Source organism: Thamnophis sirtalis, unplaced genomic scaffold (genome assembly GCF_051295495.1).
Source record: "Thamnophis sirtalis isolate CommonGarterSnake01/CBP01778 unplaced genomic scaffold, rThaSir2_p1.2 scaffold_14, whole genome shotgun sequence".
NCBI classification, from domain to species: Eukaryota; Metazoa; Chordata; class Lepidosauria; order Squamata; family Natricidae; genus Thamnophis; species Thamnophis sirtalis.
The window spans coordinates 8,191,169-8,302,467 of NW_028261394.1; the positions used below are offsets into that span (position 1 = coordinate 8,191,169).

General features: G+C 46.2%; 3 protein-coding genes across 3 annotated transcripts; 2 read left to right on the forward strand and 1 right to left on the reverse strand.

Moving 5' to 3' along the window:
• Positions 1-735: 735 nt before the first annotated feature.
• Positions 736-21,628, forward strand: GPR139 (G protein-coupled receptor 139). The gene is made up of 2 exons (XM_087728841.1): positions 736-892; positions 20,229-21,628. Exons 1-2 carry the CDS (start codon positions 787-789, stop codon positions 21,161-21,163), a joined length of 1,041 nt encoding a protein of 346 aa, XP_087584967.1. The 5' UTR covers positions 736-786; the 3' UTR covers positions 21,164-21,628.
• A 35,311-nt stretch (positions 21,629-56,939) lies between these two features.
• IQCK (IQ motif containing K) lies at positions 56,940-104,867 on the reverse strand. The gene is made up of 5 exons (XM_087729248.1): positions 104,716-104,867; positions 102,544-102,628; positions 95,051-95,162; positions 89,208-89,353; positions 56,940-57,052 (listed from the first exon to the last, which is right to left on the reverse strand). Exons 1-5 carry the CDS (start codon positions 104,865-104,867, stop codon positions 57,038-57,040), a joined length of 510 nt encoding a protein of 169 aa, XP_087585374.1. The 3' UTR covers positions 56,940-57,037.
• On the forward strand, positions 62,244-81,082 carry GPRC5B (G protein-coupled receptor class C group 5 member B). The gene is made up of 4 exons (XM_087729437.1): positions 62,244-62,379; positions 71,879-72,893; positions 78,420-78,532; positions 80,964-81,082. The coding sequence occupies exons 2-4, from the start codon at positions 71,888-71,890 to the stop codon at positions 81,006-81,008; spliced, it is 1,164 nt and encodes a 387-aa protein (XP_087585563.1). The 5' UTR covers positions 62,244-62,379; positions 71,879-71,887; the 3' UTR covers positions 81,009-81,082.
• Positions 104,868-111,299: the final 6,432 nt, after the last annotated feature.

Here is a 111,299-nt window from a genome sequence, read left to right on the forward strand (position 1 = left end):
ATTGCCTCTATTCTCACAACATGCGGCTGCTCCACCCTCAAACGGAGGACCAACGGATCCGTCTTTTGTCTGAAGCCAGCCATAAAATATAACGGGAAGGAAAAAACACACCCACAGAAAAAACATCCCGATCGAGCCGTAAGGTGATGGGATTTCTCTCCACCCCAGTGTTAACCAGGCCCCTGGTTGAGCTTTTTTGGGGGGGTGGGAGGGAGGGAGGGAGGGAGTCAAGCGACGTGCTGGGACTTCCTGCGAGCTTAATCCTGCAGCCGGCTCCCTTAATATCCATCCAAAGAAATGTAGACGATTGAAAAGGAGAGGGGTGCTAGGACCCAGAAGGAAGACCAGGAAAGAATGTGTGTGTGAGTGAGTGAGTGTGTGGTATACATTGGTGTGTGTGTGTATTTGAAGATGGGCGCAGCGCCTCCAGTTGGCAAGAGGCATTAACCCTTTGCCTGGCCGGTGGCTGTAATTGCCTCCTTCCTCCCTCTCTCTTTCCCTTCTTCTTCTCCTCCTCCTTCTTCCTCTTCTTCTTCTTTTTTTCCTTCTTCTTCTTCCTCTACCTCCGCCTCCTCTTTCTCCCTCCTGCCACCCTCTGCCCGATTGACCGGCTGGAAGATCCATGTGCTGCCTGGGCTCCAGTGCCTCCCTCTTCCAGTGACAAGTGCCCAGCCGTCTCCCGTGGCAGAGCAGAGGATGGGATGTGGAAGAGGCGATCCCGGAGCCCGACTCTGCCTCCCCGCCTCCTAACCCGGCTCGTCTCGGCAACCCAGAAGGAGCAGGTCAATGGAGCAGGATTACATCCACATGTATAATGCTTCCTTGCGCGGCTGCGGCTTAGGATACGCGCCCATCATTTATTACAGTCTCCTGCTCTGCTTGGGGCTCCCCGGTAAGATATTTCTTTCTCCTTCCTTCCTTCCCTCTCTTTCATTTCCTTTTTCTTTCTTTCCTTCCTTCGTCCTTTCCTTTCTTCCCCTTTCTCCTTTCCTTTCTTCCTTCCTCTTTCTCCTTTCCTTCTTTCCTTTTCTTCTTTTCTTTCCTTTCTTCCCTCTCTTTCTCCCATCTTTCATTTTCTCTTTTCTTTCCTTCTTTTCTCCTTTCCCTTTCCCTTTCCTTCCCTTTCTTCCTTCCTTTCTCTCCTCCTTTCTCCTGCTTCCTCTTTCTCCTTTCCTTTCCATTCTTTCTTTCCCTTTTCCTTCCTTCCCTCTTTCTCCCATCTTTCATTTTCTCTTTTCTTTCCTTCCTTCCTCCTTTCCCTTTTCCTTCCCTTCCTTCCTTCCTTCTTTCCTTCCTTCCTTTCTTCCTTCCTTCCTTTCTCTCCTCCTTTCTTCTCCTTCCTCTTTCTCTTTTCCTTCTTTCCCTATCTTCTTTCCTCTCCTTTCCTTTCTCTCCTCCTTCCTCTTTCTCCTTTCCTTCTTTCCCTTCTTTCTTTCCCTTTTCCTTCCTTCCTTCCCTCTCTTTCTCCTATCTTTTGTTTTCATTTCTTTCCTTCCTTCCTCCTTTCCTTTTTCCTTCCCTTCCTTCCCTTCCTTTCTCTCCTCCTCTCTTCCCCTTCCTCTTTCTCCTTTCCTTCTTTCCCTTCTTTCCTTCCTTTTTCCTTCCTTCCTTCCTCTTAAAACTTACAGGCAATCTTTTCCCCACCCATTTAGAGATTCTGCCTACTCCAGTCTTCACAAAGGAGGAGATGGGTCCGTTGTCCCTCAAAAGGGAACAGGGGACCAGCTGTCAGCTCAGGCACTTGACCGAGAACTGAAGACTTTTTCGACTCAAAGTGGGTTAGGCTTAGGAAGTTCTTTTTAGGATCAATGATCACCCTTGGAGTTTCTCCACTCAGCATTGCTTTATTAGTTGTTTGTAAGGACGGTTGAAGATCTACAGCAGGGAATATAGGATGGTCTTCATTCTCAAGGTTGGAATTGGGGGGCAAGGGGTGTGCATGAGGAGCGCACTACTTCAACTTGGGCAAAACTTGGGCAGTTTGGGATTTGACGAACATGTTGCTGTTATTGGATGGAGGGGGGAGGAAGGATGATTAACTCATAATGTCAAGTAAGATGAGTTTCGTTAAGCCGTCTTGAAGTGCGCCTTAGGGACTAGGGGCTTGGCTGGGCATCCCCCCCCCAGGATCAACCTCGCATTTAATTGGGTTCTGGGGTTGAACCCAAATTCATCCCTTTGAAGAGTTTGGAAGTCACGTTCCATCAGTCAAGATTGGGGAAGAGGAAGATAAGGAGGAAAAACACACACACACACACATAGGCTTGGCGACTCCATTACCAAAGCAGTAATTTCCCTGGTAGACTGCCTTGGCTCTTGGAGGGTTTGCTATTGCCTCGCAGTTAAGCCATTGCTTTTAGGACACTGGTCCTTTGTGAATTAGCCAAACCCTTGTCCTTTCATTCTTCCTTTCTTCCAATCCCTCTCCCAAAAAACCCTCTTCCAACGTCTCCAAAACTCTTACCCAGCAGGCGAGGAGAAGGCAAAACAGTTCGATCCTCGGTAGAAGCAGATGTAGGGTTTCCTGCTTGGGGGGGGGGAGGGCAGGGCAGTTGGACTAGATGACCTTCAAAGATCCCTTCCAACTCTGTTACTATTCTGATACTTTGGTATATGTGCCCGAAAAGCACAATTGGCAGTTGTTGTAGAAATGCCACAGTTCCAAAACGAAAAGGGTTAATTTGGCTCGGTGGGGAAAAAAAAACCCTTACCCTTCACCAAGCACCCATCTTCCTTTATCCCAGCGCGCCTGGCTGGGGAGGATGGGAGTTGCGATCCAGACGGCCTGGAAGGCGGGGGGCATCTGAAGCTGGAGAATGGAGGCAAAGGAGGTGATTCCTTGAAGTCCCCAGGGCTGGGAAGACGACTGGGAGGGAGGGAGGGAGGGTGGGAGAGGAGACAGCCAGCCCAGGCAGACAGAGAGGAGCAGAGACAGCCACCCCCCCACCACACAATCTATTAAAATAAATAAATAATTTCCCGGCTGAGCTGTCCGTGGTGCTGACACAGCAGGAGCTGCTTAGAGGACGCTTAGGAGCTCACGTTCAAATGTTCTAAGGGAGAGGGTTTGTTTTTTTTAAACCCCCAAAAGAGACGCCTCTCTTGGCAAGCCCAGCGAGAGAGAAAGGGATGGGCTGGTTTATTTTATTTTATTTTATTTTATTATCTCCTCGGCTTCCCTTGCCCCTCCAATCGCAGCCGGCGAGCTGCAAAACGTGGGCTGTCCTTAGGATGAATGAGATGCAGGGAGAAAACCTAGAAAGGTAGCAATTGGGGAAGTGGAGGGGAAAAACATCCCCGCAATGTGGAAAGGTTTTTATTTATTTTGGGGGGGGGGAGGGGGAAAGGATGGGTACAGGGGACAAGGGGGCGTGCCATCCAGCCAGTTCTTCAAAAGGCAAAATCCTTCAGGAAGCTTGGGGGGGGGGGGGGGGACGGTCTGGTTTGAGGTTTTTTTGAGGTTTTATTTAATTTGTATGCCGCCCTATTCCCGAGAGACTCAGAGGCGTCTGGTCTGTATTATAATACAATATAATACAATACAATAGCAGAGTTGGAAGGGATAATTTAGTTTATTTATTGAGATTCCCACCTTGATTTTATTTTATTTAATAAACAATGCAAGATGGTGAAGGCATCTAATGCTCCTTCCTCCTCCTATTTCCCCCCCCCCAAAGCAACAACCCTGCGAGGTGGATTGGGCTGAAAGAGGGGGACTGGCTGAAAGCCACCCGGGTGGCTTTCATGCCTAAGACAGGACTAGAACTCCCAGGCTCCGAGTGATTGGCCCAAAGTCACCCAGCTGGCTTTCATGCCTAAGGCGGGACTAGAACTCACAGTCTCCTGGTGATTGGCCCAAAGTCACCCAGCTGGCTTTCATGCCTAAGGCGGGACTAGAACCCACAGTCTCCTGGTGATTGGCCCAAAGTCACCCAGCTGGCTTTCATGCCTAAGGCGGGACTAGAACTCACAGTCGCCTGGTGATTGGCCCAAAGTCACCCAGCTGGCTTTCATGCCTAAGGCGGGACTAGAACCCACAGTCTCCTGGTGATTGGCCCAAAGTCACCCAGCTGGCTTTCATGCCTAAGGCGGGACTAGAACCCACAGTCTCCTGGTGATTGGCCCAAAGTCACCCAGCTGGCTTTCATGCCTAAGGCGGGACTAGAACTCACAGTCGCCTGGTGATTGGCCCAAAGTCACCCAGCTGGCTTTCATGCCTAAGGCGGGACTAGAACCCACAGTCTCCTGGTGATTGGCCCAAAGTCACCCAGCTGGCTTTCATACCTAAGGCAGGACTAGAACCCACAGTCTCCTGGTGATTGGCCCAAAGTCACCCAGCTGGCTTTCATGCCTAAGGCGGGACTAGAACTCACAGTCTCCTGGTGATTGGCCCAAAGTCACCCAGCTGGCTTTCATGCCTAAGGCGGGACTAGAACTCACGGTCGCCTGGTGATTGGCCCAAAGTCACCCAGCTGGCTTTCATGCCTAAGGCGGGACTAGAACTCACAGTCTCCTGGTGATTGGCCCAAAGTCACCCACCTGGCTTTCATGCCTAAGGTTGGACTAGAACTCACAATCTCCTGATTTCTAGCCTGGTGCCTTAAACCATTAGACCAGATTGGCTCTCATATATTTTGGGGGTGGTGGGGGAAGTTAAACTTAACCCTTTCCCCTGTCTCAAACCTGCTCCTTTACTCTGGCTAGGTGGCTCAGTGGCTAAGACTCTGAGCTTGTTGATCAGAAAGGTTGGCAGTTTGACGGTTCGAATCCCTAGTACAGGTCTCCTGCGTGAGCAGGGGGTTGGACTAGATGACCTCCAAGTCCCTTCCACCTCTGCTACTCTTACTCTTGGATAGCTGTCCAAGGCTCCTTGTTCGAATCTCTTTTTTGACTTCCTTAAGAGGAACATCCAATCTAGCGAGACCCCTGGGGCTTATCTAGACTGACCCCCTGTTGACGGAGAAGCGGTCACCTCTCTTCCAAATGCCCTGCTCAGAATGCGGTTTTCAGAACCGAAAGGAAGCAGTTAGGAAAAATGGAAGGGGAGGGGAATATATATTGCATGTCCATGGACATCAAATTTGCTCTTTTGGACTGTATTTTTAGCCCATTCCCGCCTCCAGCTTCATCAGGGCAGCATTCATAAATCATTCCTTTGTCTTTCAAACAAGGCTCCCAATTAAAGGAGGCTAAGGGGACAAATGCAATGTCGGGCTTCAAATTTTGGGTCTAAATGGAGTTTAAAGCTGGACTCACCGTCCTTCGGTTCCTGGGATATTTTGCTGTATATTTAAGTGGTCAGCAATTCTTGGAACGATCTTCTGTGGAACGATCCGGACCCTTCCCACTCTCTCAGCCTTCCGAAAAGCCACTAAAACCTGGCTGTTCTGGCAGGCCTGGGGCTGTTGACCTCATGAATGAGGTCCAGCCCCATCTAGGTTTGAGTGTATGGTGTGTTGCTTTTAAATCTGTTTTCGTTTTTCCCTATATTTTATTTTTTTATTTTACTCTTGTATTTGTAAGTCGCCCGGAGTCCTGCGGGATTGGGCGGCATATAAATTTATTAAATTACAATTAAATTACAATTTTTAAAGTGAGGGTGTGTGAAAGACTACACAATATGCTTTCTTCTTTTGGGGAGAGGGAGCCACGTAGTACAGAAATAGCTCCAGAAAGGAAGGAAAGAAATTATATGGGTTTGACCTTGAGGGAGCTGGGAAAAAGAAGGGTTTGGTGAACCCATTTGGCAGGTGTTGACGTGATAAGTTTTTCCGTGGGCCCATCGGTGGCTGAAAGTTGGACCAAACTTATCAGCCATCCCAGCCTCCTTCCTCAGTTGTCTTCTTGTTGTTGTGAGTTGTGAAATTGTGTCCGACCCATCGCGACCCCATGGACAACGTTCCTCCCCAGCCTTCCTTGTCCCCTACCATCCCCTGGAGTCCATTGAAGCTCACGCGCACTGCTGGGTGGCATGGCTCTCGTGTGGTTACAAAAGAAGCATTGCTTTGTTCTGCGCATGTGAATACTTTGTACCGTTTTGCCACATACAAAGATGGCTTTGGGGGCCTTCAAGGGAACGAGAGAGCATCAGAGAGGAACACAGGTTTATTGGGAGAGCAAGTGTGCTTCACAATGAAGACTACCGGGAAATGTCAACTTGGAAGCGATCCGTCCCAGGACCACCAAGTCACGCTTTGCTTAATCCTGTTTATTAAATAATACAGGCTTTAGGTGTGTAGACCTTTCTAAGCCATAATTGTTGTTGTTGTTGTTAGTTGCGAAGTTGTGTCCAACCCATCATGGCCCCATGGACAACAATCCTCCAGGCCTTCCTGTCCACTATCATCATCTGGAGTCCATTGAAGCTCACGCCGACTGCTTCAGTGACTCCATCCAGCCACCTCCTTCTTTGTCGTCCCCTCCTTCTTTTGCCCTCCATCGTTCCCAGCATGAGGCTCTTCTCCAGGGAGTCCTTCTTCCTTCTCATTAGATGGCCAAAGTCTTTGAGTTTCCTCTTCAGGATCTGGACTTCTCAAGAGCAGTCAGGGTTGATCTCCTCTAGGACTGACCGGTTGGATGGCCTTGCAGTCCTTCTTCTTTTGGCCTCCATCGTTCCCAGCATGAGGCTCTTCTCCAGGGAGTCCTTCTTCCTTCTCATTAGGTGGCCAAAGTCTTTGAGTTTCCTCTTCAGGATCTGGCCTTCTCAAGAGCAGCCAGGGTTGATCTCTCTAGGACTGACCCGTTGGATGGCCTTGCAATCCTTCTTCTTTTGCCCTCCATCATTCCCAGCATGAGGCTCTTCTCCAGGGAGTCCTTCCTTCTCATTAGGTGGCCAAAGTCTTTGAGTTTCCTCTTCAGGATCTGGCCTTCTGAAGAGCAGTCAGGGTTGATCTCCTCTAGGACTGACTGGTTGGATCATCTTGCAGTCCTTCTTCTTTTGCCCTCCATCGTTCCCAGCATCAGGCTCTTCTCCAGGGAGTCCTTCTTCCTTCTCATCAGGTGGCCAAAGTCTTTGAGTTTCCTCTTCAGGATCTGGCCTTCTAAAGAGCAGTCAGGGTAGATCTCCTCTAGGACTGACCGGTTGGATCGCCTTGCAGTCCCCATGATAAAATTGTGAAATCCAACAAGAATATGCCAATTTGGAAAAACTGAACTCTGCTCAACTGAAGGGAAGCAACCGTTACATAACTTTAGTCCCTCTGCAAGTTGGTGGGCAGTCAAGGTCATTAGAAATTTATTTGCATTTCTCCCAGGGTTGGTGAGTCTACATCAAACCCTCCAAATCACATAAAAATAGCTCAAAATATCTAGTATTGAAATACTTCTTTTTTGACCAAAGATGAAAGTTCCGTCTTGAGCTACAGAAGCAAAGTTCCAGATAGGAAAGTGTGTGTAACCTGCAGGTGTGTCTGTCATACACAACAGACAAATATCTATGCACTATTCAATTTGTACCTTGGTGGCTCAGTGGCTAAGACCCTGAACCTGTTGATCAGAAAGGTCGGCAGTTCATTTTTTTAATATTTTTTTTTTAATTTTAAATTTTCAAAACAAACACAACACAAAGAATCTTCCTTCTTTACCTACTGTAGAAAGTGTATCAGTTGGTTACAAAAGACTTTCGTGCCTCTCTTCCACAGTCATCAACCTTAGTTCATATTAACTCAAATATTTTAACTCAGATATTTTTATTTTAAAGAAGAAAGAAAGGTCGGCAGTTCGGCGGTTCGAATCCCTAGTGCCGCGTAATGGAGTGAGCTCCTGTTACTTATCCCAGTTTCTGCCAACCTAGCAGTTCGAAAGCATGTAAAAAATGCAAGTAGAAAAATAGGGACCACCTTTGGTGGGAAGGGAACAGCGTTCCGTGAGGCTTCGGCGTTGAGTCATGCCGGCCACATGACCACGGAGACGTCTCCGGACAGCGCTGGCTCTTCGGCTTTGAAACGGAGATGAGCACCGCCCCCTAGAGTCGGGAACGACTAGGACATATGTGTGAGGGGAACCTTTACATAACCTATTCAGTTTGTAGAACCTGGATGAAGCCAAGCCAAGTTCAAGTTTACTAGACTCAACAAGGGAAGCTCAGTGGGTGACTGAGAAAGTCACTCTTTCTCCGCCCAACTCAAAGTTGGTAGTCCTCGACTTACAACCATTTGTTTTGTGAGCATTGAATGTATTTATGACAGTTGCAGTGTCCAGGAGTCATGTGATCCCACTTGTAAATTCCCAGCCAGCTTTTCGCAAGCCAAGTCAATGGGGGGAGTCCAATTTGATGATTAGGGGACTGGAGGCTAAAACATATGAAGGAATTGGGTATGTCTAGTTTGATGAAAAGAAGGACTAGGGGAGACATGATAGCAGTCTTCCAATATCTCAGGGGTTGCCACAAAGAAGAGGGAGTCAAGCTATTCTCCAAAGTACCTGAGGGTAGAACAAGAAGCAATGGGTGGAAACTCATCAAGGAGAGAAGCAACTTAGAACTGAGGAGAAATTCCCTGACCGTTAGAACAATTAATCAGTGGAACAGCTTGCCTCCAGAAGTTTTAAATGCCTCAACACTGGAAGTCTTTAAGAAGATGTTGGATAGCCATTTGTCTGAAACAGTATAGGGTTTCCTGCCTAGGCAGGGGGTTGGACTAGGAGACCTCCAAGGTCCCTTCCAACTCTGCTATTGCATTGTATTGTATTGATTAGGGGACTGGAAGCTAAAACATATGAAGAATGGTTGCAGGAACTGGGTATGTCTAGTTTAATGAAAAGAAGGTCTAGGGGAGACATGATAGCAGTCTCCCAATATCTCAGGGGTTGCCACAAAGAAGAGGGAGTCAAGCTATTCTCCAAAGCACCTGAGGGGTAGAAGAAGAAGCAATGGGTGGAAACTAATCAAGGGGAGAAGCAACTTAGAACTGAGGAGAAATTTCCTGGTAGTGAGAACAATTAATCAGTGGAACAACTTGCCTCCAGAAGTTGTGAATGCCTCAATACTTGAAGTCTTTAAGAAGATGTTGGATAGCCATTTGTCTGAAAGGGTTTTCTGCCTAAGCAGGGGGTTGGACTAGAAGACCTCCAAGGTCCCTTCCAACTCTTCTACCGTATTGTATTGTATTGTAATTTGCTTAATGATTGAATCGTTCACTTATGCAGGGATTTGCTTAACAATTGTGGCCCCCCAAAAAGTCATGATACGGAGCCTAAAACTCACTTAAAAACTGCCTTGCCTAGCAATGGAAAATGTGGCCTCCGTTGTCATTGTAACTCAAGGACTATCCCTAAATGACAAAGCGATAAGCTTATTTCACCCCCTTTTATTTTAGCGTCCTCCAAATGCAATTAACTTGGGAGGGAGAAGCTATTAATATTCAAAAACATTTTCATTTATCCTGGCATTTGGGCAAAGGAGAATATGGAAAGAATTTTTCTTTCTTTCTTTCTTGGCCCGCTCTGTAACAGCCGGAAAAAGTTATTACCAGCGCTGTGTCGCTAAACACACTTAATCAGTCCGTTGTTTCTCCGCTTCTGCAAAGTGAAAGATTCAGTTTGTCCTCTCTCCTCCTCCTCCTCCTCCTCGGCCTCGCCAGGAATTCTATGCCAAGAATGCAAATGAGACTCTCTGTGAAAGGAGAGAAGAAGGCAGCTGGACTCTGTGCTCAACATTTCTTCCCCGTGGTTGGGATTTTGAAGAAATGATGCAGATGTTGCAGGGTGGACAGGAACCTCCTTAAACATCTGGCATGGGGAGGGTTTTTTTTTAGACATCCCCCACACACTAGGGGTCCAACCTTGGCAAATTGGGCCGATGGTGAGTTGCTCCGGTTTTACTACCGGTTTGCAACATGTGTGCAATGCGCGTTGCATGCGCTGTTCAATGTAAATTGTTCTTCACGTATGCGCAAAACAATTGACGCGCAGTCACTTAAAAAAAAACATGGCAACGACATCAGCAGTGGCGAGGGAACCAGTTCGTGGGCGTGGAAAGTCTGGGTCGCTGTTGGTTTTTCGACCTAAAAAATACTGCTACCGGTTCGGTCGAACCGGGAGCAACCTTTCAACTGCCAGAATTCGCCAGCCAGAATTGGGGAGGCAATCGCATGATCCCGGGATGCCGCACCCATGCTAAATGCATGCCGCTTGCCAAGAGCCAAACTTTTGATCACATGACTGTGGGGATGCTACCACAGGCGTAAGTGCCAGGAGTGGTCATAAGTTACTTTTTCCAATGCCACGGTAACTTTGGGCCGCCATTAAGCGAATGGCTGCACGTCAAGACTCAATTGTGTGAACAAAGGGTTTCTTACCCTCTAATGAGGGACACAGTGGTTCAGTGGCAAAGACGTGGAGCTTGTCAGTCAGAAAGGACGGCAGTTCAACAGTTTGAATCCCCAGCGTCGCGTAATGGAGTGAGCTCCCGTGACTTGTCCCAACTTCTGCCAACCTAGCACTTCGAAAGCAGGTTAAAAAATGCAAGTAGAAAAATAGGAACCACCTTTGGTGGGAAGGGAACAGCGTTCCGTGCACCTTTGGCATTGAGTCATGACGGAAACATCTTTGGAGAGCACTGGCTTTTCGGCTTTGAAACAGAGATGAGCACCGCCCCCTAGAGTCAGGAATGACTAGCACATATGTGCGAGGGGAAACTTTACCTTTATGTTTAAACAAAACCTTTTTTTTTTTAATTTAAGCCCACTTGATCTGGGAAAGCCCCAATCAGAAAGTTGAGTTTCTGATTGTTGAAGTCTTGCAAAGATAATATCTGAACTTTGCCCGAAGGAAAACAGCTTTCAGTTCTGATATAAGGATGACATAACAGTAAATGCTGTAGCAACTGAACTTTAAACTCTGAATTCTAAGATTGAGGTAGAGAAGAGTGAAATCTCAAATGATCTTCTTTAGATTCAAAGAGGTGTTGCCTCACTTGCTCCATCAGAAATTCCTCTCCAATCTACATTTCTGAATTTACAGCCCAAGGACAATGAAACAGCTTGTAAAAAACATTGCAAAATGATCGGCTGATGTCAGACGGGGGGGAGAGGGACGGAGAACATCCCAAAATATATTTACCATTCTGGTTATTGTCTGTTTTTGTGATGAAAGGGGAAAGAGTCATCCCAACAGCTCAGAGGAGAAGAAAGGAAAATAAAACTCCAGAGCAGGTGTCCGTAAAGAATATTATGCATTAAAAACACTTAGCAACAGTCAATACGATGCCTGGCAAAAGGGATTGTTTTAATAGGCCCTCGCCTGAAACTATAATTTCCAGAACGAATGGGGTGGGGGGAGGCTCCCAGATGCTCTTTGATTGCCAAAGACAGGGGAGTTATGGTGCCTGCGCGCATATCTTGGAATCAAGCTGGCAGCACTGAGATTCCACAAAGAGGAAGCATCAGCTGGTAGCTGGTGTGAAGTCAAGGTCGCGGCTCTAACACATCCGCAGCTGCTGAAACGAAGTGGGGAAGATTGGAAGATTAGCTTAGCTGTTTGCAGAGAAAGGTTGATGAGAAGGGAAGGGTGGAGGGCTCAAAGCCATCGGCCCCAGATATCTATTGGCACCGGATTCATGGACAGTCCGTTATGGCTAAACCAGGGGTGGGTTCCTGCCAGTTCTAACCTCTTCTATAGAAGAGGTTCCACAAATCTACAGTGCTGTTTAGAACCTGTTCTAGCTCCCTCCCCCCGCCCGTCCACATATCATCAAGATGAAGAGCGAGAGGAGGAATTCTGGGAGTTGAAGTCCACAAGTCTTAAAGCTGTCAAGTTTGAACACCCCTGGGTTTTTTTTTTCTAAAGGGTTAAGGGTGCAAGGGTCTTGTAACTTGACAGCTTTAAGACTTGCACTCTTCAATGCCAGAGTTCCTGAGCCAATATGACTGGAGGAGGAATTCTGGGAGTTGAAGACCACAAGTCTTAAAGCTGTCAAGTTTGAACACCCCTGGGTTTTTTTTTCCTAAAGGGTTAGGGGTGCAAGGGTCTTGTAACTTGACAGCTTTAAGACTTGCACTCTTCAATGCCAGAGTTCCTGAGCCAACATGACTGGAGGAGGAATTATGGGAGTTGAAGTCCACAAGTCTTAAAGCTGTCAAGTTTGAACACCCCTGGGGATTTCTTTTTCTAAAGGGTTAGGGGTGCAAGGGTCTTGTAACTTGACAGCTTTAAGACTTGCACTCTTCAATGCCAGAGTTCCTGAGCCAATATGACTGGAGGAGGAATTTTGGGAGTTGAAGTCCACAAGTCTTAAAGCTGTCAAGTTTGAACACCCTAAGGTTTTTCTTTTTTTCCTAAAGGGTTAGGGGTGCAAGGGTCTTGTAACTTGACAGCTTTAAGACTTGCACACTTCAATGCCAGAGTTTCTGAGCCAACATTTTGATTGCTAAGCAAGAACATTGTTAAGTGAGTTTCACCACATTTTACAAATTGGCCACGCCCACCCAGTCACATGGCTGGCAAGTCACTCCCACCCGGTCACATTGCCAGCAAGCCACTCCCACAAAGCAGGCCACACCTACAGAAGAGGTTCTAAAAAATTTTGAAACCCACCACTCGGCTAAACTGTGCAAGGGAAGGATTGAGGGAGGAAGCGGAAGGATGGAAGGCTGAGTCAACCCTGAGCCGGTGAGATTTGAACTGCCGAACTGCAGAACTGCAGTCAGCTGAAGTAGCCTGCAGTGCTGCATTTAACCACTGTGCCACCTCGGCTCTTAGACTGAGATTCCACCCGCAGAGCAGGAAGGAATATGATGATGACTAGCATTCGGAACCAATGAGCAGAATTCACCAACAGCCATCTCTTCCTGGTGAAATATGCCCACGCTAACCCCTCGGAGAAAGGCATGGCTGCGAAGTGGGCTTATAGGAAAGTCGCTATGTAATTGCTTGCCTGGATGAATCCTGGCACGAGGGGCATTAAGAGCGAACAGAAGGGAAAACCGATATCGAAGAAGAAAGCTCACGGGTATTAGCATAAGTGATCTGGGGAAAAGAGATCACTCTGTCAACTGTCTCCCTTTAAGGTAAAGGGAAAGTTTCCCCTCGCACATCTGTGCTAGTCGCTCCCGACTCTAGGGGGCGGTGCTCATCTCCGTTTCAATCCCGAAGAGCCAGCGCTGTCCGAAGACGTCTCCGTGGTCATGTGGCCGGCATGATTCAACGCCGAAGGCGCACGGAACACTGTTCCCTTCCCACCAAAGGTGGTTCCTGTTTTTCTACTTGCATTTTTCACGTGCTTTCAAACTGCGAGGTTGGCAGAAGCTGGGACAAATCAACGGGAGCTCACTCCGTTATGCGGCGTTTGGGATTCGAACCGCCGAACTGCCGACCTTTCTGATCAACAAGCTCAGCGTCTTAGCCGCTGAGCCACCGCGTCCTTTTAGGGAGGTTTGTACAGGCACGCATTTTGTGTAAGTGGCTGCCTATGTGTGTTGTGTATGCACACCGACACAACCACACACCCCGAGACACTGATCTGCTAAGGTCAATATTACGAGAGGCGAGCTTTGTATTGAACCATTCAATTTTTTTTAAGTGCCTTTCCAAGTGGCAGAAAAGCTTAGCTGGTAAGGCCTGGGTGGAGGGAGGGAGGGAGGGAGGGAGGGGGGTCTTTGGGGAATCTTAAGTGGCTGGCAAGGCTGGGTGGTAGAATCAGAAATCCTAGAAGTTGGCAATGGAAATCTGTTTCTGCAATCACGCCAGGAAACGTATGTTGCGTATGGCTGTGGAGTTTGACGTAACTTTGACTGGTCACTGAATGAATAGGCTTAAGTGGAGGGCTATCTGTAGAGGGGGTGGGGTTTGAGCCAGGGGCAAGATTTCCATATGCAATAGCAATAGCAATAGCAGTTAGACTTATATACCGCTTCATAGGGCTTTCAGCCCTCTCTAAGCGGTTTACAGAATCAGCATATCGCCCCCACAGTCTGGGTCCTCATTTCACCCACCTCGGAAGGATGGAAGGCTGAGTCAACCCTGAGCTGGTGAGATTTGAACCGCCGAACTGCAATTAGCAGTCAGCTGAAGTGGCCTGCAGTACTGCACCCTAACACCCTAACCACTGCGCCACTTCGGCTCTTATGCAAACACATCCAAGCAATATAGGCGGTCCTTGACTTACAGCAATTCATTTAGCGATGGTCCGAAGTCACAATGGTTTAAAAAAAAAGAGGTTCATGGCCATTTTTCATGCTTATGACCCTTGCAACATCCCCGGTGGGGGTGGGGGTGTGTCACACGATCAAAATCCAGAGCCTTGGCAATTGACTCATCGTTATGACGGTTGCACAGGCCTGGGGGGTCACGTGATCCCCTTTTGCGACCTTTTGAGAAGTAAAGTCAAGAGGGAGGGACCTGATTCACTTAACAACCACGTTGCTAACTGAACAACTGCAGTGAATTCATTTAACAACTCTGGCAAGAAAGCTCGTGAACGGGGCAAAATGCCCTTAACAACTATCTCGCTTAGCGGTAGAAATATGGGCCTCCATTGGAGTTATACATGGAGGACTAACCTGGAATGTATTGACTGCTTTTTAACCCTTCCGCACAGGGTGTTGTGGCCCGCCAGTGGCCAGATGAGCTGGCAGCAGATTCAGACAGTGAGGAGGTTGGAGAGGAAGATGAGCCAGTCCTGGAGTCTGGGGAAGGCTCTGATGAGGGCTCTGTGTCGGAGGCAGAGAGGGGGCCAGGGCCGTATGCCAGTTATCAGCTGCCTTCAGAGTCAGACATCAGTGAGGCAGAGGAACAACTGGAGCCTGTTCCCAGTGTGTGCATGCACCGAGTTGCCAGATGAAGGGAACAGCTAAAGAACAGGGGTCGACTTGGGAGTAAGGCCGCAGGTGGACAATGAATGGCCCCTCCCAGAGGAATTAAAAGAGGAGCGAAAGGGGAGTGGAGTTTGCAGGAGACCAATAGTTCACTTAATTGGTTCGTGACTCTCCGAGACTCCTGGCCAAGATTTGCAGATATCATCCTGGCAGCTCTCCAAGCCAGAGAAGGTCTGTGACTGTAAATCCTCCCTCGAAAGACTTTGCTGGATGTGAAGGAGCAGAATTCACAGCCAATTATTAAAAGGGTTTTTTGTCAGGACAAGGAGTTTGCTTCATGTTCTCGGGGAGCCTCTGTCAGAACAAATTCCGAGCATCTGCACTGAGCTCTCCTAAAATTTAACGTAAGCCTGTTGCTACATTTCTGGATTGTCTTTACCCAATTAGAGTTGGGTGAAGTCAACCTTAATTCCGAGGGGCTTTTGATCACCTAGTAAAAAGGTTTGGAGGAGCCCTTAAAATCCTAGAGCTGCTTAATTTGTTTTCCTTCACCTATATTTCACATGGATCAGGAGAGGAACTCAATCCACGTTTCTCTTTACTCTGAAGTCAAGGGGAACTAATTCCGGAGAGACAGAAAGTTCTCTATTCCGGAAGTTAACAAGGGATAATACAGGTAATCCTTCCTTGCTGGATGCGAAGGAGCAGAATTCACACTCAATAAATCAAAGGGGTTTTTCTGGGGACCAGGAATTTGCTTCACCCTCTTGGGAAGCCTCGGCCCAAACACAGGGGACGATGTTGATTTAGGATATTTGGGGAGAAGGGGTAGCAGTCTCCCCACCTGAGCCCCGCCCTGCCTGTTCCCATCTCCCTACTTCCCACCTGTATCCTCAGGCCTACGTGGCAACCACAGAAAGAGCAGAACAGCCCACCCCACTGTTCAAATCTGCAGCCCTTCCAGGAGGAGTCAACTCTCCTAGAAAGGCGGGGGTGACCTTTGGGTCTTCCCTTGTTTTGGTCGAAGCTGCAGCCTCATCGTGGACCATGAGAAATCAATCGCTTCTTCAAGAGAGCAAGACAGAGAGCCGTGTCTGCCTATGGATCTTGCTACATTAATAGCTAGGAAGCTCCTTGGCAGCGGGACAAGCTCTTTGCGCAGCTCGGCCAGGGTTTATCTACATCAGGAACAGAAAACGTGCAGTTCTCCACATCTTGCTGAGCTTCAATTCCCATCAGACCGAGATGGAACAACAGTTGGCATGCCTGCTTTGGGGGGGTTTGCCCTGGAGTGAGGCTACCGCATTTGGACCGCAATACCAGGCAGCCATTAGAAGGTAAAAGTAAAGGTTCCCCTCGCGGATACGTGCCAGTCGTTCCCAGCTCTAGGGGGCGGTGCTCGTCTCTGTTTCAAAGCCGAAGAACCAGCGCTATCCTAAGACGCCTCCGTGGTCATGTGGCCGGCATGACTCAACTCCCGAAAGTACACGGAACGCTGCTCCCTTCCCACCAAAGGTGGTCCCTATTTTTCTACTCGCATTTCTTACGTGTTTTCGAACTGCTAGGTTGGCAGAAGCTGAGACAAGTAACGGGAGCTCACTCCATTACGCGGCCCTAGGGATTCAAACCGCTGAACTGCCGACTTTTCTGATCGACAAACTCAGCGTCTTAGCCACTGAGCCACTGTGTCCCTTCCAAACAACCATTAGAAGGTATCAAATCATTAGAATGTTCTGCCTCTCCTTTGCTAATGATTATCCAGATGTTTTGCAAACTCACTTTTGGTAGCTCCAGAATCTCTTTTCTCAACTTTGGCAACTCTTAAGAAGCTGGGCAATTCTGGGAGTTGCAGCCAGTCCACGCATCTTAAGAGTTGCCAAGATTGAAAAACACCACTTTAGAGTCTTCAGAACTTTCAAAGAAACTTGGGGTGACCTAATGTTTAAAAAGCAAATTTAAAAAGAAACAATGACCTTTTGAGTAATGATAAATTATAGTGATAGGCAAAGGGATCTCATTTATCTCAAAATGTTCATACAGAATCTGAACTTTGGACACAAGCAATCCATATATAGATTTGCATCTGGGTATTATGAATTGTCCTTGCAGTAGTTGCGCTAACATAATGGTAGTAGCTGTCAGATTGCTTTAGCAGCTGGATGGAAGACATGTATAAACTTCAAGAGTTGAAAGCTAGACTTGTAGGTCCAAACTACTTCCCAGAAGACAACACTGATAAGCCACTTTGTTGTTGTTGTTGTTGCGAAAACGTTATGGGTTGGGATAAGGGTTAGGATAGACTCAAGAACTTAAGCTTGACTAAAGTCCAACCTACTTCCCATTGGAAGACAAGGATAAGTCACTTCCATATTATTGCTGAGAGAACTTTATGGATCATGCAGTCTCAAGGACTTAAGCTTGAGTCAAGGGAGTAATTGAAAACTAGACTCCAACCTACTTCCCATTGGAAGACAATGTAAGTCAACTCCATATTATTATTGAGAGAACTTTATGGATCCTGCAGTCTCAAGGACTTAAGCTTGAGTCAAGGGAGTAATTGAAAACCAGACTCCAACCTACTTCCCAGCAGAAGACAATGTAAGTCAACTCCATATTATTATTGAGAGAACTTTATGGATCATGCAGTCTCAAGGACTTAAGCTTGAGTCAACGGAGTAATTGAAAACTAGACTCCAACCTACTTCCCAGCAGAAGACAATGTAAGTCAACTCCATATTATTATTGAGAGAACTTTATGGATCATGCCGTCTCAAGGACTTAAGCTTGAGTCAAGGGAGTAATTGAAAACCAGACTCCAACCTACTTCCCAGCAGAAGACAATGTAAGTCAACTCCATATTATTATTGAGAGAACTTTATGGATCATGTAGTCTCAAGGACTTAACCTTGACTCAAAGGCATCTCTGAAAGGTAGACCTGGAGGTCCAAGCCTAGCAGAAGACAATGATAAAGCACCTCCATGTTATCTTTGAGAGAACTTTATGGATCACTTCACGTATCTCAAGGATCTCCTCTTGACTCAAAGGAGACCTTCTCATCTAACTATGAATTATAATCTTGCTATCTTCTTAGGCGCCCTTATCCCCCTCCCGAGATATCACCACTCGAAAGCTTCACCCACCAATGCTCCACAGTCAGCTTTGAACAAGGGAAAGCATTGGGAATGAAGTCCCCCACCCCCAGAGGTGAGATTCAGCCGGTTCGCACTAGTTCGGCCAAACCGGATGTTAATTTTGTATCCGGTTCATTGAACTGGTTGTTGCAAGGAGTGGCTGGCCACGCCCACCCCACCATAGTCTCCATATGGCCTGGTCATCATGCCAGGTAAGTGCGGCACCCGTGCGGAGGTTCTGTGAGGGCAAAAAAATCAGGCCTCCCAGCCTTCGGAGGGCTGTTTTCACCCTCCTGGAGGCTCGGGGGAAAGTCTCCGGAGACTGCGGAGGGTGAAAATTCCCCTCCTCCCCTCCTCCACCATGGTTCAGGAGGCTGACCAGGCCACGCCCACCCAGCAACCCGGCAGAGAACTGATTGCTAATGTTTTCCAATCCCCCCCCATGCCCTCCCCACCTCCCATCTCAAAATATGTGGCTGAGTAGCAATCCTTTTCAGCATTTTCTTTAGCACTTAGCAAAGCAGGAATTAACTTGAGAGCTTGAAGATGCAATTCTCTTTTTCTAAAAAAAAAAATGTGGCAAAGCAAAAAGGCCAGCGGCATCTTCCCCAGCCCCCATGCTGTCACTGTTTGGGTTTCTTTTTCTTTTATTTTTTTCCTCCTAGAAAATCAAGTTCCAGCAAGATGCGCTAAGAGTTTGTTTATAAATATTTGGCAGTTAAGTGGCTTATATTCAGATGTGCAGCACACATCCAAGAGCATCGTTTTCATCCTGTCTTTTGGTCCCACCTTTCTCCTCAGTAGGGACGCAGTGGCTCAGGAGCTAAGACGCTGAACTTGTCGATCAGAAAGGGCAGTGGTTCAGCGGTTCGAATCCCTAGCACAGTGTAACGGAGTGAGCTCCCTCTATTTGTCCCAGTTTCTGCCAACCTAGCAGTTCGAAAGCACGTAAAAAATGCAAGTAGAAAAATAGGGACCACCTTTGGTGGGAAGGTAACTGTTCTGTGCGCCTTCGGCGTTGAGTCATGCCAGCCACATGACCACGGAGACGTCTTTGGACAGCGCTGGCTCTTCGGCTTTGAAACGGAGACGAGCACCGCCCCCTAGAGTCGGGAACGACTAGCACATATGTGCGAGGGGAACCTTGACCTTTTCTCCTCAATTTTTAGCTAGAGGAATTCGTGTCATTATTCTTGATTGGCCTTGGAAAAGGATTCAGCACAGTCAGAAGTCGAACGTTAAATGGGATGCATTAGCTCCATGAAAAAAAACAAAAGATTAATTACTGAATGCATATGAAATTTCAATACTTGGCAACTCAGCCTCTCTCGGTAAACCAAACCTCTGTTCTTTGTGAATTAATTAAATAGGTTGGTGGTGGAGCAACTGTTGGGAAATATCTGTATGACGTCCAGCCAGAATGTCTTGCAGCCAGAGTGGAATTAAATCAGGGTTCAGTTAAAGAGAATCAATGTTGACCCATATTCTAAAGAAGATTGTCCTCCACTTTAGAGGCACCCCCTCATCCGCGGTTGTCTAGACTACGGTTTCTCAACCTTAGCAACTTGAAGATGTGTGTGTTGTGGTCTGCTGGCAGCCTGCGGAGCTGGCAGCAGAGTGAGGAGGTTGGGGAGGAAGATGGGCCAGTCCTGGAGTCCGGGGAAGGCTCGGACGAGGGCTCTGTGTCGGAGGCAGAGAGGGGGCCAGGGCTGTATGCCAGTTATCAGCTGCCTTCAGAGTCAAACATCAGTGGGGCAGAAGAACAGCTGGAGCCTGTTCCCAGTGTGCTCATGAGCAGAGTTGCCAGACGAAGGGAAGAGCTAAAGAACAGGGGTCGACTTGGGAGTAAGGCCATAGGTGGACGGTGAATGGCCCCTCCCAGAGGAAATAAAAGGGGAGCGAAAGGGGAGTGGAGTTTGCAGGAGACCATTAGTTCGCTTCATTGGTTCATGACTCTCCGAGACTCCTGGCCAAGATTGGCAGATATCAGCCTAGTTATGTGCTGCCTCTGGAGCCTCCAGAGTCTGACATTAGCAAGGCAGAAGAACAGTGGGAGCCTGTTCCCAGTGTGCGCCTGCGCAGAACTGCCAGAATGCAAGAACAATTAAGAAAAAAAGGGCGATTTTTGTTGCTGTTGATTACTTGTTCATTACTATTCTTAGAAACTCAAATAGGTGCATTAAATGTATTTTAGTTCTCTTTTAGAATATTCGTTAAGTAACTCCATGTGTCGCATTTGATTCTTGGGACCTAATAGCAATTGCTAATCTTCTAAAGTTAACGTAATCCTTTCTCTCTCCCCACCCCCCGTTCTCTCTCTCTCTCTCCCCCCCCCCCCCATTACAGCTAATATTTTGACGGTAATCATTCTGTCGCAGCTGGTGGCTCGGCGTCAAAAGTCCTCCTATAACTACCTTCTAGCTCTCGCGGTGGCCGATTTGCTAGTCCTTTTCTTCATCGTCTTTGTCGACTTCCTGTTGGAAGACTTCATCTTGAAGGAGAAGATGCCTGACATCCTGGACAAAATTATCGAGGTGTTAGAGTTCTCCTCCATCCATACTTCCATCTGGATTACCGTACCGCTCACGATCGACCGATACATCGCCGTCTGTCATCCCTTGAAATACCACATGGTTTCCTATCCCGCTCGCACCCGCAAAGTCATTGTGAGTGTTTATATCATTTGCTTTCTAACCAGCATCCCGTACTACTGGTGGCCGAACATCTGGAAGGAAGACTACACCAGTACGCTGGTTCACCACATCCTCATCTGGATCCACTGCTTCACCATCTATCTGGTCCCTTGCTCCATCTTCTTCGTCTTGAACTCCATCATCGTCTACAAGCTCCGGCAGAAGTGCAACTTCCGGCTGCGGGGCTATTCCACCGGGAAGACCACCGCCATCTTGTTCACCATCACCTCCATTTTCGCCGTCCTCTGGGCCCCGAGGATTATCATGATCCTGTACCACCTTTACGTCTCCCCCATCCACAACAGCTGGTCCATCCACATCGTCTCCGACGTGGCCAACATGTTGGCGTTGCTCAACACCGCCATCAACTTCTTCCTGTACTGTTTCATCAGCAAGCGGTTTCGCACCATGGCGGCCGTAATGCTGAAGGCGTTCTTCCGGTGCCAGAAGCAGCCCGTCCAGTTCTACACAAACCATAACTTTTCAATAACTAGCAGCCCATGGATATCCCCGGCCAACTCCCACTGCATCAAAATGTTTGTCTACCAATATGATAAAAACGGGAAACCTATAAAGATCTCTCCGTGACGGACCCGTGATGGATGGTCCATGGAAGCTCCTTCTTTTTAAAGCTGGTTCCGACGACGACGCGGAAGAGCTGGGGATAAATCGCTTGCAAATAGCAGCCATTGGATTTTGCTCCTCTCCAAGCATTGGAAGATATAAACAGGCTGCCATCGTTTATAAGGCGTCTTTGGACACCTGCAGGAGAACCAAAGGAGAGGCGGAAAGCTTCGCGGCTTCAGCTCTTGCAAGGCTTGATCCATAGCCTTGGATCGAAAGATCTACAGGACCGGAGAGATGGTCCGTTGTCTTGTGTGGGGACTTGGGTGAGAAGCGTAGAGTGCAACTTTCAGTTAAGCCTCTCTCTCTCTCTTGCTCTCTCTCCCTAACCAAACACTTCCGAAGATGTAGAAATCTGAACATTTATTTATATATTCCGTAGGCTCCGATGTGGAGGTTTTGATGGGATTCTAAGCCGTTGCTTGCTCCTTTTCCAATTTCGGTTGGGTTATTTTCCTCATGGCATGAAATCTGATTACTTGGATGCTTGGGCACGCAATGTAAAGGAAATTAGCCATCTTTAGAATATTGGCATGGTGCATAGGCTAATTTTTGGAGGTCTCATTGGAAGAACTATTCATACTTAGAAGGATGGGGGAATCACTTTCTCATTTGCTTGGTTTTTTTCTCCCCCCATCTTGACATGGAAAACCTCTGGAGTGGACAGTTTGGAACACTGAGTAAATTCCAGAGCCATCCTTAGAATATTTGTATGGTGTTATAAGCTAAACACTGCAACTTCATCGGAAGAAGGATTAATTCTTGGAAGGAATCCCTTTCTTAACACTAGCTTGCGATACAACGTGAAAACTCTTGAGTCTTACCGATTTACATTCTGAGCAACGTCCAAGCTAGATTTAAAAACTCAAGGAATTTTCCTGAGCAAAGAATAAGAACAATCACATTTGTTATTGGTACACATTTTTGTTTTGCTTAGTTTAAAAAAAAAAACTATCAATCTCCAGCCCAATTGGGCATTTTCTTCCTTTTTTAAGGCACCCAAGTCATTGGTGATTTTTATGGACTCCATGAAGTTCTTGGGAATTAGTCGAAGTTTTCAAGGGGTGAGTTTAGATTAGTCTGCATAGATTGGAAAATGGAGAATGTACACACAATGGAATACAACGGGGTTGTGTGTGTGTGTGTGTGTTTGCGTGCGTGCGTGAATTCAAATATTTAACTCTTCACCTTCATCAACAGAGGCGCACCCCCCAAAAAAATCTCTTTATGGAAACGGCTTTTTTTAGTTTTCCATGGACTGAGACTCTGTTACTTGAATGAAGGACTTCTAATTGTCGTAAGAAGCTTTGACAAAAATCAGATGGTGTGGGATGAGCTGAAGAAAGTGAAAACACCAAAGTTATTGGATATTTGTAAAAACAAAACAAAAAAAACCGCAGAGAACATCTGTGCCACGTCCCTCACCTCTCGTCCCCCGAAGAATTATTTTGGACTGTTAACGTCTGCCTTAGAAAACACGGAAAATAATAATATTTGGGGTGACATGCGCCACATCATGTGGTGGAATCCCGAGGAAAACAGTAACCGCTCGAATGTATCACTTTAGTGCATGCTTCCAATCAAGTTATCTTTTTTTTTCCTTTTCAACCAGCTAATAGTTTTTATTGACGATCACATTACAGCTATACAATCTACATAGCATAGAAATATGTAAAAAAGAAAAGAAAAAGGGTTTATAGAAATGCAAAAAAGATAAAACAAGAATAAGAAATTCCCCCTTCGTCCACAGAAAGTATAATCAACACGAGCAACTCATTACTATTTCCTATAGTAAAACCAAACGTCTCTTCATCCCACACCTCACTTTATTCTCTAGAAACCAATCTCTAAATCTTCATCTCTCCATATTAATCAGAAAGTTTGCGAAGGGTTTTCACAAATAACAATATGCTAAACTCAGTTTGAATGGTTCCTTTCCTTTTTATAATTCCTTTTCTGTTTAAACGAATTTCCCTGATTCCTCTCTTCATATAAACAAAATCTTGAAAGCATCATCATCCAGTCCCACCAACAAGCCATTAAACATTCTGTGAAATGGCAACTCGTGTGTTTTAATCAAGTTATCTATTACCAACCCAGATCTGCAACCTAGAACTTTTAGAAATAGCATGGAGAGTCCTTGACTTACGACCACAATTAGGAGCAGAATTCCCGGTGCTAAGCAAGGCGGTTCAGTGAATCATGCACAGTTTTATGGGTTTTTGGGGGGGAGGGCAGCTGCTCCCAACCTTTTGGGCACCAGTTCTGCAGAGAATGATTTTTTCCCACAGAATGGAGGGAGCATGATTTCGTGTGTTGCCTGCATCTCACAAGTGGGGCTTCACTTGTTCGCCCGGCCTGGTTTCTGACATGCCGTGAACCGTTGCCGATCTACGGACCGAGGGTTGAGGACCCATGTTTTATGGCAATTAAGACATTCAGTCTCTAAGGAATTAAGTAATATACAGGGGGTCATACCCCCAGTGGTGGGATTCAAATAATTTAACAACTGGTTCTCTGCCCTAATGACCAGTTGGGAAGGCGTGGCTCGGTGGTCATGTGACTGGGTGGGTGTGGCCAACTCAACGCCACTCAGGTCGATGGGCGCTTCGCCTTAGCTGTGACAATGTCATAAGGGTTAACTAGAGGGGCAGTTTCTGTAAGCACGGCAACAAAGATGAGGCTAGGAACAACACCAGAATGTTCCCTTCCTGCCTTCCTTACAGGATTAGCCCTGTAAAGTGGGGAAAAAAACAAAAGGAGATTTCTTCCAACAACCGGTTCTCCCAACTGCTTAGAAAGTTAAAAACCGGTTCTCCCAAATAGGTGCGAACCGGCTGAATCTCACCACTGCATAAATCCTTTCTTTCTAGCAAGAATGATGCCCATTTGAAAAGGAAAGGACATTATTGGTTCAGTTGAGACCAACTTCTATAGGTGTAGAACTTGCAGAAACAGAGAGTTGGGAAACCAGCCAACCAACCAATCCCAAGGCAGAAACTCTCAGCTCTGTAAAATTCTCCAATAATAGAGACCTCCCACCCCAGGGGTGAAATGCAACAGGTTCGGGAGAACCGGTAGTGGAAATTTTGAGTAGTTCAGAGAACCGGCAAATGCCACCTCTGGCTGGCCCGAGAGTGAGGTGGGAATAGAGATTTTGCAGTATCATTTCCCCTGCCATGCCCACCAAGCCACATCACGGCCACCAAGCCTTGCCCACAGAACCGGTAGTAAAAAAAATTGAATTTCACCAATGCCCCCGCACCCATGTCTTCAGAGGCACGAGGTTCCTAGTGTTGGAGAGATACAGAAAGTCTGCTATTGATCCCATTTAATGAGAGGTTTTTCAGAAACAGCATCTCTTCTCCAATTTCGCTTCTACAGGCACCTGTGATCATGCCAGGGTTGTGTGTGCGCGCAGGTGTGTGCAACTGTTTAGGTATAGGCATGTGTCACACAGCACGGTTAATCTCCGATTGTTCCTCACACCCCCATATCTACAGTAGAAATACACCCATACGCACACGCCAGCATGAGATGGTTTCTTAACATTACCGCCTGCTTTCCCCACTCCCTTTCCTTCAAATAAAGCACCCTTAGTTCCTTTGCCCTGAAAAATCTCATTAAAAAGAAGAAATCTAAGCATGGGAAAAAAATGTTTCTGTTCTTTATCCTCTAGCTTCATAAAGTGAAAGTTGCAAGGAATGACACCCTTCCACTTTCGTTTTTTTTTAAAGAAAAAGGCTGCTTTGAAAAGAAAATCTTTTCACGGTGCATAATTGAATAAAACGAGCAACCTTGGAGGCATCATCTGTGTTTTTTTTCCTGTAAAATTGTCACTTTGGTGGGGGGGGGGGTAAACAACCACTTCCATTAGGGATGGTCTCAGCGAGAGCAGTGGAAAGAGGCAGTGGATTTTGCAGTATCCTTCCCCTGGAGTGGGGAGGGAATGGGGATGTTGCAGTATCCTTCCCCTGGAGTGGGGAGGGAATGGAGATTTTACAGTATCCTTCCCCCTGGAGTGGCGAGGGAATGGGGATTTTGCAGTATCCTTCCCCTGGAGTGGGGAGGGAATGGATATTTGGCAGTAACCTGCCCCTGGAGTGGGGAGGGAATGGAGATTTTACAGTATCTTTCCCCTGGAGTGCGGAGGGAATGGGGATTTTGCACTAACCTTCCCCTGGAGTGGGGAGGGAATGGGGATTTTACAGTAACCTTCCCCTGGAGTGCGGAGGGAATGGGGATTTTGCAGTAACCTTTCCCTGGAGTGGGCAGGGAATGATTTTGCAGTATTCTTCCCCTGGAGTGCGGAGGGAATGGGGATTTTGCAGTAACCTTCCCCTGGAGTGGGCAGGGAATGGAAATTTTGCAGTATCCTTCCCCTGGAGTGAAGAGGGAATGGAGATTTTACAGTATCCTTCCCCTGGAGTGAAGAGGGAATGGAGATTTTACAGTATCCTTCCCCTGGAGTGGGGAGGGAATGGGGATTTTGCGGTATCCTTCCCCTGGAGTGAAGAGGGAATGGAGATTTTGCAGTATCCTTCCCCTGGAGTGGGGAGGGAATGGAGATTTTGCATTATCCTTCCCCTGGAGAGGGGAGGGAATGATTTTGCAGTATCCTTCCCCTGGAGTGAAGAGGGAATGGAGATTTTGCAGTATCCTTCCCCTGGAGTGGGGAGGGAATGGGGATTTTGCAGGATCCTTTCCCTGGAGTGGGGAGGGAATGGGGATTTTGCGGTATCCTTCCCCTGGAGTGGAGAGGGAATGGAGATTTTGCATTATCCTTCCCCTGGAGAGGGGAGGGAATGATTTTGCAGTATTCTTCCCCTGGAGTGGGGAGGGAATGGAGATTTTACAGTATCCTTCCCCTGGAGTGGGGAGGGAATGTGGATTTTGCAGTATCCTTCTCCTGGAGTGGGGAGGGAATGGAGATTTTGCAGTATCCTTTCCCTGGAGTGAAGAGGGAATGGAGATTTTGCGGTATCCTTCCCCTGGAGTGAAGAGGGAATGGAGATTTTGCAGTATCCTTCCCCTGGAGTGGGGAGGGAATGGAGATTTTGCAGTATCCTTTCCCTGGAGTGAAGAGGGAATGGAGATTTTGCAGTATCCTTCCCCTGGAGTGAAGAGGGAATGGAGATTTTGCAGTATCCTTCCCCTGGAGTGGGGAGGGAATGGAGATTTTGCAGTATCCTTTCCCTGGAGTGAAGAGGGAATGGAGATTTTGCAGTATCCTTTCCCTGGAGTGAAGAGGGAATGGAGATTTTGCAGTATCCTTCCCCTGGAGTGGGGAGGGAATGGAGATTTTGCAGTATCCTTCCCCTGGAGAGGGGAGGGAATGATTTTGCAGTATTCTTCCCCTGGAGTGGGGAGGGAATGGGGATTTTGCAGTAGCCTTCCCCTGCCACACCCACCAAGCCACACCCACAGAACCCTTAGTTTAAAAAAAAAATGAATTTCACAACTGCCAGAGATGGCTGGAACATGTCCCATACAAAGGAAAGGGCTTTTGACTTTCACCAAAGTAGCTTTCTATTTCATATCTTTATTCAAAGAATTATTTAAAAAACCAAGAGGTCAGGCAGTTCAACAATAGCAAACAAATCCAAAAACCCTGAGCTGTTTGTTTGCGGTATGATTTACAACTCACTCATTTGGAAGTAATGGAGAACCAGTTTGGTCTAGTGGTGAGTTCTAGTCCTGCCTTAGGTATGAAAGCTATCTGGCTGTCTTTGGGCCAATCACCAGGAGATGGTGAGTTCTAGGTCCATCTTAGCCACGAAAGCCAACTGGGTCACTTTGGGCCAATCACCAGGAGATGGTGAGTTCTAGTTCCATCTTAGCCAAGAAAGCCAGCTGGGTGACTTTGGGCCAATCACCAGGTGATGGTGAGTTCTAGTTCCATCTTAGCCATGAAAGCCATCTGGGTGACTTTGGGCCAATCACCAGGAGATGGTGAGTTCTAGTTCCATCTTAGCCATGAAAGCCATCTGGGTGACTTTGGGCCAATCACCAGGTGATGGTGAGTTCTAGTTCCATCTTAGCCAAGAAAGCCGGCTGGGTGACTTTGGGCCAATCACCAGGTGATGGTGAGTTCTAGTTCCATCTTAGCCAAGAAAGCCGGCTGGGTGACTTTGGGCCAATCACCAGGAGACGGTGAGTTCTAGTTCCATCTTAGCCAAGAAAGCCAGCTGGGTGACTTTGGGCCAATCACCAGGAGACGGTGAGTTCTAGTTCCATCTTAGCCAAGAAAGCCAGCTGGGTGACTTTGGGCCAATCACCAGGAGACGGTGAGTTCTAGTTCCATCTTAGCCAAGAAAGCCAAGTGGGTGACTTTGGGCCAATCACCAGGAGATGGTGAGTTCTAGTTCCATCTAAGCTATGAAAGCCATCTGGGTGACTTTGGGCCAATCACCAGGAGATGGTGAGTTCTAGTTCCATCTTAGCCATGAAAGCCATCTGGGTGACTTTGGGCCAATCACCAGGAGATGGTGAGTTCTAGTTCCATCTTAGCCAAGAAAGCTGGCTGGGTGACTTTGGGCCAATCACCAGGAGACGATGAGTTCTAGTTCCATCTTAGCCATGAAAGCCATCTGGGTGACTTTGGGCCAATCACCAGGAGATGGTGAGTTCTAGTTCCATCTTAGCCATGAAAGCCATCTGGGTGACTTTGGGCCAATCACCAGAAGATGGTGAGTTCTAGTTCCATCTTAGCCAAGAAAGCCAAGTGGGTGACTTTGGGCCAATCACCAGAAGATGGTGAGTTCTAGTTCCATCTTAGCCAAGAAAGCCAACTGGGTGACTTTGGGCCAATTACCAGGAGACGGTGAGTTCTAGTTCCATCTTAGCCAAGAAAGCCAGGTGGGTGACTTTGGGCCAATCACCAGGAGACGGTGAGTTCTAGTTCCATCTCAGCCAAGAAAGCCAGCTGGGTGACTTTGGGCCAATCACCAGGAGACGGTGAGTTCTAGTTCCATCTCAGCCAAGAAAGCAGGGCTGTTATTAGAAATTATGAGTAGGAAGGTGTAGTAGACCTGTTCATTGCCTTGTGTTGTTTGTAAAAAAAAACACAATAAAGGCAGGATAGAAATAAATTAAATAACATAATGTGATTTACTCCAGAATGGCCTCCTGCCCCCACTTTTCTTCCTGTTTTAAGCCTCATGTTAAAATCCACCCAAGATGAGGAGCCGGCTTAACAAGCTCCACCAGTTAAATAACAATCAAGCGATTAGCTCCCTGAGCCTGGATTTTGAAGGCTCAGCCACTGTGACAAAAGCAATTAATGGAACAGCTTCCCAGGCAAAAGAATTTATTCTTTTGGGCCTCGGGAACACAACACAGACGGGGATCCATTTGCAACAAGAATGGCTCCCAATCCATTGGGACACGCCTATCGGAAGACCACGGAACAACTATGTTGAAACCAAGGAGAATGACTGTTGTTAATCTTTGGGGTTCCCCCCTCACCCTGTCGAGCCAAGCTTCCAATTTGGAAGAGTTTTAGTTTTTTTTTTCTTAAAAAAAAAAAAAGTAATAACTCAAGAGGGCATAGTCAAGAATGGATGTCACTCTCAGTGCATTGGGACAGATGTACAGGTAGTGATCGGCTTTTGACTACAGGTGAACCCGGAATTTCTCTTGGGGTTCTTCCTCCTCCTCCTCCTCTGCCTTCCCCTCCCCTTTTCCTCTTGTGCTTATACCTTTTGAGCATAAGGGAGCTGGCAACAGCTTTTGACCTATTTTGGCTAGACACAGAGCATCTACCTACCTACCTACCTACCTATCATCCATCCATCATCTGTCTGTCTGTCTGTCTGTCTGTCTGTCTGTCTGTCTGTCTGTCTGTCTGTCTGTCTATCTATCTATCATCTACCTATATCTACCTACCTACCTACCTACCTACCTTCTCTCTCTCTCTCTCTCTCTCTATCCATCTATCTATCATCTACCTATCTACCTACCTATCTTCTATCTTTCTTTCTATCTATCTATCTATCTATCTATCTATCTATCTATCTATCTATCATCTAACTACTTATCATCTATCATCTATCTACATACCCACCTATTACCTATCTATCTATCTATCTATCTATCTATCTATCTATCTATCTATCTATCTATCTATCTATCTATCATCTATCTACATACCTACCTCCCTATCTATTACCTATCTATCTATCTATCTATCTATCTATCTATCTATCTATCTATCTATCTATCTATCTATTATCTAACTACTTATCATCTATCATCTATTTACATACCTACCTACCTATCTATTACCTACCTACCTACCTACCTACCTTTCTATCTATCTATCTATCTATCTATCTATCTATCTATCTATCATCTATCTATCTATCTATCTATCTATCTATCTATCATCTAACTACTTATCATCTATCATCTATCTACATACCTACCTATTACCTATCTATCTATCATCTATCTATCTATCTATCTATCTATCTATCTATCTATCTATCTATCTATCTATCATCTATCTACATACCTACCTCCCTATCTATTATCTATCTATCTATCTATCTATCTATCTATCTATCTATCTATCTATCTATCTATCTATCTATCTATCTATCTATCTATCTATTATCTAACTACTTATCATCTATCCATGACAGCCATGGGCTTGACCCAAGTAATTCGAGGCCCAACCCATTCAGCGGGACACATGCTTGACCTTGTATTTCTCTCGGAGCAGTGGATTTGTGATCTTGGTCTGAGGGGGAGCGACATCATACCCCTGTCGTGGTCAGACCACTGCCTACTGAGGCTCGACTTCCGGAGGCCAACCCCACTGTAGGGAGGAGGAACCGACCAGGTGGTTCCGCCCCAGGCGTCTTATGGAACCGTTAAGGTTCCAGACAGAGCTTGGGGTTATTCCTGACACTTTCGCCCACAGTCCGGTGGAGACTCTGGCTGCTGCGTGGCACTCGGCAGCGTCGGAGGCCCTCGACCGGATTGCGCTACTGCGGCTCCTCCGAGGCGGCGGATCCCGGAGACCCCCTTGGTTCACCGAGGAACTCCGGGAGATGAAGCGCCGGAGGAGATGCCTAGAGCACCGTTGGAGGTCCGATAAGTCCGAATCGAACCGAGCAATGGTAACCACCTGCACCAGGAATACACCAGGGCACTTAGGGCAGCAAAAGATCCCACATAGCCACCCTGGTAGCATCCGCTGAGTCCGTCCAGCCGCCCTGTTTAGATTACCCGCTCCCTATTGAACAAAGGGGAGGCGGGGGAACCCTTGCAGGGCAGAGCTGAAGAGTATGCCCAATTCTTAGCGGACAAAATTGCTCGGTTTCGGTCGGACTTGGACTCCACCCCCGCAGTTCCAGCCGAGGCACAGGGGATCAAGTAGAACAGCTCTGGGTTGAGTTTCAGGACGTTACCCCCGGGGATGTGGACAAGGCCATGAGAGCTGTAAGTACCTCCACCTGTGTTCTGGATCCGTGTCCCTCATGGCTGGTTACTAACTGCAGTGAGGTGACACAGAGCTGGATCCAGGCGGTTGTAACCGCCTCCCTTCGGGAGGGAACTTCCCCAGCCACACTGAAAGCGGCGGTGGTGAGACCCCTCCTGAAGAAACCATCTTTGGATCCAGCTGTTCTTAATAGCTATCGTCCAGTCTCCAACCTTCCCTTCTTGGGGAAGGTTGTTGAGAAGGTGGTGGCCTTTCAGCTCCAACGGTCCTTGGAGGAAGCAAACTACCTAGACCCCTTCCAGTCAGGCTTCAGGCCCGGTTACAGCACAGAAACCGCTTTGGTCGCATTGATGGATGATCTCTGGAGAGCCAGAGATGAAGGACATTCCTCCATCCTGGTCCTCCTTGACCTCTCAGCGGCTTTCGATACCATCGACCATGGTATTCTTCTGCGACGACTGCGGGAGGTGGGAGTGGGAGGCACCGTGCTATGGTGGTTCTCCTCCTACCTCTCGGACAGGTCGCAGTCGGTGTTAGTGGGGGGGCAGAGATCGTCCCCTAGGCCCCTAAATTATGGGGTGCCTCAGGGCTCGGTCTTATCCCCCCTACTATTCAACATCTACATGAAACCGCTGGGAGAGATCATCCGCAGGCACGGGATTAGATACCATCAATATGCGGACGATACTCAATTGTATCTGTCCGCCCCGTGCCAACTCAATGAAGCGGTAGACGTGATGAGCCGGGGTCTTGAGGCCGTTATGGACTGGATGAGGGTGAACAAGCTTGTGCTCAACCCAGAAAAGACCGAGTGGCTGTTGTGTTTTCCTCCCAAAGATTTGGTTAATATTCCACCACTCAGGCTGGGGGGTCAAATTTTATACCCCTCAGAGAGGGTTCGCAACTTGGGAGTCCTCCTGGATCCACAGCTGTCATTTGACCACCACTTAACGGCTGTGACAGGGGGGGCATTCGCCCAGGTTCGCCTGGTGCGCCAGTTGCGACCCTACCTGAATCGGGAGGCTCTCACAACAGTCACTCGGGCCCTTGTGATCTCTAGGCTGGAATACTGCAATGTGCTCTACATGGGGCTGCCCTTGAGGAGCATCCGGCGACTTCAGCTAGTGCAGAACGCAGCCGCGCGAGTGATTGCGGGTGCACCTCGATTCACCCGCATAACACCTATCCTCCGCGAGCTGCGCTGGCTACCTGTCGATCTCCGGATGCGCTTCAAGGTGCTATTAGTCACCCATAAAGCCCTACATGGCAGTGGATCTGGATACTTGAGAGACCGCCTTCTGCCAATTACATCCCTGCGACCAATAAGATCTCATAGATTAGGCCTCCTCCGTATTCCATCGGCCAGCCAATGTCGGCTGGCAACTACAAGGAGGAGGGCCTTCTCAGCAGTAGCCCCGGCCCTTTGGAACGAGCTCCCCGTGGAGATCCGTACCCTCTCCACCGTCCAAGCCTTCCGCATAGCCTTGAAGAACTGGCTCGCCCGTCAGGCCTGGGGATAAGGATAGTTACCCCTCCCGAATGATGTATGTATGTTGCTTACTATTTTATTATATGTGTCTATCTAATGTCTGTATTCCCCCTTCCCGGTTTTGTGTGAGCCGCCCTGAGTCCCCTCAGGGAAAAGGGCGGCCTACAAATACTAATAAAACCTAAAAACCTAAACCTATCATCTATACATACCTACCTACCTACCTATCTATTACCTACCTACCTACCTACCTACCTACCTACCTACCTACCTACCTACCTTACTCTATCTATCTTTCTATCTATCTATCTATCTATCTATCTATCTATCTATCTATCTATCTATCTATCTATCATCTATCTATCATCTATCATCTATCATCTATCTATCTATCTATCTATCTATCTATCTATCTATCTATCATCTAACTACTTATCATCTATCATCTATCTACATACCTACCTATTACCTATCTATCTATCATCTATCTATCTATCTATCTATCTATCTATCTATCTATCTATCTATCATCTATCTACATACCTACCTCCCTATCTATTACCTATCTATCTATCTATCTATCTATCTATCTATCTATCTATCTATCTATCTATCTATTATCTAACTACTTATCATCTATCATCTATTTACATACCTACCTACCTATCTATTACCTACCTACCTACCTACCTACCTACCTACCTTTCTATCTATCTTTCTATCTATCTATCTATCTATCTATCATCTATCTATCTATCTATCATCTATCTATCATCTATCTATCTATCTATCTATCTATCTATCTATCTATCATCTAACTACTTATCATCTATCATCTATCTACATACCTACCTATTACCTATCTATCTATCATCTATCTATCTATCTATCTATCTATCTATCTATCTATCTATCTATCTATCTATCTACATACCTCCCTCCCTATCTATTACCTATCTATCTATCTATCTATCTATCTATCTATCTATCTATCTATCATCTATCTACATACCTACCTCCCTATCTATTATCTATCTATCTATCTATCTATCTATCTATCTATCTATCATCTATCTACATACCTACCTCCCTATCTATTATCTATCTATCTATCTATCTATCTATCTATCTATCTATCTATCTATCTATCTATCTATCTATCTATCTATCTATTATCTAACTACTTATCATCTATCATCTATTTACATACCTACCTACCTATCTATTACCTACCTACCTACCTACCTACCTACCTATCTATCTATCATCTATCTATCTATCTATTTATCTATCTATCTACCTACCTACCTACCTACCTACCTACCTACCTACCAATCTATCATGTATCATATACCTACCTACCTACCTACACATCTATATCTATCTATCTATCTATCTATCTATCTATCTATCTATCTATCTATCTATCTATCTATCTATCTATCTATCTATCACTCTGTGTGTTTGTGTGTTCCAGCATAACTCTGGAATGCCTCGAGCAATTTCAACCAAACTTGGCACACAGATGACTTACTCTGTGGAGAAAAATACTGTGGGGGTAAGACGCCCCTAGCACCCCTCGGGGTGTGTGTTCTGTTAAGATACAGCCCGTTGTGCTTTCAAATGGCTTCTACTGTACTGCCGTAAAATGGCTTCTAATGTGCAGCACAGTGGAGTTGCCACGGTAACGGCTTCACAGTACTCCACAAGAGGGCTTCCTCTGGTATGGAAAATCCAACATTAGAAATTACATTTGGTCCGGACATTTCCCTCCTATAAATACATATACCCGGGCAACGCCGGGTTATCAAGTAGTGTTAAAATAAAGAGAAAGGGAGGGGGGTTCTTTTTGGGAATCACCGCCTCTCCTACATTCAAATAGCTGTTGTTCTCCATTCCCCCCCCCCACTTTTTAAAAAAGACTACAAAAGACCAGCACAATATTTCCACAGCTGCCTGAAAGAGAGGTAGGGTGGCTTCCAGTCATAAGAATGTAATAGCTCTGAGTGAGGCTCTCTAATTCATCCCTGGGGTGTGTGTAGGGGGGGAGTGTATGTTTGTGTATAGGGCGGGAATGCCCCCCCCCTTTCATCTTCCCCCTGCTTATGCATCGGTTGGCTTTGCAAACATCCCACCTACTCCTGAACCTCTTGGGGCAGCCCCGAAGGCCTCAATCCCGAAAATTAATCAGCGTAATTATAATAAGTGCTTGAGTTTAAGCAGACACCCCAGAGATTGGCCATGTGATCTGCGGCTCTCTTCCTTTGATCTGTCTGGCATGCACTCATATGCCACGCACCCAGCATGGGAAAATAGCTCCTTCTCCTATGTGGCGTCTTCTGACGCTTCTCCTCCTCCTCCTCCTCCTCCTCCTCCTCCTGGCTTCAAAGAAATGAAAAACAAAGGACAGGGATGCAGGGGAACGAGAAAAGGGATCCACTGGATCACTCCCAGCTGCAGCTGCCTGTCAGACCTGGAAGCCACCTTCTGCACTGGGACTTTAGGCCTGCCATATTTACTACCGTTGGAAAACAGGAGGGGGGATTATATGGAGCAGTGGTGGGTTTCAAAAATTGTTCGAACCTACTCTGTGGGTGTGGCCTCCTTTGTGGGAGTGGCTTGCCACCCATGTGACCGGATGGGAGTGGCTTGCCGCCCATGTGACCGGATATGAAGATGCCGACGACACTTGTCAGAACCACCTTAAATGACCTCACACACAGCACTGGCATGCATAAGAATATGATGCAAACTTGTTTTTTAAAAGGCATCTTTGGTTTGCGTTAAAACAACTTCAACACACGCAATGTTCTGATTGCACCACAAACGCAGGAGTCATCCTTACCTTTCACAGAGGCACTGAGTTTTATAAATAGGAGCATGATAGTGTAGAATAATCCTATCCAAGGACCAATGATGGGTTTCAAAAAAATTTGGAAGCTCTTCTGTAGGTGTGGCCTGCTTTCCGGGTCCACTGGTGGAACCTCTTCTAACCGGTTCGGCAGATTTGACGAACCGGTTCTACCGAATAGGTGCGAACTGGTAGGAACCCACCTCTGATATGGAGTATGGGAGATATTTAGACAAAATAACAATCCTTTCTTGGAGAATCAAGGACGTCTTGCCCTGCAGCTGTGATGGTGGGACTGGGAGCATCTCCAGTTGGGACGGGGCCTGATTGGTGAAATGAGGACCCAGACTGTGGGGGCGATATGCTGACTCTGTAAACTGCTTAGAGAGGGCTGAAAGCCCTATGAAGCGGTATATAAGTCTAACTGCTATTGCTATTGTTATTCTTCAGAGGGTTTGGGCTGGAGAAGGACCCTATGAATGGCCCAATGGGCTCAAGGAGGACGGATTTGGGGAATGGTCTGGATTTGTTTCCTGAGGACGTCTGCTGGCAGCAATTGAAGGAAGCCGTGCATTTGAGCCCAGCTGAAAACAGAGCATGGTAATTGCAATTCATTGCGAAGGCAGCTGGTGCATAGCCTCCGCTCGACCTACGTGACTGTGGTCCTATCACCCTTGCCACGCCGAGGTCTGTTCCGCCTTAAACTGGGGCATTAAAAAGCCATCCATTCTCCCTCAATGTGCTGTCACTGATTAAGGAATTTAATTACCACCGTACACAGGGAGAGCTTTTAATTTCTCCTGCGTGATGGTAACCCGGCCGAGGCCGCGCGGCAAGTTATCCGTGTGCATGTGGGGTTCGTGTTGACACGTGGCGCATCTTTGCTGGGAGAAACTGCACAGAACCGGTTGTGGGCGGGCTTTGGTGGTGGAGGCGAAAAGCGGGTGGGCTTCCTGTTGAGGCAGAACTACAGTTCCCAGCAGCCTCAAGAAAGAAGGGCCGCAGTGAAGGATGCTGGGAGCTGAGGGGGGCTTGGTGATCTCTGGGCTTGGTTGTTCTCTTGCAGACGTTTCATGACCCAACTAGGTAACATCATCAGTGCTAGAAGTGAATGGGGTTTTCAGAGGATGGAGGGAAGGAGGGAGGAGGAGGAAGAAGAGGAGGACTGTGGGGTCCTTGGTGCTCTCTTGCAGACGTTTCATTACCCAACTAGGTAACATCATCAGTGCTAGGAGACAGAGGGTTTTGAGGAGGAAGAGGAGGAGGAGGAAATAGGAGAAAGAAGGTGGTGGAGGAGGAGGTCTGTCGGGTCCTTGATGCCCTCTCTGGCCTTGGTTGTTTTCTTGCAGACGTTTCATTACCCAACTAGGTAACATCATCAGTGTTAGAAGTGAATGGGGTTTTCAGCAGAGGGAGGAGGAGGAAGAAGAGGAAGAGGACTATGAGGTCCTTGGTAATCTCTGAGCTTGGTTGTTGTCTTTCAGACCTTTCATTACCCAACTAGGTAACATCATCAGTGCAAGGAGACAGAGGGTTTTAAGGAGGAGGAGGAGGAGGAGGAGGAGGAGGAGGAGGAGGAGGAGGAGGAGGAAGAAGAAGAAGAAGAAGAAGAAGAAGAAGAAGAAGAAGAAGAAGAAGAAGAAGAAGAAGAAGAAGAAGAAGAAGAAGAAGAAGAAGAACAACAACAACAACAACAACAACAACAACAACAACAAGAGCTGGATTATGGGGTCCTTGGTGCTCTCTGGCCTTGGTTGTTTTCTTGCAGACGTTTCATTACCCAACTAGTAACATCATCAGTGCTAGAAGAGAATGGGGTTTTGAGGAGGAGGAGGAGGAGGAGGAGGACAAGGACGACGACTGTGGGGTCCTTGGTGATCTCTGAGCTTGGTTGTTGTCTTGCAGACCTTTCATTACCCAACTAGGTAACTTCATCAGTGCTAGAAAGGAGTGGGGTTTGTGGGGAGGAGGAGCAAAGGAGAAGCAAAGCACTCATTGAACATTAAACTCGAGCCTCCATGTATTTGATACGGGATTTTCCTGGCCTTTGAAATGACAATAGACCTCACAGTGATCAAAATTTGGCAGTGTGGTTGGAGGTAGCCCCATATTTGCCAAAGAGAGACTTGGCTAATGAGTGGGTTTAGAAAAAGCCCTAGAGAGGGGTGATCTTATTGCCATTCTATTGTTACAATTTGGAGGGCTTGCTTTTAGTCTGCCTGTCCTATCCAAGCAGAGATGGCCCTCTGACAGCAGCCATCTGAATTTACCATAATGTGATCCAAGAGTCCCTCAATAAGGATGACCTTATTAGCATTTCAAAAGGACTCTGGGCTTTGAATAATTGATTGTATTTCTTTTCAAGCACTTCCTCGTTAATTCATTACAGAAAAAGACAGATGTCTTATGTAAGGCCCCTCTCCGCTTGGCCTGCAGATCAGGACTAACAGAATATAAGCGTTAACACTTGAGAAAACAAACCATGGTTCTTTCCACAATGTGGTGCTTTCCAGACTATGTCAAGGCTTCAATTCCCAAAATGTGCCCAGTCCTGGCTTAAAAAACAGAGCTAAATTGGCTTTTTTTTCTCACCGTATAAAACAGAAGCGGATGCTAAGCAATAGCAAACCAGCCATTTTTAAGGTGCTTGAAAACTCTTCACAGAAGATGTTTGAGTTAATTTTATTCTCGTTTAGTTTGTCTCTGGATCGCTTTCCCACACATGAAGATCGCTATTGCAACATTTTTGGTAACGGCTGTAAGCCTTGCAGAGTTTGTGTATCGTTAATTTTGAGAAGGAAGGAGAAGGAAGGAGGAGGAAAGAGAAGGAAGAAAGGAAAGAAAGAAAGAAAAGAAAGAGAAAGAAAAAAGAAGGAAGGAAGGAAAGAAGGGAGGGAGGAAGAAAGAAAGAAGAAAGAAAAAAGAAAGAAAAGAAAGAAAGAAGAAAGAAAGAAAGAAGAAAGAAAGAAAAGAAAGAAAAGAAAGAAAAGAAAGAAAAGAAAGAAAAGAAAGAAAAGAAAGAAAAGAAAGAAAAGAAAGAAAAGAAAGAAAGAAGTAAGAAGGAAAGAAGGAAAAGAAAGAGAAAGAAAAAGAAGGGAGGGAGGGAGGGAGGGATGGAGGGAGGAAGAAAGAAGAAAGAAAAAGAAAGAAAAGAAAGAAAGAAGAAAGAAAGAAAAAAGAAAAGAAGTAAGAAGAAAGAAAGAAAAAGAAAAGAAGTAAGAAGGAAAGAAGGAAGGAAAAGAAAGAGAAAGAACAAAGAAGGAAGGAAGAAGGAAGGAAAGAAGGAAGGAAGGAAAGAAGGGAGAAAGGAAGAAAAAAAGAAAGAAAAGAAAAAAGAAAGAAAAAAGGAAGACTGAAGAAAGAAAGAACGAAAGAAAGAGAAAGAAAGAAAAAGAAGAAAGAAAAAAGAAAGAAAAAAGAAGGAAGGAAAGAAGGAAGGAAGGAAAGAAAGAGGAAAGAAGGAAGGAAGGAAGGAAGGAAAAAAGAAAGAGAGAGAGAGAGAAAGAAAGAAAGAAAGAAAGAAAGAAAGAAAGAAAGAAAGAAAGAAAGAAAGAAACCAACCACCAGGTCAAACAAGGGAATAATGAAATAATGGAAGAGGTGTGGAAACAGCTTCTCAAGAGGTAGGAACTTTTCATCATCTGGAAATTGGCTGAATGGTGTAAAAGAGGGGGAACATCTGAATGTCCTTCAGGCTTCTCTCATTAAATGCAAAGTCAAGGGAAGGAAATTATATATTAGATCAATGGAAAGCAGCCCAAGGAAAGATGCATTGATTTGGATGCTTCTTGGTTAGGCAAGGAGGGGGAATGACACCAAATGAGAACACTAACCCTCCATTAATTAGATGTTGCCCTTTGTCAGCGGTAACCATTCACTGTATCTTAATCTCCCTTTTCAAATCTAAAATAGTTTAATCTAAAAGATTAAATCTTTAATAAAATTTCCGTGAAAGGAGTCGAAGCAAAGACTGGGTTGGTCCAACACACTAAGACAATAACCTTGGATGACTGAATAAATCGCGGTCGGCTAGGGTCACTCAAACACACTAAGGTAGAAACTCTGGTCTACACAGACCACAATGGCCAAGTATACATTAGCCACAAGTACCTGTGTATCTTTGGTTTACTGTTATAAGATCGGACACAGGTTCAACTGATGCCCTAAGTTGTTGAACCTCCCAACAGATGAGTTTCTGAATGTTAGTTGCCAGAGGAATGTGAAGGAGATAAGGCATTATCCATGTTTCTGGAACTCTCCATGGTGCTGAATCCAGAGCTCTCCATGGTGCTGAATCCAGCGCTATCCATGGTGCTGAATATAGAGCTCACTGTGGTCTGGATAGGTTAGGGTAGGTTAGATTAGGGTAGGGTAGGGTAGGGTAGGGTAGGGTAGGGTAGGGTAGGATAGGATAGGATAGGATAGGATAACAGAGTTGGAAGCGACCTTGGAGGTCTTCTAGTCCAACCCCACTGCCTTGGCAGGAAACCCTACACCACTTCAGACAAATGGTTATCCAACATCTTCTTTAAAACTTCCAGTGTTGGAGCATTCACAACTTCTGGAGGCAAGTTGTTCCACTGATTAATTGTTCGAACTGTCAGGAAATTTGTCCTCAGTTCTAAGTTGCTTCTCTCCTTGATTAATTTCCACCCATTGCTTCTTGTTCTACCCTCAGGTGCTTTGGAGAATAGCTTGACTCCCTCTTCTTTGTGGCAGCCCCTGAGATATCGGAAAACTGCTATTATGTCTCCCGTAGTCCTTCTTTTCATTAAACTAGACACACCCAGTTCCTGCAACCGTTCTTCGTATGTTTTAGTCTCCAGTTCCCTAATCATCTTTGTTACTCTTCTCTGCACTCTTTCTAGAGTCTCCGCATCTTTTTTACATCGTGGCAACCAAAAGTGGATGCCGTATTCCAAGTGTGGCCTTACCAAGGTATTATAAAGTGGTATTAACACTTCACGTGATCTTGATTCTATCCCTCTGTTGATGCAGCCTAGAACTGTGTTGGCTTTTTTGGCAGCTGCTGCACACGGCTGGCTCATATGTAAATGGTTGTCCACTAGGACTCCAAGATCTTTTAATAAGACTCAACTGGAAAGGGAGAGCTTTTTGTACTCCTTCTTGAAGCCAATGGCCCCTTTGGATGAGAGAAGCCCCCCCCCCCTCTAACATTCTTGCCTAGTTCAAATGTTCGTTCATGGGACTATGGCTTACAAATCCAGCAATGGAAGACCCAGCTTTGCTGGATGATGTTGGCCATTGAAAAGAGTTGAACATGAGGTGATGGGAAAGACAGTGCCTCCATGAGATAGATGGACAGTTTTTAAAAGTTTTTACAAATAAATAATAAATCTCTTACTCTTCTTAAAGTTGCATATGTCATCAGCACATACCACAATATTTATTCCTAGAGTAAATATTTTTTCGCTGCTGTGTCTCAAATTTCCAACTACTTCCAGGGACCTGAAATTCGGTTATTATAGATCAAGCAATATTTCTCTCTCTCTCCTGCCAATGAATTATAGATAATTTTCTGTGAGGTGCTTCTCCCAAATGTGTTTTTTTTAAAAAACCAAATTATATTAAGGTAAAGGTAAAGGTTGCCCTTGCACATATGTGCTAGTCGTTCCCAGCTCTAGGGGGCGGTACTCATCTCCGTTTCAAAGCCTAAGAGCCAGCGCTGTCCGAAGACGTCTCCGTGGTCATGTGGCCGGCATGACTAAATGCCGAAGATGCAAAGAATACTGTTTCCTTCCCACCAAAGGTGGTTCCTATTTTTCTACTTGACTTTTTATGTGCTTTCGAACTGCTAGGTTGGCAGAAGCTGGGACAAGTAGGGGGAGCTCACTCCGTTACGCAGTGCCAGGAATTCAAACCGCCAAACTGCCGACCTTTCTGATTGACAAGCTCAGCGTCTTAGACCCTGAGCCACCGCGTCCCTGTTAAAATTATATTGCCCCCAAGCTAAAATGCCCCTTATTGCTTCGGTTGTCCTCCTCCGACATCAACCCAGCCATGGCACCTTGGGTTAATTGCTTGCCTGTGTCCTTGGCAGACTTTCTCGGGCTCCCGACACCAGTGGGAGCCCTTGATCCCTTTAAAAAGATTGCAAATACTCATCCAGCAGCAAGAGTCAATTAACTGCATTTATTGGTTTCATCTGTCTCCCAGGCTGTGTGGGGGGGGAGGGTTGTTGCCGGAGCTGGTGGCTGCTGTCAAAACAGCTCCAGCTGTTTTAATAAAGCTTCAACTTTCTATCTAAAGGTTATTTCCCTGCCTTTCCTTCTCCTCCTCCCCCCACCCGCCTCTTCCAACCCATAATATTTTGAATTTTCAGACATTTGAGAGGGCCTGCTTGCAGAGTTCCCTTCCCCGAGCCACTTGACGCTGCGATGCGATCTCCATCTTTGCAATGTGAATTCAATATGTTTAACCTGCTTGCTGAGGGTTAACCCCATTAGCCGGCTTTTTTCCAATGTACTGAATTATCGACTAAAACACATGATGGTTTGCAGAACGCACCAAGCGATTGAAAAGACCAGCTCATGTTGACTGTTAGGGGAAAGAATCAGGACCATAGGTTGTTGCAGTTCAGAAGATTTCTTTCTTGAACCTATGCACAAGAATCTAGTCAATTAGATGCAATAGGATGGAATGGAATAGAATAATGGAATATAGAATGGAATGGAATGGAATGGAATAGAATAATGAAATGAAGAATAGAATAATGGAATGAAGAATAGAATAATGGGATAAAGAATAGAATAGAATAGAATAGAATAGAAGAATACAATAGAATAATGGAATAAGAGGGGAGAAGGGAATGGAATGAAGAATAGAATAGAATAAAATAATGGAATGAAGAATAGAATAATGGGATAAAGAATAGAATAGAATAGAATAATGGAATAAGAGGAGAAAAGGGAATGGAATTAAGAATAGAATAGAATAAAATAATGGAATGAAGAATAGAATAATGGAATATAGAATAGAATAGAATAGAATAGAATAGAATAGAATAGAATAGAATAGAATAGAATAGAATAGAATAGAAAAGACTAATGGAATAAGAGAAGAGAGGGGAATGGAATGAAGAATAGAATAGAATAGAATAATGGAATGAAGAATAGAATGGAATGGAATAGAATAGAATAATGGAATGAAGAATAGAATAATGGAATAAAGAATAGAATAGAATGGAATGGAATAGAATAGAATAATGGAATGAAGAATAGAATGGAATAGAATAGAATAAAATAATGGAATGAAGAATAGAATAATGGAATAAAGAATAGAATAGAATAGAAAATGGAATAAGAGAAGAGAAGGGAATGGAATGAAGAATAGAATAGAATAATGGAATAAAGAATAGAATAGAATGGAATGGAATAGAATAATGGAATGAAGAATAGAATAATGGAATAAAGAATAGAATGGAATGGTATGGAATGGAATGGAATAATGGAATGAAGAATAGAATGGAATAGAATAGAATAAAATAATGGAATGAAGAATAGAATAATGGAATAAAGAATAGAATAGAATAGAAAATGGAATAAGAGAAGAGAAGGGAATGGAATGAAGAATAGAATAGAATAATGGAATAAAGAATAGAATAGAATGGAATGGAATAGAATAGAATAATGGAATGAAGAATAGAATAATGGAATAAAGAATGGAATGGAATGGAATAGAATAGAATAGAATAGAATAGAATAATTGAATAAAGAATAGAATGGAATGGAATGGAATAGAATAATGGAATGAGAAGGGAAGGGAATAGAATACAATGTCTGTCTAATAATAAAAAAACTTTTAAAAAATGCTCAAATGTACATTTCACTGAAGATTGGAATAGTAGCCAACCGGAATTTGTAACCTTTTCACCAGAGCAGGAACTCTATTAAACACAAGTGAACATTGAACAATGTCAACCTAGGTAAAGTTACAAAGATTGCTTGCTTGCTTATTGATTGACTGTGGGCCAGTTTCTTGTTGTGGTTAAGCACCCACCCACCCCCGGCCAGTGAAAAAGGCTGTGAGCTTTTAGTCCTGCCTTTAGGCATTGAAAGCAAGCTGGGTGACCTTGGGCCACTCACTTCCTCCTGGCCTTAGGAAGGAAGGAACGTCCGACTGTGATATATATATATATATTTAAAAAACCTTGCCAGGAAAACTTCAGGCAGCCTCAAGAAATCAGATATTATTGAATGGAATAGATGGATAGAAGGAATATGGATAGAGGGATGATAGATAGATGGATGGCAGATAATAGAGATATAGATATTGGTAGATATATTGATAGAGGATAGATAGATGACAGAAGACAGATTGACAGGTGACAGATGAACAGATAAGCATTTTATAGCATGAGAATTAACTTTTGGGTACTGGCATAATAGTGCATGGAGACTGCAGCCAAGCAATCAAAAGACGCTTGCTCCTGGGGAGGAAAGCTATGGCAAATCCAGACAGCATCCTAAAAAGCAGAGACATCACCTTGCCAACAAAAGTGTGTACCGTATATACTCGAGTATAGGCCGACCCGAATATAAGCCGAGGCACCTAATTTTACCACAAAAAACTGGAAAAGTTATTGACTCGAGTATAAGCCTAGGGTGGGAAATGCAGCAGCTACCGGTAAATTTCAAAAATAAAAATAGATACCAATAATGTTTTTGAATATTTATTTCAAAGAAAAACAGTAAACTAGCGGTGTATTCAATGAAATACTTCACTCACCTCATGATGCTGATGTCCCGCTGTGATGATGATGTCCCGTGCAGCCGCGGGAGCGATGTCCCGCCTCCTATGACACACAGCACAGTGATTCCTATCATTGGATCACTGTACCAGAGGAGGTGGGACATCGCTATGTGGCTGCTTGCCATAACAAGGAGGAGGTGGGACATCGTTGCAGAGCGGCAGGAGGGGGAGGAAGGGGAATCGTAAGACAGCCCTGCATTACATTAGAACGTGAGGAGGGGGGATGGTGCGATGCGCGCTGCGCGGCAAACTGACACAGAGGGAGGGGAAACTCACAGGGGTACCGGGCCATTCACGAGTGTCACCCAGCGGCATGGCCCCGCCCCTTTTTCTCCTCCATTTCGGGCAAATTTTTCACTGACTCGAGTATAAGCCGAGGCGGCTTTTTTCAGCCCAAAAAGTGGGCTGAAAAACTAGGCTTATACTTGAGTATATACAGTATATAGTCAAGGCTCTGGTTTTCCCAGTTGCAATGGATGGCTGTGAAGGTTGGACCATAAAGAAAGTTGAGCACCAAAGGATGGAGGCCTTTGAACTCTGGTGCTGGAGAAGACTCCTGCGAGTCCCTTGGACTGCAAGGCCATCCAACCGGTCAGTCCTAGTGGAGATCAACCCTGACTGCTCTTGAGAAGGCCAGATCCTGAAGAGGAAACGCCAAGACTTTGGCCACCTGATGAGAAGGAAGGACTCCCTGGAGAAGAGCCTCATGCTGGGAACGATGGAGGGCAAAAGAAGAAGAAGGGGACGGCAGAGAAGGAGGTGGCTGGATGGAGTCATCGAAGCAGTTGGCGTGAGCTTAAATGGACTCCAGAGGATGGTAGAGGACAGGAAGGCCTGGAGGAACGTTGTCCATGGGATCGGGGTGGGTCAGACATGACTTTGCAACTAACAACAACAACAACAACAGCAATTCTATGGAGGGGGGGACAATTTAAGGAAGAGAAGTCATCACATGGAAGGATTTGAGTGGGAATTGTCCAATTGTCCAAATGTGATTTATTATCACATTTCTCTGTCCATTAATCCAGTGATTCATCACTTTACCTGGATTGTCCTCTGGCTCAGATGTCAAAAATGAAAAAAAAAGAAAAGAGAAGAGAAGTTGTTCCTTGTCAATCCACAGGCACTGAGAACAGGGAGCCAACAAGGAATGGACAGCAATACAAATATTGGTAATACAAATTTGAGACAACCTTGTATAACAATGAAAAAAGAAAGAATGTCAGTTCAACTTTTAAATCTTAAACAAGATAGAACATTATGTTTCCCCAATAAAATAAACCATAAACTAGTTTCCTTCAAGCTATTATGCTGTCTCATCCTGAGAGATGAATGAAATGTCTGGATTACAAATGACTTCAAAAATACCGCCCCCCCTGAGAAATAAATTAATCCATTGGCCTTATCCTTCTTTATTTCACTTTCATGAACCAGAAAAATGCCATCATGTTCAACTCCTCTTTAGCAATAGCAGTTAGACTTATACACCGCTTCATAGGGCTTTCAGCCCTCTCTAAGCGGTTTACAGAGTCAGCATATCGCCCCCACAGTCTGGGTCCTCATTTCACCCACCTCGGAAGGATGGAAGGCTGAGTCAACCTTGAGCCGGTGAGATTAGAACCGCTGAACTGCAGATAACAATCAGCTGAAGTGGCCTGCAGTACTGCACCCTAACCACTGCGCCACCTCAGCTCTTTACTTAATTCGATTCCTAGCACCGTAACACACAATTATATTTACAAATGACATAAGCAAAGGATGTCCCTTTGATTGAACCTGATAACACGATGTAGCCTTCTCCATCACATATTTAAAATATTTATTATGGCCTCAAAGGGAATCATAGGATCTAACCACAGAATGCAGGGATTATAAAGCAGCATGGAGATCATCTAGATGGTGGTGTTCAACTTTGGCACTTTTAAGACTTGTGGACTTCAACTCCCAGAATTCCCTAGCCAGCTCTTGTACCTTTAGATCAGGCGTGTTCAAACTTGGTAACTTTAAGACCGTTGGACTTCAATTCCAGCTTAAATGGAGCTTATAAGGACTCCAGAGGATGGTAGAGGGCAGGAAGGCCTGGAGGAATGTTGTCCATGGGACACGACTTCACAACTAACAACACAAACTATCCCCCCAACGAGGTTAGCCAAGATGTTCCCTGGGTTATCTCCATTGTGTTGGAAATGTGGAAGAAAGGATGGCACATTCTACCATATTTGGTGGTCCTGTACTGAGGCCACGAAATATTGGAAAAGGATTAAAAAATGGCTAAAAGAGGTTACCGGGGCAAGCATGGAATGGAGACCCGAGAACCTTCTACTAAGCATTAAACCAGAAAACACAAGCAGTTCAATATGGCATCTGAGCCTACATATAATTGTGGCCGCAAGAATAACTTATGCACAATTTTGGAAATCCACTACCATACCGTTGGAAGAGGCTATAATTAAAAAGATCTATGAATGTGCAGAAATGGACAGAATGACGGGTTGGCTGAGGGACAAAGGAGAAACGGAACATTATCTTAGCTGGAACTTATGGTATATGTGGGCGACAAGGAGAACAGCAGGGACTTAAAACGGGGAAAGTTAAAAGTGAACATGGGTATTGTAATAGATCCCTGAACTTTGTAATGAGAAGATGTGGCTTAGAGACCTAACAATGAGGAAGGAAAGAAAAAAGTTGGGCTGTGAATGACTGTCACCGTGGGGGGGGGGAGGGGGGGATTGTATGTTTAAAATTGTATTTGTATTTGTATGTTTTACTCTTAAAAAAATGTATAACTAATGAATGCTGATACAAAAGGCTGTATATTTACTTTATATTGTTATGTATGTGTTGTCTTTTCTTACGTTGTTGTGTTTTTCTTTCTGTTTTTAAAGGTAATAATGTTTAATAAAAATTATTTAAAAAAAGACAACAACAACACAAACTATCACCACTTCATTCTGACAAACTCACATTTCTTTGACCCATGTACTTTCCACTCTAGAAGAGGCGATGCTGAATGCTGACATTTCACAAACATTTTTTACAGGTTTGCTAGTGACTTCTTAAAACCGTTTTTGGACCTCTCTTGGGTCAAGAATATTGGATAAGTGGCAGGAGAAAAATTCCTCCCGTCTTCTTGGCCTTGAAGTCCCCATTAACTCACTCTTCTCATCTGTGAAAACCTTGGCATCTGTAACCTCCTCAAGAGGTGATTTAACCCAGCAATTAGTAAATCAAATGCCTTTCTTGTTTAGTTCGATCAATGTGCAACCCGCTCAGCTGCAGTCTATCCACCACTGCCAAAAAGCATTTGTTCCGTTTCTTGAGATTGTTGGCACAGTATTTACTTTTAGGGATTAGGAAATGGGAAAGAGGAGACAGGACCTTGTTAGTGGTAGCTCTAAGGCAGAGAAGGGGGGGGACTATGGCCCCCTTATGACTTGTGGACTTCAACTCCCAGAATTCCTGAGCCAGCATGGTTGGCTGGAGAATTCTAGGAGTTGAAGTCCAGAGGTCTTAAAATTGCCATGGCTGGGCAATCCTAGATGATCTCCAAATTGCCTTCCTACCCCTGCACGCAATGATTATTTGAGACTATAATAAATATTTTGAGCTAGTAATGGAGAAGGTTACATCCCCGTGTTGGCTGGGGAATTCTAGGAGTTGAAGCCCACAAATGGTAAAGTTGCCTAGGTTTGCAGGAAGTTAATGCCCACTCCTCTCCTTGAAAAATGAAATATTTTAGGAAATATTAAAAAAGGCAGAATGTTGTAGTTCCCTGGATGAGAAATGGAGAAACATGTTTTTAGGCAGGAAACAGACTCACTCTTAATACCACCCCCATCTTTGTCAGTCGGCCATTAAGGCCTGAGCGTCTATTCTACATAACAAAGATCTACCCCCTTCAGGCAGAGCCATTTCATTGCCCTTCATTGCACCACCCACCAAGTTTCAACCAAACAGCACACAGGCAGCCTACAAAGCTAGCTATGACCTCTGTCAGCAACCAATGGCGATACTCTTCCTGTGCCCCAGGATGTTCAAAGCCCAGAGAGGGCATAAAACCCAGGGACCCTCAACATCTCTGGCCTTTTCACCCAGGACCTCAAATCATGCGGTCCTGCCCACCATTAAAACCATCTTTCCAAACAGCCTCCATGTTTCCGGTGTCTTTTCCCCCACTTGGAACTGAACCAGTGGTGGGTTTCAAAAAAAATTCGAACCTACTCTGTGGGTGTGGCCTCCTTTGCGGGAGTGGCTTGCCAGCCATGTGACCTGGTGGGAGTGGCTTGCTGGCCATGTGTTTTCTTTCTTTCTTTCTTTCTTTCTTTCTTTCTCTCTCTCTCTTTCTCTCACTCTCTCTTTCTCTCACTTTCTCTCTCTCTTTCTCTCTCTCTCTTTCCTTCCTTTTGTCTCTCTGTCCCTTTTTCCTTTTTTCTTTCATCTCTCTCTCTTTCTTTCTTTTTTTCTTTCTTTCTTTCTTCCTTTCTTTCTCTTTCTCTCTCTGTGTGAGTGTGTGTGTGTATGTGTGTGTGTGTGTGTATGTGTATGTGTATGTGTGTCAGTGGTGGGTTTCAAAAATTTTTGGAACCTCTTCTGTAGGTGTGGCCTGCTTTCCGGGTCCACTGGTCAAACCTCTTCTAACCGGTTCGGTAGATTTGACGAACCGGTTCTACCGAACTGGTGCGAACTGGTAGGAACCCACCTCTGAGCTGAACCCAGATGGACATTCCTTCCAACAAGTTGGATACCTCTGATTTGACGCATAGCACCAAGCATGGGTGCGTCTTTTTTTTTTACAGAGGCAGAAAACTTAAATAAATAAATACATCTGAAAGGCAATCTTGGCCCGAGATCAGTTGCTCAGCTGCTACGTGCAATGGCTGTGTTCTAACTCGGGACTTGTAGCAAGTTGGCCTGGTGCTTTGAAAAGAGGCTTCGTTCTTCCGCATTTGGAGGAGCGAGGAAAAACTCCCAGAGCCAAAGCTGTCTCCATGGGGCTATCAGAAAAGGTCCTTGAAACTTAAGATGCAGACACCAAGGCTTCCAAGGAAAGTGTGGGGTGGGGGGAGAGGGGGGAATGCAAGTTCCTACATTGCCACTTTAATCCTATTAGCAAAGAAGCTGATGGCAGCTGGCTTAAATCCAGGAGTGGCAAAGTGGATTTTAGGTATCAGAGCAAGTTTCCCTTTCATATAAGGGCAAAGCCTGGCTTTGCTTTCATAATTTTCAATTCTCTCTCTTTCTGCTTCCTTAAAAATATATTTAAAAAGCCCACTCACATCCCAATTGCTAATGCCCAAATGTTTTGGCCAACAGCGCCATCTAGTGACTTCTACACCACAATGCGGGCCAGGGCAGAATTCTGAAGTTGCAAGCAGCTGTGATGCATTTCAACCACACGGATACACAGTCGTTTGCATGAATGCAGCTCGTTGCATTCCTGAGCAGGAGGCAAGGCAAAAGCAACCGAATTGCAGTGGTTGCTTGCAATGTGAGTGCTGGGAGAAGCAAGTAAAAGCCATCGTCCCCGTTCCCCCCCCCCTTTGGCTTCAATATTAATACAATACAATAGCAGAGTTGGAAGGGACCTTGGAGGTCTTCTAGTCCAACCCCCTGCCTAGGCTGGAAACCCTATACCGTTCCAGACAAATGGCTATCCAAAATCTTCTTAAAGACTTCCAGTGTTGGGGCATTCATAATATCTCCAATATCTCAGGGGTTGCCACAAAGAAGAGGGAGTCAAACTATTCTCCAAGGCACCTGGGGGTAGAACAAGAAGCAATGGGTGGAAACTAATCAAGAAGAGAAGCCCTCTGGAATGATCTCCCTGTTGAGATCCGGACCCTTACTACCCTCCAGGCCTTCCGCAAAGCCACCAAGTCCTGGCTGCTCCAGCAGGCTGGGGAGGCCTGTGAAACATCCAGCTCCACGGAAATTGTGAATGTTGCGGTTTTGTTTTAAAGTGTTGTCTTTGTCTAGTTTTCCCCCTTCCCTTGTCTATTGTGAGCCGCCCGGAGTCCTTTGGGAGTGGGCGGCATACAAGACAAATAAATACAAATACAATACAAATACAAGCAACTTAGAGTTAAGGAGAAATTTCCTGACAGTTAGAACAATTAATCAGTGGAACAGAAGTTGCCTCCAGAAGTTGTGAATGCCCCAACACTGGAAGTCTTTAAGAAGATGTTGGATAGCCATTTGTCTGAAACGATATGGGGTTTCCTGCCTAGGCAGGGGGTTGGACTAGAAGACCTCCAAGGTCCCTTCCAACTCTGCTATTGCATTGTATTGTATTTTCATAACATCTGGAGGCAAGCTGTTCCACTTATTAATTGTTCTGTCAGGAAATTTCTCCTGTACTGGGAGTATTTGGCTTAAAACAGAGCCTTGGGGTACTCCACTGCATACGTCCCTCCATGCAGTTCCATTGAGGACGTTTATTATTGAGGATGAATATTGTTTTATACGAATGCAAAACAAGGATGTGTGTGGAGCTTGGAAAGCACGAAGAATATCCAACCTACCCTGTTTCTCTGAAAATAAGACCTCCCCGGATAATAAGCCCAATCGGGCTTTTGAGCGTGTGCATTAAAAATAATCCCTCTCCCAAGGAGCTGAGTTCAATGTTTAGACTGTGATTGTCCAAAAGTTATACCACGTATGGTCTTTGGGAAGTCGGGGGGAGGGAAGGGAGGTGGGGATTTAGGGGGAGGGGGGAGGGGGGAAATACAATACGTGTTAAATTCCATGATTGCATTTGTATACTGTGGCTTTTCAATGTTAGTGCGAAAATAGAACAAACCGAATATACTGGAAGATAATAGAAATATACCGAAGGAAAGAGTTGAGTGAAAGAAGAAGGAGGGTGGAGAGGGTGAGAGAGAGTAGGAGGAGAAGGGAGGGAGGGAATGGATTAGAGGGAGTGACAGGGTTAGGGTTAGAAAGAAGGGGAGGGGAAGTAGGTGTAGAGGGGTGTGTGAGAAGGAAGAATGAAAGTTGGAGGGGGTTGAAAGAGGGTGTATGGTGGGCCAAGGTGGTATATTGGGTTTGTATTGTAGAGGGCATTTTCTATATAAGTGCCGTGTTTATTACTCAATATTATATGCCCTGATCAAGCACAGTAAATATGTGATTGTATAGAGTGAAAACATAATAAAATAAATGTAGTCTTAAAAAGAAAATGTGGAAAAAAAAATCCCTCTCCCGAAAATAAGCCCTCCCTCAAAATATTGCCACCTGCACCTCAAAAATAATATCTCCCTGAAAAACAAGGCCAAGCGCTGCCCAAGGCTGAGTTGTATCTCAGACTGTAATTCGGAAGGAAGGAAGGAAGGAAGGAAGGAAGGAAGGAAGGAAGGAGGGAGGGAGGGAGGGAGGGAGGGAGGGAAGGAAGGGGAAAGGAAGGAAGGGAGGGAAGGAGGGAGGGAGGGAAGGAAAAAGAGGGAGAGAGAGAGAGAAGGAAGAAAGGAGAAAGATTGAGAAAGGAAAGAAGGAAGGTAGGAAGGGAAAGGACGGAGGGAAGGAAGGAAGGAATAGCAATAGCAATAGCAATAGCAGTTAGACTTATATACCGCTTCATAGGGCTTTCAGCCCTCTCTAAGCGGTTTACAGAGTCAGCATATTGCGCCCAACAACAATCCGGGTCCTCATTTTACCCACCTCGGAAGGATGGAAGGCTGAGTCAATCCTGAGCCGGTGAGATTTGAACAGCCAAACTGCAGAACTGCAGTCAGCTGAAGTAGCCTGCAGTGCTGCATTTAACCACTGCGCCACCTCGGCTCTTATTTGGGGGATGGGGGTTTAAAAGAAAATAAGACCCTGTCTTATTTTCAGGGTAATATTGTAAATATCATCCATTTTCTGCACAAACTCCCTTAAGCGTGGTTGCTTGTTCAGCATTATAGACAATCAGCCCTATTCAGCCTTGCTCGTTTTAAGAAGTGTGGATCTCAACTGCCAGGGCCAGAAAATTCCGCTCAGTTCCCAGCATTCAGTTCAATTCCATGTTCACTGTGGAATTCTGGGAGTTGAAGTCCACATGGACTTAAAATGGCTAACACTGAACAACACTAATCTAGATCCGTCAGTGCGAGAGCTGGTTTTGAAACTACAATTCCCAGCATTTTACACCCTTGTCCATGTGAGCACCAGGTGCTGGTCCATTTCAGCAATTCTAGACAGACAGACCATTCCTCACTGGTACAGGAGGCTGTTTTCTCAGTGGCCTTAGGAACTATAGAATACAGAATAGCAGATTTGGAAGGGACCTTGGAGGTCTTCTAGTCCAACCCCCTGCTTAGGCAGGAAACCCTACACCACTTCTAACAAATGGCTATCCAACATCTTCTTAAAGACTTCCAGTGTTGGAGCATTCACAACTTCTGGAGGCAAGTTGTTCCACTGATTAATTGTTCTCACTATCAGGAAATTTGTCCTCAGTTCCAAGTTGCTTCTCTCCTTAATTAGTTTCCACCCATTGCTTCTTGTCCTGCCCTCAGGTGCTTTGGAGAGTAGCTTGACTCCCTCTTCCTTGTGGAAGCTCCTGAGATATTGGAACACTGCTATCATGTCTCCCCTAGTCCTTCTTTTCATCAAACTAGACCAGGGATCAGCAACCACATGTGGCTCTTTCATTCCCTCTGCTGTGGCTCCCTGTTGCTGGCCAGTGCCAAAAGTTTGAGAGGAGCTTCCGCTTAGGAGGGGGGAAAGCACAGAGCTCCAGGAGGAGACTCTATGGCAAGGAGCGGGTTTTCCAGTGAGCTCCACAATTGATAGGGCTTTCGGTTAGGACCGATAGAGGAAAAAGGACGCCGTGCTAGGAGGAAGACTCTATGGTGGAGGAAACCAGACTTCTGGTTGGCTGCAGAATTGAATGGGGGGCTTCCGGTTAGGACCTTTGTGGCTCTTTGAGTGTTTAAGGTTGCCCTGAACTAGCCATGCCCAATTCCTGCAACCGTTCTTCGTTATGTTTTAGCCTCCAGTCCCCTAATCATCTTGGCTGCTCTTCTCTGCATTCTTTCTAGAGTCTCCACCTCTGTTTCGCAGAGGAAAGATTTCTGCAGCCTAAACGATGAAGCCCACGGAGGCAACAGCAAAATTAAAGCAATCACAACAGTACATTTGATTTCAATTAGACACTGCCTCCAAGGAAGAATTACTCGGAGGAGGATCAATTAAGCCAAGAAGCCTTTTAATGTTTTGAAAAGCTAGCAAGCTTCATTTTTACTTTTTTCCCTCCCTTTCTCCTATTCATTTGTTTTCACCGGGGATAAATGATTCCTGGCAGCCTTTTTCTTCTTGGATTTATAAAGTCTCAGAGAGTCTATAGTAAATTAAGAACATTTTACCCAAGGCAGGAAGTTTTTGTTAGCAGCCTCTGCTGGTACAGTTTTCAAAATATCAATCAATCAATAAAATAGGGTGCTAGCATATTCATTGAGGGATGAGTCTGGAGATGCCTAGCAAGCTTGTCAGCATCTGGAGCTTCTGGAGGATTGAGAGGCCACGGCCAATATTAGAATAATTTTTCTTCTTCTCCTTGCTTTTCTCCTCACCCTCTCCTTCTGTCTTTCTCCTCCTCTTCCTCCTCCTCTTTTACCACTTGAGGTGTTGAAGGGGATGAAAATTTCTGGTTCTTGCCTCTTCTCGCAGCCTTAACCATATCGGTCTCGATAGCATCATGATTTTAAAAAAACCAAACTTCCCTTTGTCTTAACTTAATCCCCACCCCATCTGCCTTTCTCTCAAAAGCAGGGGTGGGATATAACTACAGTAGAAGAATATATCTTTATTACGGTCATAGACCAGCAATATACATCACTTCTCTCTTTCTCTTTCTCTTTCTCTTTCTCTCTCTCTCTCTCTCTCTCTCTCTCTCTCTCTCTCTCTCTCTCTCCCTCCCTCCCTCCCTCCCTCCCTCCCTCCCTCCCTCCCTCCCTCCATCCATCCATCCATCCATCCATCCATCCATCCATCCATCTATCTATCTATCTATCTATCTATCTATCTATCTATCTATCTATCCCCTCTTGCCTTTCAGCTCTACCTTAGAAGCCTTCCAGGCAGAAAACCATTTTTGTGTTGCATTTCTGCTGATAAATAAGTAAAGGGAGACTAGTATAGATCTATTTCAAGCTATTTAGCTCTCATCAGCTAGCCATGCCCTTACTGGGATTCAAACCTGGGCTGTTTTTACATGTTAGGCAGTTGTATCAGCCTCTGAGCCACAAGCTTTCCTCCCTTATCAGCTGAGCCAAGGAAATGATGAAGTGTTATGTCAAAGCACGTGGTATGCCCAATATGGGAGGGAGCAAATGCAAGCAGTATTAGAGGCTAATACAACTGCCTAACATGTAAAATCAGCCCAGGTTCGAATCCCAGTAAGGGTATGGCCAGCTGATGAGAGCTAAATAACTTGAAATAGATCTATACTAATCTCCCTTTATTTATTTATCAGCACAAGATATATATTTTGTGTGTGTGTGTGTGTGTGTGTGTGTGTGTGTGTGTATCTTGTTCTACCCTCAGGTGCTTTGGGGAATAGCTTGACTCCCTCTTCTTTGTGGCAGCCCCTAAGATATTGGAACATTGCTATCATGTCTCCCCTAGTCCTTCTTTTCATTAAACTAGACATAAACGGTTCCTGCAACCGTTCTTCATATGTTTTAGCCTCCAGTCCCCTAATCATCTTTGTTGCTCTTCTCTGCACTCTTTCTAGAGTCTCCGCATCTTTTCTACACATCGTGGCAATCAAAACTGAATGCCGTGTTCCAAGACTTATATATTCCAAGACATAACTTAGACTTATATGCCGCTTTACAGTGCTTTACAGCCCTCTGTAAAGAGGTTTATAGTCAGCATATCTCTCCCAACAATCTGGGTCCTCATTTTACCCACCTCGGAAGGATGGATGGAAGGCTGAGTCAACCTTGAGCCTGGTGAGATTTGAACTGCCAAACTGCTGGCAGCCAGTGATCAGAAGTAGCCTGCAGTACTGCATTCTAACCACTGGGCCAGCACAGTTCAAGTTGAGGTTAAACCTTGAAGATTTCCCCTTGACCCCCACAACATCGGACAGTGATACTGACCTCACACACACACACACACACGGACTCTAACCTTGGACCCAAGGGGGCTGCTTTTCACCTAGGCTTCCTTGGGGCCTTTGGCACAGAAGACCTGTGAAGATTGATTGATTTACTTATTTATGCAATTTATTGGCCAACCCTCTTGAATCCAATGAGACAATTGACCTGGAGTCTTGGCCTTGGTTCCCAGTCTTGGCCTTTTGACCTGTGTCCTTGACCCTTTCAACACCCCCCCAAGTGAGAAATTTTGTGTGTCATGACCTTCTTACTTTTGATCCTGGTGACCTTGACCTTTCAACCCCAGGTCATGACCTTTTTGATCCAGCATTCTTGGCCTTTGGACCCAGAGTCCTAACCTTTGGCGCCACATTTCCAATCTGTGTTCTCTCTTGGAAGCTGAGAATATTGGCAGGAATCGGTCATATTGGGTCATGGTGTCTAGTGTGTCTTAGGGAACCTGGACAATATTATCTGTCAGTGCTTTTGTTGACCACGTGAGAGGGTATTCTGATAGAGTGTGGTGTGTAGAAACATGGAGTTGTGTCATCATTTGACTTGAAGAAGGCAGGTGAGTCTATGGAAGCACAATTGGCAAGTTTACATTGATTTCTGCCTCACCTTCTTTCTACACTTTATTTGTCCTCATGCAGTCATTTTTGTCACATACCATTGAACTCTGGTGCTGGAGAAGACTCCTGCGAGTCCCTTGGACGGCAAGGTGATCGAACCGGTCTGTCCTAGAGGAGATCCACCCTGACTGCTCTTTAGAAGGCCAGATCCTGAAGAGGAAACTCAAAAGACTTTGGCCACCTAATGAGAAGGAAGAAGGACTCCCTGGAGAAGAGCCTCATGCTGGGAATGATGGAGGGCAAAAGAAGAAGGACTGCAAGGCCATCCAACCGGTCAGTCCTAGAGGAGATCAACCCTGGCTGCTCTTTAGAAGGCCGGATCCTGAAGAGGAAACTCAAAGACTTTGGCCACCTAATGAGAAGGAAGGACTCCCTGGAGAAGAGCCTCATGCTGGGAACGATGGAGGGCAAAAGAAGAAGGACTGCAAGGCCATCCAACCGGTCAGTCCTAGAGGAGATCAACCCTGACTGCTCTTTAGAAGTCCAGATCCTGAAGAGGAAACTCAAAGACTTTGGCCACCTAATGAGAAGGAAGGACTCCCTGGACAAGAGCCTCATGTTGGGAACGATGAAGGGCAAAAGAAGAAGGACTGCAAGGCCATCCAACCGGTCAGTCCTAGAGGAGATCCACCCTGTCTGCTCTTTAGAACGCCAGATCCTGAAGAGGAAACTCAAAGACTTTGGCCATCTAGTGAGAAGGAAGGACTCCCTGGAGAAGAGCCTCATGCTGGGAACGATGGAGGGCAAAAGAAAAAGGGGACGACAGAGAAGGAGGAGGCTGGATGGAGTCACTGAAGCAGCCAGCGTGAGCTTCAATGGACTCCAGAGGATGGTGGGGGACAGGAAGGCCTGGAGGAACGTTGTCCATGGGGTCGCGATGGGTTGGACATGACTTCGCAACTAACAATAGCAGCGGTCATTTTTAAAGCGCAGAACTGTCTCCCTTGTATTCTGACTTCAGCTGAGCCTTGAACAGAGCTGGGGATAAATACACTTGCTTTATCAAGAAGAAGGGTAAAGGCAACAGGATTAGGCCTAAGCTAAATCTGCCTTGCATAACTCCGGAATTTTCCATAACGAAGAATTAGTGTAGCTCTGGGTCAAATTATGGGGCTCTCCTGGCCCCACAAGCACGTGAGCATTTGAGTGTGTCATGACACAATTGATGCAACTTTTACCTTTTTGTGTCAAACATCACACCCCCCACTACTTTCTGAGTGAAGATGTCATGACACGCATCTCAGAGTGTGGATAGATTGTTCGAGACCCCAGGCTTGTTATCTTTTGGGGTTTCCCCTCCCCTCCCCAAAAGAAGCAATGATGCTACTGTCCAATTCTACAGCTGAGGAAACACAATTGGCAAGTTTTCGCCACATCCCCCCACCCCAGCTGAGATTCTCCCTCCACAACTCTGAAAGGAAAAAATAAATAAAATAAAGCAAGAAACACTATTTAAGCTGTTCGTGTATTTTTTTTACAAGCTGGAGGCTGGGATTGTTTTACAATTTTATCTCCTTACCTTTGCAAGCGTTTCTAGAATGAGATTGTGATTGTGTTAGAAGCGATCACTCTGAGGCACCCTGTGGATTGAAAAGGAGATTGAAATTATTCAAAAGTGTTTGTCTGTCTGTCTCTCTCTGTGTTTTTCCTTCCTTCCCTCTCTCTCCCCCTTCCTTCTTTCTTTCTGTTTCTCCTTCCTTCCTTCTTTCTTTGTTTCTCCTTCCTTCTTTCTTTCTTTGTTTCTCCTTCCTTCCTTCTTTCTTTGTTTCTCCTTCCTTCCTTCTTTCTTTGTTTCTCCTTCCTTCCTTCTCTCCCCTTCCTTCCTTCTTTCCTTTCTCTTTCTCCTTCCTTCCTTCTGTCTTTCTCTCCCACATCCTTCTGTCTTTCTCTCCCACATCCTTCTGAGGTGAGGTGGCGCAGTGGTTAAATGCAGCACTGCAGGCTACTTCAGCTGACTGCAGTTCTGCAGTTCGGCTGTTCAAATCTCACCGGCTCAGGGTTGACTCAGCCTTCCATCCTTCCGAGGTGGGTAAAATGAGGACCCGGATTGTTGTTGGGGGCAATATGCTGACTCTGTAAACCGCTTAGAGAGGGCTGAAAGCCCTATGAAGCGATATATAAGTCTAACTGCTATTGCTATTGCTATTGCTATTGCTATTGCTATTCCTTCCTTCCTTCCTTCCTTCCTTCCCTCCGTCCTTTCCCTTCCTCCCTTCCTTCTTTCCTTTCTCAATCTTTCTCCTTTCTTCCTTCTCTCTCTCTCCCTCTTTCTTCCTTCCCTCCCTCCTTCCCTCCCTTCCTTCCTTTCCCCTTCCTTCCCTCCCTCCCTCCCTCCCTCCCTCCCTCCTTCCTTCCTTCCTTCCGAATTACAGTCTGAGATACAACTCAGCCTTGGGCAGAGATAGGGAAATCTGTTGAAACTACATCTCCCAGGACCAAAGTGATGGATGCTGGGAGTTGTAGTTCAGCAATGTATTGGCCATCAATGCTTAGCCTCTGAATGCTTGCAAGCCAATATTTCCCAACTGGGATGACTTCTGCTCATGTGGATTTCAGCTCCCAGAATTCCCCACTCAAGTGTGGCCATTGCTGAGAATTCTGGCAGTCCAGCCAGCTGGCACATTCACAGGTTGGGGAAGTCTTAATATAGAGTACAGGTAGTCCTCAACTTACAACCAGAGTTGAGTCCAAAATTTCTGTTGCTAAGCGAGATATTTGGTAAGCGAGTTGCCAAGTTTTGCAGATATGGGCCTGGCAGCTCTCCAGAGAAGGTCTGTGACTGTAAATCCTCCCTTGAAAGACTTTGCTGGATGTGAATGAGCAGAATTCACAGTCCATTAATAAAAAGGGGTTTTGTCGGGAGAACCAGGAGTTTGCTTCACGCTCTCGGGAAGCCTCGGTCAGAACACCCTGTGCCACAAACATTCTCTTCTATGGATGCAAGTGAGTCTTTAGCACCCCTTAATAATGTCCCCAAACCTATAGACTTTCCTCCCTTGCACTAGTAAGCATTAAGCTATCAATCTAGCTGGGAAGTTTATGATTCAGCGAGGCATCTTGTCCACCTTTTATGACAGGAAGCATACCATCCCTGCGGTATCCACCAGGGAGAATATTCCAGGTTCTGCTAATTTTTTTTCAACAGAGATAGATAGATAGATAGATAGATAGATAGATAGATAGATAGGAGATAGATAGATAGATAGATAGATAGATAGATAGATAGGAGATAGATAGATAGATAGATAGATAGATAGATAGATAGATAGATAGATAGGAGATAGATAGATAGATAGATAGATAGATAGATAGATAGATAGATAGATAGGAGATAGATAGATAGATAGATAGATAGATAGATAGATAGATTGATAGATAAGATAGATAAGATAGATAGATAGATAGATAGATAGATAGATAGATAGGAGATAGATAGATAGATAGATAGATAGATAGATAGATAGATAGATAGATAGATAGATAGAAGATAGATAGATAGATAGATAGATAGGAGATAGATAGATAGATAGATAGATAGATAGATAGATAGATAGATAGATAGATAGATAGATAGATAGGAGATAGATAGATAGATAGATAGATAATAGATAGGGAGGTAGGTATGTAGATAGATGATAGATAGATAGATAGATAGATAGATAGATAGATAGATAGAGATAGATAGAAGAGATAGGAGAGATAGAGAGAGAGAGAGAGATTAGATAGATAGATAGATAGATAGATAGATATAGATAGAAGAGATAGATAGATAGATAGAAGAGATAGGAGAGAGAGAGAGATTAGATAGATAGATAGATAGATAGATAGATAGATAGATAGATAGATAGATATAGATAGAAGAGATAGATAGATAGACAGACAGACAGACAGACAGATGGAAAGATAGATAGATAAATAGATAGATAAGAGATAGATAGATAGATAGGAGATAGATAGATAGATAGATAGATAGATAGATAGATAGATAGATAGATAGATAGATAGGAGATAGATAGATAGATAGATAGATAGATAGATAGATAGATAGATAGATAAGAGATAGAGAGAAAGAAAGAGAGAGAGAGAGAGAGAGAGAGATAGGAGATAGAGATAGATAGATAGATAGATAGATAGATAGATAGATAGATAAGAGATAGATAGATAGATAGATAGATAGATAGATAGATAGATAGATAGATAGATAGATAGATGATAGATATAGATAGATAGATAAGAGATAGAGATAGAGATAGATAGATATAGATAGATATAGATAGATATAGATAGATAGATAGACAGATAGATAAGAGATAGATAGATAGAGAGAGAGAGAGAGAGAAATGTTCTCACACAAGAGAGAAGTAAGGAAAAGGTGTGTTGTTTATGTCTCCTTCCCAAGGTTGAAGACCACCAGTCACAGCTCACCAGGGATGGGTCAAGCTTGAGCTATTTAATCCTGACCCACTTCTGCCCATCGCCCTGAAGCCCCTCAATCTGTTGAGAAAGACAACCCCCCCCCGGGGGGGGGGAAGGGGGTCATGTTTAATATACGTCTTGGGCTGCGTTTGCGCAAGACCCATAATCTGGTTATTGGATTAACCTATTTACTGGATTGCACACCCCCGCAAGCCTCCACAGCCAAATCCAGCTGTCTGGATTTCCATGCAGATTAAAGGGATCCTTCCCCCCACCCCTTAGAAAAATAAAATAAAAGACGGCACCAGAAATCTTAGAATTGGGGGCAGAGACGCACGGATGGTTGCGCAGCAATCCATGGGGAATTGGCACTCGGATCCAGGAGGCACTCCCCACACTACCCTGCCCCCCCCCCAAAAAAATCACGTTCTCACAAAAAGAGAGGCTGACTGCAAAACCACAGGGAAGTGAAAGTGTTCCGGCGCCTGAGAATAACGCCAGCTTGCATTCCCCACATGCATTGGCCGTGATGGGTTGCATTCACACGTTAGGCTTCCCTGCATCTGAAGGCAGGACAAGAAAAGGAACAGATGGAAACTAATCAAGGAGAGAAGCAACCTAGAACTAAGGTGATTGATTTCCTGGCAATTAATCGTGTGGCCTTGGTATGGCCGCACTTGGAATCCTGCGTTCAGTTTTGGTCGCCACGATGTAGAAAAGATGTGGAGACTCTAGAAAGAGTGCAGAGAAGAGCAACAAAGAGGATTAGGGGACTGGAGGCTAAAACATACGAAGAAAGGTTGCAGGAACTGGGTATGTCCAGTTTAAAGAAAAGGAGGACTAGGGGAGACAGGATAGCAGTCTTCCAATATCTCAGGGGTTGCCACAAAGAAGAGGGAGTCAAGCTATTCTCCAAAGCACCTGAGGGCAGGACAAGAATCAATGGGTGGAAACTAATTAAGGAGCGAAGCAACTTAGAATTAAGGAGGAATTTCCTGACAGTGAGAACAATTAATCAGTGGAACAACTTGCCTCCAGAAGTTGTGAATGCCCCAACACTGGAAGCCTTTAAGAAGGGATTGGAAAACTTTGTCTGAAATGGTATTTCAGGGTTATCTGCTTGAGAAGGGAATTGGACTAGATCAGGGGTCACCAATCTTTTGGACCTCAGGAACCACTAAATTCATAATTTTAAATCCCGCGGACCACTCATATGATCTGCTTAATGACCAGCTGGGTGGGTGTGGCTAGGTGGCCATGTGACTGGGTGGGCATGGCCAACTCGTTGTCATGTCAAGGGGCACTTCGCCAGCCTCTACTCGCCCCTCCACTCCCAACCACTCCTCGCCTGCTCGCCGGGGCTCCTTAGGGCCCCAACAGGAAGCAGTTGCTGGAGCTAAACAGCCCCCGTGAGAAAGAATTGGCAAAACAGCTCCGTTCAAATTGGATCTGACCGAGAAGGAGGCTCAGCAGAAGAACCTCACTGAGGACTACCAGCATAGGCTATCCAAGCAGAGGGAAGACCTGCGGGAGTGCAAGGCCAGGTGCCGCCGCCTGGAAGCTCAGCGGGCTGAGATGGTCAGCCACTTCCAGGCTATGATGCAGTCCCACTGGAACGAGGCCCTCTGGCTCTTCGCCACCAGCGGCTCTTCCCTCCAGCCTTTACCCAAAGCCCCCCAGCAGGAGGCTGAAGCAGACCCCAAGTTGGAATTTCTGCCCCCCTCCGACCCACACAAAAAGACCCCAAAGGGGGAGACTCTCTGCAGCAACACAAGCGTTCATTGCACATATCCGTCCCAGGGGCCGTAGTTTGAGGATCCCTGATTTAGTGCAATATAAAAAATGCAAATAATTTTTCTGCAGACCACCCAAATTTTCTCGCGCGGACCACCAGTTGTTGACAGCTGGACTAGAAGACCTCCCAGGGTCCCTTCCAACTCTCTTATTCTGGGACTTGCAAAAACCTCGGGAACTTGATTGGGGGGGGGGTGTCAATCTGAGTTAATATCCCAGAGGCTGAACGTGGAAAATGGCATTGATCACAGGGGGGGGGGGGAGTTTCCCCTGTGATTGAAGCCTTTGAGATGGGGGGGGGTGTCCCTCCAACGCGGGGAGAGTCCTGCGAGGGGAGCCTTTTTTTTCCCCTCGGCCAGCAGGGGGCGCTGCGGACCGCGGAGCCGTCGAGGAGGCGGGGCGGGGGAGGAAACAGGCGGGGTGGGCGGGGCGTGGGCGGGGCCTCCGGGACAGCCCTCCCCAGCCGGGAGGGGAGGGAGCAGAGCCGAGGGGCGAGCGGGACAGTTTGGCGACGGGCTCGGAGGTTGCAGCAACGCGGCCCGGGTGGGCGCCGCTGGTTCCGCTCTATGAGCCCGGCCGGGGCTGCGGCTCCGAGGGCCGGTCGTCGAGTGCCACCGCCGCCGCCAGCAGCATCGCCCAGGGGCCGGCTGTGACCCGCGGGGGGCTGCGGAACCCGCCCGCCGGCCGAAGAGAGACGGTGAGCGCGGGCGGAGGATGGGGGGGCTCTGGTTCCCCGGGATCGCAACTCAGGAGCCCAGCCCGGCTCAGGGAGCTCTTAAGTTTCTCTCCTCCCCGAGGGGCCGGGTGGGTTTCCAGCTCTGCCGATGCCCGTCGGTTCGGCCGCGGAGGATGGGGATGGTGGAGGCGAAGGGAGCGGGCTTTCAAGTGTGTGTGTGTGGGGGGGGGGGTGATGGGTCTTGGAGCCCGGAGCGCTCACTGGCAAGGGAGACTGGCTTTAAAGTAGGGGATGATGGGTCTTGGAGCCTGGCATTGTCGCCAGGAAAGAGGAGGGAAGCTGACTTTAAAGTAGGGGATGATGGGTCTTGGAGCCAGGTTTTGTCGCCAGGAAGGAGGCAAGCTGGCTTTTAAAGTGGGGGGTGATGGGTCTGGAGCCTGGCATTGTCGCCAGGAAGGAGGACTGAAGCTGGCTTTAAAGTGGGGGATGATGGGTCTTGGAGCCAGGTTTTGTCGCCAGGAAGGAGGGAAGCTGGCTTTTAAAGTGGGGGATGATGGGTCTTGGAGCCTGGCATTGTCGCCAGGAAGAAGGACTGAAGCTGGCTTTAAAGTGGGGGATGATGGGTCTTGGAGCCAGGTTTTGTCGCCAGGAAGGAGGGAAGCTGGCTTTTAAAGTGGGGGATGATGGGTCTTGGAGCCTGGCATTGTCGCCAGGAAGGAGGAGGGAAGCTGGCTTTCAAGTAGGGGATGATGGGTCTTGGAGCCAGGTTTTGTCGCCAGGAAGGAGGCAAGCTGGCTTTTAAAGTGGGGGATGATGGGTCTTGGAGCCTGGCATTGTCGCCAGGAAGGAGGAGGGAAGCTGGCTTTAAAGTAGGGGATGATGGGTCTTGGAGCCAGGTTTTGTCGCCAGGAAGAAGGGAAGCTGGCTTTTTAAAGTGAGGGTCTGATCGGAGGGTCGTGTCCAGGCTCGGGGACTGCAGAAAGTCGTGCAGACGCAGCCCAGGCGCTGGGAAAGCGACGGAGGAGGAAGCTGCGCCAGCCCCCCCTTCCCCCCCCCCACTTTCCAACCTGGCTGTCGGCTGGGCTTAAAGGAAAATCGGTCCCTGCCTCGCTTGGCCCGAAAGAGGAGCGCGGAGCTCCAGGGCGCGCGCTTTGCAGTGCGGGGAGCGGGGCCGCTTTCGCCTCGTTCCGCGGGTTTCTTGGGACTGGCTCTCGGGGGGGATTGGGGGGGCGCTAAAAAGAGAAGAGCCTGGCCGTAGCTGGAGGGCATCTGGAGCGAGAGGGATCGAGCTATAAAGACCCGAGAGAGCCCTTTAAAAATAACTCTTAAACGACGGATGGCCGCAAGTGTTCCCGAGGAAGGGCGAGGGGAGAGGACCGGAGCTGCTGAGCGCTTTTTCCGTCTCCTGCGCCCCTCCAAAGAGTTTAGGACTACACCTCCCATCCGCCCCGGTCAGACGGAGAAGGGAGCCCCCCCCAGTCCGCCTGGAGTTCTGACGGCCGGGCTGGATAAGGGATTGCGAATCAAAGGCGGGTTTTTTTGCGCTTTGCGTTGCGACAATGAAGGCGGCGAGGTTTCCAGTTCGGGATGAGGGGGGGGGGGGTGTATGTGCAGAGCAGAAGCGACGGCTGGTAGGGCGAGAGGGGGGGGGAGAGAAAGATTTCCAAATATCCGTAGGATATTTGGGGGAGGGGGCGGTGGTCGTAATCAGACGGGGCAGGTTGGATTGGATGACCTCTGAGATTCCTTCCAACTCTTTCCTTCTATGACTCTGTAATGGTCTCCTGTTTGAGCAGGGGGTTGGACAGGATGACCTCCGAGGTCCCTTACAGCTGTCTGTAAGGGACCTCGGAGGTCCTTACCCCTTATAGAATCCTTCTATGATTCTATAAGGGGTCTCCTGCTTGAGCAGGGGGGTTGGACAGGATGACCTCCGAGGTCCCTTACAGCTGTCTATCCTTCTATGATTATGTAAGGGTCTTCTGCTTGAGCAGGGGGTTGGGCTGGATGACCTCTGAGGTCCCTTCCAGCTCTGCCCTTCTATGATTCTGTAAAGGTCTCCTGCTTGAGCAGGGGGGTTGGGCTGGATGACCTCCGAAGTCCCTTCCAGCTGTCTGTCCTTCTATGACTATATAAGGGTCTCCTGCTTGAGCAGGCGGTTGGGCTAGATGACCTCCGAGGTGCCTTCCAAGTGTCCTGCTATGATTCTGTAAAGGTCTCCTGCTTGAGTAGGGGGTTGGGCTGGATAACCTCTGAGGTCCCTTCCAGCTCTGCCCTTCTATGATTCTGTAAAGGTCTCCTGCTTGAGCAGGGGGGTTGGGCTGGATGACCTCCGAGGTGCCTTCCAGCTGTCTGTCCTTCTATGATTATGTAAGGGTCTCCTGCTTGAGCAGGGGGATTGGGCTGGATGACCTCCGAGGTCCCTTCCAGCTGTCTGTCCTTCTATGATTATGTAAGGGTCTCCTGCTTGAGCAGGGGGATTGGGCTGGATGACCTCCGAGGTCCCTTCCAGCTGTCTGTCCTTCTATGATTATGTAAGGGTCTCCTGCTTGAGCAGGGGGATTGGGCTGGATGACCTCCGAGGTCCCTTCCAGCTGTCTGTCCTTCTATGATTATGTAAGGGTCTCCTGCTTGAGCAAGCTAGATGACCTCCGAGGTGCCTTTCAAGTGTCCTGCTATGATTCTGTAAAGGCCTCCTGCTTGAGCAGGGGGGTTGGGCTGGATGACCTCCGAGGTGCCTTCCAGCTCTGCCCTTCTATGATTCTATAAGGGGTCTCCTGCTTGAGCAGGGGGTTGATTGGATGTCCCTTCCAATGTCCCAATTTTTTTCTACTTGCCTTTTTTTAAAGTGCCTTTGAACTGCTAGGTTGGCAGAAGAGGCTAGTTAGGACTGTGAAACGGGAGGCGGAGATGTGAAAGGGTTAAGAAGGAAGATCCAATGTTTGCAACAGCACCCTGAAAGGTTTTGCAGTCTTTTGTTTTTGCCTTGTGCTTCAATCACTGGGAACTCGCCTTGGATAAATCTTGAGCTATCCCGTAATACGTTCCGCATCCAATGGACGAGCTTTTGAATGCCACAGAGTTCTTTTGCGGAGTTGGACATTTGAGGGGTCTGTGTGTCGTTTTATTTCCTTCCACACCACCAAGATATCGTTGCTGAAAGGGGTAAATCAAGGGTGACCAACCTTGGCCAACTTTAAGACTTGCGGACTTCAACTCCCAGAATTCCCCAGCCGACCGAGTTGAGGTCCACAAGTCTTAAAGTTGCCACGGTTGGACACCATTGGTTGAAAGGTACAAGAGCTAGCTGGGGAATTCTGGGAGTTGAAGTCCACCAGTCTTAAAATTTGCCAAGGGTGGATACCTGTTCTGACCGAGGCTTCCCAAGAGCATGGAGAAAACTCCTGGTCCTGACAAAAAAAACTTTTATTCATTGGCTGTGAATTCTGCTCATTCGCATCCAGCAAAGTCTTTCAAGGGAGGATTTACAGTCACAAGACCTTATCTGGCTTGGAGAGCTGCCAGGCTGATATCTGCAAAACTTGGCAAGGAGTCTCGGAACTAATTGTCTCCTGCAAACTCCACTCCCCTTTTGCTCCTCTTTTATTTCCTATGGGAGGGGCCCTTTAACGTCCAACTGTGGACTTACTCCCAAGTCGACCCCTGTTCTTTAGCTGTTCCCTTCATCTGGCAACTCTGCGCATGCGCACACTGGGAAGAGGCTCCAGCTGTTCTTCTGCCTCACTGATGTCTGACTCTGGAGGCAGCCGATAACTGGCATACGGCCCTGGCCCCCTCTCTGCCTCCGACACAGAGCCCTCATCGGAGCCTTCCCCAGACTCCAGGACTGGCCCCTCTTCCTCCCCAACCTCCTTTACTCTCTGAATCTGCTGCCACATTATCTCTGGTCTAAAAGTACAAGAGCTAACTGTGGAATTCTGAGAGTTGAAGTCCACAAAAGTTGCCAACGCTGGACACCCCCTGATCAGTGGTGGGTTTCAAAATAATTTCGAACCTACTCTGTGGGTGTGGCCTCCTTTGTGGGAGTGGCTTGCTGGCCATGTGACCTGATGGGAGTGGCTTGCCAGCCATGTGTTTTCTCTCTCTCTCTGTCTCTCTCTCTCTCTCTCTCTCTTTCCTTCCTTTTGTATCTCTGTCCCTTTTTCCTTTTTTTTCCTTTCATCTCTCTCTCACTTTATCTTTCTTTTTTCTTTTTTTTCCTTTCTTTCTTTCTTCCTTTCTTTCTCTTTCTCTCTCTGTGTGAGTCTGTGTGTGTGTGTGTGTCAGTGGTGGGTTTCAAAAATTTTTTGGGACCTCTTCTGTAGGTGTGGCCTGTTTTCCGGGTCCACTGGTGGAACCTCTTCGAACCGGTTCTACCGAACTGGTGCGAACTGGTAGGAACCCCCCTCTGCCCCTGATGTAAACAAACAGGGTTGTGTAGAAATGCTGGAGGTGGAAAAGGATTCCCCAGGCTCCTTTTCGAGTCAGACACTTCCTTGGGCCATTTTGGGGGAAAAAATCAGAGAGTGGATGGAAGCTCAGCCTATGGTAGAAAACAACATTTCCCCCTCTAGATAGCTCAGGCAGAAGTCAAACCGGGGTGGGGGTGGGGGTGGGGGGAGGAGGAGGAAATACATGCATCCCATCTTCAGCTTTTCCGAGAGAATTTGCTTGGTAACAGAGTGATGGTTAAATCCACAGACTGGAGATGGGGGAGAAGAGGGGATTTAATCAGATTTAGGACAGTCCTAGAAAATGGGGGTAGATATCAAGATTGTTGTTGTTGTCGAGTGGAGAAAACAGAAGGTTGCGTCTTGATGGAAAGCAGTGGGGGGCTGGTGGGGGAGGGAGGTTAGAGATCAGGCTTGGGATTTTTATTTATTTGGGATATGGCACAGATCCCATGGATTACGGTAATAAAATTATATAGAAGGAGCCCAGAATACACGGACAATGGAAATATGTAGTGGTAAGGTTTGAGGAATGCAAATCTATATGCATATATGTTATGGGGGACGTGGTAGCTCAGGGGCTAAGACGCTGAGCTTGTCGACCAGAAAGGTCGGTGGTTCGAATCCCTAGCGCCGCATAACGGAGCGAGCTCCCGTGACTTGTCCCAGCTTCTGCCAACCTAGCAGTTCGAAAGCACGTAAAAAATGCAAGTAGAAAAATAGGAGCCACCTTTGGTGGGAAGGGAACAGTGTTCTGTGTGCCTTCGGCGTTGAATCATGCCGGCCACATGACCACGGAGACGTCTTCGGACAGCGCTGGCTGTTCGGCTTAGAAATGGAGATGAGCACTGCCCCCTAGAGTCAGGAACGACTAGCCCATATGTGCAAGGGGAACCTTTTACCTTTTACATTACAGACCCCATGGAGTACGGTAATAAAATTATATAGAAGGAACCCATAATACTACGGGACATGTACGGATGGAAATACGTAGCGGTAAGGTGTGAGGAGTGCAAATATATGTAAGTGCATATATAAGTTACAGATTACATTTTGAAGTAACGTGGGCTTGTAAGAACAGAACGCATGTTCTGTATATTCATTAGGCCGTTTATCCAAGGAAGCGTGGCTTTCGTTAGTTGGAGAAAGTCTGTTTATCCTGCCTCAGATAAAGGGAGGGAGAAATTGAAATGCAGATAAAGGAATGATCCCAAAGAGGCTACTAAATGGGGGTCTGTCCAAGGGAGGGTGGGAGGTGTTGTTGACACAGCTTGGAGGAGATGATTATGGATTTGTTCTCAACGCTCCTCAGACCTGATCCATCTGAGAACGAAACCACATTTGGTGTAGAGGCGTAAACACGCCAAAGCGAAACACACCAAAAAAAAGGCATTGTTGATCGAGAAAGGCAGATTTTACCCGCTTATGCGTGAAGTTGTAGGTGGGAGGAACCTCTGGGTTGGAACCGTTCGGGGAGAAGACATGAAGTCAACTCCACGCCTTTGGGGTCAGGTGGCGGAGTGAGTTATGTGCTGGCTGTGTTGCACTTGTGGGGCGGGGTGGGGGAGGAGAGGAGAGAGAAAACAAGGTTTTTTTGGCAGGCAGAGCAGCCACAGCTGGAGATGGCGGAGTTCACTGGGGTTGCTGCTTCTCGGTATCAGGCTCCTAAAAACAACATTAAAAGGGGAGATCGGGCGAAGAAGCCGCTTTGTTTAACCTCCATGGGCAGGGATGGCTAAATTTTTCGCCACCCAAGTGCCCAAAGCGGGCATGTGCCCGAAACCCCCCAAAATGTTCATGTGCAGCCCACTGTGCATGAGCCCCACCCCGTGCATGCCCCCCACTCCCCAATGCACGCACACACCCACACACCACACCCTATGCATGCAAGGCAGAGACCTGAAGACCAGCTCACTGCTGGGAGGTGTGTGTACATTTGCGACGGAGCTGAACTGGGGCGAAGACTTGTGTGCCATCAGAAAGGGTGCTGCGTGGCATCTCTGGCGGCGCGTGACATAGATTCACCATCATGGTCTAGGGTATGCTGAAGTCCACAAGTTTGGGCCAAAGCCGCTGGCTATCTTGGCCAGCGGTTGGCTCAAGAGAAATCCAGTAATGCTGGATGCTCTTGGCCTCTTCCTATGAATGCTAATTTCATGTTTCTTTAAAATAATATTAATAACTAGGAGGATGAAGGATACGGATTCAGGGTGTTGGTACAATTGTGAAGGTGCCAAAGCAATTTTTTTGCAGCTCAGGTGGCTACGAGAATAATCCCCAGGTGCCCATTGTAGGACAGCTATTCGGTTACCCCAGGCCTGCTGATGGGGGTCCTGTTTATAGCATCCTGGGATCCTGAGGACAGAAAGGCACTGCAGACCAGAATTATGGGTCTTGCTTTGTGGTCTTGAAAATCCTGGATTCAGCTCTGGTTTCTCCACGCGAAAGAATCAGGGACCAGTGAACCCCACTTGTGGTCTTGTGGGGGTTTGATACAAGTTCACGTCCTGTGATGGGGATCCAGACTGGAGAACATCTAGTCCTTCAGCTGTTGAACTTCTGTTTATCCCCTGTCCCCTGGACAATAACGGCTGCAGCACAAAGTTTCCCCACCTAGTGTAAGCCCCCAAGTTTCCTCTGGTCAAGTGCGATCTGGTGGGATCCAGGAGACGCGCCTTCTCTCTTGTAGCACCTGGGATAGGCTGCTTCTTTGGATTCAAAGGGCCTTGGCCTTTCAGAAGGTCACAAAGCCATGGCTCAGCTTCCTAAGTGGCAGAGCAATAGATGAGTTTACCTTGGTGTTATGATTATTTTAATTCTGCTTTGGGTTCGTTGATGGGAGGTTTTATTATCCACCTTGTTTTTGTGGATCGTTGTTCGTTGCCCAGAGTTGACATGTGAGATAGGTGGCCATATACATTTTCTAAGTGATTAAGTGGTACCTTCCCTCTCAGATAGAGACCAACCCTGAAATCCATGGGTTTCCAACGTTGTCAAACAACCATAAGTAGGATGCCTTCTGTGTGTGATGGAGACCAACTTTAGAAGGCATGGTTTCCTCAACCAGTGTCCACCTTCCATAAGTGAGGTGCCTTTTTTATTTTGTGATGGAGACCAACTTTAGAAGCCATGGTTTCCTCAACCAGTGTCCACCATCCATAAGTGAGGTGTCTTTTTTATTTTGTGATGGAGACCAACCCTAGAAGCCATGGTTTTCCAGCAAATGTCCACCATCCATAAGTGAGGTGCCTTCTCTCTCTGTGATGGAGACCAACGCTAGAAGCCATGGTTTCCTCAACCAGTGTCCACCATCCATAAGTGAGGTGTCTTTTTTATTTTGTGATGGAGACCAACCCTAGAAGCCATGGTTTCCTCAACCAGTGTCCACCTTCCATAAGTGAGGTGCCTTTTTTATTTTGTGATGGAGACCAACTCTAGAAGCCATGGTTTTCCAGCAAATGTCCACCATCCATAAGTGAGGTGCCTTCTCTCTCTGTGATGGAGACCAACGCTAGAAGCCATGGTTTCCTCAACCAGTGTCCACCATCCATAAGTGAAGTGCCTTTTTTCTCTGTGATGGAGACCAACGCTAGAAGCCATGATTTCCTCAACCAGTGTCCACCATCCATAAGTGCAGTAGCTTCCTTCTCAGATGGAGACCAACCTTAAGCAAGCAATTGTCAGCGCTTCGAACTCTGGGTCTCTCTCGACTCCTTAAAATCTGGTTTCATTCCAGATTTCCAGGCAGGAAATTCAACTGCTACTCTTTGGCAACCCAATGAAATGCAGGTGGCCTCCTGGTTCTTGCACAATCTCTGGAATGTTCCAGGTTGATTCGCAGAGGGGTGTGTTTGTGTGTGTGTGTGTGTGCTGAGATCGTTTTGTGATTCAAGTGCGCCAAAGGGAGCTCTTGAACATGTGACCAGCAGGGCCTGCTATATTTGGGGAAGGGGGATTTAATGGCCGAACTCCTCATCCCGCTTGGATTCCAGATGGGCTTAGGTCTTCTAAAAATACCCCCGGTGGCATTTTTTTCCCCCATCCCTACCGCTGTTCCTCTGCATTGGGCCGCCCAGCAGCAGAAGTGCAGGGCTGACAGTCCTGCAGCATTACGATGCAGAAGGAGAGGAAACAAGTCAAGGCGTTTGTTTGTTATTATTATTATTCTTTGCACGCCAAGCACAATGTCCTCATCCGTTACAAAGTTCAGGAGTCGCATCTCTCTTCGGCAGGCCGATCATCAGCTCTTGTTGTGCCTCCGCGATCTCCCCCCACCGCGAAGGGGATTTTTTTTTCCAATGTAGCTGGGAAGAAACTGGGCAGAATTCCCACTCGTTGCGATATTCTCCGGGGGAAGGAAAGGGGGGGGGGAGAGAAATGTCAGAACTGCAGCAAAGGTTTTGGTTCTGAAGTCAGAGTAGCATTCTTCCCCCCCTTTTTTTTAAAACAAATCTTTTGCAGCAGTACTGCAGTGTTCATCCGAAGCCTTGAGTAGCTGAAGCGTAGATGATGGTGGCCGTTGTTTTTATGGTCCAGAAAGTCAACCCAAAGTCTTGGTCGCCCCAGCAACAAGTCCCAAGTTGACTTGGCAACCTGAAGGGTTGACTCATGACAATTAGGTGTTGTTGTTAGTTTGAGATATTTCACTGCTCAGAAACAAACAAACAAACAAGTAAATTACCGTATTTTTTTGGTGTATAAGACACACTCTCCCCCCCCCTACATTCGGTGTGTCTTATACTCCGAATGTAGCTTTTTCAAAGCTTTTTTTTTTCAGCCCAAATGAGTCGCTAATGGGCTTCCCCTGCTTTTCTCGTTGCTTCTGACGATCAGCTGTGCTTTAGAAGCTGTTTTTTTATCCCCAACCAGGGACCCGTCTCAGGCAGGGAGAGGAGTGACTGGGAGGGGAGGGCGAGCGGCAGGGCCAGCCAGTGATGGGACAAGGAGCTGCAGCAGAGGGCCCAAAGAGCCGCATGTGGCTCCGGAGCCGCAGGCTGCCGATCCTGGTCCTAGAAGTAGAAAGTAGCAGGCAAATGATCGTCTTTACTTTCTTTTCCTTTTGTTTCCAGGTAGAAAAAATGTCCACCTTCCTTACGGTTGGCCTTCTCCTGCTCTTTGTGGTGGACTATGGTTCCTCTGAGAACTCCAGCACTCCACGAGGATGTGGACTGGATCTCCTCCCTCAATATGCTGCCCTGTGTGATCTGGATGCCATCTGGGGAATTGTGATTGAGGCTGTGGCCGGCGCGGGAGTCCTGACCACGCTGCTCCTCAAGTTGATCCTGCTGGTGAGGCTGCCCTTCATCAAAGGCAAGGAGAAGAGGAGCCCGTTGGGCCTCCATTTCCTCTTCTTCTTTGGGACCTTGGCCCTGTTTGGCTTGGCCTTCGCCTACATCATCGAAGAAGACGAGACCATCTGCTCCATCCGCAGGTTCTCCTGGGGAGTCCTCTTCGCCGTCTGCTTCTCCTGCTTGCTCGCTCAAGCCTGGCGGCTCCGGAGGCTGGTCCGCCACGGCAAAAGCCCATCGGGATGGCAGCTGGCCGGGATCGCCATCTGCGTTGCGCTGGTCCAGGTCATCATTGCCTCCGAGTGGCTGATACTGACGATTGTGAGGGAGGGGAAGCCGGCCTGCCGCTACGAGCCCATGGATTTTGCCATGGCTTCCATTTACGTGATGTTCTTGATGGTGGTCACCTTGTCTTTCTCCTTCTTCACGTTGTGTGGGAAATTTAAGAAGTGGAAGAAGAATGGGGCGTGCCTAGTCGTCACCAGCTTCTTCTCCATTCTCATCTGGGTGGCTTGGCTGACTATGTACCTGTACGGTAACAAGGAACTGGGGAGAAGAGATCAGTGGAAGGATCCCACCCTCGCAGTGGCTCTGGTAGCCAACGGCTGGGTCTTCCTGATCTTCTACGCCATCCCAGAGGTACACTGTGCCATCCTGCCGTCTCAGCAAGAGAACACGCCCAACTACTTTGACACCACGCAGCCACGGATGCGCGAAACGGCTTTTGAGGATGACCTCCAGCTTCCCCGGAGCTACATGGAGAATAAAGCTTTTTCGATGGATGAACATAATGCAGGTGAGCCTCTGTTTGTTTGGGATGGGGGGCGGAAGATGCTTGTTGTAAGTCGTAATAATGTGGAAAGATCGACCGAATAAAAATCTGAGAATGGAGTACTTTAAAGTAGCAATGACTGTTGTGCAGCAGTTGGCAAAAGAGCCAACACAGTTCTAGGCTGCATCAACAGAAGCATAGAATCAAGATCACCTGAAGGGTTAATACCACTTTATAATGCCTTGGTAAGGCCACACTTGGAATACGGCATCCAGTTTTGGTTGCCACAATGTAGAAAAGATGTGGAGACTCTGGAAAGAGTGCAGAGAAGAGCAGCAAAGAGGATTAGGGGACTGGAGGCTAAAACATATGAAGAACGGTTGCTGGAATTGGGTGTGTCTACTTTGATGAAAAGAAGGACTAGGGGAGACATGATAGCAGTCTTCCAGTATCTCAGGGGCTGCTCCAAAGAAGAGGGAGTCAAACTATTCTCCAAAGCACCTGAGGGTAGAACAAGAAGCAATGGGTGGAAACTAATCAAGGAGAGAAGCAACTTAGAACTGAGGAGAAATTTCCTGACAGTCAGAACAATTAATCAGTGGAAGAACTTGACTCCAGAAGTTGTGAATGCTCCAACACTGGAAGTCTTTAAGAAGATGTTGGATATCTATCTGTCTGAAGTGGTGTAGGGTTTCCTGCCTAGGCAGGGGATTGGACTAGAAGGCCTCCAAGGTCCCTTCCAACTCTGCTATTGTATTATTGTATTACTTCTGGTTCCAGTTTTGGTCACCACAATTAAAAAAAGATGTGGAGACTCTAGAAAGAGTGCAGAGAAGAGCAATGAAGATGATGAGGGGACTGGAGGCTAAAACATATGAAGAACGGTTGCAGGAACTGGGTATGTCTAGTTTAATAGAAAGAAGGACTAGGGGAGACATGATAGCAGTCTTCCAATATCTCAGGGGCTGCCACAAAGAAGAGGGAGTCAAACTATTCTCCAAGGCACCTGAGGGTAGAACAAGAAGCAATGGGTGGAAACTAATCAAGGAGAGAAGCAACTTAGAACTGAGGAGAAATTTCCTGACAGTTAGAACAATTAATCAGTGGAAGAACTTGACTCCAGAAATTGTGAATGCTCCAACACTGAGAGTTTTTAGGAAGAGATCGGATAACCATTTGTCTGAAGTGAGGTAGGGTTTCCTGCCTAAGCAGGGGGTTGGACTAGAAGACCTGCAAGGTCCCTTCCAACTCTGTTATTCTACCCTATTCTAAATATCTCCTGATCCGCATAGCTACGAGATTGAAGCTGCCCTTTTGGTCCCAGGCCTCTTTGCGATGAATTGCAATTTCATCTAGATGCCATGCGTCATTCCTATTTGGCGCAGGAGATTCTGCTGGAATCCTTAATAGCAAATGTTGAGGAGAACAAGGCCTTTCCCTATGCTGCTGAACTACAGTTCCCAAAATCCCTCAGTCCTGGCCCCGTTAGTGGAATTATAGGAATTAGAGTTCAGCAACATCTGGACGGGAAGGGATCCAGTGGATTTTCTTTCAGACTAATCTGAACAGCCATTTGACTGCTTCGGAAGAGAGATCTCCCATTTCTCCCCCTTTTCTTCCTTTCCTTTATGATGGAAGGTGGCAGAAATTGACAAGCTGTGAGACTAAAAGATTTATTGCTGAACAACCCTGCATTTGTGTTTCCTTTTCTGCCAGCTGAACCAATATCTTTGCACTCTGAAGTGTGCAACGTAGCACATTGGCTCGATCTTAGTTCAATAAAGCAATACAACAATGATTTTTACAGCATCCTGACATTTTTCCTAGGAGAAACAAGGTAGAACAAATCTATCATTTGGTGTTTCTTTGGCATTAAAAAAAAAAATCATGCACCCTCATGAAAAAAATTACCGGCCTGTATTTTGATAAGATTCCTTTTCTTTTCAAATCTCACTTGCCGCATTGAGTGCATGTGTCCAGCCAAAGCAAGCAATCTGGAATAGCTATAATTCATAAATGAATCTAGGAATAAGCTCAGTTCGACATTGTGGACTTGACTCTAAAGACAGCGCAAAGGCCAATGCTCCAGTGGGATGTCCCAATTGAATGAGGTTCCACCACAAAACCGCGCTCGACTAAACCGCGCTCGACTAAACCGCGTCGCTGACATCATCAACAGGGCGATAACAGCACGGAGACAGAAGCACGCTGTAAACCCTAAACCTAAAAACCCCTAAACCTAAACCTAACCCCCCTAAACCTAATCCTAAACCTAAACCTAAACCTAACCCTTAACCTAACCCTAAACCTAATCCTAACCCTTAACCTAACCCTAAACCTAACCCTAAACCTAACCCTTAACCTAACCCTAATCCTAATCCTAACCCTTAACCTAACCCTAAACCTAAACCTAACCCTAACCCTAATCCTTAACCTAACCCTAAACCTAACCCTTAACCTAAACCTAACCCTAATCCTTAACCTAACCCTAAACCTAACCCTAATCCTTAACCTAACCCTAAACCTAACCCTAATCCTTAACCTAACCCTAATCCTAACCCTTAACCTAACCCTAACCCTAACCCTAACCCTAATCCTTAACCTAAACCTAACCCTAACCCTAACCCTTAACCTAACCCTAAAGCTAACCCTAAAGCTAACCCTAAACCTAACCCTTACCTTAAGTTGAATCGGCTTGCTTTCAAAGCGCTATTTAAAGCGCCCTTCTTTCTCCGCGCTGGCTGTTGTCGCCCTGTTGATGACGTCAGCGACGCGGTTTAATCGGGCGCGGTTTAGTCGGGCGCGGTTTTGACGGGTCACGATTGAATGATGCTTAACTCATAGGAAGGGTTGAGTTGCTTAGGAGAAAGATCGTGTTATAAAAATTTCAAAGGGCTTCCAGCTGATCTCAGTCCCTATCCTTTATAATTTTCTTCTACTCTCATGTATGCTTCACCAACTGTCACTTTCCATCAACACCTGTGTACATTCCTTCCAGTTCCTCATTTCCAGCAGTTTTATTCTTCCTGTTTTTTAAGCGTATCCATACAAGTGCATGGTTGCAAAAAGACGTTTCACAGTTAGCAACGGCGCAACAGGATTAGAAATATTTCTGGCAAATTTTGAAATCATTCCTAGCTGAAAACTTTGGTTCATATCTCTTTCTTCTGGTACCTGCTATCATTCATAGGGCTTATTGAATCCAACAGATCAATAGGCTATATTTCTTTTCTTTTTTTAAAAAAAATAGAATTTATTTTTATTTTCAAAACAAACACAACACATAAAATCTTCCCTCTTTACATACTGTAGAAAGTGTATCAGTTGGTTACAAAAAGGCTTTCGTGCATCTCTTCCACAGTCATGAAGCATAATTCATATTAACTCAAGAATTTGAACTCAAATATTTATACATGTTACCCTTAAACCTCCATTTTTATTTGACTATAATTATTTAAACGTCCATCATAAAATATACCAAGATTTAATACATAACCACATACTGGCATTTCATTTAATATTTCTACAATCCTCCAATAACACTGAATCCTTGTGTCCTATTCTAGCTAAACATCCATAATATTTAATAACAAACTTTTCTAATCCTCCTTTCCAAATCGCTGTTGGCAATTTTCATCTAGTTTCCTTATATTATACTCATAGCAGTACATATATATAGGTTGTCATCATTATCCCTCTTTTATTTGACTATATCCTGTATCATAACATTTTCCCCCTAATAATAAAAACTTAACTGTATCTAACTTAATACTTTTTTATTTAATTTAATTTTATTTATTTAATAGGCTATATTTCTTGATTCTCACAATAGGCAGAGTCTGGAGATGGAGTCACGAGAGGAATTAGTCTAGAGTCATCACGTTCCTGCAACCTCTTGTGAATTCTGTTAACTCTTATTTAGCATCAATTTAGAGCTATATTCAGCAATAAATCAGTAGACAAGTCATTTTTTTCAACATTGTTATAATTTCAAACACTAGATAAATGATTCTAAATCAAGGACTACAAGTAATCTCCACTAATCTGCCTAATCAACTTTTATAGTTTCCTAGATGAGTGGATATCAATTAGGAAGTGCATTTCCCATGTGAACCAGGAACAGGAGAAATAATTTTCTAAGATTTATCTCAAAAATTCATCCTATGCCATCCGTAATTCTCTGTATCATTGTCAAGGGGGCCATCTTTTGGACTTCTTTCAGATTCAGGCGTCTAATGTTGCGTACATTTTCAGATGTCTCCCATTGTGGGTTGAACTGAAATATTAAATATTTAATGATGACCTGAAACAAATTCTCTTACACCCCAAAGAAGATCTTGATAGTATTTGCGAAGCCCCACATTCCTAAAGTTTAAAAACTAAACCTATTTTTTAAAAAATTAAATAGATTGTTTATATTTATTGTGGAGGGAATATTTCCGTCACATTTGGCAGACACAGTATATTGCCTATATCTATCTATCTATCTATCTATCTATCTATCTATCTATCTATCTATCTATCTATCTATCTATCTATCTATCTATCTATCTACCTACCTACCTACCTACCTACCTACCTACCTACCTACCTACCTACCTACCTACCTATCTATCTATCTGTCGCATTTTTGCTGATAAATAAATGGAGACTTGTATAGATCTATTTCAAGCTATTTAGCTCTCATCAGCTAGCCATATCCTTGCTGGGACAAGGGAAGCAGTGTACTCCCTCCCATATTTGGCCATACCAGGTGCTTTGACAAAACATTTAATCATTCCCCTGGCTCAGTTGATAAGGGAGGAGAACTTGTGGCTTAGAGGTTAATACAACTACCTAATATGTGTAAAAACAGCCCAAGTTCAAATCCCAGCAAGGGTATGGCTGGCTGATGAGAGCTAAATAGCTTGAAATAGATCTATACTAGTCTCCCTTCATTTATTTATCAGCAAAAATGCAACACACACACACACACACACACACATACATACATACATATATATCCCCATTTTGGTTTAAATTTCTCTGCTGTCTAAGAAATATTTCAGCTTGTAGCATATGTGTATGGCTTCACTTTGAGGTGAGGTGGTGCCAGGTATGAAAGATGGGCCACCTGTGAAGATTCAATTAATCTGATTTATAGTGACTCATGCCTATGTACCGGAATATTCTTAACAACCCAGGCACCTGCTTGGAATTAGATAAGAATCAACAGGATTAAAGGAGAATTGGACTTAATTCACTTGTGGCCACATAAGGATTCTAGGCTAATCCCCCGTTTAACTCCACCCCCAGGCTCTGCCATTTCTTCTCCTACAGGTGGAAAACTACAGATAGGTTTTAACTCCAGGCAAGACCTAGGACAGTTCCAGTAAGTTGGAGCTGTCCCAGGTCCTGCCTGGAGTTAAAAATCTTACCTGTAGATCTCCACCTCACCTTAAAGCCGTCAATGAAGAACTTCCGTCTGCTTCTATTTTTGTTTCCCCCACCAAAGTCACTTCTCCCTCTTTCTGTCTTCTTTCCCCCCTCCTCTTCCTCGGTTTCGCGCAGCGTTACGGACGGCGGGATTTCGCAACGGCAGCTTGGGAAGCCGTGCAAGCGCTCCCTTCCGAAGCAACGTCTACCAGCCCACCGAGATGGCGGTTGTCTTGAACGGTGGGACTGTAAGTATCAAAACGGGATGCGTAGAAGAAGCTACCCCTTAGGGGAAAAGGCTCAACCGCCGCTTTCAACTCAGAACGTCCTTCGGTTGGGATGCTTGCTGATTATTGGGGAGCAGGGGAGAATGATGGGGGGGAGGCGGGGGGGGGTGATGCGGGAAGCTTCAACGCCCAAGGGATGCATGCAGGGCCGAATTCCAAATTCCGTGTTGTTGAGCCAGTCAAGTTTTGCTTTGCTCAAATTGTTCTCTGGGCGCTGACACCAACTACGCCCTCTCTTCTCTTTTGAGGGGAAAGAAGGAAGAATGATTTGATTCTGTCCATTTCCTCCCAGGCGAGTCGGTGAAAGAAATATTGGCATGGTCATTAAATGTTCTTCTGGTCTGAGAAACCAGAGATGACGTCTCTAGGAAAGCTCACCCACTTCTTTGTCCATTAGCATCGACCATTGCTCCTTTTCCCAACCAATCACCGCCTCGTAATTTATTTTTTTATCTTTTTGCCGAACTACCATCCATTGGTGGTGTCCTCCCTTTAAATTTGGGCCCTTCTCAAAGACATCCTACCCACAGCAACCCAAGTCCCTGGTGCTGGTTGCTTCGAAAGATTCCTTCAACGGAGGAATCCATATTATCCCCTTGCCTAGGGTCAACGTTGACCAAGAAGCTGCCCAATCGCTTGATCCTTTTCGCACTCCTCTCCACTTCTATTGGCCCACCAATGATGCTCCCTCCCACCTCCCAGCTGCTTAATTGTCACACCCCATGGCTCTGCTGCTACTGCTGCCCCCCTGTGGCCTGCTTCAAAATGCCACTCATTTGGCTTCTGCTCCATTAGAACTTAGGTTCGCTTTCCTTTAAGTCAGCTATGGACTCCATCGGGCAATTTTCTGTCCCCCTCCCATTTTGTTGGGGAGGGGGTGGTGAGGATGGGGGAAGAGGTGGATGTCGAAAAACATACAGTTGGTCTCCTCCAGAAAGGATATTTGAAGAGCCTTAGTGGCGTAGTGGTTAGAGTGCAGTACTGCAGGCTACTTTCTGCTGGCTACCGGCTGCTTGCAATTTGGCAGTTCGAATCCCATCAGGCTCAAGGTCGACTCAGCCTTCCATCCTTCCGAGGCGGGTAAAATGAGGACTCAGATTGTTGGGGGCAATATAGGCTGATTCTGTAAACCGCTTAGAAAGGGCTGGAAAGTACTGGAAAGCAGCATATAAATCTAAGGGCTATTGCTATATTCAGTTCAGCCAGGAGCAGAGGGATTTGACATGTGACTCCACTCGGAGTGTTTTGAAGGGTAATAAATCCCGAACGATTCTCATCTCCTGGCTGATTTTATCGGCAGCAGCTGGCTTTCTGGAAGCTCACAAGCCCCTTTGCAACTTTTTAGCCAAACCCCAATGGGGTGTTTTGGGGGGGTTTTGGGGGCAGGTGGGAAGGTGAAAATAGAATAATGTGGGCTATTAGGTGTTGCTCACTCACAGAAAGGGTCTCATTAGGGTCTCGGGAGTTGAACGCCTCGGATCAATTCAAGGCAGTTAGAACCAAGTTAGTGAAAATAGAAATCCAAGGAATCTGTTCCATGACTAATGGAGGAGGAGGGAGAAGAAAGAGCAGAGGTAGTCCTCGACTTACAACCTTACATTTAGTGATTATTTGAGGTTACAACAGCACTGGAAAAAAAGTGATTTATGAGCCACAGTGGTGCAGTGGTTAGAGTGCAGTACTGCAGGCTACTTCTGCTGATGACTGGCTGCCAGCAGTTTGGCAGATCGAATCTCACCAGGCACAGTGGTTAGAATGCAGTATTGTAGGCTAACTCGGCCGACTGCCAATAGTTCGATCCTGACCGGATCCAGGTTGACTCAGCCTTCCATCCTTCCGAGGTGGTTAAAATGAGGACCCAGATTGTTGGGGGCAAGAGGCTGACTCTGTCAACTGCTTAGAGAGGGCTGTAAAAAGCGCTGTATATAAGTCTAAGTGCTATTGCTATCATGACTGTTTTTCTCGTGACCATCGCAGTATCTCAGTGATCAAAATTTGGAGGCTCAGCAACTGACTCAAATTTACGATGGTTGCAGCGTCCCGGGGGGGGGGGGTGTTCCACGCGATTTCCCCTTTTGAGACCTTCTGACAAGCCAAGTCAATAGAGAATCCAGATTCACTTAACAACCACCTTACTAACTCAACAACCGCAGCGATTCGCTCAACGTCTGCGGCAAAGAAAGGTCGTCAAACGGGGCAAAGCTCACTCCCCCCCACAGTCTCGCTTTAGCCCAACGGGAATGTTGGGCTCAATGGCGGGTCGTAAGTCGAGGACTGCCTGCGCAAGGCGAAGGGCAAAGCAGAGCCATGTCATGTTGCCGAGTGTTATAAATGCAGGAATTTCTCGACGCTCCAAAATGCTTAATCGTGGATGTATTATCCTTATTTCCAGATTCCAACCGCTCCACCGAGTTACACTGGAAGACACCTTTGGTGAAAAGCTTAGAGGTCATAGAGGAAGAGAGAGACAGACAGACAGACAGAATCCATTAACAAAATATTGATTGCCCACCCCCTCTACCTCCCCCCCAAAAGTGTGTGTGTTTTTGTCAGAGGGAGGAAATCCATCGGGGAGGCTTGTGCAAAGTCCTAGAAACTGATAGCTCGGAGTTCTTGTCTCCTTTTTTTTTTTTAATAAAATGAATAAATGGAACAAAAAAAGAAAAGAAAAAACATGAGCACTGTCAAATCGATAAGCTAACTACCAGGAACCTCCGTGGTGCAATAAGAAGCTGACCGATTTTAAACAGTAAACCTAGGCACATGTCTTCTTCTTTTTAAAATAGAAAAAGGAGAGGGGGGGGGAGAAAAGGGCTCAAGTAGCCAAAATCACAAGGAACTTTGAGAAAGCGTGAAGGCTTTGGAAGGGGCTAAACTAAAGGTTTTTAATTCAGGTAATCGTGCTTCGTGTGTGATTTGTCCACACAAGGGGGACTTTTGACTTTTTTTGCTACTCTTTAAACAGCATTCATGTGTGTGTGGGAGGGTTGAGAGAAATTTAGATCAGGGATGGTCTCCAAATTCAACAACTTTTAAGACTGGTGGACGTCCACTCCCAGAATGCTGGATGAGGCGTTCTGGGAATTGGAGTCCACCCATCTTAAAGTTGCAAAACTTTGGAGAGCCCTTTTAAGATGGGTGGACTTGATGCTGGATGAGGCATTCTGGGAATTGGAGTCCACCCATCTTAAAGCTGCAAAACTTTGGAGAGCCCTTTTAAGATGGGTGGACTTGATGCTGGGTGAGGCATTCTGGGAATTGGAGTCCACCCATCTTAAAGCTGCAAAACTTTGGAGAGCCCTTTTAAGATGGGTGGACTTGATGCTGGGTGAGGCATTCTGGGAATTGGAGTCCATCCATCTTAAAAGTTGCAAAACTTTGGAGAGCCCTGATTTGGAGCAGGGGTTCTCAACTCTTTAAGATGGGTGGACTTGATGCTGGCTGAAGCATTCTGGGAGTCGGAGTCCGCCCATGTTAAAAGTGTCCGACATTGAGAAACGCCAATTTAGAATAAGTTGTGGGTCTACACTACGGAGCCTCGAGGGACAGACAAGGTATTTTCTCTTGATGCCCAAGGTGCTTGGTGTGTGCTTGTGGGGTTCTAGAGCAGGTGGCAACAGGGACCTAAAGACAGTGGTGTCTTCACGCAGACTCTTCATAGTTTTTGGAACCACAAAAGTTTTCACCCAGCTCCTCTTCTCCCAAGAAGCAATACAGAGCAGTTGACCATCAGTGGTGTACTTTGGTAGGACCAAGGAAGCCATCTGCCCTGCCTTCCCGGATGACCAAGGTCACAGAGGGACAAAGTCTCACAAATTGTGTCTCCAGAGGGGGGAAGGAAATAACTAGTGCCAGAGAGGTAGCTAAAGGAGAAAGAGAACACATGGGAATGATCCCGCCAGGCTTCCCAAGAGTTTCCTCCCCAAAAATGGAAAATGTATCTCGGTAGATCACCAAAATGTATTGTCCTCACCACAAATTCAAACCCGAGGTCCTTCTCACAGGCCAAGAAATCCTCTCCACGGGGCGACCTTTAAATCCCCCCCCTCTGCACTCCCAACCTTAGTTGAACAATGAAGCCTCGTGGACTGAAATGTTGTTTTGCACATCGATTGCCTTTTCTCGTGTGTATCTGGAACGTTGGGTTATCATTGCTGTTATTGTTATTATTATTCTTTGATCGTTTTCACATAGATGTTGGAATCTCTTCCCCTCCGTGCCGCCCTCCCCCCCCCCGCTCCTTTGCCACGACCCCCTAATTCTTTCTCTGCCTTTTCACATTGCTATGATTTCAATGAAGTTTGGGTGAAGCATTCCTTTCGTGGGTGAGCATTTTAAAGCATGTAGATTTGCCATTTTTACATTCGGCTGGCTAGCTAGCACCTGCTTTCTGCTTTCCTAGAGACTAAAAAAAGCAAATCTGATTTGCTTGGTTGAGAGGTGTGTGTGTGTGTGTGTGTGTGTGTGTGTGTGTGTGTGTGTGTGAGAGAGAGAGAGAGAGAGAGAGAGAGAGAGAGAGAGAGAGAACGAACGAACGAACGAACGAACCAGGGAAAATATCTCAAAGGATAGAATTTATTTATTTTTTTGCACTTGTTCTAAAGAGATTCGCTTTGTAAATGGGGAATTGACAGTGATAACAGAAATAAAGATTGCTGAATCCTTCAGATTTGCAAACCTGATCGCCGGTTCTTGGGGTGGGGGGAATGAAATGTAATCAATTGGTGTGTGAGGGTTTTTTTCCCCCCTTTTCACATCCCCGTTTTTTAATGTAACGAATTCTAAATAGATTTCATCCTCCTCATTAATATACCCAACCTTGCTATCTGGGTAATATTTCTGTAGGGAATAAGGGGGTGAACTGTCCAAATGTTATTTTATATGTCAGTTTCTTGCACTCAGAACTGTCCATATTAAAAATAGGCATTCTGTCTTCTCAGGAAAGATTCTGAAGGAATCTCTCTCTGGCATGCTAATTTTCTACATATAAATATTAGCAATAGGAATAATAATAATAATAATAATAATAATAATAATAATAATAATAATAGTAGTAATATGTGAGGGCAAAGGGATGTGGTGGCCCAGTGGCTAAGACACTGAGCTTCTCAATCAGAAAAGTCGGCAGTTCGGCGGTTCGAATCCCTAGTGCCGTTTAACGGAGTGAGCTCCCGTGACTTGTCCCAGCTTCTGTCAACCTAGCAATTCGAAAGCACATAAAAAATGCAAGTAGAAAAATAGGAACCGCCTTTGGTGGGAAGGGAACAGCGTTCCGTGCGCATCCAGAGTTGAGTCATACTGGCCACATGACCATGGAGATGTCTTCAGACAGTGCTGGCTCTTCGGCTTTGAAACGGAGATGAGCACCGCCCCCTAGAGTCAGGAATGACTGGCACATATGTGCAAGGGGAACCTTTACTTTTACCTATGTGGGGGCCGTTTACCGTTATGTAACACCGTGAACCAAGAATTATTCTGAAAATCTTAGAACTAGTAAAAGGTCCGTTTTACCTATCAGTGATCCTAAAGCCAATCTCTATTCGGACAGAGTTGCAAGGAATAGGGAAATAAACTCCTTGTCCCATCAAAATTTGGTGCACTTTAATGTTTTGCTAACATTATTTTTCTTTTCTTCCTGTTAAAGAACTGCTTTCTTTGTTTATGATTTATTTGAGTCTTGTTGCTGTTCAGCGGAAGGAAGGGCTGTTATTAATTTATGTATCCGCTCTTGTCAGCTTCGAATAGCCATGTTTAGTGTGGAGGGAAAAAGCAGTGTGTGAAAAACCTTGAAATAAATGTGACGGTAGGTGCCACGTTGAGGTGCCACGTCGGTGCGCTGTGCAAGGCACAACGTTGGCATCACCTCTATGAGAACCTGGCTTATTTAGGAAGGTAACTGATGTAAAACCAGCTAGTGTGTGAAATACACACTTTTTTTTTTTTGTTCTATGAATTCTGAGTTGCTCTTTTCGCCATGATTGTTTTAGCAAATTTAAATAAAATTGCCAAGTAGGTAACAGCAATAATTTTTGTGACCCGCAAAGGTTTACATACTGTACAAGAGAAAAAAAAAATGCATTGTTGTGTTCCAGGGATTTGCAAAATTTAATTGGATGTAAATCTTATTTCATTGTGGAAAAAGTATGGAAAAAAATGGATCATTTGCCGTTTTCCTAACCTCTGTTTAAAATACAAAGCAATATTTTTAATATATATAATTTAACTATGTGCGGCTGCTTCACACACTCACATAGATTTGCTACGTGCAAAAATGGGGTTTCGAAACTATTTTTATTACCAAAATGCATATGATGAACCTGGGGTAAAGGCTTGGAACTAATTACTTTTCCTTGTTGAATGTGGACAAGAGGAGGGGGGGGGGAGACGAAATTGTGTTGTTTTTAACTGGAGGAAAAGGCCATTTTTAGAAGGTTCTGAGGCTGTCCGATTTGTGTTTATTTTTATTTTTTTTCTTTTAGACAAGGAAGGATTTAGTGGTCCTCCTTCCCGTAAAATCAATGGCAGTTTGGGAGCTTAAAAGACAGGGTTGGACTCCTTCTAACCTCTCCTGTGAACCTGGGCCGTGCCTCCTAGTGGTGGGAGGCGTGCCGATAAAACTATAAGAAGGGATTATTATTTTCTCAAACTATCATTATTATTATTATTATTACTATTAATCTATGGTTTCTGTTTGCTGCTGCTGCAACTCTTTCCCCAAAATACCTCTTGTTAGAAACCTTTTTAAAAGACACCCTTGTGTTGAGTTGTATCTGTTTGTGTTAAAAGTTAACAAAAAGTTGTATATGATGTTTGCTTTTGGTCAAAAGTTGTGATGAATGTAGAACATCTGGGGAGGCACTTAACACACGGGGAGCGAAAATACCTGGGTTTCACAGCAGCATCAATGTTATACTGTGCTTCGTGATTGCCGATTAATGTAACTAGCAGATAACAGCAAATTCCCCAATAGAAAAGCAGGCTGGAAGACAATTTATAGAGCAATTGGGGAAATGAGCTGGGCAAATTGGAAAGGAACAATTGGAACAACAGACGCAGTCCGAGCAACGTTGTTAAGCTCCATGCTGCATTCTTTGGCACCAGTGGTGGATTTTCCTTGGACTTGCCGAATCGGGCTGAAAACATCCAATAGACCACCAGATGGCAGCAGAGAGACAGAGCTTTCTGAACTCTTTGCAGCCATCTAGAGGATGTCTTGATCCTTGCAGCCCTGATTCAAGTAGCAGATGCCCACCCAGCCAAGGATCGAAGGAGAGAGTGGGGTAACGTTTTGTAAGCTTGCCTGCTGGCTTAGGTGGAGGATGGAAGGCCATTCTGCCCACGGAGAAAGCATGATCTACCACGCTTTTCTGCATTGGGGGGGGGGAACACCCCCTCGCTCCTTCCTCCTTCCCTTCTGATTCTCGGGCTGGCTCTTGGCTGCTTGCAAACCGCACCCCCTCAAAGCTGGCAGCAATGTTTCCAGTGGCTTTTCGCAGTTGCTGGGGGCCTAGTGAAACATTAAGCATGCTTCTGTTCTAACTAAGCTTGGGTGCACGTCCAGTGGTCTTAACTCCCTGTCAGCTGAACCCCTTTTCCACAGATGGATAGCTTGGAGGGTCATGCATGAAGTATACAGAAAGCAGGGCTGGCCAATCAGAACCCAAGGAGGTTTCTGGCTTGACGTCATTGGCCCAAGATGTAATCTCCACTTACATTCGTCGACTGTCAATTCCCATTCAGCTTTAGTCCTGTGGGGAAAGAGCCGAGGTGGCGCAGTGGTTAAATGCAGCACTGCAGGCTACTTCAGCTGACTGTAGTTCTGCAGTTTGGCGGTTCAAATCTCACCAGCTCAAGGTTGACTCAGCCTTCCATCCTTCCGAGGTGGGTAAAATGAGGACCCGGATTGTTGTTGGGGGCAATATGCTGACTCTGTAAACCGCTTAGAGAGGGCTGAAAGCCCTATGAAGCGGTATATAAGTCTAACTGCTATTGCTAATGAGTTCATCCTTCACACTCAACTTTCTCAAGTTTGGTGCAAACTCCAGGAGTCTAGGACTCCCAGAATTCTCAGGAACATCCTGGTGGGGAATTCTGTGAGTCAAGAGTCCATGCATGTGAAGGGCATCCAAGCTTAGGAAAGGGAGCTCCACCATTGTGGCCAGTGTTTAAGAAGACCTGGACTATTTTCATGTCTGTGATTTTAGAAGGACACTAGGTCCCCAGAAGACATGACGACCTTCAGGCTGAATCCTAAATGAAACAAGATGTCTTCCAATTCTAGTTGAAATCTGCTTTTTGGGAACATCGTTGCTTTGGCTAATTTGCTGCTTGGAGTTTCCATTTCTAACCCAAAGCAGCAGAATCAGAAGCAATAGTAGCTTTGATTAGGAGGTTTGGGAAAATATATATATATATAAATTCGACTACTCTACTATCCTTACCAGATAATCCAACTGGTGCTTTTTATTAAAAATGACAAGTGCTCTCTTCTTCTTTTGATAATATATGTAAATATTGATTAAATGTATTAATGTGCTTTTTTAAAAATAATATTCTCCCCCCTTCCTTATCCTTTTGACCCTCGCCTACCATTTCACATTCTACGTCTCCGGAAGGTTTTTGAGACAATCAATTGTGTACCATATGGACTTGTACATAAGAGAGATGAAATTTAAACTAAACCGAAAGCAGAGTTGTAAAACATGGGCAAGAAAGATACATTTTATTTTCAAAAATGCTGTTCTTAATGAAGAAAATAAAAAAAAATAATTAAAAAAAAACCACAAATAAAAAATAAAGAATTACTATTTACTTACAATGGCTTGGTCATTATTTGTTTTGTTCTGCTTAAAAGCTTTTGTGTGTCAATGTTTGTGCGGCGGCTACAGTTCAATGAGCACAGCTGCCGTCGGCCCAATTGGGTCCCAAGGGATCCTTTTTAAAAAAAATATTTTCAGCTGCTAATGCTTCTAGAATTAAGGGGGAGGGGGGAAAAAAGCACTTGCATATTGCTGGGCCTAAAGCTCTTAGGGTGTTTTTCACAATACGTTTGTCGTTGAATTTAAAGGAACATGTTCTTGGCGAGTGCATCAGATTGTTGCAAACCAGTGGTGGGATTCAGCCGGTTCGTACCTATTCGGGAGAACCAGTTGGTAACTTTCTAAGTAGTTCGGATAACCGGTTGTTGGAAGAAATCTCCTTTTGTTTTTTCCCCCACTTTCAGGGCTAATCCTGTAAGGAAGGGAGGAAGGAAGGAAGGAAACATTCTGGTGTTGTTTCTAGCCTCAACTTTATTGCCCTGCTTACAGAAACTGCCTCTCCGGTTAACCCTTATTACGTACTAACAGCTAAGGCGAAGCAAGCGCCCAGCGACCTGAGTGACGTTGAGTTGGCCACGCCCACCCAGTCACATGACCACCGAGCCCCGCCTACCCAGCAGAGAACCAGTTGTTAAATTATTTGAATCCCACCACGGTTGCAAACCAAACACACAGACTGGCTTTGCAACACGATTTGAGGGGGTGTTGAAATGGTCAGCAAGGAGGAGACCTTCCCCAGGTAGCTACCCGAGAGCAGCGGTTCTCAAAACATTTTGATCTCGGGGCGCCTTTGCATTCTTGAAAATGCATCACTTCGGTTTATGTGGGGTTATATCTATTGATATTTACTGTATTAAAATGAGAGCCAGTTTGGTCCAGTGGTGAAGGCACCAGGTTAGGAGCCAGGAGATGGTGAGTTCTAGTCCTGCCTTAGGCATGAAAACTGGCTGGATGACTTAACCAGGAGATGGTGAGTTCTAGTCCCACCTTAGGCATGAAAACTGGCTGGGTGATTTTGAGCCAATCATCAGGAGATGGTGAGTTCTAGTCCCGCCTTAGGCATGAAAAATGGCTGGGTGACTTTGAGCCAATCATCAGGAGATGGTGAATTCTAGTTCCACCTTAGGCATGAAAACTGGCTGGGTGATTTTGATCCAATCATCAGGAGATGGTGAGTTCTAGTCCCGCCTTAGGCATGAAAACTGGCTAGATGACTTAACCAGGAGATGGTGAGTTCTAGTCCCGTCTTAGGCATGAAAACTGGCTGGGTGATTTTGATCCAATCATCAGGAGATGTGAGTTCTAGTCCCGCCTTAGGCATGAAAACTGGCTAGATGACTTAACCAGGAGATGGTGAGTTCTAGTCCCGTCTTAGGCATGAAAACTGGCTGGGTGATTTTGAGCCAATCATCAGGAGATGATGAGTTCTAGTCCCCACCTTAGGCATGAAAACTAGCTGGGTGACTTTAAGCCAATCACCAGGAGATGGTGAGTTCTAGTTCCACCTTAGGCATGAAAACTGGTCAACTTAGGCCAACTGGACAACTTGAGGCCAGTCACTCACCCTCATCCCAACCCACTTCACAGGGTGGTGGTTGTGGGGAAAAAAGAAAGGAGGTGTCTTGGGATCCATTCAGTACCTTGGGATATTTACAAAAATAATAAAGGCAGGATACAGATAAATAAAATGGTTCTTCCATATTTAGATCAATGCCACTTTCCTTATGCCCTACACCAGCAAGCAGATGATTTGGGACCCTGAAGCCATAATTTTGAAGAAGACAACTTTATAATTAAAAGAGGCTGATGTATCTTACCTGGGATGAATTCTCTGCAAGATTGGAACTGCTTAACTGGTCCTTGCTAATCTTGGCTTTGACCTCCGATGTCTTTGACCTATCCACCATTACAGCTTTTATGCAACTTGAACTGGGCTGCTCAGAGTCTTCCAGTTTGGTTCCCACTGGGGAAAAAAAATACACACGTTTGGTCTATATTATTAAAAACATTTTCGGCAGTCAGAAAATGGAAAATCTTCACATGTGGATATTTAAATGGGGTCAGGAATCCCTAAAATGCCATGGAGGTGGGCTCAGTGCTTGGTGACTCCTTAAATCAGGGATGCCCAACCTTGGCAACTTTTTAAAAACTTGTGGACTTCAACTCCCAGAATTCCCCCTGCAAGGGTGGTTGGGCATTGCTGGGAGTTGAAGTCCATAAGTCATAAGGTTGGCAAGGCTGAACACCCCTGTTTTTAAGAGACTTCTATCACATTGCTATAGGGACGCGGTGGCTCAGTGGCTGCTGAGATTGTCAATCAGAAAGGTCAGCAGTTTGGCAGTTCAAATCCCTAGCGCTGCCTAATGGAGTGAGCTCCTGTTACTTGTCCCAGCTTCTGCCAACCTAGCAGTTCGAAAGCACGTAAAAAATGCAAGTAGAAAAAATAGGGACCACCTTTGGTGGGAAGGTAACAGCGTTCCGTGCACCTCCGGCGTTGAGTCATGCCGGCCACATGACCACAGAGACATCTTCGGACAGCGCTGGCTCTTCGGCTTTGAGCACCGCCCCCTAGAGTCGGGAACAGCTAGCATACATGTGCGAGGGGAACCTTTACATTGCTATAAAATATGAAAAGGCCCACGCTAAGTCGCTAAGCCGTAATGTATGTTTGCAGGAAATTAAAACTAAACTTACTTTGCTCCAACTAAATAAAACTTATTACTACTTTGTGTGACGCATGAATCTGGATAAAGGTTCTTTTTTTTTAACCTCCCACCCCTCCCCTTCCGTAAGATCTTGCATTTCAGACTTAACTACCATGTTCCTGACTTTGGCGTGCTTTACAAAGCACAGTTTCAAAGACCCCTACGCACGCAGAAACACATCTACACACAACAGAGAACTTGGAGCACTGCAGAGGCATCGACCTCCCTATGGGGCTGTGGGCTTTGGAGGGCTGCGTTCTCAGCTGTTACACAGCAGATCAAATGTCCGTGCCCTCTCTGGCACCTGAGTGGCACTGGAGGCAAACACACTCTTTTAACATTCAGGCTCACGCAAGCGCGGCTCGTGTGGCTTGATTTTTCAAAGGATGATTCATGATTTGGTACGCATGTGGATGGCGGGCGGAAGGCGGTCAAGAAAAAAAACAAATGAAATGATAGAATCAAGATCACGTGGAGGGTTAATACCACTTTATAAGGCCTTGGTAAGGCCACACTTGGAATACGGCATCCAGTTTTGGTCACCACGATATAAAAAAGATGTGGAGACTCTAGAAAGAGTGCAGAGAAGAGCAACAAAGAGGATTAGGGGACTGGAGGCTAAAACATATGAAGAACAGTTGCAGGAACTGGGTGTGTCTAGTTTAATGAAAAGAAGGACCAGGGGAGACATGATAGCAGTCTTCCAATATCTCAGGGGTTGCCACAAAGAAGAGGGAGTCAAACTATTTTCCAGGGCACCTGTGGGGAGGACAAGAAGCAATGGGTGGAAACTAATCAAGGAGAGAAGCAACTTAGGAGAAATTTCCTGACAGTTAGAAGAATTAATCAGTGGAACAGAATTGCCTCCAGAAGTTGTGAATGCTCCAACACTGGAAGTCTTTAAGAAGATGTTGGATAGCCATTTGTCTGAAGTGGTATAGGGTACCCTGTCTAGGCAGGGGGTTGGACTAGAAGACCTCCAAGGTCCCTTCCAACTCTGTTATTCTATTCTATTCTATTCTATTTTATTCTATTCTATTCTAAATGAAAGGCTATCATTTGGTATAAACCAGGGGCATCCAGCCTTGGCAACTTTAAGACTTATGGACTTCAACTCCCAGAGACTTGTGGACTTCAATTCCCTGGCTGGAGAATTCTGGGAGTTGAAGGGCATAAGTTTTAAGGTTGACAGGTTGGACATCCCTTGTAGGTATTTCTAAACATAAGCAATACAGTGCGGGGCTGGGGAATTCTGGGAGACGAAGTCCACAAGTCATAAAAAGTTGCCAAGTTTGGAAACCCCTTGTATAAACCCCCCTCTTGCAGATATTTCTAAGTATAAGCAGCACAGTGTGGGCAACCTGTGCTTTCTGGTCTCCCAACTGTTCATCCATCTCCATTGTAACTTCCACCCTGCCGCAGATCATCCTCTTCTTCTCTTGCTTTCTACTTTTCCCAGCATTACGGGCTTTTCGAGGGAGTCAGGACCCAAAGTGGGAGAATTTGAACGTGGCCAGTAGTGAGTGTCTTGAGTGAGAAGTCTCACTCAACTCCTTGGTCTGTCTTCTTGGCTGCCCATGGTCTTCTCAAGCATCTTCTCCCAACACCAATGTTCAAAAGCATTGATCAATCTTTTTCATGCTCTTTTTTTGGAAAATAAAAAACACCAAACCGACCCGTTTTTCTGAAAAATGGGCTATTGTCTGCTCATTTGGGGGGGGGGCAAACCTCCCCCCCCCAGGACCACTCTACAAGCTTCCTAAAAGCTATTCATGCCCTTTTTTTGGAAAAGAAAATGGGCCCATTTTCGCGAAAAAACGGGCCGTTTTTGGGAGGTTTGCAGAGTGCAAAAAATTATTTTTATTTGTCTCTTCAAAACCTTGGTGCGGTTAAGATTCTAACCCCACCCGAATTGTGTGACTGTTGTGTGTTCTTTTTAATATGTTGTATTGTCTTCATGTTGGAAAATTGTTTGTCCTTCCCCCCCCCCCCCCCTTTTTGAACTGTGAGCCGCCCTGAGTCCCCCCAGGGAAAAGGGCGGAATACAAATAAAGGGAAACTAAACTAAACTAAACTAAATTATACTCCGAAAAATACGGTATGTTTCTGAGCTCCTTGGAGGGCAGAGGACAGACAATTTTCAGGCCGACCTCAGCCTCCAGAGTTCTCACGCAGGACGTCCTTTAGGAAGATGTTAGTATTCCTCAACTTAGGGAGAAGAATCTCAAGCATCCGAGAAGGAGAAAGCTGCGCACCCGTGCCAACGCACGACACATGCCCATTGATACGTTTCCACCCGTGAACGACGAAGTTTCGGGAAAGAGAATGGTAGCTTTTGTGCCCATTTTGAATGGAAGCTGCTGTTTGCAAAGGACAGATGTGCCATTGTCTGGGGTGGTGGTGGGGAGAATAAACAATTTTGTTATCATGTGATGGGCCCCAAAGCGGGCTTATGAAAGCCCCACCAAGTTCAGTCTTGGGTCTGCCAACTCATGGTGAGTAGAAAAGGCCTTTTTTTAAAAAAAAAAAAAGAAAAAAGGGAAGGTTCTTTTAAACAAACACACGGCAAGCAAAAAAGGGAAATGTTTTCCTTTTCATCTGATCATGTGAGAGGGGAATTTTTTGCAAGCTGAGGAGGGACGGGGGAAACCTTTCCGTCATTGCTGTAACTTCAGGGAGAAGGGCTTTAATAAACAGTGAGCGAAGATATCTGGGGTTCGTACACAAGGACCAGTTGTCTTCATAGAACAAGGCTGGCACACAAAGGATGGACATCGAGGGCAATCGCGATGTCCTTCCTATGCAAAGGATGAAAAACATGTTCGGATGTGTCCAAAAAGAAAAAGAAAGAAAGAACAAAACATCTTCTAACCCAGGGATGGCGAGCAAACGTTGCGCACGGATGCATTCATTCAAGCCAAACGCCCTACAATAAAATTGCATCTTTCTAACATGTTCTAAATAAAAAATAGATTATGTTTAATTTCTAAACCTCCTTTCATAGTCTCCATTTTCAATTTATATAGAATTTCCTCTTAACAAACCAATACATATCAATGCATTATTATCATTATCAATCATTTATTTAACTATAACCATTATCACTTCATTTTATACATAATACTCCAAATTTAACTAAATCTTACTTAATTTTTATTATCAGCTTTCATTACATCAACCTGTGTCTTTCCAGTAATAGTGCAATCTGATGTCTTTTGCACACTAGTTTTCAGCACTTCTTTTTTTTAATAGTTTTGTTTTTTTAATGAACACAAACAGACAAAAAAACACACACAAAACCATCTTCCATTACGAATTGTAGAAAATGTGACTGTTGGTTACAAAAACTTCCGTGCGTCCCGCCCACAGTCATCACCTACAATTCATATCGAATCACATATTTTTAAATCAAGTATGCAGTGTTTATATACATGGCTTTTCATCATACCTTAGCCTTCATTTGAGTGTAAACGTTTTTACATCCTTTTATATGAAATATTCCAATTTAAAGCAAAACCACATAATGGCCCTCCATTAACTCCTCCCAACATCCTACAATAAAATTGCATCTTTATAACATGTTCTAAATTTTAAAAAATGATTATGTTTAATTTCTAAACCTCCTTTTGTAGTCTCCATTCTGCAATTTATATAGAATTTCCTCTTAACAAACCAATACATATATATGCATCGTTATCATCAATCATTTATTTAACTGTAACCATTATCACTTCATTTTATACATAATGCTCTAAATTTAACTAAATTTTACTCAATTTTTATTATCAGCTTTCATTACATCAATTACTGTGTCTTTCCAGTAATAGTGCAGTCTGATATCTTTTGCACACCGGTTTTCGGCACTTCTGTGTGTGCAAAGGGATCGAGGTCAGGAAAAGCCAAACCTCCGGGTTCTGGCACGCATGGGCACACCGGTTCTCGGCACTGCCACGCATACAGACAGCTGATGGTCACAAGCACATATGCACCAGAAACCCCGAAGACAAACAGGCAAGGCCGCACGTGCCAGGCAACATGGCTTCGCATGACACTTGGGCAGGCGTGCCATAGGCTTGCCATCATGATTCTAACCCCGTTGTCCTTCGACTCATGCTGGCTTCTTCCAAGACTGCATTTTTAAATTGTGAGAACATTTTACAGATTCTTAGAAAGACAGATACGGAGAGAGTGAGGGGGAGAGGAAGGAGAGAGTCTATTCCTGAGCAATATCCTTCTCTAGTTACATCATTTCTTTTTGATGGCGGCTATTTCCCCCACCCACCCACTCAACTGCAAATCTTTCACTTACTGCATTTTTCAGAGTATAAGACGCACAGGAGTATAAGACGCACCAAAATTTTGAAGAGGTAATTTTTTTTTTAAAAAAAGGTTTTGCGCTCTGCAGGTCTCCCAAACCCTTTGCACGCCTCATTTTTTTGTGAAAAACGGGGCATACAGAGAGTTTGAGAGGCCTGCAAAGTGCTTCTGGGGGCCGAGGAGGGCAAAAACGAGCAAAAAATGGCCTGTTTTTTTGCACAAAAAAAAACGGGCATGCATAGGTTTTGGGAGGCTTGTAGTGTGCTCCTAAGAGCTGGGGGGGGGCCAAAAACAATTTGCCCTCCCTAGTCCCCAGGAGCACTTTGCAGGCCTCCCAAAGCCTCTGCACATCCATTTTTGCAAAGGTAGCGGAGTTTCAGGAGGCCACAAATGCTGTATTCAGTGTATAAGAGGCACCCAGATTTTCACCCTATTTTTGTGTGTGGGGGGGGGAAGGTGCATCTTATACTACGAAAAATATGGCATACGCAAGAATGGAATTTCCTAGCAGGGATTGCATTCTGATGCAGTCTAAGAGATACCGTTGAGAAAAGCTCATCTATACTTCTCAATCAGCCTAACATTTTTTCAGTTGGGACCCCGACATCTTGAGGACAGCTCCATTTCAGCCGAATTACCTTTCTTTTCTTGATTGGCCCAGAATTCTCGTACGCGTTTGTGAATGTTCTTGGTCTCCCTCAAATGTTTTTGCCACTGCCGTAATTCCTGGACTTCAGGATCACAACGGACCTAGAAATGGGAAACATTCGTGCCTGGGTAAGAAACTCTGGAGGTTATCCGTGGAGCCAATGTCGAAAGTGCTTTTTCAAAAGGCAAACGCATTACTGTATTTTTTGGAGTATAAGATGCACCAAGATTTTGAAGAGCTAAATTAAAAAAAAAAAATTGCACTCTGCAGGCCTCCTAATCCTTCTGCTCACCACATTTTTTTTTGTGAAAAACAGGGCATGAAACCCCACCCCTCTCCACAAAAAATGGACTTGTAGAGAGCTTGTAGAGTGCTCCTGGGGGCTGGGGAGGGGGCAAAATCAAGCAAAAAAAGGTCTTTTTTTGCTCGTTTTTGCCCTCCCCAACCCCCAGGAGTATTTTGCAAGCCTCCCAAACCCTCTGGAAGTCCATTTTTGTGAAGAGGGTGGGGTTTCGGGAGGCCAAAAATGCTGTATTCAGTGTATAAGACGCACCCAAATTTTCACCCTTTTGGGGTTGCGGGGGGAAGGTCTGTCTATAATTCCGAAAAATAGCGTATATTTTTTCTTTGAAGATGTTTTGCTTCTCATCCAAGAAGCTTCCTCAGTTCTGGCTGGATGGCGGGTGGAGGGGATGGACGGATAGCAGAACTAAGCCATTCCCACCCACCATTCAGCCAGAAGGGTTGACGGTTCTTGGATGAGAAGTGAAACTTCTTCAGAGATAAAACATAGTCCAGTTGCCTTTTGAGAAAGCACCTTTGAGGCAACTGTGGCCTCGATGACTGGGAATCTCCCCAGACATGTTGAGTCAGTATGAAACTACCTTCTTGAGAACATGATGTCAGCTCCCCAAACTCAGTTCTCTGTTGGTGGCGTTAAGTACTGTATTTAGATTTAGGAAGATGTGGAGATGACTGGCCCATGCAATCGCCAAGAGGCAGACATGACTAAACATCAGGCTGGAGTACTGCAATGTGCTCTACATGGGGCTGCCCTTGAAGAGTATTCGGCGACTTCAGCTAGTCCAGAATGCGGCCACACGAGCGATTGTGGGTGCACCTCGCTTCACCCACATAACACCTATCCTCCGCGAGCTGCACTGGCTACCTGTCGATCTCCGGGTACGCTTCAAGGTGCTACTTGTCACCCATAAAGCCCTTCATGGTAGTGGGCCTGGGTACTTGAGAGACCACCTACTGCCAATCACCTCCACTCGCCCTATTAGATCCCATCGATTAGGCCTCCTCCGAGTCCCATCTGCCGGTCAATGTCAACTGGCAACTACGCGGAGGAGAGCCTTCTCGGTGGCAGCTCCGACCCTTTGGAACGATCTCCCCGTGGAGATTCGTACCCTCACCACCCTCCAGACCTTCCGCACAGCCCTCAAAATCTGACTATCCCGTCAGGCCTGGGGTTAAAGACCGTAACCCACCCGAATTGTATGAATGTTGTGTTTTTAATGATGTACTGTCCTACATGTTAAATGTTTGTTCCCCCCCCCTTTTTTGAGTTGTAAGCCGCCCTGAGTCCCCTCAGGGAAAAGGGCGGCATATAAATAAACTTCTAAATCTAAAATCTAAATCTAAATCTAAATCATCACCATCATCATCATCATCATCATCATCATCATCATCATCATCATCATATATTTAGAAGTGACCAAAAGTGCTTTTTCAAAAGGCAACTGGACTTTCTTTTATTCCTTGAAGACATTTCCCTTCTCATCTAAGAAACTTCTTCAGTTCATGAACCTGAGCACCAAAGGTGCTTTTTCAAAAGGCAACTGGGCTTTGTTGAAGACATTTTGCTTCTCTTCCAAGAAGCTTCCTCAGTTCTCAGGACTGAAAAATCTTGGATGAGAAGTGAAACGTAACACAAGGAAAAAATGAAGCTCAGTTGCCTTTTAAATAGGTATTTTGGGGAGAACCTTGACCTGGATGACTGAGAATCTCCAAAGATATTTGGGAGTGATGTTTTCTAACCGCTTGGTATAAAGAAACCAGAGAGACAATGACCCACCCATTTAACTTCTGGCTGCGGACAGAAACTTTCGGGATCTTTCTTTATCCAAGAGCCGAGGTGGCCCAGTGGTCAGAGTGCAGTACTGCAGGCTGCAATTCGGCAGTTCAAATCTCACAAGGTTGACTCAGCCTCCCATCCTTCCGAGGTGGGTCAAATGAGGACCCAGATTGTTGGGGGCAAGAGAGGCTGACTCTGTAAACCGCTTAGAGAGGGCTGGAAAGCACTGTGAAGCGGTATATAAGTCTAAGTGCTATTGCCCTCCCTCCCTCCCATGGTGCACAGTGGTTAAAATACAGTATTGCAGGCTAACTGTGCCCACTGCCAAGAGTTCAATCCTGACTGGCTCAAGGTTGACTCAGCCTTCCATCCTTCCAAGGTGGGTCAAATGAGGACCCAGATTGTTGGGGGCCAGAGGCTGACTCTGTAAACCGCTTAGAGAGGGATGTAAAGCCCTGTGAAGCGGTAGATAAGTCTAAGGGCTATTGCCCTTCCTTCCTTCCTTCCTTCCTTCCTTTTCCTTCCTTCCTTCCTTCCTTCCTTCCTTCCTTCCTTCCATCCATCCATCCATCCATCCATCCATCCATCCATCCATCCATCCATCCATCCATCCATCCTGCACAGGGGCTAGAATGCAATATTGCAGGCTAATTCTGCCAACTGCCAGAAGTTTGATTCTCAACAGGCTCAAGGTTGACTCAGCCTCCCATCCTTCCGAGGTGGGTAAAATGAGGACCCAGATTGTTGGGGGCAAGAGGCTGACTCTGTAAACCGCTTAGAGAGGGCTGGAAAGCACTGTGAAGCGGTATATAAGTCTAAGGGCTATTGCCCTTCCTTCCTTCCTTCCTTCCTTCCTTCCTTCCTTCCTTCCTTCCTTCCTTCCTTCCTTCCATCCATCCATCCATCCATCCATCCATCCATCCATCCATCCATCCATCCATCCTGCACAGGGGCTAGAATGCAATATTGCAGGCTAATTCTGCCAACTGCCAGAAGTTTGATTCTCAACAGGCTCAAGGTTGACTCAGCCTCCCATCCTTCCGAGGTGGGTAAAATGAGGACCCAGATTGTTGGGGGCAAGAGGCTGACTGTGTAACCCGCTTAAAGAGGGCTGTAAAGCAGTGTTTCTCAACCTTGGCCACTTGAAGATGTCTGGACTTCAACTCCCAGAATCCCCCAGCCAGCATTCGCTGGCTGGGGAATTCTGGGAGTTGAAGTCCAGACATCTTCAAGTGGCCAAGGTTGAGAAACACTGCTGTAAAGCACTGTAAAGCGGTATATAAGTCTAAGCGCGCTTGCTATTGCCATCCATCCATCCATCTCTCTCTCTCCGACTGAGCAGAGACTCATCAGGACAGAATAAGCTACCAATAGGATTACTTCTTCTCATGGAAACTATCAGATGTCTGCTGTGTCTGGCTTAAAATAGCAAGAGGAGTATAAGTGGCAAATCTCCAGCCGTATCCTTTCGGTTGACCTTTAAATCCAGAATGAGAGGATGTGTCTCAGACAACCCTCTCTTCTCTACTCTCCCAATGCCATGTGACCAAAAGAAAGGGGGAAAAAAGCAGAACAACCAAGAGCACGTTGGGTCACAGCAATCACCCCACCCACCAACCCATCAATCAGATGTACAATTTCTCCAGTAGAGGATTAGAGCAAAGGGCCTTTAGTCTGTGATCATGTTTCCAGCAGAAACATGGGGGAGGCCAGCCAGAGGTCCTCCTCTTATAGCCCTCCGTTGGGCTAAGTTTATCTCGCGCGCTTTACGGGCTTACCGGTAGTTTATAGTTTATAGTTTTATAGTTTTATTAGTATTTGTAGGCCGCCCTTTTCCCTGAGGGGACTCAGGGCGGCTCACACAAAACCGGGAAGTGGGAATACAGACATTAAGATAGAAACATATAATAAAATAGTAGGCAACATACATTCATCATTCGGGAGGGGTAACTATCCTTATCCCCAGGCCTGACGGGCGAGCTGCTGCTCTCGGTTGAGCCCATGTCCTTTCCCAATTGTTGGGGGCAACAATGATCGGCACTGGTTACCGATCAGTCTCCGGATACGCTTCAAGGTGCTAGTCGTAACTTATAAAGCCCTTCATGGTATTGGATCTGGGTACTTGAGAGACCTCCTGCTGCCAATTACCTCCCACAGACCCATTAGATCTCACAGGGTTGGCCTCCTCCGGGTGCCATCTACCAGCCAATGCCACCTGGCTATTACCCGGGGGAGGGCCTTCTCTGTGGCAGCTCCGGCCCTCTGGAATGAACTCCCCGCAGGGATTCGGACCCTCACCTCTCTCCAGGCCTTCCGAAAAGCCGTCAAAACCTGGCTTTGCCGGCATGCCTGGGGGTGATAGCAATAGCAATAGCAGTTAGACTTATATACCGCTTCATAGGGCTTTCAGCCCTCTCTAAGCGGTTTACAGAGTCAGCATATTGCCCCCCAACAACAATCCGGGTCCTCATTTTACCCACCTCAGAAGGATGGAAGGCTGAGTCAACCCTGAGCCGGTGAGATTAGAACCGCTGAACTGCAGATAACAGTCAGCTGAAGTGGCCTGCAGTACTGCACCCTAACTACTGCGCCACCTCGGCTCTTATGAGTTCCCTCCCCTCTCGACATGTATGGTTGTGCGACTGTTGTCTACTTTTATTATTAGTATTTTGTCTTTTATGTTCCCCTTTTCTTTCCCCCTTGAATTGTTCGCCGCCCTGAGTCCTCCCGGAGAAGGGCGGCATACAAATAATACAATACAATACAATACAATACAATTTCCCAAGCTGTTTTTGAGCCTCCAAACTGGAGGTCAACCACAAGGAAAGAGTTATGGCCACCATGTTGCTACAGGGGCCATTGTGTGAGCCTGCCTTCAACACAAGCTTTTGAGTCTCTGAATTGACACATCAACGTGATGTAGAGACCCAGGACACAGATTTAGCATCCATGGGTAACGTGACCCCTCAAAAGTGCGTTCCACAAAAGCGCGGTCGACGAAATCGCGTATGTGACGTCATCACAACGCGACAAAAAAGATCGAAAAATTGAAATAAAAATTAAATTACAGCAAGCCGATTCACATAAAGGTAAGGGTTAGGTTAAGGGTTAGGGTTAGGGTTAGGGTTAGAGCGTTAGCGTTACGTTTAGCGTTAGGTTAAGGGTTAGCGTTAGGTTTTTCGTTACGTTAAGGGTTAGGTTTAGGGTTAGGTTTAGGGTTAGGTTTGGGGGGGTTAGGGGAAGGTTTTAGCTTTATTTTTACATTTTTCGATCTTTTTCATCACGCTGTGATGACGTCACATACGCGCTTTCGTCGACCGCGATTTTGTCATCCGCGATTTTGTGGTAGAACCCATGGGTAAGACCCAGAGGTGGGTTCCTACCGGTTCGCACCAGTTCGGTAGAACCGGTTCGTCAAATCTACCGGACCGGTTAGAAGAGGTTCCACCAGTGGACACGGAAAGCAGGCCTACACCTACAGAAGAGGTTCCAAATTTTTTTGAAACCCACCACTGGTAAGACCGCTGGAATCTTGCAAAGTTTAGCTGGCAAAAGTCAGAGGACTGGGCGTGGATGTGTGTTTAAAGATGATTTGAATTTTAAAGGACTTTGGGGAGGATTTCAGGAGGAGGAGTTGGGATGGCAACTGCCATCTCAAGGACAAGAGTTAGAAGGCGCTAGTCGTCACTTATAAAGCCCTTCATGGTATTGGACCTGGGTACTTGAGAGACCGCCTGCTGCCAATTACCTCCACCAGACCGATTAGATTGCACAGAGCAGGCCTCCTCCAAATTCCATCCGCCGGCCAGTGTCGACTGGCGACTACCCGGAGGAGAGCCTTCTCTGTGGCTGCTCTGACCCTCTGGAACGAACTCCCCGTGGAGATTCGCACCCTCACCACCCTCCAGGCCTTCCGCAAAGCCCTTAAAACCTGGCTGTTCCGACAGGCCTGGGGCTAAAGACTCGCTGCCCCACTTCGAATGGTATGATTGTTGCGCTTTTTAAATTATGTATTGTTTTTGTGTTGTTGTTAACTGTCTGTATCTCCCTTCCCTTGTTTGAGTTGTGAGCCGCCCTGAGTCCCTTCAGGGAAAAAGGGCGGCATACAAATGAAATAAAACTCTAAACTCTAAACTCTAAATACAAGAAGGTTGTCCTCTCATAAAACATCCTTGTGTGTTCTTAGCTCTTCATGTCCTCTCGTTTCCAAATCACCCTTCATTCTTCTCTCCTACGTTCTCTTTTTCTCCTCCCTTTCCAAATACCAAGTATCCTGTTCTTTGCTCAGTCTTCTCCCCCAATTCGCCAAGTCCTTCGACCCTAAGGGACATGTGCGGCTTTAATTAAATCATCACCTGGACCAATGTTTCTTCAACCTTGGTAACTCTTAAGATATGCAGAGCTCCAGTTCTCAGACTTCCCATACTGGCTGTGGAATTCTGGGAGTTGAAGTCCACAAGTCTTAAAGTTGGCCAAGGTTGAAAAAAACCGTGACCCGTCAAAACCGCACTCGACTAAGCCGCGCCCGATTAAACCGCGTCGCTGACGTCATCAACAGGGCGACAACAGCCAGCACGGAGAAAGAAGGGCGCTTTAAATAGCGCTTTGAAAGCAAGCCGATTCAACTTAAGGTAAGGATTAGGTTTAGGGTTAGCTTTAGGGTTAGCTTTAGGGTTAGCTTTAGGGTTAGCTTTAGGGTTAGCTTTAGGGTTAGCTTTAGGGTTAGCTTTAGGGTTAGCTTTAGGGTTAGCTTTAGGGTTAGGTTAAGGGTTAGGGTTAGGGTTAGGTTAAGGATTAGGGTTAGGTTTAGGGTTAGGTTAAGGATTAGGATTAGGATTAGGTTTAGGGTTAGGTTAAGGGTTAGGTTTAGGGTTAGGTTTAGGGTTAGGTTAAGGGTTAGGTTTAGGGTTAGGTTTAGGATTAGGTTTAGGGGGGTTAGGTTTAGGTTTAGGGGTTAATTTTAGGTTTAGCGTTTACAGCGTGCTTCTGTCTCCGCGCTGTTGTCGCCCTGTTGATGACGTCAGCTACGCGGTTTCGTCGAGCGCGGTTTAGTCAAACGCGGTTTTGTGGTGGAACCGAAAAAAACACAGCTGTGGATTAAACAAGACAAGGGACCACATGACTTGAAAGACGCTCCTGATCCCCTGATCACATCTGCTTTTGAACATCTAAGCATGGTGGGAAACCAAGACTGAGCTTTGCACCCTGTCAGCATCATTTTTCTCCCGCAACCGTATGGCAACTGAGCAATGGCTACTATGCAAATCCTCAGTCCACCTGCCTATTTGTAGACATTTATAGCGCTTGAGGCCGAAACCTTAAGCAGGGAATTCCCCTTGGGCTAAAGTTGGTTGCACGGAGGGAACATCTGGCAAAACTATTATAGAGGGGGGGTGTCTTACCCGATAACCTTTCCAGAAGGTTTGGATGATGTGGCCGGCATCTTTCTCGGTGAGCAGCAAAGAGAGAGGAATGGGAGGCCTAGGACTAGAGAAAAGATTCCCATTTCAAAATCGTACATCTTTTCTTTATTATTATTTATATCGACTTTACTCGTTTTTACAAATAACCCAAGGCGGCCAACGTATCCAACACACCTCCCTGTTTTCCACACAACAACAACAACCCTGTGAGGTGGGTTGGGCTGAGAGAGAGGGACTAGCCCAAAGTCACCCAGCTGGTTTTCATGCCTAAGACGGGACTAGAACTCACCATCTCCTAGTGATTGGCCCAAAGTTGCCCAGCTGATTTGCATGGCTAAGGCAGGACTAGAACTCACAGTCCTGGTGATTGGCCCAAAGTCACCCAGCTGGCTTTCATGCCTAAGGCGGGACTAGAATTCACCATCTCCTAGTGATTGGCCCAAAGTCACCCAGCTGGCTTTCATGCCTAAGGCGGGACTAGAATTCACCATCTCCTAGTGATTGGCCCAAAGTCACCCAGCTGATTTGCATGGCTAAGGTGGGACTAGAACTCACAGTCCTGGTGATTGGCCCAAAGTCACCCAGCTGGCTTTCATGCCTAAGGCGGGACTAGAATTCACCATCTCCTAGTGATTGGCCCAAAGACACCCAGCTGGCTTTCATGCCTAAGGCGGGACTAGAATTCACCATCTCCTAGTGATTGGCCCAAAGACACCCAGCTGGCTTTCATGCCTAAGGAGGGACTAGAACTCACCATCTCCTAGTGATTGGCCCAAAGTCACCCAGCTGATTTGCATGGCTAAGGTGGGACTAGAACTCACAGTCCTGGTGATTGGCCCAAAGTCACCCAGCTGGCTTTCATGCCTAAGGCGGGACTAGAATTCACCCATCTCCTAGTGATTGGCCCAGTCACCGAGCTGATTTGCATGGCTAAGGTGGGACTAGAACTCACAGTCCTGGTGATTGGACCAAAGTCACCCAGCTGGCTTTCATGCCTAAGGCGGGACTAGAATTCACCATCTCCTAGTGATTGGCCCAAAGTCACCCAGCTGATTTGATGGCTAAGGCGGACTAGAACTCACAGTCCTGGTGATTGGACCAAAGTCACCCAGCTGGCTTTCATGCCTAAGGTGGGACTAGAACTCACAATCTCCTAGTGATTGGCCCAGTCACCGAGCTGATTTGCATGGCTAAGGTGGGACTAGAACTCACAGTCCTGGTGATTGGACCAAAGTCACCCAGCTGGCTTTCATGCCTAAGGCGGGACTAGAACTCACAATCTCCTAGTGATTGGACCAAAGTCACCCAGCTGGCTTTCATGCCTAAGGCGGGACTAGAACTCACAATCTCCTAGTGATTGGCCCAAAGACACCCAGCTGGCTTTCATGCCTAAGGCGGGACTAGAACTCACCATCTCCTAGTGATTGGCCCAAAGTCACCCAGTCAACTTTCATGCCTATGGCAGGACTAGGATCCCAGTCTCCTAGTGACTGGCCCAAAGTCAAATCCTCTGTGATGTTTATATCCCAGCATTTTTATCCGGAGAAATACAAGCTTGCCCTCCTTAACATTGCAGTACGAATTCGTCCATGCCTGCGCCGGGTTTCGTTTTCAAATCACGAGGATCTGTTTTGGGGGGGGGGGGGGGGGAACCGATCCAAGGCTAAAGTAGGAATGGGACGTAGATAGCTCAAGTCCGACGGGGAAGGGCTTCGTGTCCAGAAAGCCAATCGCAGGGAAACCTCACCCATTCCAGTCCGAAATGAGTCGAAGTCACCCCCGGCTCCATTTTGTCCACTGGCGTATTAGTAATTGACTTTAGTTCGAATGAAAATAGAAGATCGGCTGGGGGCAGGAGTGAACTGGGCAAGCGGGAATCAATTATTGGGGGCAGGAGACAGCTGGGGCACCCCGAGATGAATCGGCTGCAGGGAACGTGCGAGGTGCGTTGGTTGCAAAAAAAAATTAAACGGTCCCTGCGGAGCGCTTGGTAACTACAGCAAAGTGCTCGGCTCGTGTGCAATTGGATTTCCCAGAACGATCTGGCACCGCCTGGATGCCCTCGCGCGCCAAGTTTTCAGCCACGGGAGAAGATAAATCTGACATCGGGAAGAAAAAAACAGGGGAGCAGCTAGATTAAATAGGATGGACATCAGCGGGATATCTTGTTCTTCCGTGGGGCCCACCGAGGCAACTTGGTCAAAATGCTCGAGAGGCTGGAGATCCGTTGGAAAAGGTGGCCAGAAATATTCCTTGACGTGCTTCTCTTGCTTCTCTGGTTTGAGATGCTGAAATTCATCCATCCTGCCTTATCCCGTCTTCTCTGCATTTAGATGAGCTCAGGGAACCGCTATTTCGCGCAGAGGATTGCGGGTTATTAAAAGGGGTTGTAAAGATAGTCCCGCTTGCCAAGCAAAGAACAGCTGTCAAATCCGAGAAGTCGTGATGGGACAGTTTTGATTGGTCTAGTTTGAAAGAAGGCCCGCCAGCAGCCAGGGGAGCTGGCAGCAGATTCGGACAGTGAGGAGGTTGGGGAGGAAGATGGGCCAGTCCTGGAGTCTGGGAAGGCTCTGAGGAGGGCTCTGTGTCGGAGGCAGAGAGGGGGCCAGAGCCGTATGCCAGTTATCAACTTCCTTCAGAGTCGGACATCAGTGAGGCAGACAACAGCTGGAGCCTGTATATAAGTCTAAGTGCTATCGCTGTTGTTCTTCCCTTTCTCCCTCCCACCCTCCTTCCTTCCTTCCTTCTTCCTTCCTTCTTCCATGGTCCACAGTGGTTAGAATGCAGTATTGCAGGCTAATAATGCCAACTGCCAGCAGTTCGATCCAGCTCAAGGTTGACTCAGCTTCCATCCTTCTGTGGTGGGTAAAGTGAGGACCCAGGTTGTTGGAGGCAACAGGCTGACTTTACAATCCGCTTAGAGAGGGCTGTGATGTGGTATATAAGTCTAAGTGCTATAGCTGTTGTTCTTCCCTTCCTTCCTTCCTTCCTTCCTTTCCTTCCTTCCTTCCTTCCTTCCATCCATCCATCCATCCATCCATCCATCCATTCACCCACCCACCCACCCACCCACCCACCCACCCACCCACCCACCCATGGTACACAGTGGTTAGAATTGAGTATTGCAGGCTAACTCTGCTCACTGTCAGCAATTCGATCCTGACCGGCTCAAGGTTGACTCAGCCTTCCATCTTTTTTTTTTAATATAAATTTTTATTTTTATTAAACAAACAACACACACACACAACAAAAGAAAAACAAAAACAGAAAAACCATCATCACATACAGCATGTCGTTTGGTTACAAGTGTGTGACATCCATGTTCTCGAATAAACATTTACCATCACGGATTTTTCATCTAGTATAACTAAATACCTCACTTTCATTGTACAGTATATGTTCAATTACAATTAGTATTATTGTTTTTCCCCCAATAAACCTAATTCCCTTACATTCTTGATTGTCTATTTGATAACAGTATACCTTTATATAAAGCCTTCCATCTTTCTGAGGTCGGTGAAATGCGGACCCGGATTACTTGAGGCAATATACTGACTCCGCTTAAGAGGGCTGTAAAGCACGGTGGCATATAACTGGCATATAACTCTAAGTGCAATTGCTATTCGATTTAAAATATTTACACTGCCGCCTGTCTGATAACTCTGGGCTGCTCCCAATCAAAGCCAAAGCAACGTAAAACCCACAATCAAACCGTAAACGGGACACATTAAAAAAAAAATCACGCAATTTGCAAAGCACATTTGGCCAAATGAGCCAATTGGGGGGCTGCCGTCTCAGATTTCTTGACCTTGCCTCCTTCAGCGGAGGAAGACTCTCTTATCAGCTGCTAAAATTGCCCCCGAGATCTCCCTCGCACAGATCCCTTGATCTGCCATCATCCCCGCCATGCTAGCGTGCAGATCCCCTCGTGGATAACTCGGCTTGTTGATGCAAATCGAAGATGCCAGGCGCGGCGTGACGTTCATCGGGGTTGACAGGCCGAGAGCCGCAGCCCTGCGGGGTTTCTTGTGCTGATGTTTGGAGGCAGAGCACCCTCCCTGCACGTTCTCTTCCCCCGATTCGGGAGGGAGACGCGCGCGGGGAGGGAGGGAGGGTTGACTTAGAAACACTGGGACACACGGTTAGGATTTGTTCGTTGCTTTGGTCTGGAATCCCTTTCTGGGGTTGCTCCCGAACCGCTTAGCCGAAAAGGGGCCTGCTTGGCGTTTATGGACAAGCTGTTTTAACAGCCTTGCGACGGGTGTCTTGAATTAAAGAAAGGGGGGAAAAACACAGACAAAGGAGGAGCACAGAGGTGGGTTCCTACAAGTTCGCACCAGTTTGGTAGAACCAAATCTACCGAACCGGTTAGAAGAGGTTCCACCAGTGGACCCGGAAAGCAGGCCACACCTACAGAAGAGGTTCCAAAATTTTTTTGAAACCCACCACTCACACACACACACACACAGAGAGACAGACAGACAGACAGACAGACAGACTCACACAGAGAGAGAAGAGAAAGAGAAAGAAAGGAAGAAAGAAATAAAGAAAAAAAGAAAGAAAAAGTGAGAGAGATGAAAGAAAAAAAGGAAAAAGGGACAGAGAGACAGAGACAAAAGGAAGGAGAGAGAGAGAGAGAGAGAGAGAGAGAGAGAGAGAGAGAGAGAGAGAGAGAGAGAAAACACATGGCTGGCAAGCCACTCCCACCAGGTCACATGGCTGGCAAGCCCACTCCCACAAAGGAGGCCACACCCACAGAGTAGGTTCGAAAAAATTTTGAAACCCCCACTGGAGCAGCAGCAGAAAACTTGGAAAATAGCGTGCAAACTGAACCGGCCCAGATAGCAAGAGAGCTGCGGCTTTTCGGTTCTTCTGTCGGAAAAGAAAAAACAGCAGCGGGTTTTGCATACACACACACACACACACACACACACACACACACGAAAAGAGGAACCAAAAGCCTCTTTTTCCCCCAAAAAAATAATAGCGAGAAAGAACTAGAACAGGTAGCGAAATACAAAAGAGCCGTGAATAGAAATGGAGAGATTGTGGCAAAGAAAGCAAAAGTTGTACCGATAGTAATCCCAGAGCATCTGGAGCACCATTTGAACATCATGGGCATGACGCAAAATCTCATAGGTCAATTGCGAAAGACAGCTTGGCTAGGAACAGCTTACATCCTGCGACGATGCCTCTAATACCATCAAAAATCAGTCCCAGGTCCATAGCTGGCTGGGGGATTCTGGGAGTTGACGTCCGTACATCTTGATGTACTGAGAAACGCTGGTATGAGCCCAATACACCTTTCTGTACGTGTAAATGAGGGACACGGTGGCTAAGGGGCTAAGACGCTGAGCTTGTCCATCAGAAAGGACGGCAGTTCGGCGGTTGGAATCCCCAGCACCGCGTAACGGAGTGAGCTCCCGCTACTTGGGTCAACCCAGCAATTTGAAAGCATGTACAAAATGCAAGTAGAAAAATAGGGACCACCTTTGGTGGGAAGGTAACAGCGTTCCGTGCGCGTTCGGTGTTTAGTCATGCCGGCCACATGACCACGGAGACGTCTTCGGACAGCACTGCCTCTTCGGCTTTGAAATGAAGATGAGTACCGCCCCCTAGAGTCAAACATATGTGTGAGGGGAACCTTTACCTTTAATGTGTAAATGCCTGTGATCCAGTGTTAGACATGGCTTTAATCCCAAGCATGAATTCTCTTCTCTCTCTCTTTCACTTCTTCAGTTTTCAGTCCCATTGCCTTTTATCCATTGTTTGACTACAATAACGGGTCGTTCCAAGTTATTCTACCAAAATACTCTATTTTCACTGTTAGATGGTTCGCCTTTATTCCATAGTTATTTCAAGGTGCGGTTTAATTTCATTTCTTGCGGTCTGCTTGTTTTAAACCTTGTTAACCCCCTGGAGAGTTTTCTTGGGAGAAGAAAAACAAGAGTATCATCATTCAGCCGTGCGAATAAATACAATTTTAAAAACCATGCTATGCACACCTTGGCTTTCTGTTTGATTTACAGATCAAGACTCCTTTAATAAATAAATAGAGAGAGAAGAATTGGTAACCATCCTTAGCATTATGCCCTACAAGCAGGCCCGAAATCAGGGACTTGAAAAGGAATTATTACGGTACCAGCTGATATAAGGAGAGAGAGACAGATATTCTCTGAGAGAGAGTTGGAAGAAACCTCAGAGGTCTTCTAGTCCAACTCCAGACAATGGCTGTCCAGTCTCTTCTTAAAAGCCTCCAGTGATGGGAGCACCTACAACTTCTGGGGGGAAGTCATTCCACTGATGAATTGTTCTCACTTTCAGGAGATTTCTCCTGAGTCTCTAAGTTGATTAGTTTTCATCCATTACTTCTTGTTCTGCCTTCAGGTGCTTTGGAGAATGGGTCTATCCCCTCTTCTTTGTGGCAGCCCCTCAAATATTGGAACACTGAACAGAATAACAGAGTTCGAAGGGACCTTGGAGGTCTTCTAGTCCAACCCTGTTGTGGCCCGCCAGGGGCCAGTGGAGCTGGCAGCGGATTCGGACAGTGAGGAGGTTGGGGAGGAAGATGGGCCAGTCCTGGAGTCTGGGGAAGGCTCTGATGAAGGCTCTGTATCGGAGGCAGAGAGGGGGCCAGGGCCGTATGCCAGTTATCAGCTGCCTTCAGAGTCAAACATCAGTGAGGCAGAGGAACAGCTGGAGCCTGTTCCCAGTGTGCGCATGCGCAGAGTTGCCAGACAAAGGGAAGAGCTAAAGAACAGGGGTCGACTTGGGAGTAAAGACCACAGGTGGAATATGAATGACCCCTCCCAGAGGAAATAAAAGAGGAGCAAAAGGGGAGTGGAGTTTGCAGGAGACAATTCGTTCACTTAATTTGGTCGAGACTCTCCGAGGCTCCTTGCCAAGTTGTGCAGATATCGGCTTGGCAGCTCTCCAAGCCAGATAAGGTCTGTGACTGTAAATCCTCCCTTGAAAGACTTTGCTGGATGTGAATGAGCAGAATTCACAGTCAATTAATAAAAGGTTTTTTTGTCGTGACAAGGAGTTTGCTTCGTGCTCTCGGGAAGCCTCGGTTAGAACAAAGCCCCTGGAATAGCAGGAAATCCTATACTATGTCTGACAGATGGCTGTCCAGTCTCTTCTTGAAACCCTTCAGTGATGGAGCACCACAACCTCCGGTGGCCATTTGTTCCACTGGCTAATTGTTCCCACAGTCAGGAAAGTCCTCCTTAGTTCTAAGTTACCTCTCCTTGGTAAGTTCCCATCTGTTACTTCTTGTTATGCCCTCAGGTGCTTTGGGAATCGACTGCCCCCCCCTTCTCCTTCGGGGTAACCCTTCAAATACTGGCAGACTCCTATTGTCTCCTGTCATTCATCAGACCAAGTGATTGGCAGGCGAAAGGGAATGTGAAGCCACTCACCCATGCAAAATTAGCCCTGGGGGTCAAACGAAAACTAGCGGGCATGATGGGAGCTGAGAAGGCCATTTGAGACTAGCAGACTTGGGGGGCATTAGAATATGAAAAGGAGAAGGTCTGGGGTGGGGTGGGAACGCCCCGCCTGGGCGAACACTTGACAATACCACCCACCCCCTTCCTGAAATCTGTTAGTGAAACAACGGATCTGGAAGCCGGAGGAGGTGATAGAAGCCGGAGAGGAATTCTTTGGAGGAAGACAGAGAATGAGAGGAGGGCATGAAAGGCTCCCCGCATGATGACGTCCTCGAAATCTTGACAATGCCGCCTTAATGAAGGGCCACTGTCACCTGACTCTGATGCCCCTGGGAACCAGCTGGCTGTGGGCAGATGACACAGGAAGCCACGCCAACGTAGAAATGTCAGGGGATTTCCTTTTCACAGCCGGGCGAAACGGCTGGCCAAATTTGAATGCGAGGCCAGGCCAGATGAATAGGGCACAATGTTCTCTTATAGCCACACCTCCTCGTCTTCCTTCTTGGCGGCATCCCGGACGTCTCGTACTAATCCATGTGCCAGGCCGGCAGCCATCCTATTATTCTATCTGGCCTTTTCTATTGTGGGAGAATGGGAGGGGGGATTGTACAGAGTTAGATGAGAGGTAGCCATAACAACATTCTTTCTAGAAAGCCAAGGTCATCCTTTGTCTCTGCACCTGACCGGAACTGGGTGGAAGATGCCAGCATGGCAGTGGGAGATTGGACCGTGGTGATGGACTTGTGGGTGTGGGGGCAAGGTCTTGAACTTTCAACTGAGTGGGGAAAACTGCGAAGCTTTCAGATTCGTGGATTCCCAGATGCGCCAACATGGCTCTCTTAATAAATTGGAACTTTGAGTGATCCTTTGCCTCGGACTCTGATTTACTTTTGGATGCTGTTTGGAACCCTGACACCATGAAGTGCAAAGAGGACAAGCCACTTTCTGGCTGCACTCCAACCATCCTCCCAGCTGGGATGGGAGTCAGGATAGGGAAACACAATCAACGCTCTTAGGAGGAACATCAAACGTGGAAGCCCACAGGGGGATGAGGGCCAGTGTAAAACAGGGCCTCAAGGTTCTTATCTCAGAGAAGCTCTTCCGGTTTCCGGCCCTGCTGCACACACAATGGCCAGCTTATCATGCGCGCCGTTAACCTAGAAGAAGAACGGGCGACACCGAGCACGCCAGGCGACAGGGCTCCATGTGCCAACTTCGAGCATACCATAGGGTTCACCATCATGGGTCTATCCTTACCCAAGACACAAACACCCGTGGCCAGTC

Bases quoted from the DNA above. Each gene is read 5' to 3' on its own strand.
- GPRC5B (XM_087729437.1), top strand. From the start codon at position 71,888: ATGTCCACCTTCCTTACGGTTGGCCTTCTCCTGCTCTTTGTGGTGGAC. The intron at 72,894-78,419 runs GTGAGCCTCTGT...GGTTTCGCGCAG, and splicing joins GATGGATGAACATAATGCAG to CGTTACGGACGGCGGGATTT. The intron at 78,533-80,963 runs GTAAGTATCAAA...CCTTATTTCCAG, and splicing joins TTGTCTTGAACGGTGGGACT to ATTCCAACCGCTCCACCGAG.
- IQCK (XM_087729248.1), bottom strand. From the start codon at position 104,867: ATGGATGAATTTCAGCATCTCAAACCAGAGAAGCAAGAGAAGCACGTC. The intron at 102,629-104,715 runs GTCCATCCTATT...TCTTTTCTCTAG, and splicing joins GAACAAGATATCCCGCTGAT to TCCTAGGCCTCCCATTCCTC. The intron at 89,354-95,050 runs GTAATTCGGCTG...TTTTTTCCCCAG, and splicing joins GGCCAATCAAGAAAAGAAAG to TGGGAACCAAACTGGAAGAC.
- GPR139 (XM_087728841.1), top strand. From the start codon at position 787: ATGGAGCAGGATTACATCCACATGTATAATGCTTCCTTGCGCGGCTGC. The intron at 893-20,228 runs GTAAGATATTTC...CCCCCATTACAG, and splicing joins GCTCTGCTTGGGGCTCCCCG to CTAATATTTTGACGGTAATC.